General features: G+C 34.4%; 4 protein-coding genes across 4 annotated transcripts; 2 read left to right on the top strand and 2 right to left on the bottom strand.

Annotated features, from left to right (window-relative positions):
• The first annotated feature begins 28,235 nt into the window (after positions 1-28,235).
• Positions 28,236-40,779, top strand: LOC125838518 (long chain base biosynthesis protein 1-like). The gene is made up of 13 exons (XM_049517565.1): positions 28,236-28,509; positions 29,793-29,916; positions 30,006-30,100; positions 30,949-31,040; positions 32,881-32,974; positions 33,063-33,135; positions 33,240-33,372; positions 38,715-38,889; positions 39,402-39,542; positions 39,620-39,715; positions 39,869-40,010; positions 40,097-40,224; positions 40,331-40,779. Exons 2-13 carry the CDS (start codon positions 29,802-29,804, stop codon positions 40,505-40,507), a joined length of 1,461 nt encoding a protein of 486 aa, XP_049373522.1. The 5' UTR covers positions 28,236-28,509; positions 29,793-29,801; the 3' UTR covers positions 40,508-40,779.
• Positions 40,780-47,942: 7,163 nt separating this feature from the next.
• Positions 47,943-67,032, top strand: LOC125838505 (calcineurin-binding protein 1). The gene is made up of 19 exons (XM_049517552.1): positions 47,943-48,060; positions 48,152-48,226; positions 48,559-48,678; positions 48,776-48,816; positions 51,758-51,969; positions 52,124-53,928; positions 55,195-55,404; positions 55,523-56,233; positions 56,356-56,591; positions 56,690-56,900; positions 57,046-57,201; positions 57,738-57,895; positions 57,969-58,161; positions 58,742-59,130; positions 63,565-63,745; positions 64,405-64,634; positions 65,657-66,320; positions 66,510-66,564; positions 66,653-67,032. Exons 1-19 carry the CDS (start codon positions 48,058-48,060, stop codon positions 66,994-66,996), a joined length of 5,994 nt encoding a protein of 1,997 aa, XP_049373509.1. The 5' UTR covers positions 47,943-48,057; the 3' UTR covers positions 66,997-67,032.
• A 2,703-nt stretch (positions 67,033-69,735) lies between these two features.
• Positions 69,736-75,679, bottom strand: LOC125838762 (protein NAR1). The gene is made up of 11 exons (XM_049517801.1): positions 75,315-75,679; positions 74,882-74,964; positions 74,002-74,155; positions 73,565-73,751; positions 73,344-73,470; positions 72,832-72,988; positions 72,644-72,693; positions 72,388-72,559; positions 70,931-71,057; positions 70,739-70,830; positions 69,736-70,262 (listed from the first exon to the last, which is right to left on the bottom strand). The coding sequence occupies exons 1-11, from the start codon at positions 75,429-75,431 to the stop codon at positions 70,110-70,112; spliced, it is 1,419 nt and encodes a 472-aa protein (XP_049373758.1). The 5' UTR covers positions 75,432-75,679; the 3' UTR covers positions 69,736-70,109.
• A 15,892-nt stretch (positions 75,680-91,571) lies between these two features.
• LOC125838895 (uncharacterized) lies at positions 91,572-116,292 on the bottom strand. The gene is made up of 22 exons (XM_049517908.1): positions 115,164-116,292; positions 108,446-108,561; positions 107,993-108,198; positions 106,861-106,980; positions 105,527-105,655; positions 105,312-105,437; positions 104,829-104,884; positions 104,636-104,735; positions 104,418-104,535; positions 103,820-104,029; positions 99,321-99,645; positions 97,843-97,936; positions 97,504-97,612; positions 96,801-97,072; positions 96,572-96,699; positions 96,021-96,255; positions 95,099-95,287; positions 94,708-94,997; positions 93,920-94,121; positions 93,599-93,841; positions 92,158-92,237; positions 91,572-92,068 (listed from the first exon to the last, which is right to left on the bottom strand). Exons 1-22 carry the CDS (start codon positions 115,979-115,981, stop codon positions 91,921-91,923), a joined length of 4,314 nt encoding a protein of 1,437 aa, XP_049373865.1. The 5' UTR covers positions 115,982-116,292; the 3' UTR covers positions 91,572-91,920.
• Positions 116,293-132,221: the final 15,929 nt, after the last annotated feature.

The raw sequence follows: 132,221 nt of genomic DNA, 5'->3' as shown, positions 1-132,221 counted from the left end.
GTAATAAATCCCTTATCAAGAAGCTCTTGGATTTGAGCCTTAAGCTCTCTTAATTCTGCCGGAGCCATGCGATATTGAGGGATAGAAATGGGATGAGTACCAGGTTCTAAATCAATGCAGAAGTTTATATCTCTATCCAGATGCATACCAGGCAAATAATTAGGTAACACTTTTCTAAATTCTGACACCACAGGAATAGAGTCAATAGATGGAGGCTTAACCTCAACATCCCGAATATGAGCCAAATAGGCCAAACAACCCTTCCCTACCAGTTTACTAGCCTGAATGAAGGATATGATCTTACCTTGCTTAAGCTTGTACACCCTTTCCCACTCTAATTTTTCCCTTCCCAAAATTTCTAGAGTTGCAGACTTAGTATTACAATTAAGCACAACATAATAGGGGGACAACCAAGTCATGCCTAAGATTATATTGAGTCAGTCATATCCAAAATCACCAAATCAGCCCAAGTCTGAAAACCCATAAACAAAATAGGACAAGCAAGATCGACATAGGTGACTATGACACTCTCCAACTAGGGTAGAAACATAGATTGGGGCATCAAGTATATCACAAATCATATCAAATTCTGAGGCAAATTGCACGGATACATAAGAATAAGTAGAACTCGCATCAAATAACACATTGGCCATTCGGTCACAGATAAGAATAAATAGTACATGTAATCACTGTGTCAGACGTTTCTGCCTCGCTCTTGCCCGAAAAGGCATAACATTGACCCATATCATCTTGACGAGCTACTTCCATGCCTGGCTGCACTGTACCTCTGCCTGCATTACCATTTCCCCTACCTCCGCGACCTCACTGATTTCCTTTTCACCCACCTTGTGGACACCCTCTATCATTATTACCATTTCCCGCGGGTACCACTGCTCTAGTCTGCTGCTGCGCGGAATCCATCATGCGCGGATGGGGACAATATTTCCTCATATGCCCAGGTTCTCCACAGTTGTAATATATACGATCAAAAGATGGCATGTTGCCCACCGAAGGTGCGGCTCCTTGGCTATCCTGAATCAAATTATGAGGTGGAGTTCCTGAGTAATTACCTGTAGTGGCGGGCATATCAGATTGAATTGGCCTGGCTACAAGTGTTGGTCTCCCTAACCCCTTGGAGTAAGAACCTTGAAAGTTACATGAGTTATTGGCCCTTTTTGCCAATGTCTTAGCCTGACCGTCTCGCCTCGCCTCACCTCTTCCACTTTCTTAACAAAGTTTGTTACCTCATTAAAGCTCCTCCCTGCAGAGGTCATATGAACAGATAATACCTACAACTCAGAATTTAGTCCCCTAATAAATAAACGGATCCTCTCCTCCTCAGTAGTCACAAATTGAGTAGCATATCTAGACAAGGCATGGAACTTGGCCTCATAAGCAGCCACATACATACTACCTTGCTCCAAAGCCATGAACTCGTCCTTCTTGCGATCTCTCAAAGTCCTAGGCACATACTTCTCTAACAACAGAGCATGAAATTGAGTCCAAGTAAGTGGAGGTAAAACTAAAGATCTGCATTCCACATAAGCTCTCCACCACTGCTTAGCCTCACTTTGAAGTTGAAAAGTCACGAACTCAACGCTATGTTGATGGACAATTCCCAACTTATGAAGCCTCTCATAGCAATCTAGAATGAATTCATATGCAGCCTCACTCTTAGAACCAAAAAACACATGCGGTTTCAACTTCAAGAACTTATTCAACATCTCATGCTCATTACCAGTCATAACAAGACTCAATAAAGGACGGAAGAAAGCGTCATTACCTCCAGTTCCACCCACCTTGGGCACAGTGATAACAATATGGGGATTGACAAGAGCTTGAGTTGCAGGAACAGAAGGAAGCATTCCAAGACCAACCAACCCTTTCAAGAATGACATGATCTGCTGAGCTAACACTGGGTCGATGGGAAGAATACATGTAGTCTCAGCCTGCATCTCTTTCTCTTATCTAATATTCTCCTCCTCCTCAACTTCTACATTCTCCTCTACCTTATCATGGTGCGCAAGATGGGCCTCATTTTTGGGAGCATCTCCAACCGGTGCTCTATCCCTAGTAGGCAATGCCCTTCCTCGGCCTCTACCCTTAGCTCTTCGTCTACCCCTGCCTCGGCTGCGACCTCTCGTTACAGATTCCTAGCTGGAGCATTGACGGGAGCTACGGGACTGACGCCATTGAATCTAGTATTAACCATCTGCAGACAGAAGAGTGAAGGTTGTTAGATACCAATTTGAATCGCCAGATACCAATTGGAATCAAGTTATAGCACGAAAGAAGACAAGAGAAGACAAAGAGATTTCCTAAAGTCTTATAGCCTCTTGAAGAAAAGTACAGATGTCTCTGTACCATTCCGCAAGACTCTACTAGACTAGTTTTGGTACATCGAGACCAACGAACCTAAGCTCTAATACCAAATTTGTCACGATCCAGACCATCGTGATTGGCACCCATACTAACCCTCCGATGGGAGAACCATTTATACTAATCAACTAACCAACTTAATAAAAAATATTAAAGCATTTAATGTTACAGGAGCAAGTTAAATGCTAAGGTAAGAAATAGGGAGTTCCCATAAACTCCAAACAAAAGTCTAACAACTAAACAAATGAGGAAATACTACCTAGAACCTGAAAGTCAATGTACCAAAACTCTAACAAGATCCATAAATCTAAACAAGAAGGGTTACAACCCCAAACTAATGTACTAACAACTAACTAGAAAGTCTAAGTTTAAAATATGGACTTAAACAGAAAGAGAACTCATGGCAGCCCAGAAGAACTGGCTCACCCTTGAATTCGAAGTGATCACTGATCTTCTAAGCGAGGTCTGTCAATAGCTGCCTGAAGATGCCCTGTACTCAACAAAAAAAGAGCAAGTGTAGTATCAGTACACAACCATAGTGTATTGCTAAGATCACGCGGCTATCCCACTAAGTGCAACATACATAAGTCAATACAACAATACAATAACATGCATACATCGAACATATACAATATCATCAACATTTACGAACAACGAACAATTTCACGATTCTCAAATATCACAGTTATATCAATCCATTGGTCCTCTCATGGAATCCAAACTCAAACTGTTAGCATACCGAAATGTGGTACCCGATCCAATAATTATGCCGGAACGTGGCGACCGATCTCACTATTATGCCAAAACGTGGCAACCGATCCAATTTAGTGTGTCGGAACGCAACACCCGATCCATTTAACAAGCCACAATCACAATCACAAAGTACATTCTCATAATCATACAATCAAGTCATGATTCATGGCATTCATCATTCATCTTTCCTCATTTTCAATTAGTGTTATCAATAATGCAATATTCGCATACATACATGTATTATATTGAAGCAAGAACAAACATACATCACACAACATGAAGTCACAACCATTATTTACCTCAAAACAAGCTTGAATCCCCTAAGAAACTTGATTCTTTCCTTTCCGGATTCGTTCTGCGTGTTTTTGGTCTACAAATAATTAACATAGCATGGGAATCAATAAATAATAACTAATTGCCCGAATTACTAACAATTCTATCAACCCTAGATCATACCCATGATCCTTATACCCAGATTAGGGCTTTTTCCACCATAATTTCCATATCAAAACCCTACCCCATCCATAATTACCCATTAGATTACATTCTACGGATCAAAAACGGATTCGGGGAGTGAAAATTTTACCTTTAGCCTCAAGAATGGTGAAAAACTGTCAAGAAAAGCCCTGGATTTGTTCCTTAGCTCTCAAGTTCAAAAAATGCAGAATAAAATATTTTTGGGGTTTATTTCTATCTTTAAATCGCGTTTGTCCCGCCACAGCGACCTCACCCCGCTACAGCGGCCCTGCTCTGACGGCAGAAAATATCACTATAGCGGCTTGCACGGAATAGTGAGCAAAATTAATAATTTCAAGACTCTATTTCACAACATACCTTCAACCAACGACACTCAGAAACTACCTATTCACGCTAAGAACAACTTCGGGAGTTTTACTCACCCGAATTCAATTCCGTAAAGTTGTACGGGTTTCTTAACATCTTAGCTATCAACTCATGTAATTAAAATCATAATTAAATCAGCCAATCACTACCAGATTTTCCTAGACTTTAATGACTTCGATTTCATCCAAATCTGGACTATGTTGGAAAAATCCAAGCTACTACGAAAATAAATTTGGCCCAAAAATTTTCCCCATTGGCTTTTTTATAATGACAGGAACAAGTTGTTACATAATGATATCTGAACATTGAATGCACGAGTATCTAATAGGGTTGAATAAAATAAATAACTGAATGAAAATCATTTAATGCTCTTACTATAAGGATGCAATAAAAGTAAATACTGAACTAATATATATATATATATATATATATATATTACTTTACTGAGAGTTTCTTTAACCGACAACCATTACTATTAGTCTCGTGATGATACAACATCTCTCTCACTCTGCCAGAATTGTCATATACCTTGTGGGGGGGGGGGTATAGAGCAAACTCAACTCATAGATCCATATAAAATCTTTCTTCAGGCTGGTGAGGAGTTTCCCGAATGTCAGTACGACCTCATCCTATGTTGGCTACATAGTTTATGGGGGTTGTGAGTTATCTGAACTCTTTCCCAAATCATTGTTCAATTATCACTCCCAAAATATATAATTGTATGTTCATGTAAAATACTCAATGTGATGATATAATTACACAAAAGGTCCTCTTTAAGAGGTAGCAAAACTATACTCAATCTTTCTGAAATACTCTGAATACTCTATATACTTTTTTGAAAATAGTACTCTATTTTCAATGTGAAAAATAATACCCTTCTTTAAGGGGTAACTAAACTTCTTTTTATCTGGTTGAAATGCTTTTGAAATTTGTTTACACTCTTCTTAAAACCAATAGTTCTTTTCTCAATGTGAAAATAATACTTTTGGAACCATTTGTGTTCTCTTAAACTCTTCTCAAAAAGTACTTTAAAATTCCAAAATCAATGCATGGAAATAAATGCACAAAAAGGCTTTGAATAAAAAATCTCATCAACTAGGGTTCATGCGAAATATAAGCATGAACAACAATTCAAGGATATATATATCAAAACATCATAATTAGCAGATCAAACTCGAAATCAGAACTTAATTCGATTTTTGAGAAAATCATGAAACTTTGAGTAAAACACTAGATTTAACTCTTACTGGATGAATTTAGATGTAGGGTGTAAGGACGGACTCAGTCCATCACTATAAATAGCCTTACATACATGAAAGAACAGTTTGGAAGCCTTGAAACCTTTTTTTTTTTTTGTCTTCTGTGTAGTTTTATTTTCAAGTTGGGGAGTTGAGAGCATAGAAATAAAAAAAAAATTGAGTACTTGGTGGGATATATTTCTCTAATTGAAGTTAAAACATCATGACTTGGGCATAGAAAAAGTGGGAAAAGACAAAAAAAAAAACTCACTTTAAAATTTGTCCAAAACCTTCCATGGGGCCATCTAAGGTTCGTGGTTTGATCTACAGACCGTAGATCCCATCCGTAGAATTCACATTGAAATTTTAATGCTGAAAAGTTCATTCTACGGGCCCAAACTTCCCTTTTCGATGGGTCTTCAAATCAACATAATCCAAATAAATATGGAATCATAATAAGAATTCAAGAACAACAACACTCATATCATTAATTTTAAAAATTGGGTTCAAATCGACCCAAAAGTCATTCTCGAGAACTATGATTAAATATGCAAATTTATATAGAGTCATGTATTCATGTTACCCAAAAAAATTTAAACTCATTAGTGAAAACCACATTAAAAAACGAGTTGAAACCAATCTTAAATCATATTTTTTCATAAACATCAAGTTATTACAGAAATCCCCAAAGTTTGAATTCAAAAACAATGATTAATTAGCAAAATCTTGAAATAATTAGTGAGAAATGGAGATGGGGAGTTAAAAATCGTTATCCAATTGAAGAATCTTGAAAATTCACTTTAGCTCTACTGAGCTCGTAATGTTAAGAAATGGTAAAATAGGAATGAAACCCCAATTTTGAAAAAAAAAAAACACTCTTCAGGTCACATTCACTCTTCGCGATTGCATCCCCCTACCTCGCGATTGCGATGCGTAAATCCTGATCAACTCATTAATTGATCATCGCGATCATGATGCATGATGATTCAAAGCTAGCGATCGTGATTGATCCACATGATTTTGACGTTTAACAAACAAACACATTCGCGATCGCGAGGGATAACCCCAAAATCGTGATGAACAAAATCACATCCACCAGACAACAACATCAACAAATATCAGGACTCAACAAAAATCACCAAATAGACCCTCAAAATCCATTTGGAACTCCAAGCACACAAATTAAATATGCTATCCAACTAAATTCGACGTTCCGGACTCAATGAAACCGTCAAAATACGGATTTGAGTTCTCCTTGACTCAAAACTCGCTAAAGTTGCAACAAACTAGCTTCTACTCAAAAAAATAAACTACCCTTAGAACCTTTAAAAATTAAAATAAAACCTCACTTATTCCTTAAATCATCCCCGAATTCAATGGAATCGTCAAAAATACAATGCGAGCGTCCAAACTCCGAATGTCGATCAAAGTCAACTCTTGGCCTAAATATACTTAAACTTTCAACTCAAAGGCTAATTGTTACACCCCCAGGAAATTTTTGAGCTAAGACTTGAACCATCCTTCGTAGTGAGTAAGTTTTTACAAAGGAATTTAAAATTTTCCTAAGTGTTAAGGTCACTAGATATAGCACCTTGAGGTCCAAAAAGAATTAAAGAGAATTCATTCAAGTCATTCCTAGGTTCATTTAAGTTTTGGGTCAACTTCAAACGACCATAAATTTCAGTACAAAATGAGTTAGGTGGACCATAAGATATCAAATGAAAGGTGTTTGAATTATCTTTCCAACTCCATTGAGTTTGTTAATTTTCGAGCATGTATGAGGGAGATATGCTCATTTGAAGTCAGGTTGTCTATTTAAGGAAAGTTACCCAGATTTAAGAGGGGAATTTTGGTCTTTTCCTTACCTATCATATTTAATTTGATTTTAGTAATTAAATAGGGGGTCTAAACTGATTTGGTTCAGTTTACACAATCATAATTCACGCTAGGGTTTTAGAAAAGAGTTCAAGAAGAGAAAAAAGAAGAAAAAAGGAGAAAGGTCAAGGTTTCATCAAGTTCTTGAGGTTTCGTTGCGAATTTCGCCAAGGGTTGGATCCCTAAGAGGTATCAGGTATGTAAGCCCCATAGTGTTGGGTTCTTTCTCCCACGCGCCAATCATGATTAATTCAGTGTAATTTCGTTCTTGAAAGTAAAGGATTTGAGTTCTAAATGCGTTTTGTTGAAGTTTCTTTCATAATATTGATTGTTGAGGATTTGATGAGTTCTTGAGATAATCGTATGAGTTAATCTAAGTATTAGGGAAGAAACTATTCGATTCTAGATGAATTAGGGTCAAAAAATGAGTAAGGAAAATTCATCGGGTTTTCTGGGTGGTGCTTGAGGAGATGCGCCACCAATACGCCAGGGGTGGCTGGCGCGTTGTGCCAGCCAGTACACCAAGAATAATGCTCTGTAGTTTAGGGATTGGCACCCCACGCCACTCAGTACGCCAGGGTCGCCTGCCCCCACCTGTTCTCCGTCGTTTCGTCCGTCTGAGTTCTTTCGAAGGGTACCTTTACTTCCATTTGATTCTAAACACTTTAAACTACTTCTAAGCACCTATAAATCATTCGTAACATGAATCATAACGTTGAATTCATAATTCAAATTCAATGTAGAGTTAAGAGCCAAGTCTTAAGAGTTCTTTCGAACAATTTTGAGAAAGTCCCTTTGAGCCCTTTTGAGGAGTCTTCTACAACTTTTAATAACTTGTTTCAAGACTCGAGCAAGTGAGTATGAGAATGAGGAGAATGTATTCATAAGCCTACATTATCATCACGAGATCCTTCATATCATGAATCATAACTCTTGAATTCATAATTCAAATTCAAGAGAGAGTTAAGAGTAGAGTTCAAGAAAGTCTTTGAGTTCAAATTGTGAATCCTTTGAGATCAACTATCTATTTGAGCTAAGTTTTGAAGAAGTAAGTATAAGAATGAGAAGAGTTGTACACATGCATTTCATATTGTTATTTAGACCCTTGAGTCGAGTCATTCATGCCCATAAATTCCACACGAACTTCATAAATTGAGCATTTTAAGAGGAGTAGTGTATTCAAGTTCTAAGTCTTGAGTATTGAGTTCCTAATCCTTTTGAGATTATATTTCTAATCATGGGGTTATTACATGTTACCCATGAAGTCTTTGAGTTGAGTTGTTCATGCCTATAATTTCGCATGAACCCTATGAGTCGAGCATTCTTGAGATGAGAAGTATCATCGAGCCCTTGAGTTGAGTAGTTCATGCCCATAATTCTGCATGAACCCTCTGAATTGAGTATTCTTAAAATGAGTAGTATCACTAAAGTTCTTGAGTTTCAAGTTGTTGAGTTTCAAGTATTGAGTTATATGCATGGTTATTGAAAACCTTGAATTGAGTCGTTCACGTCTATAATTCGGCATATTTTATGAAGTCTTTTTATAAATTATTTTAAAACTTATTTTAAGACTTGAGCATATGAGTTTGAGGAAGAGTACAACTGAGTTAATTTTCTTTAAAATGGTATATGGAACTGTAACACCCCGTATCCGAAACAGACCAAAAATGTAGATTTTGAGAAGTTGTAGGTGCAACCCACGGTTGCCATCCACGGACCGTAGGTCAGACCACAACCTGTGCTGGTGGTCCGTGATTCATCACTGCAACCCCTCCCTAAACCCAGTACAGAAAATCGACTAAGTCTCGACCCACGGACAGACCTACGGTCCGTAAGTCAGACCACAGTCCGTGGATCAAGACCCTTTTACCCAGCCTCTGACATGAACTACGGCCTACCAGCACGGATCGTCTTTCGATCTACGGTCTGTAGATCTGACCGTAAGTGAGGATCAGTAGCCAGTTAGAGGAAATTGTTGATTAGGTCAACTTCAAATGGTCATAACTCTTAGAACAAAACGAATTAGGTGTCCTATGACCTATCATATGATAGATAATTGAATCCTCTTTCCAACTCCACCAAGTTTGCTAAAATCTGACCTCCGAGTAAAACGTTATGCTCGTTTTAGTGAAGCCCTGTCGAGCAGACTTGACCTACAACCCCAATCTATGGACCGTAGATTGAACTACGACCCGTAGGTCCAATCTGTCGGTCACTCTGACAGCAGTTAAGTCAGGGGTCTTTTGGTCTTTTCCTATTTCGTTGGACCCCTAAGATACGTCGTTTATTCCCTAAATCATGAGGTTTTAGTCAGTTTAAGCCTAGAAACATAACTAGAACTTACCTAAGTCAAATCATTCTTCATAACTTAGAAAATTAGAAGTGTAAGAAGAGAAAGAGGCGACCAACCCTAACTCCAAGAACGCAATAAGTTTTTTTCAGTTCCAGCCCAGAAATCAAAGGATTTCTCCATGAAATTCGTCACCAGGTATGTGAGATTTCACTAGTGGGTTCCTTTCGCCTATTAGGTCCCTAGAATTCAGTCAGGTTCTTGATTTCATGATTATGAACAGACTTAGGGTTTCTAGAATTTCAACAGATCATCATGAATTAGTTATTTAAATGTTCCAAATCAGATTATCATGTTATGGCTCGGTTTATTGCATGAATTTTGGAACCCTAGCTATGTATTTCTTTAGTTCTTGAATTACACATGCTATGTCAGATATTTCAGTATTCAGTTATACATGCTTCAGTTTATGAATGCATCGTTATCAGATTAATTGTTGCATTCTCAGTTTTGCATGTTCAATTTTGAGTTATCCAGTATTACAGAAATTCAGTCATAATGCGTTAATCACTTAATCTATTGGGAGTAGCATAATATCGAGTTGGACTAGGGTTCAGCGTACCCATATAGTCCCAAAACTACGATCTACGTAGGTGTAAGTCCCCTCTGTGGGCATCATTTTAGTGATCACGCCAGCATGCCCTACACCTTTAGCCTGGTGTATTGGGTCCTCTCAATGGGGTGTATACATTGGACTCCACATGTAGCTCATGTGATTTTATGTCGGTTATTAGTAGCTCCCACAGTTCAGTCAGATTCTATTGCATTGACCATGTATCAGTATATTCAATATTCAGTCTCAACATGTTATAAATTGGTCATTGCATTCAGTTAGCTCAGTATTCAGTTTCTATATCATGTTCAGATTATTTTATTGTTTTATTGCTTTGTTAAGTTATATGTTATTTCAGCTTTACTTTATCATGCATGCTCAGTACTTTTCAAGTACTGACGCATATGTGCGCTACATTTTCTCGTGATGTAGGTTCAAGTTCTCAGCATCCAGATCACGCTTAGATCGATTCCCGATCTCCAGTCTAGCAGAATCAGTGGTGAGTCCTCGTTCTCCGAGGACAATAATTATGAGTTTCTTTTCAATATTTTTTAGTCCTTTAGCTTCAGTTTTGCTAGACTTAGCTGGGGCCTGTCCCAGCATATCTAGTTAGTTAGAGGCTATTTTCAGACATAGTTAGATTCAACTTAGTATTGAGTTAATATCTTCTTTGTATTAAACTCATCAGTTTTCATTCATCTCAGTTATTGTCACGACCCACGCCTAGGGCCTAGACGTGACCGGCGAATGGGGAACCCGAAGGAACCCCAAACAAGCCTCATAGCGTATCATTACACATCCTTGGTCGCGGAAGCAATTAAAATGACCATAAGCAATAAGCATAATCAAGGGGGAAATCGGGACTAAGGGAGCAAGAGAAAAAAAAATGAATGATACATAAATACCATAGATGAGTCAAACTCAAGCATAAAACACAACTTGTCCAACACCACCTCTAAACATGGGTACTTAGCGGGGGCCAAGACAAACTACCGGGCTCACCCTCATAGTCAAAACATAACTAAAAAGGAAAAGTCTTATACATAGCAAAAGATCATAAGCAACGTCCCCGGAATGGAGGACTCACCAATAACCTCGATAGAAAATCGTATTAGCCACGCGGATGAGGATGGTCAAGCGGTGCTCTGGTCCCTACATGGTGACATCATGTAGGCATAGAGTATGCATTAGTACGTTTGAATGTACTAAGTATATGGGATGCAATGCAATGCTACAATAGATGGACATCATAGGAAAAATGCATAATCATACCCGATAGATAGCATATTAATAAAATGATATGTATAATGATGCTTACATGAAAATCATATTTAGTGGGACGTAGTACATGTGTGGCGAGTGACCATCAATATAATATTTCCAAGGCCTACCACCCCCTTGGAGAGGCGAAAGAGGTACAAACCCCTCAATGTGGTTACTCGGGCCTACCACCCCCCGAGCTAGGGACCAAGGTACAAACCCCTCGATGTGGTTATACGGGCCTACTACCCCCCGTACTAGGCAACCAAGGTACCAATCCCTCGATACGGTTACCCGGGCCTACAACCCCCCGAGCTAGGCTTGGTCGACTCACAACACTTATATAGAGAAAATCATATACATGTATCCATTTCATCATCATTTCAATGATTATATGACCATCCGACTCATATGACGTACATTGGACCTTCCATTTCCTAAGAATTCTATAAGTGGGCATTTTATCAAACACATGGTGGGCATAGTTCATGTAAATAAAATCATGTATTTCAAGAGTACTAAGTCCAACCAATTCCAAAATCCATATAAATCAGCCCACCAACAACATACATATATATAAATCAACCTTCATAATTTGATCATGGAAGCATGAAAACCATAAACATCACATAATAATTCCATTTCATGATAATATGCAAAATAGACCATAATAGGGTGTGTAGTAGTAATTCCATACTTCAAGAGTTCATAAATAACCATGAAGACCCATAAACTTGAAGTAAAAATAGAGGATAAATTGTTGGACTTGTGGAAAGGAAGGTTTCCACAATCAAACCCACATACCTCAACTTTGGAGAATCCTTGATGAAGATTGGAATGGAGAATTGAAGCTTGAGATTGAGTCTTGAATCCGGAATTAGAGCTTGAGATGTTTGAATTTGGTTGAGGATCTTGGTGGAATTTTGGAGAGGGCTTAGAGAGTGTTTTTAAAGTTAAAAAAAATGACTAAGTATGGGACATTTATAAAAAACGTCCCCAACCCGCCTGAAAAAAAAAGCTCACTGGAAATTGCAAATCTGCACAGACAGGTTTTACGAAAATGGTCATAACTCCCTCATCCTAACTCGGAATGAGGTGAAACCAAGTGCGTTGGAAAGCTAATTCAAAGAGCTTTAATTTAATATGTTGTGGCCCTTCCAGTTCCTTATGTGCTAAGAGATATGCCCCTTTAAAGTTGACCCTCCAAATCGCATTTTTTGCGATTTTCGAATTTTGATACGGTTGCTCTAAAATTCGGGTTAGACCCATTTCCCACTCAATTTGACCCCCTGAATAAGAATATGATGTCGAATTTCCGAAATCATGCACGGATCTTGAGATATATGGAAATTACAATTATAGGTGTTTCTTAAGCACATTTTCGGGCATTTTTGGGGTCGTTTCAGTTATAGTATATGGGTATTCCCCATCTTTTCATTTTATTTATGATTATAGCTTCCGCACAGTTTCTATTAGTCAGTTTATCTTTAGTATGCTCATGATCATGCCGGCAGAGTTTGCTTGGGATCACTTGTGGTCCTAGGTCCCGTGTCCGCGTCTTGGGGGTAGTCTCGGGGCGTGACAGGAACTAAGTATTCACAAGAGTAAATGTTTTCACATTTAAGATGAGAGGAAACACCGATTTCTAAAAGAGTTTTCATGAGCAGTTTTAGTACTATGTCTTTTAAGAGAAAGATTTTTTGAGTAATAATCTCAAACCACAGAAAAAAAGTTATGTTTTTAAATATATGAGCTAGTTACATTTTGGGAGTAGTATTGAGCACCGATATGGGTACGAGTTCATATAACTCAAGTCTCCATAAACCATCTAGCCAACGTGGGTAGAAAGGGTCATACTTTTTAGATTATTCCTTAATGTTTTTTAGCACAGACTAGTGGATCCACTTAGTAGTAAGTTCTATACCCCGGCAAAATATAAGACAGTTCTGACAGTGTGGGTTAGACGTTGTATCATCACATAGCTCATAGTGATGGTTTTCGGTTAGAGAATCTCCCACAAAGTTATATTGTATTTTTATATACAAATTGAGTTATTATAATGTTTTAACAGCTTTCCATATACATTACATCTTTTATTGTTGCTTTATCCTTGAGTATCTTGAGTTGAGTTGAGTTAAGTGAGTTGAGAAGAGGTATGTATGTTTCTTTTCCATCGGTTCAAGCTTATGTTTATGCTTTAAAATTCCCCTTACATGATTGTATATTTCATGTACTGAGCCATTTGGCCTGCATCGTTTCATGATGCAGATATATGTATTCAGGATCATCAACAGACGCTTTATTGATACCACTTGCAGTTCCAGTTAGCTATGGTGATCCTCCTTGCTTTCGAAGGATTTTAGTTACTTTTCAGTTTCGTCAGGATGTCATGGGTCTTGTCCCGACTTCCATCTTTTTCATTTAGAGTCTTCATAGATAGACAATGGAGTTTGAGAAGTCTGTTCATTTATTTTGTTAAAATATTTTAAAGACTTGAGTTGCCTATTTCTGGCGAGTTGAATATACTGTTTTATTCAGAGTTAATCTTTTGAGTTAAAGATTTTGTAATTGAGTTCAATGAATTTTTTCAGTTTTAAGCTTTGTATGATTGAGTTAGTCTTTCGCTTGTAGTTAGCCAGGATGAGGGTTCGCTTGGGGACTAGAAATGGTTCTCAAGTGCCGGCACGTCCAGGGTGTAGGCTCGGGTCGTGACACTAATTCCACAAAAAGACTTCAAAACTGAAATCAACAACACTCATAGATCAAATTCCGCATTTCAAAGTTGATGCAATCGAAGAAATTCCATTTCGAGACTTGTAGCTCTAGTTGTTACTAGAAACCACTTTTAACAACTTTATGTCTCTAAAACTCACAACTTTTCAATCAAATTTCAAAATCAATTTCGTAAAATGATCAAACAAGACTCGGTGCAACTATCAGGAGGGATAAAATGGTAATTCTTTTTGAAAATTTCCAAAAATGACCTTCGATGACATTACACAAAATCAATCTGGTAAACTGACCAACATGACTTGGGAAAAATATGGGAGGGAGGGGGAGGGGTAAAATGGTAATTGTCCAAAAACTTCTAAAAATGACCTCTAGAGTCATTACAAAACAACAGAAAAGGGACTAAAATATCCACAACTATGCAAATTGGTACAAAATTAACCTTTATCTACCTATCGGGCCTAAAATCCCCCCGATGTCAACCTTTTAACTCCTTTTCTTTAACCGCCTAAATGATAACCCCAATTAACAACTTCATTAATTAAGTGTCACTATCCTATTGGCTACCCTAACAATTAATTAAACCAATTAAAAAGACCACCAAATACCCATCCGCTCCGCCCAAAAGCCTCACCCGTTAAAATTCTTTTAACTCAACCCTTCATCCCCAAATCTAAACGAAACATACGTTCATCTCCTCTCTTCATCATCAAAGCTCTGTTGAAACTCAATTTTTTGGCCAGTAATTTGAAGTTGTTACTCTTCGTGCAGTGCTGAAACTTAAATTTTTTCACAAACTAATTTAGATCATTTTAATTAAACACGAGCTTCCTGCTTGATCATTAAATAAACGAAGAAGGGTCTAAAATGCGCCTCAAGTATTTGAATTGGTACAGAACTATCCTCCATCCACCTATTGGCCCTAAAATACCCCTGACGTCTACCTTTCGGCTCAAAAATACCCTCGATGTTAATCCTTTGACTCATATTTGCCCTTATTTTTAATAGCTCCCTTAAAGTAAAATTATTAAATATTTTTTTATTATATTGCTTAATGTGATTGGTCCAAATTGAAATCCTTCTCAAATAAATAATAAAAATGATATTTTCAAAAATTCTATTTTCTATAAAAACCACTTATGATTCATATTTTGACCTGGTACATTTGGAAATAATATTGAAAAAAATTAATTAATTTCATGATATCTTCCTATTGGTCTATTTTAAATCAACTCCAACTTATTATAACGTAACCCAACTCATAAATGGCTATCCAACTAAAATCCATACTTACCCCAACTAATTGTCAATCTAAAAAAATTATTATTTTCATTAATATAATATTTTTTCTCAATTATTCAAATGTCTTGTTCATTTTCTCTTTTATTCCTTTTTAATATCTTATTCTTAATTAGGATATCCGGGACTCAAACTTGAAATAAACTCACATAGTTATATTCTTTTAATTAGTATTATTGTCATGATGAGATGAGGGTGGGGGTAAGAGAAATGATTATTTTTATTCTTTTATTTTTAATTTTGGGTACACACAAAAGAAAAATGTAATATTTGTACATATTTGCTTAATTAAGTCATCTTTTATTGAACTAATTATTTCTATATGAATGCATCGTTATTTCCTCCTTTTTTTCTCTCTTTTTTTTTCTTCATAAATTTTAAAAAATAATTAAAATGGTGGACAAGATCCAAATAGAAAAAAATTGGAAGAGATAGGAAGTGAAGGGCCGGAGAGGGAGGACTGTAGAGAGTAGAAACCGAACCTTTTTATAATTTTAAATTACTATGAAATTCAAAATCAAGTCAATCATGTGAACTTATATATTAAGTAATTTCAAATTATTTTAATGGAAAGGCCTAAAATGCCCTTAAACTATGGGATTTGGTACAATATTACCCTCTATCCACCTAATGAGTATGATCCGTTAGATATAAGGGTATTTTTGAGCCGAAAGGTGGACGTCAGGGGTATTTTAGGGCCGATCGGTGGATGGAGGATAATTTTGTACCAATTCAAATACTTGAGGGGCATTTTAGGCCCTTCTCCGTTAAATAAAAAATACTTTAGGTAAACTTGGATGTAAAATTGAAACGCATAATTATTATGAGAATGAAAAGGCTCGAGAAAAGATATTAAAAGCTTTTACTTTTCTAGCTTGTGATGTTTTTGAAGTGTGTATTTCCCTATGCAAAAAAAACATTAGTTTTCAGTATAAATAGTTTGTTATTAGTTAGCTAGTTAGATTCGACTGCAAGTTTAGTTAATTGGATACTCATTAACAAGTTAAATGTCTACCTATTAAGCTAAAGTCATTGCATATAAACATTTGAGCATTTAATCAATAATCTTTAGGTGATCGAGAGACTTGTTATTTCATATGTTTGTATTTAAGCTGCTATTTGAGTTTTTAGTAAAAAAAATTATTGGAACTTGCTGCTTTTTATGTTTAAATCCAAGCTGCAAAGTTCAGGTTGTAGCAACTTCCAATTGCTAGACAAAACAATTGAGTTTCAACAGACCTTTGATGATGAAGAAAAGAAGCTATGTGTGTATGTTTAATTTTATTTAGGTTTGGGGGATGAAGGGTTGGGTTAAAAGAATTTTAACGGGTGGGGCTTTTGAGTGGAGCAGGTAGGTCTTTGGTGGTTTTTTTTTAATAAGTTTAATTAATTGTTAGGATAATCAATAAGATAGTGAAACGTCACTAATGAAGTTGTTGATTGAGGTTATCATATAGGTCGTTAAAAAAAAGGGTAAAAAAAAAGCTATAAGGTTGACGTCGAGGGTATTTTAGACCCGATAGATAGATGAAGGGTAATTTTGTACTAATTTGCATAGTTAAGATGTATTTTAGGCCCTTTTCCAATAAAACAATTATGAAAAACAAATTGAATTAATGAATCCGAAATCAAATTTTAAAAATACTATAAATATATCTCTAATCTTTTGAAGAACATGAATTACATTAATGGAAGTGGGAGCAACCACATATTCCGGGAACAAAATATGTGTGGCTGATCTTCTCAGCGTAAAATGCACAACTTTTTTTTTGTAGTGCTTCCAATGTTTGTATCTAAAGTTGTTTGGGCGGAACTATGTATTCTAGGAAGTTATCAATTTGTAACAACTATGTAAATGAGCAAACTCTAGACCCACCTCTTAACAATCTTATTGCTTGCAACGGGCCCTCCATGCTACATTCCTAAATTTTACATTTATATAAGGAATTTTTTTTTAAATGTCAATATTTTAGCATTTAATAGGATTCCTTAGCCACATTTTCAATATTTATTAAAAGTGTCAATATTTTAGTTTGTTATATATCTTATTTATGTATTTCTTAATTTGTTTAATCTGAAAGAATACAATTATTTAATAACATAAGGGAGAAAATCAAGGGAGAAAATATTTCAAAAAAAGGTAAATATCACTCAATTTTCTCATCAGTTACATTTTGTTTAAAGAAAACTCAAACGTGTGCCTTTTTCACAATGTATTTTTGTTTTTCAGAATTTTGTAACCTTTTTAAAATCGTATTCATTCCAATATGTATATTATTTGTATTCATTATAGTTTTCATGTTGTATTTTGTATAATGAAACTTGTATTTTTTTTTATTTGTTTGTATTCATTCTAATAGTTATGCCAAATGAATCTATAGTTATTTGAGAAACGTATTTGTATTCATGCATTTTTTTCTTCAAAATCTTGTATCCTTTCTTAAGTCGTATTTATTCCAATATGTATTTTATTTGTGTTTGTATTCATTCTAGTTTTTATGTAGTATTTTGTATAATAATATATAAAATACAAAAAACAGTATGATGAAAAAGTGAGAATGAAATGTAAAACTGAAAAAGAATAAGTGAATATTTGTTGCAATCATTCTTAATTAAAATACATAACTAGTTGACATAGCTTTAGAATGTATACAAATTAGGAACAATACCAGATTCATAAACTATGCAACATGATTTTTGAATGAATACAAATATTAATAGCATACATACGGTTTTGAATACAAATTGAGAAAGGATACAAAATTCTTAAAACAATTATCAAAACAAACCAATAGGAAGTTGTTCTTCCTATAAATAAAAAACATATCTAGTTGACATACCTTTGGGATGAATTCAAATTAGGAACAAATATAAGATTCATATCTATGCAACATGAGATTTTGAATGAATATAAATATTAATAGCATGCATACATATTTGAATATTAATTGAGAAAGGACACAAAATTCTATAAAAAAAAACTATAAATACAAAACAAACTAATAGGAAATTGTTCTTCCTCAACTTGGTCTTCAACAAGTTTTTCGAAATCTTCAGGACCCAATTTTGAAAATCAAAAGATACTTGGTGACAATGTATTTACCTTTATCAGTGAGTGAAAAATATTTTGAAGGAATTGTGAGATTTCTTGAACAAATTGGAGGAAAGTAGAAGAGGTGATTTTCTTAGACAAGAAAAGGAGAGAACAATGGTGAAAAACTCAAGAGAGAGAAAGGAAGAAATTGGGGTAAAAACCTAGAAAGAGGGGAAAGTGGGTAATGAGAGTTTTTTTTCCTTCTTTTTAACGTATAAGGAGTAAAATTAGTTGAATGTAAGGCCTGATTTGAGAAATAAAAGGAAAGAAAATCAATTGGGTACATTTTATTTGCTAAAATATTGACATATTGACATATTGACATATTGACATATTGACATTTTCAATAATTATTTTAAACTGTAGATGTTTTTAATAATTATGTTAGGGAGTTTGACTAATTTGCTAATTTTCCCTTTATATAATGCTTATCCTTGTGACAAAAAAGAAGAAGATAATGGAGGTTTGTAAAGGGTATAAATTATTTTTTTAGTAAAAACTAATAAATTTGTGGTGTGAGGTTGATGTGGTGTACGCGTGTAGAAGAGCTCACACTATGAAAGTGGTATAATGATTTTCAATGTGATATTAAATTCACTTATGTATAGGAGTACGATATCGACTTTTAGGATAGCTTTATGGTACACTTTATATATATATTATAAATTAGAATAATTAATAATTGACAAAAGAGAGTTGCTCGAATAATAAATATCACTCATTTTCAATTTTAAGATTATGAAATTTCAATCATCATACCACATAAATTGAGACCTAGAGAGTATTAATCAAACCTCAAAAGTAAATATGAGTCATCAGGTCACTCTGGTGTGAAACTATGTAAGTTGATTGTCATTTTTTCTTGTTATTTTTAACATATATAAAAGAGACATTTTTTTTGTATTTCATTTTAAATATTAATTATTTATTTCTCAAATCATTTCCAAGACTTAATAAACATCAATTAAAGGGAGGGGGTCTGCATTTGTTTTATTGTTTGATTTCATATTATTCAATTTGAGTTTTTTGATTTTTCATTTTGAAAAAGTGTGACCTAATTCGAATCAAAATAAATTTGGTTTGATTTGATTTTTTTCGATTCGGTCATTTAGTTATGTCAATAATAATAACATAACTAAATTTATATTTGTAATTTGCAAAAACAAAATATATATACAAGGAGAAATATTAATATTGAATCTCTTAAATATACTTTCTAATATACATCACAAATAAAACTTTTTTATTTTTTGGATAAACACAAATATAACTGAAAACACAATACTTAAAAGTATAACAATTATACATGTCGAAACATAAAAAATAAATAAATCATAATAAAAGACAATAACTTAAAAAAGACGAAAGTGGTTACCTACAACTTAATTCTAAACCAAAATATTATATATGTAATTAGTATATATATAAATAATTTGATCTTTTTGGTTTTTATTTTTCTATATTTCAAAATCAAACCAAAAAAACAAATCAAAAACCAATTCAAATTAGAATTTGGTTCAATTTGATTTGATTTTTCAGTTTAATCCAAATGACGCATAGCCTAATTAAAGGTTAATATTATAATAAAATATACATATCTGTCATTATTTTAATTTTCAAGACCTGCAAATACAAAATAGATAAGTAAAAATAAACGGACTTAGAGCCCGTTTGGATTGACTTAAAAAAAGTAACTTTTTAAAGTGCTGGAACTTATTTTTAAAATAAGTAGTTATGTGTTTGGATAAAAGTGCTGCAGTTGAAAAAAAAGTTGTTGATGTGTTTGGCAAATAAGTGCTGGTAAGCACTTTTTTTTATCAAAATGTCTGAAATACCCTTTAAGCTGTTAACATGATAAAAAGTTGATTAATTTAAGGTTTTTATACTTAAAAAAAAAATTAAAACAAAATTAATTTATGTTTTACATCCATAAGTAATAATATTTTTCTATCATTCACATATTTCTTTACCACCTTATAAGAGGAATATAAATTCATAATAATAATAATAATAAAATAAAAATAAAATAATAATAATAATAGTAATAGTAATAATAATAAAATAATAATAATAATAATAAAATAATAATAGTAATAGTAATAATAATAATAATAATATAATAATAATATTTATAATTATAATAATAATTATTATTATAATAATAATAATATAATAATAATAATAATAATAAAATAATAATAATAATAATAAAATAATAATAATAATAATAATAATAATAATAATAATAATTGTAATAGTATCTTAATGATACTTAATGATGAGTGAACATAAAATTGATTTTAGTCCAGGTTCACTGGCAAGAAAATATATTCAAAACGAATTTTTAAATGAAAAATGGAACCGGTTTAAAACTTGGTTTTTTGACACTTATAGTAAGGAAGATTTAAATAATATTTCTCAAGAGTTTTATGAAACTTGTGCATTACATAATCATATTATGTTTTTTGTGCCTTGGTTTATAACCACTTATTTGCCTTTATTCATCAACGTTCTTGAACGATCTTACAAAGATGAATCGGGTAATATTATTCAATCCATTTATCCTCCTCAAGCTCCGTTTATTTTACCAAATAATACTGGTATTACTTTTACTGCGTTTCATAAATTTATTGATAATGATGTCGCCGCAGTAAGTATAAATGAAATTAATCGTATTATTTCTCAAAATAATTATTTGGGTCTATATGTCAAAGTTATTGGTGAACATATTTGTTCTCTAGACAAAAAATTAGATAGCCTGTCTAATCTGATTGTTCAAATTGATAGTAACCTAAAATCTGCTAAACAAGTTTCGGAACAGGCTTCTTCGTCAAAACAGCCTGATGTTCATATTCAAAGGCCTCCTGAGATTCAGGACTTTATTCTTAGACCTTTGCACGACCTTGAAAATCTTCTTGATAAAAAGTTTTCTCAATTTGGTGCAAGTGCAAAACCGATTAGTCTCGCTGAAGATTTTGCAGGTGAGATGGAAGCCACTTTTGACTTCGAAACTCAAATGGAAATGGAAGTTAATAAACTTCATGGGTATCCAAAGAAGAATAGTGGTAATACTGCTTATGCTAGAAAACCTAGCATGCAAACTTATTACTATCCCAGGCCTACTCCTCAAGATGTGTTAATAGAGGAAAGAGATTGGAATCAAACTAACACTTCTTATAGTGGAAGTGAGATTTATGAATGGAATCTTGATGGGCTAACTGATAGGCAGTTAACGATTATGGTTCATAGGATGCTTATGTATGCTACTATTTGCAAAAGTGTCAATAACACTGACAGGACCATCTGCAAGATGATTATTGCAGGATTTACCGGTCAACTAAGAGGATGGTGGGATAATTATATGCCCTCTGACGCCAGAACAATAGTAATTAATGCTAGGGCAGCAAATGAAGGTCATGACAATTTAGGCTTTGCCCTCGTTCAAAATAGAGAAGACGCTGTGTATACGCTTATTTTGACTATTCTTGAACATTTTAGTGGTAGATTTACCAATCAATATGAAACCATTAGATCTCTTCTAAATGGTCTTAAATGTAGACATTTAGGTGAGTTTAGATGGTATAAAGACACTTATTTAAGTCGGGTCATGGAACTTCCCGAAAATGGTTTAGAATTCTGGAAAGCCAAATTTATTGATGGCTTACCTTCTTTATTTGCAGAAAGAGTAAAAAAGACTCTTAGAAATCCTCAAGGAATTATTCCCTATAGTGATTTCACTTATGGAAAGCTTATTGGGGCTTGTACGCAAGAAGGCATAAATTTGTGCAATGAGTTAAAACTCTCTAGACAGCTTAAGATGGATAAGCTTAGAGAAAAGTCTCAATTAGGAGATTTTTGTACTCAATTCGGTTTACCGAATGCTTCAAAAAGCACCAACCAAGAAACTTCTAAATCAGAATCTCATAGATCTCATCATAAGAAAAGAAGATCTAGAAGAAGGACTAGAGAAGAAAGAGATGAGCGTAGGACTCATCGTAAATCTCATAGATTTACCAGGAATAGGTCCAAGCGAAATCTTGATAAGATTAAGTGTTATAAATGTGGAAAATTTGGGCATATAGCTCCAAATTGTAAGCTAGAAAAGCTTAAGACTCTAGAACTTGATGATGATATTGAAGAGAAGATTTATAGTTTTCTTTATACTTCTGGTTCCGAATCAGATTATGATGATTCTGAAGCAAGTTATGCAACGGAGGATGAGCAACCTGAGTCATCTAGTAAGGTTCAACAAGATTCGAATGATGCTTGCAAATGTCATGGTGATACTTGTCACTGCGAACATGATGAATTTTACAAGTTGCAATCTCAGTTTGAAGACATGAATATGTTCACTATCACTGCAGACAATGTGATAGAACTTCTAAAAGAAGTTACCGATAATACTCTTCGTGAAAAGATCATTCAATTGGCTACTGGTAAAACTAGCTCTTCAACTAGTATTCCTAGTGATAAAAAGGTTAAAGATGATTTTAATTATTCTGCTCCTTACTCCTTGTCTGAAGTTCATAATAGACTCTCTTCTAAACAAACCATGGTTATTCGTGATACCTCTGTTGATGATTTAAAAGGAGAAATTGAACATTTAAAGGAAGAAATTAAATTTCTTAAACAAAATCATATTATTTATGATCACCGTCTTACTCAGATTGAGTCTGTTAATAGCAAAGGAAAAAATAAGGTTGATGATGAATCTACTGCTGAAGAAAATATTCTTGCGAACACTTTGAATACTGATACGAAACAAAATTGTTCTCTAGACAAAAAATTAAATAGCCAGTCTTCTATCAGAAGCAAAAGAATGTCTACTATAAGGAATACTTTTTTCCGACCTGGCGGTAGTCCGCCAGATCGTAGATCAAGCAAGTCAATATCCTTAGAGGTAGTCTAACTACATAAGAATCGAAATATACAAGAATTTTGACATAGTTTCTCAGACTGCATGGTTTTATTATTTTACCCAAGCAAAGGGCCTGTCAAGAATCTAATACATACTTTTATTAAGCCCATGTGCCTGATAGTTCTAACCGGGTATGAGATGCCCTACTTATCAAACTCAATTTCAGGCTAAAAACCACGGCTCATCAGACGGAGTCATAAAGACAAAGCCAATAAAAGTAGTACTAGATCTGACTGTACCTCAATCTCGGAACCAAGTCGAGAAGCCATACTAAAATTCTTCTATATTTAAATAAAGCTTAGATCCATTCATGGTCTATATAAAAGAGAAGTTAGTTATCCGGCATAGATATAATTTTTTAGCCGGACATAGTCACGGCTTAACTCAGAAATAAAAACTTGAAAATAAAAGGAAGTACCTTGTAGCAAATAGCACACTTTACTATTCCTCCGGCCAAAGTCCGGTAAGGTTACAATACTTGAAAATATATTACAAGTGGGGAGAGAGAAAGGAAGAAAGAAAGAAGGGAAGAGGGTTTCTAAAACCTGCTCTTCTTTAAAGAAAAACAAACTTATTTTTAGAAAAAAGAAAGCATCTATGTACAGGATACTGGGCCCCTATCTGGGTCCTGCTAACAGTGTATTTACTGTTGGTGAACAGTGTTGCTACAGTAGCGCGGGCCCTCTACCGACGCGCCTAAGCTTTACACTTTGTCTTTTAATTTTGCCAAAAAATCTTCGGCTTTCTTCAGTGCATCCACTGGACTTTCTTCTTCATATTGTTGAGCTTCGTGCATATCTTCACTTGTTTCACTACGCATTGAAGAATCTGATTTTGCGTAATGACTTATATTTAGAAGAATCTTCTTCTTGACTTCTTCTAGATATCTCATAATCATTTCATTTTGCTCTCCTTCATCATGATTAGAAATTTTTCTAGCCATATGTTTTACGGAGGTCGAGTCATCAGTCATGATTCCTTTATTAGGAATTGATTTATAATCGTGTACGGTTTTTGTAATTAAATCCAGCAGTTCTTGTCCGTATATGGACTTTGTTTGAGGATCTTTTTTCATCAACTTGTCCCAAAAATTATTATAATAAGTTCTGTATAGACAAGGGATTTGTTCCTCAGTAAAATCTACTTCCGGAACCCATTTATGAATCCATGGAACAGAGAATTCTATAAAAAAGTATATCTGTTCAATTTGTTGAAAATAACAAATATGTTCTTGATGATATAATTTGTTGAGATCTGGGGAAACCTTGACCCATTCTTTGTATAACTTGTGAAATGGTTCGGGCAATATTTTTATTGTTGGCCCATGGTATGACCACCAGTTTAAAAACCAATTTGGTATAGGATTCGCAAATATCTTGGCACATACTTTTATAAACCAAGTATGTTTATGCCTCTCATTGTTATAACAGAGAACTTTATTAAATGCCTGAATATAATCCCAATAGGTAAAGCTTACCATGACTTTGTTTAGACTGAATTGTCTTTCAGTCATTGAGGAAATACCCCAATCTTCAATATGAATGATGTGTTTTATAATCATTTTAGAGAAGTTATAAACATTCTCACTTGTATTATATCCTGAAAAATGTTGAAATTCAACACCTGTGCTTATTAGCAGAGTCTCATAATATTTCCGAGTTTTGTATGACTCACCCGGGAAATAAAGCCCATTAACTAAATACCTCTGGAATATCTTCCAAGGTTCTTCTCTTCTCTGTATGTCAGAGTTTTCTAAGAGAAATATCATTTCTCTTTTTTCTACCTTTTCATATGTTTTGATATCATCAACTTCTTCTTTGGCGATTGAAGCAAAAGAATCACCCTGCTTTTGAGTTATAAACTCCTGTAGTTTAGCATATAATGGATCACTTTCTGGAATATCTTCCAGATGTATTGATGATGAAGCTCTTTCTTGTGCTCTAGAGTTTAAGTTATATAAACTCATTCCTCCCTTTTGTATAATTGGAGTACTAGATGATGAAGATCCGTATGATGATCTTGATGAACTTGGGGATGATCTTCCCCTTCCGCGAGTATAACTGCCTTTTCCTCTAGCCTTGGTTATCCAAGGAGGATCCATCCTGCAAACATAGCATTTAGTTTTAATCATTCAAGAAGTTATATTTTTAATCATCCAAGAGGTTATAAACTTCATCACAATAAAATCTTTCATAAAGCTCTTGTTCAATCATGTAATTATTGACAATATCAATCACCATTCCGTCTATAATTTTCCATAATATAAGTTCCTTTAAATCTCTAATAAGAGGAACTGCCTTCAAAATCGTAACCAAATCTTTATCAGGAAAGAAGTCAAGAAAATTCATCAGAAGAAAGATATTCCCTTGATAAGAAGTCTGGGAGGGAGTTATCACTTCCCTTTTTATACTGAATTTCGAAATCAAAAGGGGCTAATTGTGCCTGCCACCTAGCAAAAATTAACTTAGACGCATCATGTTTAAAATCCTTATCAAACATATACTTGACTGACTGAGCATCAGTTTTTATCAAAAAATTTTGATTATATAAATCATCTTGAAATTTTAAAACGCACTTAACGATAGTTAACATTTCATGGGCTACCGTCGCATATTTTTTCTGAGCATCGCTCCATTTTCCTGAATGAAATCGAATAAGATATTCATTTTTATCATGCGGATTAATTTGTTTTAATATACCTCCATACCCAATATTAGATGCATCCGTCTCTACAATCTTTGGCCAAGCAGGATTAGCAAGGGTTAAACAAGGTAAAGATTTAACTCTTTCTTTAATAGTCTTTACAAGATCTGTGAGACTATTGGTCCAAGGCTTTTTATGATCCTTTTTTAGCCTGTCATATAACAGAGCTAAATCTCGAGATAAATTCTTGTAGAATGGGGAAATGTAGTTTAAACTTCCCAGAAACCGCTGCAATTGCGTCTTATCAGTAATAATATCAGGGAATTTTGATGCAAATTCAATAGATCGTTGAATAGGAGTCATTTTTCCTTGACAAATCAAATGCCCCAAAAATCTAACTTCTGTTTGAAAAAGACTCATTTTAGGTTTAGATATGACCAAACCATTTTGAATAACTATTTTCTTAAAAATGTCTAAATGCTTAATATGCATTTCAAGAGTCTTTGAGTATACCAAAATATCATCAATATAAACTATGATGAAATCCAAATAGGGATTGAAAATATCATTCATTATCTTTTGAAATTCTGAGGGAGCATTTTTTAACCCAAAAGGCATTACATTCCATTCGTACTGTCCAAACGAAACATTAAATGCCGTTCTATAAGAATGGTCTCTAAAAATTTGGATTTGCCAATATCCAGATTTTAAATCAAATTTTGAAAAGATATTAGCATCATATAATCTGGTTAATAAATCTCTTTTATTAGGAATAGGATATCTAATCCATTTTAAAAATTTATTTAAAGGTTTATAATTTATAACTAACCTGGGAACGCCTCGTTCTTTTTCTGCTGCGTTATTAACATAAAAAGCAGTACACGACCATGGTGATTTGGAAGGCTTTATCAAACCCTTTTGTAATAAATTATCAATTTCCTTTTTGCAGAATTCAACTAATTCGGTATTCATCTGACAAGGACGAGATTTGGTAGGGATATTTTCCTCAGAGAAATCATCTTCATATGGAAGAGTTACAATATGCTTTTTCCGATTCCAAAAGGCACTAGGATGATCAGCACAAATATCAATGGCCATTTTTTCAGAAATGAGTTTAATTTTTTCCTGTATTTTAGCAGATTTTAAAGTATCGAATATATTCATACTAAATATCTCAAGTTGTAAATAATCAACATGCTTTTGTTTCATTTCAATTAGAGCATTAATATCTCTAGAAATAGGCTCGGTGATAAAAGTATAACTAATATCTTGATTTTTATAAGTAGCAGAAAATCTTTTAGCATTTATATTAGTAAAAGGATAAATTGCATTTATAAAAGGAGTTCCTAGAATAATAGGAGGGTATAACTAATTTTTTACTAAGAAAAAGAAGTAAGGAATACAAACTTTATTCTGGCAAATACGAGTATTAGATAATTTATACTTTATATCTAAAGCATGACCAGACGCTGATTTAACCATATGGGTTGTTTTTTCAAAATATTTAGTAGGTACAAGACCTTCTTGAATGCAACTCACATCAGCGCCACTATCAATCATAGCAATGTTACTTATAGAAAAAGTATTATCAATTAATATAGTACATTTAACATACCATTTATGAGCTGTAACAATTTGCATCATTCCTAAAAACATATTTTGTTTCGTATCAGTATTCAAAGTGTTCGCAAGAATATTTTCTTCAGCAGTAGATTCAGAATAATATTAATATAATAATAATAATTATTATTATAATAATAATAAACATAATAATAATAAAAATAATAATAGTAATAGTAATAGTAATAATAATAATAATTATTATTATTATTATAATAATTATAATATATAATAATAATAATAATAATAATTTAATATGGGCAATTTGGAAATTGTATAAAAGAATTAAGGGCAAAAAGGTAATATATTTGGTCAACATAAAAGGGCTTTTAAGTTAAAAAAAAAGAAGCTCCCCTCCCCTAGCTTTTAGCTTTTGGCTTAAAATAAGTCAATTTGATAGTTGTCAAACACTCTAATAAGTCAAAAATTGACTTTTAAGCCAGTTTGATCAGTTTAAAAGCCCATCCAAACAGGCTCTTAGTATATAAAAAAAGGAAAGAGATGTCATGATACAAAACTGAAAGAGAGAATATCTCTAAACTCGAATTATTAATTTCATGCTCAAATTATTGATGGTGTTAAAAACAATCCTTAACTTGATTAACATTATCTAAATTTAACTTATTAAATAGAAAAATATTTTTAGAGCACAAGTAAACTAATAATTTATGTAAAAATTGAAACAATGACATGCTCAAGTTGCGAAATTGCCACCACCTTTGACCAGCGTTTGATTGTTGAAGCTTTTGTTTGTTTGTCCCATAAGATGTTTGCATTTTAGCGCCTCTCACATTTCCCGGCAATTTCCATCTTCAACCAAAGCCGCCCTCTTCTTTCTTCATCTGGGTTTCTTGATTACAGAATTTTCGAAATTCCATTTCACCCTAGTAACGATCTGCTTTCAGAGATTTTCAATATTTCAGGATCTCATCTGCCCTGCTTCTTAAATCTTAGGTAACAACTTTTACCAACTCGTATTCTTTTGAATGAGAGTGAGTTCTTGAATAATGGGTACTAAAAAGATTTAAATGGGTACTTTATGCATAAAAAAAGAAGCCTTTTTGAGAACAGCATAATGGGTATTAATATCTGATCAAGATCTCAGTTTGGGGTTTATTAATCTTTTTTATTAATTGATGAATGTACATTGAAGGATCCGCTTAGTGCATAATCATTAATGAGTTAGTAGATTAATTCAAGAGGCCACTGAATGTGAAGAGGATCAATCAATCAGCAGTACTTGTAAAAAAAATCATTTTTTCTGTTAAAACTTGTGTTTTCTGGTTCTTTAGCTTATTTTAGGTGATTTACTTTTATGTAATGCATATGTGTATCACCATGTTTTAGTGGTTTCGTTTTATCCACAAGCAGGAGGATATTGCTTGTCAATCTTTATGCTTCTTGCCAATATAGTTGGAATAATCACACTAATAGTTGCATTGATAGTTATCTTCAGTCTCATATGATGGACTGAATTTGTTTATTTGTTATGTGAATGTGCAGATTATCAGTTTGTTTAGTTAATGGGCAGTGGTCCAACCTGGTTAATTTCGTTATTCCATGTTCAATGATTTGATTGTTTCGTTGTCATGCTTAAGTAATAATAATAAGACTTTCATAATTGTGCAGGATATTGAATACAATGAAAACCATGTAATACAAGAATTTTCGTACTCTACATATAAAAAGTTGAAAGAACCACAAACTAATATATTTTGAGTACTTCAATGCTTGATGATAAAGTATAGTCCTCTTGTAAAATTAGTATTGATATTGTTATCTTAGATATGACACGTTCGCTGGAATCAAATATCATGAAATACTCAAGTTGATATCAGGCAAGCTCTCTCAGAGAATGGATGAGAGTGAGAAGTTATTAAAAACAGGAAGATTTGCAATAGAAGATTTCTGTGTAAATGATTGACGTCTCAAAAAAGAAGAAGAAGAAGATATTTGTGTAAATGATTCACTAATCCTGAAAAAGAAACGAGAAGATCTCATGTGTAAATGAAAATCATTGTTATAATTTGTGTTATATATTCTTTGTGCTATATTATTGAATATCCTCTTCCTAAGAGTATTTCTCTTTTCTAATCAACTGCATCACTAACTTGTTCATTTGGTTTTAATTTATATCGCCTGGGCATGACAAAGTATTGAGAATGTGGAAAAAACCATTAAATCATCCTGATTTTTCTTATGTGGGTAAGTTTTTCACCGTCGTCTGTATTTTCCAGGTTTAGATAATGGATTCAACAGTGTCAATACTTGCAAATGTAGTGGGAGCTACATCTGATTGGGTGAGATCAGTTTTTGAATTTCAATTCGCTAGAGCTGTGATATTTGAGGTCAACATTGGAGGTAGTCTCTTCATTCTTTGGATGGTAATCACCTCTTTGGTTTTAGATTCTATGTTGTGCATTAGATATATTTTGTTGATTTTCCTGTAGGACATCTATTTGTGGAAGGTCTTCTCCTGGTAGTCATCCTTTTCCTACTGTCTCAGAAGAGTTACAAACCACCTAAAAGACCATTGACGAAGAAGGTTAGTCATAAATCTGCATTTTCAAATGTCAATGACCCTGTGGATATTTCGTCTTCATAATTGTTTAAGATTACTATGCTCTTTTAATTTGTATTCGTTCTTGGTTATAGTTCTAACTTCTATATCTGTGTCAACTGAGGATTAACTTTACTGGGTTGGCGTTTAACTAAGATGGTGATATTTATTCTAGAAATTATTACTCATTTCTAATTATATATTGGGAAAGGCAAAAGAAAGGATTTCTCGTCTTGAACAAATCTACCGCACCTACAACATTGATGTGTATTAATTTGCTGGATATAAATCTCCTGTGGCTGAATTTTTTTTGAGGCTAGGTGTTTACACTGAGTGATGCACTGAACTACTGTCAAATCTTGAGGTTATAACCATAGCAATCAGTAAAGGTTGTAGAATAACTTGTAAAATGTATCAAACTATATCATTTCCTTGAGCTTCTGCTAATCGTAATGTTTAGCTCTCTAAAGTAGCTTCAATACGTGATGCTGGTATAAGTTTCGCAGTTATACATCAATTGGCATTTAGGCTCAAGACAGGAACATGCATGCTCCAGAATCATCTATGTTCAAGATATGCATAAGGAGTCCTTTCAATTTACTGATCAAAACAAGGAGTCCTTTCAATTTTGTTTAAGCATCCTTTCCTTTTGTGTGTGTTTCACATGAAAAGCCCTTTAGATTTATTCCATATGCATCAAAATGAGAGTCAGTTAAATCATGCTGCGTCCCCTGCCCCAACCTCTTGTCTGTAATGAAAGCAAAGACAAAAAATGCAAAGAAAAATTTCCTTCACACTTCAACCGCGCTGATGAATGCGTTTAAGATTTTCAGGAAATTGATGAATTATGTGAAGAATGGGCCCCAGAACCGCTTATCCCTTCCATCACTGATGAGATGAAACGTGAACCTCCAGTTTTAGAAAGGTGGGAATGCTGTTTCTCTTTCCTTCTTTTAAACACTGATGGTTGTATTTTGTTCAGCCTTATAAAGAAAAGTTGCATTTTATTCAGATGATTTCAGTCAGGTTTCTCTTTCTTTTATTCAACTGTGTGCACTTGGAGAATTAGAAATTTCAAATAGACCTATATGACAGAAAAGACAACTCTAAAAGGCTTTACATTCTCTTTAGTGATATTTTTCTGTTCTCTGCATCGCTCATCCCAGTTTTACATCATTTAAAAGTAGATTATATTTAGAGCTCCAGTTTTAGTATTTTCTTGGGTTTTAATCTTGTACTAAATGATTATTAGATGGCCATAAGGATAAAAACAATTAAAACTGTTGTGCTGTGATCTTGCTTGCTAGATTCAGCTGTTATTTGATAATTAAAGCTTATTCTATCCATGCAACAGCATTGAGATGGTGCTGAATATGTGTTGCAAAAAGCTTAGCTGCCTCTACAAATATTGGGAATCAAGGAACTCCAATATGGTATCAGTATCATATACATTTAGTGTGTTACACCAAAATGCAAAAAATATGAATAGTAGTTTTCAGAGGTCTTATCTAGAGTTGACTTAGGGGTCGTTTGGTAGGCCGTATTAAAACAAATAGTCCATGTATTATGTATGATATTATTTAGTACTATGTTTGGTAGGAATTTGGGTCTATGTATAACTAATCTATGGATTAGTTATACCTCCTACATGGTATTATAGGGTATATTACTAATACCTTCCAATTGGAGGTATTAGTAATACATAGGATATAATACCATGGGATAACTCTATGTAAAGACAAAAATATCCCTCAAATCATTTTAATTATTTTTTTGATTTTATGTTTTATATTTGTACTAGTAAATTTATTTAAATAAATTAGCTAATTATTTAGAGAGAGTTGTTTGTTACTAAATAAATCCAATACAAATTAATACAATAATTGAAATGTGAATTGTTTAACATTAATTAATTAAAAAGGCAAATATATCACCACATGACGCTTGCGATCTTAATTGAATGTATAATTTGTTGATATATATATATATATATATATATTTGTGTGGTTTTCTAATTATTTGTATTTTGAACAATTTATAAAATTGCATACATATTAAAACTATAACTTACAATTTTTATGTGTAAATGTACCTGGTTTATTCAATTTTACTACTGTTTACCGTCTTTTCAATTTTAAAAGTTGATAGTTTATCTTTTTTTAAATTGAAAATTGACATTTTGTAAGTGATCAATCTACTAAGATGACAATTATTTATCCTCAAATAATTTAAGTAAAAAAAAAGGCAAACATGAAAACAAAATTGTTCTTCTCACAGCTAGTTAGAAGGCCATGAAAAAATAATATTGTCCGGCAATTATTTACCTTAACCCAATTACATAATAATTCAAGAGGATAATTGGAAAGATGTTTTTTTATAAAGTTTTAATCCAAACACAAGATGAGGTGGGAAACAATGAACCAAACACTTGATAAAAATAAACTCTGCATTACTAATCCCTGCACTATTAATCCCTGCATTACTAATCCCAACATTATTAATCCCTGCATTATTAATCTTTGTGCCAAACAACCCCTTAGTGCAATGGCTAAAATATGCTAAGCACAAGCTATAAACAGTTTCTTTACGTTATGAGCTGATAAGTAATGTTAGTAAGATCCATTGAAGCAGCAATTATTGTTAGAAGAGCTTTTCTTCTACAGTTCTACCTATTGTTCAAGTTCATGATTTCAGATGTTCCAGTTATCAAACTTGTTGGAATGAATAGCTTGATGTATTGCTTCTCATATCGTGTGTTTTTCCAGTGCTGCAGGGCCTCATACTATAGTTAATGGGAAAGACGTAGTGAACTTTACCTCAGCAAACTACCTTGGATTATTAGGAAGCCAAGAATTACTAGTAAGGTTTTCTTTATTATTTTGCTAGCTGTGATGTTGTTTTAGTTCTTTGGTAGAACTGAACATTCACACCTAATGTTGAATGGCAGGAGACTTGTACTACAGCTCTAGAGAAGTATGGTGTAGGTTCTTGTGGTCCCCGGGGATTCTATGGCACAATAGGTATAATTTGATCATTTGTATCTACGTACTATTCTATAGTTCCATTGCATTCCTCTCCTTCATTCTCATCAAAAATCAACTTATTATTTTTACATTTCATGCAGATGTCCACCTTGATTGTGAGGCCAGAATAGCAAAGTTTCTGGGAACTCCAGATTCCATACTGTATTCTTATGGACTTTCTACGATGTTCAGTGCAATTCCAGCATTTTGCAAAAAGGGTGATGTTGTTATTGCGTGAGTATTTACATTCTTTAGTCATTGCTTCATCTGTACTCCAAGGTTTTAGTTTGAACATAGAATGAAGATATTGAAATGACATTGATTTTTCTGAACAAAGTACCAAAGGCACAAATGTGGGCTATGCATACAAGATCGGGGTCATATTAGATCAGTTTCCATGTCTTTCTCCCTAAAACTTTTTTTATGTTCTGCTTTTTTGCCATCCCTCCATTTTGCCTTGTCAATATTTTTTTTTAGTTTCTTGGTATTTATTTATGTAGGATCACATTATCTTCTTCTTCTTTTTTGTGAAAATTAACAAGTTGATTCCCATATGAGGTTTGAGGGGAAATGAAATAGGAGGACCTTATGCTTATTCTATTTTTATGTCCATAATTGTTGTTACTTTTTTGAGAAGGTAAGTAGCTTGTATATTGAAAATGAGAAATTACCTAGCACCGAGCGGGCGCTAAGTCATGACCAGTATCAGGACACCTTTCGTACAAAAACAAAAAGGACTTCTGCTGTGAAAGACCTACATTTGCAGGGAACCCTTGAAGCCAACATACTTTTTCATTCTTTACATCCTGTAGATTACACCAAAAGGCAACAAGCCATAAACAGTTGATTTAAGCTGCTGTACTCTAACCGACTCTCCTTCAAAACATCTGGCATTTCGTTCCTTCCATATACTCCAGCACATTCAGGGCAGGTAATGCTCCAATCTTCTCAGGTGGTTGCTGCTATCTCTGGAGTCCCAACAGAGCAATAGCTCTTTGACAATGAGTGGCATCACATCGGAAATTCTAAAAAGATAAACAAGAGAGTCCACAACTGACCAGCCACTGGGCAATGAATAAAAGGTGGCTGCTGGCTGCAGGCTGCAGGCTGCTGCATTCCACTTGACTCTTACAGATGAAGCACCTGCTGCTAATTATAACTCTTTTCTGTAGATTGTATGTGTTAGGCATGCATCGTGAGACAACAACCACATAAAGCAGTTAATTTTTAACGAGCTAGACTTCCAGATTCGTTTCCATGGCCATTTGATAGAGCCGATTCACCCACATTAAGGACCTTGCAACATTACCAGTCCAGCACTGTGAGACAAGAGAACCTGCAGTGTTAGTAAAAATTTGGAGATCCTGATACTTGGTCATTTATGGAGAATGCATCATCCATATTCTTGCCAAAATCTCGTTTTCCCTCCATTGCGTAACTTGATCTTAAACTTTTGAGAAAGGGGCTCTTTGTATTTCTGTATACTTTTACATCCCATGAGAAGGAGTAGTTATAGAATGAGTTCTATGACTAAGGAAAGATATATAATTACAATAAAATAAAATATTTTATTCTGTTATCCTACAATTAACTTAGGAGATCTCCTAGAATCAAGCTAATCAATCAATACCCCTTCAAGTTAGTGTAGAGATTCATGCCCAACTTGATAACTAAAGTATGAAAAATTCTTTTGTTGAGACCTTTTGTAAGCATATCCGCTAGTTGTTTTTCTGACGGTTCATGAAGCAAACTCAAGGTACCATTAGTAACCTTTTCTTTTATGAAGTGTCGATCGATTATAACATGTTTTATTCGGTCATGTTGACCAAGATTATAAGCTATAATGACTGTGGCTTTGTAGTGGAAGTACAAGGAAAGTTCCTCCTTTTTTCAGGCAACTCAATTCTTCCAATACTTATATAGCCAAAGAAGTTCATAAACGCCTTGGGCCATAGCTCTATATTCTGCGTTTGCACTAGATTTGGCAACTCACTTGGCTTCCTACTTCTCCAAGTACTTAAGTTCCTTCCTACGAGTGTTTAATAACCGAATGCAGATCTTTTGTCATCTATAGATCCAGTCCAATCTGTGTATGTAAAGGCTTTTATCTAGAGGTTACTTTGTTTGGAGAAAGCAAACGTTTCCTTGGATGAAATTTTATATACCGCAAAATGTGAAAGGCAACTTGCATATGTGAATCTCGGGTTCATGCATAAATTGACTTACCAAGTTGACTAGATAGACTGTGTCTGGTTTAGTGTGAGAGAGATAAATGAGCCTTTAACCAACCTCTGATATCTCTCCTTATCAACTCACTCTCCAACCCCTGTCGTAATTTGTAATTGCTTTCAATGAGTGATTTTGCTGTTGCACCTTATCATACCAGTTTGTTTCAAGAGATGCAAAGTATACTTCCTTTGAGAGATTCCTCTTTTTGATTTAGCACTCTTCAATCAGGTCATCTCATCTTTGTCATTTCATGTCATTTCTATCTTTTTGATGTTTTATGAAAAGGTATGATCAACATTGCTTTGTTGGTATCTAAGGAGATCACCACATAGCAGATCTGTCAAACCAAGCTCTAGGGGATTGCTTTAGTCCTTCTAAGAATTTCTTCTGTCCGCACACCTTTCTTTGAGTTTGTTCAGTATTGAATCCGATAGGAATCACCATATACGCCTCTTCTATTAAGTTTCTATGAAAAAACACATTCTTCACATCAAACCATTGGAAGTACCAGTCAAGACTGGATGCGCAAGACAACATTCTTAGTGTTCATTTTAGTAACTGGGACAATATCTTCTGATAATCCACTCCATAAGTTTGAGCGAATCCCTTAGCCACCAATCGTAGTTTGGATATTTCTATCGAGCCTTCAACTTTATGTTTCATAATGAAGACCCATTTGCAGCTAATCAATGTCTTGTCTGGTATTGAAGTGACAAGTTCTCAAGTATTCATTTCTTTAATCATAGTTTGCTTTCTGCTTCAAGCTTCACAAACTTTGTCGCTTTTTTTTTGCACCTTTTCTATTATAAAAACACATCATAGAGGTAATATCAACTACTTGGAATTAAGTTTTAGTTATTGACACTTAAATTAAGTTCAGTATTTGACAGGGATTTTGGTTGGTTAATGAAATGTATGTTATCGTAGAATAAAGATGACATTTAGAGAACCTCTATTTCTATAGAATCCTTTTTAGTAAAACCAGTGAACTAGATGGCCTCAGCCATGGAATCTGGGATGGAAGACTTATCGTATCTCTCCAAATCTGGAAAATTCTTTCCAGCCTTCATAAAATAAGGGGTGGGTTTGGCTTGAACTAGGCTCAAACAGATTGAAGGGTCCTAACTCCTAACTATTCCATGTATTCATTATTCAATACAAAATCTGAAAAAGCGGCAGGGATGACGAAAGACGGTCCTTTCACTTTTAATTGGAATGAACTGGGCTCGAGTAGAGGGGGATGGAATCAGAGGACTCTATGAAATCGATCCAACTTATTTGAATTGAGACATTGTTCATGTTTAGCCATTAATAATCCCTTGGTTTTCTATAGTGCCATGTTACAAAAGATGGATCTTGCAAACCAGGACGCTGAATAATCAATAGCTTTCACACTGCTACATATGATAAGATTGACTGAAATTGGAGAAGTTTGGGGTAAAATGATAAGAGCTATACTCCAAGATAGAACCCTTCTTACACATCCATCCTATATTTAACCATTTTAGTGTGTATCAGATATACCATACTAGAATTTTTACTGTCAAAGTGGATATCAATTATGAATACATGTTTAATAAACCTTTATTCAATGAATCTAGGTTGCAGTGGCTAATTAGGAGCTTTTGGGGCCATCTCTTTCCATTTCTTGAAAAATTATTCTGAGTGCCTAAAGTCTCCGTTCCATAGAAATAGAGGTAGTACTGTGTGTGTCACCAAATGCCCATCAGTTACTCTCTATAATCCTTCTCCTTCTTCATTTCCTGAATGTCTTTCTTATTACTCATCTTTTCTTTTCTCCCTCAGCATCTGGTATGTAGATATACATTCTGTCTTTCATCAACATACTGCTTGCTAGGAGTTCTAAGGATATTATTGTGCTGTAACCTAAAATTTAGGGCGTTAACCTTTTGACTTGAGGGAATAATGTAATTTGGGAAGAATCTCTTATTACTTTTTGGCTTGTCTCTCAATATGGATAGAGGGAGTCAAAATATCTTGATGCTTGTATGCCTAGACAAAAACTTTTACTTCAACTAATTTTGTATGTTATCCCTCGGTGAACTTAGTCAAAACGAATGACTCTTTGATGATGAGGCCGCACATCTTATTGGTGCAGGGTGGGTGAAATGGAGGCTCGCAACCGGGGTTTTGTGTGATAAGAATGTGTCGCCAAGACTTAAAGGTAAGTTCTACGTAGTGGTGATTAGACCAACAATGTTGTACGAAGCATAATGTTAGCTAGTCAAGAACACCTATGCTCGGAAGATGGAGGTAACAGGGATGAGATTGCTCAAATGGATGTGTGGGCATACAAGGAAGGATATGATTAGGAACAAAGCTATACGGGGAAAAGTGGGAGTGACCTCTGTGGTGGACAAGATGAAGGAAGCGAGATTGAGATGATTTGGGTTTGTGGAGAGGAGGTGCGCAGGTGCGTCAGTTAGGAGGTGTGAGAGGTTGATAGAAAGAGTTAGGAGAGATAAAAGTAGGCCATAAAAGAAAAGTAGGTGTAAGGTCTGTACATCCTACCTTCCCAGACTCCCACTCCCCTTCACTGGGTATGTTGTTGTAAAGTGTTTTCTCATGAATTCACATAATCAATTATGTAGAAACATAATTCAGCTACAAAATGGATTTTAGCTTATAAATCTCTTCACGAGTGCACTTATCGTGTTATATGTATTTTTTTTTTGAATGACAAGGGAAACCCGCAGCCGCTACCCTTTGGGTGCGCACAGGGTAAAAACCCCGCTCCTATGCAATAGCTCGCAAACCACATAGGAGAGGTAACCCACACTAGGCAAGCCCGGTGCGACGAGCTCGACCCAGAAGGTAAACCCCTTGCTTTCACTGGCAAGGGGTTTCGAACTTGAGACCTCCAACATGGAAGTCCCAAGCCCAAACCACTGGGCCACCCTGAAGGGTGTGTTATATGTATTTATAGTCTATAGATTAGCTCGTTTCCTTAAAAAAAAAAAAAAGGTAACAAGTCATTTTCTGTTCTTTCTATCTTTTTTTGGATGGGGGTTGTGGTAATACACTTTCCCTCCTTTCAGTTTTTGCCGTTAGGCTGCGACACCTAATGCACCTCCTCCTAAAACATTTGTGGTAATACACTTTCCCTCCTTTCAGTTTTTTCTTTTTAGGTTGCAACACCTAATGAACGTCAGTCCTAAAACGTTTACATTACTCCTTGAACTTAATTTTAGTTGAGTCAAAAAATTTATTAGTGTCCCATTTGCTAATGTTGGTACTGATGTTAAAATAAATAATCCAGAGATTGCCACCTGTCATCAAATCTCACTATTATTGACATTGTTCTGCAATCTGCCTTTTTCCTGTAGGGATGAAGGTGTCCACTGGGGAATTCAAAACGGCCTTCAGCTTTCTAGAAGCACCATCATATATTTTAAGCATAACAATATGGAGTCCTTACAAAATACTTTGGAGAAAGTTACCCAAGAAAACAAGCAAGCTAGGAAGCTACGGCGATATATTGTTGTTGAAGCTGTGTATCAGGTATCAACTGTTTATGTTAATGTAACATACTGATATGAACAAGTAACTCAGATTTCTTTTGTTTCGCGGCATAGTGGTAGTTGAAACAAAAGTTGTTAGTGTAAGGATATGGGAGAGGTTAACTCTAGGCATATATATGCAAATATTGAGCCTCATTCAAACTGGGCTGGAGAGGATGCAGAATATACCGAGTCCAATTATGGTGTTTGAAAATTTCTTTAAGTTAATTGGATAACTTGTGAGAATCCACGGTGTCCTAAATCATTTCCAAGGTTTTGTAAGGAAGTAAATCATCAAGGAGGATGGTTTAGGGTTACAAATTGTGATCTTGATGCCTTCTTATCATCAACAGAACATTTTCTTAATGGGGATAAACAACTTGTTGCTTCATTGTTCCGTAGCTGCCTGTTAAACTTCCTCACCGCACTTCTCTACTAAGGAAATTGTACTTTGAACTTCTCAAAAAAAATTGTACTTTGTAATGCCAGATATTTTTTTACTGTAATTTGCAGAATTCTGGCAAAATAGCTCCATTAGATGAAATCATCAAGCTGAAGGAAAAATATCGATTCCGCGTGTTGTTGGATGAGAGCAATTCCATTGGTGTGCTTGGCAGTTCTGGTAGAGGTCTAACTGAACATTGTAAAGTTCCGGTATGCTCATCACATTATTTGGTCAATTTAACTTTGTATCTCTGTGTACACCCTCTTATGGAATTATCCAAATGTAGTCTGACAAGATAGATATAATAACTGCGGCAATGGGACATGCATTGGCCACAGAAGGTGGGTTTTGCACAGGGAATGCTAGAGTCATTGATCACCAGGTACTAAGGTGTACTCTATCCACTGGTTTTGAGTAGTACTAGTTTATCTTCAGGCCCTGATAATTCCATTTTCATGATTTTCATTTCTTGCACTTGTATCTCTTATATTTTCCACCCATCGTTTGTTAATGGTTTATTTTTCTGCATTGACAGCGTCTCAGTAGTTCTGGTTATGTCTTCTCTGCTTCACTGCCTCCTTACTTAGCAAGTGCTACAATTAAGGCTATTGATATCGTTGAAGAAAAACCTGAACTTCTTGTCAAACTAAGGCAAAATATTGCTATGTTGACTAAAGGTTTTTGTCCCTAATCGATTGCCTTCCTCTTCTTCCTTATCCCCATTATGGGAGTCTAAAGAAACATTTTTTTTGTACAACTTCAGGTTTGTCAGATATAAAAGGCTTAGAGATAGTCAGTGATCCGGTCTCCCCCATTATATTCCTTGCATTAAAGCAGTCCACTGGTTCTTCGAAGGGTGATTTACAAGTGCTTGAAGATATAGCTGATCATGTAAGTTATTAGCCTAATGCTCATTTCTTTGCCATATGTAAATTCGAACTCATCATCTAGAGTTACCTCACGAGTTTGTTTCGTGCACCCATCTAATCCTCTGCAGGTCTTGAAGGAAGATGGTGTCTTCATTGTGACTTCAAAGAGATCAACTCTTGATAAATGTAAGCTGCCAGTTGGAATTAGATTATTTGTCTCAGCAGCTCATTCAGAATCCGATCTGGTGAAAGCCAGCGAATCATTGAAAAGAGCAACAGCATCACTATTGCCAGCTCACGATTGATAGAAGGATTTCACTGCTTTGCTCTTCGAATATACCACTGTGTCAAAGGAGCCAAAATGTCACTCATGGAGGTTCCAACCTTCATCTATATTGCATTTGTTTTGCCCTTTGCTGGTCTTTCGATTTTCCAAATCAAAGCTATCAAGGATCTAAACGTTCTTGAGATTGCACCGCCACAGTAGTTAGTTGAGGCGAAATCTTCTTCCACTGAAATAGGCTCACAAATTTTACTTTTAGTGAACTACAAATCTAGATTGATTTTATACTTTTGATCTACTATACGGGTGCTCACAAAACTTGCTAATATTATACTTGCCAATACAACAAGATATGAAAGTGATGGCTATTCAAAAATTTTATTTTTTCCTTCTGTTAATACATACTAATTTACAGGGTGAAAACTATAGTACTCTAGAAGATCCAGAAGAGATATCACTTTCATATCTTGGCTTATTGGCAAGTGACATAATATTAGCAGTGAAAATAGTGAAGGATCATGTAAAGAGTTGTTACTGGAAGATAAATTAATGATAGTCATATCAAGATCAAATATGTAGATGATACCCCTGCAATTATGTTCATAACTTTACAAGCTCGTATGTATTTAATTTATTTTTTTGATGACTCTAGTGTTTGTGCTGCCATGTACTCTCTCGGTTTACTTTTACTTGTCATAGTTTGATTTGACAAACACATCAAGAAAATAATTAATGATATATGTATTTTACCAAACTATCCTCAATTAAATGATGTCTTAGAAAATGATTTGGATAATAAATATTTATTGCTGAGGATAAAACATGAAAAAAGTTATTGTCTTTTCTTGATATGTCAAAAGTGACGAGTAAAAATGAAAATCTATTTTAGAAATAAGTGACAAGTAAAAATGAACACAGAGGGAGTATTAAGTAATTTTGTTTTGATTAGACAGATGAGAAGGATTAGGTAATTTTCCCAAGGTCAGGCTATTTTCTTCTTCGAAATAAGCTTACTTTGTTAATTATTCCACCTAGTGATTCTCTAATGCCCTAGGACCAAAAAGAGTTTATATGGTGGATTATGGATTAGAACCCTAGAGTTCATGAAAACTATGAGAAAACCTATGAGTTGACGTAATTAGTGTATATTTTACTTATAAGTTGTTAATTAACACTTCTTAGGATGAAATTGACGTTCAAATACATGATAATGATGTTTTGGAGACCTAGAGTTCAATAGAAGTTGAATCTTAACATAAAAATTGTTTTAATGAGTTAATGGAGTAGAAACTTCATGAATCGGGCTAATGTGATCACTGCAAGAGTAGAAAAAGATGAATAATCATTGGGTAATATGTTAGACCTTGAGAAAATTTAGAATTAAGTGGGCTGGAATTCTGGTGAAATAACTTGCTTGATCAAATTTTTCAGTTGAGGTATGTCATCATTTTTTTGGAGTTATACTTTCATTGAAAACTTGTATGTGTTCTAGTCCAATGTGAACTTACACCCAAGATTGTCATTAAGGGGTGTCAATGATTGTAGTAAAAAATAAAATTATGAGACTAGTAAGATTAGAATACACAATCTAAAGGAATTTTCCCAACACCTTAACTACTAGACTAGGGCTGGCAGGGGAACTGGGTCGATCCGCCCCAGCCCGCGACCGGTTCGAGAACCAGCTCGCCGGACCCGGTCCCGTAACTTCTCGCAGGTTGGGAGGGATGCGGGATAGGGGACTGGTTAGGGGCCGGTTCACCCTTTGGTCCCGGTCGAACCGGCTCGGTCCCGGCCCGTCTGAACCGGCCAGTTTCGAGGGATCCCCTCAATTTTATTTTATTTTTATTTTTTTAAAAAAAATTATATCCGTTGGGGCAACGGCTAGTGGACCCCCCAACATATTTATTCACCTTTTTCACTTCCCCAACACCCCCTACCACCCCCTACTTTTAATACTTTAATTTAAATCCTCAAGTTATCATAAATACACTTTAACCCATTTTTAATATTATAAATACCCCTCTATCCCTTATTATTTCTTACAAAATCATCTATTTTCTATATCCTCTCAATCTTAAGTCTCAATTTTTTATTCCATTTAAGTCTCATATTATATCATAATACATATATTTCAATTCTAAATTTTCATATTATATCATAATATATATAATTCTCATATTTGCTATCAAGTATTGGAGTTCCAAATTACAAGTTACAACAAACTAGAAGCTTCAAGAATCGGTTATAACGTCTGCTATTAATGTAGACGTTTGGTACATTCGTTTCATAATATTTATATTTTATTTTTTGTCATTAATTTTTGTGTTATTATTATTTTTATATTACACTTTACATATAATTAAATATGAGTTCTAGCAAAAAAGATACCGGTAAAGGAAAAGAGAAAGAACCAAGTGGCATTAGTAAATTATTTAATTTTAATAAAAAAAGTAGTAAGGAAAATAATAAGAGTAAATGTGGTGGTACTTCTTCTAAATCAATGTCTAGAGTTAGATTTAATACAAATGATTCTACTTATGTTGATAATGCTTCTTATGATATTGATTCAAATGTTCAACTCGATCATAAAATTTTACAACAAATTTATAGTGATATTAATCCTTATCTTGATGAAAATTCAGGTGAAGAAGTAGAAGTTGGTTCGGGAGAAGAGGAATTAGAAGATACACCTACTAGTCTGGTGAGAAGTTCCAAATGAAACTACAAATTCAACGGAGCAAAATTGTGGACGCCCACCCCTTATACCTCCTACAAGAGAGAAGGTGAAGTATCAACACCCTAAAACTTCTGTCATGTGGCAATTTATGACTTTAGATAAGGAAAACTCTATTGCTATTTGTAATAAGTGTAAGCAACCTTTTAAACATAAACAGAGTGGAGGTCAAGGTGGGACGGGGGGCTTAAATAGACATTTGTTATCTTGTGTGCCGATTCAATATAAAGAAGCTAAATCATTAGCCGATAGAAAAAAAGGAATTCCAGTTAATGATTTTGATATTAATGTTAATGAATCGGTAGGGGCTTCTAACATGGTTCAAGGAACATTAAATCCTTCTAACCTCGGTGGTCCACTAACACAACGTAAATATAATAAGGAAAGAGATCGCGAAAATTTAGCTAAAATGGTTTCTGTTTGTGATTTGCCTTATAGTTTTCCTTCATATCGCAGTTTTATTGAATTTATTCAACAAACTTATAATTCTACTTATAGAGGTTTTTCAAGAAATATTGTTAAATCTGATGTTTTTGTATATTAAGGTAAACATTGCCAATATCTTCGTTGTATATTTAGCATATTAGATTGTAAAGTGTCTATAACTTCAGACATGGGTCGTAGTGTTAATAGATGTGATTATTTAACTGTTACAGCACATTGGATTGATCATAACTGAAATTTGCAAAAAAATCTTAAGTTATAAAGAATGTGTAGAGAAAAAAATTGGTGCATATTTAGCTTCAAATATTTTGAGTGTTCTAGATTATTACATGCTTATAGATAAAGTAATGTTTGTTGCATTAGATAATGCATCTAATAATATAAACGTAAAAACTAGATTATGTCCAATTGATGTTAATTCTTTTCATGTTAGATGTGTTGCACATACATTAAATTTAGTTGTACAAGATGGTATTTCATTATTTAAATGTGGTTGTGTGAAAATTGAATATGTTGTTGCCTGGATTTTTTATGCTCATAAAGTTGCTAGAATTAGAGAATTTAATAAGCGTTGTGTACTATGTGATTTGCGACCAAGAAAAATTCCTAGATATATTAAAACAAGGTGAAATTCTTTTTACGAAATGTTTTCAGTTGCTTACAAATATAAAGGACTCGTACAAATGGTGTTTAATGCTCATAATGCGACCCATTAGAGAGAATTTGTGAAGAAGATTGGGAAGAAACTAATGAACTATTAGAATTTTTTAAGACTTTTTTATGATACTACAACCATGTTTTCTGGAATTTATTATCCTACTATTTCATCAGTATTAATAAATATTTGTGCTATGTCAATTCAATTCTCTAAGTACAAAAAAATTGAAAAATTTAGAGTTGCAATTGAAGGTATGATTGAAAATTTTTAATTTTTTTTTTTTCCTATTCCTCAATTTTTTTAATTGCTACTTTACTTCATCCTGACTATAAATTACGAGGTGTGCAGGGACTTGTTGACACTTTTTATGATACTTTAGAAATTTTACCGGAAAAAAATCTAACTTGTGAAATGTGTAAGTCTAGCATAAAAGTAGAAGCAAAAGTTTTGTAGGAAAAATATAGAACTACATGAAATACTCAAGGAGAAGTTGGTCAAACTTCTAATCCTCAAAGTAAAACTCGAATTTCAAGTTATATGCGAGATTTTCTTGGTCTTAATTCTACTAACTGTGATGATTTTGAAGAATATCTTAATCAATCTTTAGAAACAGTGGAGGATGGAGATGGCAATGAAGATTTATTAGCATGGTGGAGGAGGCGGAGCGTTGCATTTCCAATTTTGAGGAAAATGGTTCGTGATGTTCTGGCTATTCAAGCTTCATCAGTTGCATCGGAGGTTGCTTTTAGTGCGGCAAGGTTTCAACTTGGCGATCATAGACATTCATTGGCGGAAGAAAGTTTGGAAACATCAGTTTTATTTAGAGACTGGGTCAACGCCGAGAGGAGGAATTATAATTTGCCAAGGTTAAGTTCCAAACAAGAAGCTTGGATTAATGCGGTAATTGGATCTAGTGATGATGAATTAGAGTCACAAGAGTTTCTAGCAAGTTTGCCAACACCGGAGGATGTTTCCGTTGATATGATGCGACAATTAGAATTGAATTTTAAAGGAGAATACAAATATTAGATTACATTCTAAAACTAATTGAAACAGAACCCTTCCTAGAAGGTGGCTGTGTAAATTAGTTACTCATCTAATATTTGTAATAACTATTAGTTTTACATATGAGAACTTATTGAAACAGAACCCTTCCTAGAAGGTGGCTGCATAGATTAGTTACTCCACTAATATTTGTAAATTGTAACTTCTAAGTTCTAAGTTGCAATTAGATTTTATTGAATAAATTTGAAGGCTTTATTCAAGTCTTTTTTATATAACTATTGTCTTGCATTTTAATTTTAATTTTAAAATACTAACTTTAAAATACTTAATTTAAAAATTGAAATTTGACATTTGAAATTTCAAGTTAATTCTTTTAAAATATTTAAAATACAAATTTGAACTTCTCAAATTTGAAATTTGAAACTTGACACTTGACACTTGAAACTTGAAATTTGAAATTTGAAAACTTAAGCATTTTTATTAGCTAAAAATGTTATTGAAAACTAAATAAACTAAAAATGCTTTTCAATAACATATAATTTCAATACAAATAAATAAACATATAAAAAAAATAAAAATCCCACGTCCCGTCCCATCCCGTCCCACCAAACCCTGTCCCATCCCGTATATATAGTGGGACGGGATGGGATGAATTTTTATCCCCCAATCCCGGTCCCCCCAAAATCCCGGCCAAGGAGTCCCCTGTCTCGTCCCGTCCCCTCCGTCCCGTCTCCCAGTCCCCGTCCCCGTACCCATCCCCTTGCCAGCCCTACACTAGACCAAACATTTAACTTTTGTCAGGAGGTGTCAATACTTGTGTATATATATATTAAATCAAAATTTGACCTCTATATATAATATAATTTTCTGACGAAGGAGTGTCGCTTGATACCCCTTGGGTAAGGGTGAGTCCGCCCCTGATGATGAATCAGGTACAATATTGGTACGGTACATGAACACCTACTATCCCCTACAAGTAAGTTTAAAGTCCCTTAATAAGTGTTCATAAATGAGTGACAGTTAGGAGTATATTATATGGTACAACATGAGATTGATGAGATAGAGAGAGAGTATACAATTGTGAATCAATGTGGATATAATTTCATGATTATGCGTAACTGCTTTATATTTGCAGAGTTTATGATTATCATTATGTTTGTTTTTGGTGACTTATATCCCCAATGATTGTTTGACATCGATATGTCAGAAATGAGGCTATTTACCTAGCTAGTATTGATTACTTGAGTTGCTGAGTTAATTGATTATGTGTTATTGTACCGATCTACTTGTTTTACTTGCTTTCTATATATACTTTTACTAATCATAGTCGACATATGATGCTACCAATACATAATATTCGTACAAAAAATATTTCTCCACTTTTCTGTGAGTGTAGACTGTGACTCAAAATCGTCTAATATAATTCAATATCTATTGCAATCGATTGGACCATTTGAGGGTGAGCTACTCCTATCTGGTTTGTCTCAAATCTTCTTGGGGTAGATATGTTTATTTCTTTCGGGATGTTGTTTATTTAATTGATTTTGCTACTCTTAAATATTGTTATTTAGAGTTCTTGTATAATGACTTTCAAATCTTGAAGAATGAAATAATTAGAATTCTGCACTTCTATTTTTTCTATATTAAGAACTCGCATTTCTAGCTTTAAATGCTTTAAAATGTGTTAAATAAATCGATTATAACATTGGTTAGTTGGTAAGACATGATTCACGCACCAAAATTAGTGTAAGCATCAATCACTAAATTTGAATCATGACAAATTCTTTTCCTTTCTCCTCCAAGTAAATACAAAGATCTACACATGGAAAATTAATAAATTGAGAAAACACACACATGAAAAACTAAATTTTAATAATCAAGAATTTCAAAAATAACAAAATTTTAAATACAATCCCATAAATAGGGAGGGAAGAAGCAAAAAGACCAGCGGTTGGAATATCCAATGAAGTCTAAATTAAGTGCATGCAATACTATTACAAACCCAAAAATCAAATAAAACAACAAAAAATGAAAGAAATTTTACACCAATGGAATGTAAAAATCGTCGAAATAACTTAAAATTCAAAACAAAATAAAATAACAATACTGGTGATGGTTAGATATCATTGAGAGTCTAGGATAAAAAAAAAAAATCTTTCAAAAAAACATGCAATAATCATGAAAAAAAACGTAAACATAAGAAATATTATTAAATCTTGCGGAATAAAAGAACAAGATAAATTGTCTTTAATTTTTTTTTGATTATTTAAGAATAAATTTTTTTAAGCATAAAGTACAAGAACTAAATTAATATGTTTGAATTTCATTTAAAATTAAAGTTAATATCCACATTTAACATGCATAAAATCTTCACACATAAAAAATAATGAGCGAAATCAATAAATATAAAATCTATTACATGCTCACAAATTCATTTTTTTTCAAGTTATAATTATCTTATTTTACCATATTAGTTTATAGAATATCAAATCACTTGTATCCATATTTAATTTCTCATAAATAATTTTTTCTTTAAAAATTATCCAATTATATAAAAAAGAAATAAACTCATCAACAAAATATGATTAACCTACAATTATTTACTTTGAGTTTACACTGAAATTCAATTTCTCTGTGTCTGGTTTTCTAAACGGGCTGTTAGCAAAGTTCCCCCGCTCAATTCTTCAATGGAGAAAATCCATTAGAGTTCAACTCATACTTGTTCGCTACAATGGTAACCTATCAAAATTCAAATAAAAATTAACTTTTTGCTGTATAATTTTCAACTGGGTGTTTGATTCTTTCTGTCAAAATTTGTGTTTCAGTTTTCGATTGCAGCCATCAACGATACAGAGTCAGTAAGCCAATGGGAACCTTTAGCCCCAACCAAAGAAGCCCAGGTAAACTTGTTCTTGCTTTTCCGCTTGATTAAATGGGGTTTCTAATTGTCTGCTTAGTTGTGGGGATTGATTTAAGAATTAATTGTAAAGAACCCCTTATGTTTCAGTACCCTAATTGTGCAAGATTAAGATATAAAAAGCTAGTTTAATTAATTATAATCATTTATCAAGCATTTAAAATTTGAAAAAGCTAGTTGTGTTAGGCATTATAAAGCATCTCTCAATTTTGTGATCACTTGGATGATATTTTTCTGCAAATTTTATTGTGAGCAAGTACGGAGCTATTTTGATTTATGTCTTTTTATAATGAATTTATAATTTGGTTTTTGCAGGAATTTCACTTGTCACAAACTTACCATGAGGGACTTTTGAAGTTGGAAGCTAAAGACTATAAAAAGGCTCGTGAGCTTTTGGAAGTTGTATTAAAGGATCCTTTGGTCGCAAATTCACAGGTACATGCTGATGGTTACCCTGGAATCACCCTCTTTTCTGATACATCCTTATGAATGGTTATTTTCCTTCTTTCTTATTTTTGTGTTTTCATTATAGGTGGATAGTAATTCTAGTGATGGTCATCTTTTGCAGCTCAGGTGTGTTTGAGGCCTAACTTTTAACTCAAACTACCGGTTCTAATTTTATTGTAAATTTCTTGTCTTACTTGGTTGTTCCTGGCTACTAATTCTCTAATAATCTAGAATAACAAGTGGACTACCATCTCTTTTTGCTGGCTTTACAGCATTTTCCATATTATTTTCCTGTGCATTTAAAACTGAAGCCCATTTGTTGCCCTTTTCCGCTATCATTGGTAGTTTTAAATTTTGCATTATTGTTAGTGAGACTATATTGAATTGAAGATCTTAAAGAGATCTAAAAAGAGCATGATATAGAAGGATCAGTTTGATCGTCTGATTTCAGAAAATTGGTGCACCTTTATGGATGTTGAAGACAAAATTAAGTTAATAAAAACTGCATTTCTAACATTTTGAACTATTAGATGAGAAAGTCACACACTTTAATATGGTATCACAACAACCAGAAGTCTTGGGTTCAAGTCTCATAATTACCAACTATTTAAAAGAAAAAAGATTTTTCACACACTTTAAGAAGTATGTGAAGGGGCCTGTTGAAGACAAAATTAAGTCAATAAAAAAGTGTGTTCTCTCAGCGTTTAGATAAAACGGTCACACATTTTTAAACATGGAACTTTCACAAAAATGTATGCCCTTCCTCCCTTAAGATATCATAGTTGACTCATATGTTTTTCCTAATAAAGAAACATCAGTGTTGCATAAGGGAGGAGGAAGGGAAAAGGGAAAGAGAAACTATTTATGAGGTTTGAACCTTCCACTTACCTGGTGGAAGTGAGTAAATTCAACTTATATATCATATTAGTGACAGTAGAAACAGTGTTGTCAAAGGTGTGCTTAAAGCGCGCTTAAGCCTTGAAGCTCAGCTCAAAATGTGTTGAGCGCTTTGCTTTGCTTAATGTGCGCTCCAGTGTCATCATCAAGGTTCTAAGACATACTTTTCCTTGCGAATGAGCCTCTTTTGAAGAGGCGACACTAAACACTTGATATTTCACTTTATTGTAATTACTTGGACTAAACACAGTCTTTTCCCCTTTGTGCCGTTTCCATTAAGCCCACACTTTATTTGTGCTTTACGCTTAAAGCCCCAAATGATTGTAGAGCTCTTTTGCGGTTTTTGCTTTTGATAACACTTAGTAGAAGAATATATTTAAGTAATAGGTGAAAAGCTAGTTTGATAGACAAAATATCCTGTCAAAGTTGTAAAGTTTAGTAGTTTAGTAAATTGAATAAATAAAATATTGTCAAACATTTTTCGAATGTTCGAAAATGGATAGCGTCATAAAATTTGGATGGTAGGAGAATTATGTCTTTTTTTTTATGTTGAAGTAATGTGTTTCATTAAAAAGCATCAAGGAGATGCAAAGTTACAAGTAACAAAATGACAAAAAGGAGTATTTAACTCAGTTCAGCTCCTATACAAAGTGTTAATCTAAAACTAGGGTGCTAACAAAGTCTAGAAAATGCCCACCACTAAGGACCGGGGTCAACTTTGACCAACAAAAAATGCTAGTCAGATTTTAGCTTTAAGAGAGTAATTTGGAGTTGAGATGCCATCAAAACATCTCTTGTTCCTTTTTGTCCACAAACACCAAAAGATAGTAGCAGGAATCATCAGATTTTGTTGATAGCCTTATCAATTTTTCATAATCTCCAGCTCAAATGTATGTGCTTGTCTCATGCTCATTGGAATAACCCAACTCAGGCCAAAAAGGGCGCAAAACATGTTCCAAACACCAAGTAGCTACTGGATAGTGCAAAAACAAGTGATTAACAGATTCCAGATCCTTGTTACGTAGGTAACAACTGTTAACTAGCAGAAGTCCTTTCCTGTTAAGGTTGTCTAGTGTAGACAAGCTTCATATAAGGTAATCCAGTTGAAGCATATGAACTAGAGGTTGGACTAAGTTGCTCGGACTTGAGTGCGGGTGTCAATATGTGTGAAGATCTAGAGGTCGGATCCTTCATGATCTTAATTTTAAGATTCGGGGGTACGGATCTAGGTACTGAAATGGGTGGATGGATTCGGTTAAAAATAATTCAAATATAAATAATTAGAGTTATAAAAATGTGCCTAAATTATGGTGGACCCTTTGGAAGGAAAGGAATACCTGAATTTTTGAGAGCAAGTTCGAATAGGTAATTATTATTTAGTACAAGCATCTCTTTAGTGTTTATTGTGTAGTTCGAATTAGAAATCTTTGTATCTGTCTCGAATTTCTCCTTTGATTTAGTCGAAGTACCCGAAATCGTTTCACCATATCCAGTATGGATCCCACACCCACGTTGTGTCGACACAGGTGCGGCATCCAAAGTGAAGAGTCCGTGCATTAGATATCTCTGGCACAAAACATCTTGTGAAGCAAATGGAACAAATGTATGTTGCCTCATCTAAAAGGTTAATCTATTGAGAGGGACCCTTATATTTATTTAAATTAGGTCTATAACAGCTCATCATGTGCGGGCCAATTTATTTATTTGGTCCAATCACGTGGAAATATTCTGTTGATAGGTGGTGGTGAGACTCGAAATGTGGACCTCATCTTGTTTTGGTACCATATCGAATTTTGTGACCTGCTTAATCTATTGATAAAGATGCAATACTTTTATTTCTTTCTTAGTTGCAACATAAACTAAATACTCAAAGTAGGGCCTTTGCACTTCTCAAAGATTTAAGCATGAAATTCACACCTAATTTGTGCAGTAGGAGCTGTTATATGGTTGGTTGTGGCTTTTAATAAACTAAGATAGTTTCCCTTAAATGCCTCAAATATAATTGGCAATATCTTTCTTTTTATAACTGAGAAATCCCCGAGGGATAGTGGCACGGTTGAAACTCGGTGAATAACGGGCCAGCTCTCAATCCATCTGCTCTTCTATTGACAATATTACTTTATAAACATATATATCTGATGTTGGGTCATTGTAATTCACATTTCCGCAGATTTTTGGCATTGAAAAATCTTGCCACTGTTTTTCTACAACAAGGTGCTCCATACTACAAAGATGCTTTGCAATGCTATCTTCAAGCTGTAGAGATTGATAATAAGGATTCTGTTGTCTGGAATAAGCTGGGAACTTTAGCATGCTCAATAGGAATGTTGAGCATTTCCCGCTGGGCATTTGAGCAAGGATTATACTGCAGTCCGAATAACTGTGAGCATTTTATATCATGTTTAAGTTCTTATAAGCTTTCTTATATAAGGTTTTCCGGTTACATGACTTGACTTTTAAGATCCCCCATATTCACCTTATGCCAGAGGTCATCTTTCCATAACTTCAGCTTTGCTTCTTCTGGACTAATGTGCAGGGAATTGTATGGAAAAACTTTTAGAAGTACTTATTGCTATAGGTGATGAGGTTGCCTGCCTTTCAGTCGCTGAACTAATTTTAAGAAACTGGCCATCCCATTCTCGAGCTTTGCTTATTAAAAGAACTATTGAAGAGTCTGAACCAATTTCATTTGCCCCAAGAGGGATAGACAAGCTAGAACCTAAACATATGCGGCTGAAATTCCCAGACAAGAGAAAAGCTGCAGGTGTTGACCTTGATGAGGAACCTGTTTCCAAAAAGTTGAAGCAAAATTTGGAGTTCTGTCTTCCAGAAGTTTCCTGGACATCTCTGACCGGTGAAATTTTGAAAATCTTACATCCATCAATTGAATCTGGTTCTGAACTTGGACCAGGGAACGACGTATCTGGTGATGTTAGTGTAATCATTAAATTGTCAAGCATACCAGAAAAATTTAAGGATCCTTCAGGAAGGAAAGATATTTCACCCTCCACAGCTGCTGAAAGCATTTGCATCATGGATTTCAGGTCTGAGAAAGGTAGTGTTAGTAGAGAAAATGAATCAACTATTTGCGGAGAACACCCTCAAGAAAGGCGAAGTAGCCGCCTGGAAAGGCTCAGAAGCCGTAAACCAGACAAAGAAGAGTTAGATTTTGAGACCAACAGGGACCTCACTAAAGTTGTAATGCAATTTCTAGGACCCTATGTTGTGAATCAAGCAGGACTTGCAGACCAAGCTGAGGATCTTCCTAATTCACCGGACACAGAATGTAGTGATGTTGTTGGATTTGTCCTGAAAACGACAAGAAATCATGGTGCTTACCACTTGGGTCACATGCTCCTGGAAGAAGTTTCCAGGCGAGGCATTTTGTATCAGGATGGCATGTCTAAATTTTTGGATCTGGAGAAGGTGATAAGGTTTTGGGGCCAGGAGAGGACTCCTGAGTGCAATTTGTTTCTTGCTGAGTTATATTATGATTTTGGTTTGTGTTCTTCTGACACATCAAAAAAATCTAGCTTTATGTCAGAGGCTTCATATCATGTGTGCAAAATAATTGAATGCGTTGCTTTGGACTATCCATTCCACGTTATTGGCAGGAAAGGAAGTGCTTCAATGGGGGAGCATTGTCAGAGTCATGGTCATAGTGAATATCCACTTAATAAAAATCATGAGTTTTGGGTTCGCTTTTTTTGGTTAAGTGGGCAATTGTCTCTATCAGATGGCGACAAAGCGAGAGCTCGAGAAGAGTTCTCTATTTCAGTGGAGCATTTGACAAATAAGGAAAGCAAGAGTGATTTCGTTTTATTATCCCACTTAAAATTGTATAAGAGGCTGACTGTCAATAAAATTCTCCATGAGATTCATCTACTGGAGGTTGATTTTCTAATGAAGGATGGTATCCATCAGTTAGTTGAGAAAAATCTGCACTCTGAATGTGTAAAAACACTTGCTCCTCTTCTCTTTTCCTCAGAAGAGGTCTCTGCTGAATCGTCACATGTCACCACTCATACAGGGAGAGGGCTAACTTCAATAGAACTGTCTGCCTTGGATATTTTAATAAAAGGATGTGAGGAGACAGAGCCATTGGACATTGAGGTCTATTTAAATTGCCACAAAAGGAAGTTGCAGATGCTCATTACTGCTGTTAGTGAGGAAGAGAATCAATTTTCTAACCAGATGAAAGGTTCAAAAATGCTATCTATCTCTGACGCAGAGTCTAAGGAAATCCCAAGTGATCTCTGGAACATGGCTGCTCAAGAAGTGAAAGCAATATCTCAATGTGCCTCAAGGATAAAGAGCATCACGGACCCTTCTGAAAACTCTGTACGTCAGTTTTGTCTTAATTGTTTTTTTGGCAGTCTTTTCTTATTGCAGATGTGTTGATCTTTAATTTTTTTTAATGAAAGATGCTAAATTGCTATCAATATCAAGGCGAATGATAATTTCTTTATGATTTGATGGGAAACAACCCTGCATTCAAGTAAAGAATCTTAGACAAAGCATACACAGAATGAACCTTTCTTTACCTTTTTTTAAATCATACATAGGGGAAAGGGAAGGGGAAATGAGGGAAAGGATTGCAAGGTGGTGAACCAAACTCTCACCAGCAAGGTGAAAGTTTAAGTAACCAACCAATTGAACTACAAAGATTCTTCTTAGAATGAACTTTTTATTGGGAAGTATTAAAAATGAACATGCCATTGGCTTTTCCTTGTTTCAACTTGGACCCTCCCCCCACCCACACACAAAAAAAAAAAAAAGAAGAAAAAAAGAGAGACAGAAGAAAAAAAAAGCTCAAATAAAGCATCTTTCTTATGGGTTTTGACCAACATTAGTCATATTATGTTTGTTTGTTCAACTTTCTCCTGTTTATCATAGTTTTGACTTTGCATACTAGATAGTCAACAGTAGTTCTATGGTTATGATGCTTAGCACTTTCTCATCCTGAACTTCGGTCGTATAGACAATTAAGGTCCATGTTCTTGTTGACAGATATTAGAAAAAATGTAAACTGGTACTTAACATTTGGTTTTCCTAGAAATTATGACGTTTATTTAGTTGATGAGCAATGATCTTAGGAAACCAATATAGTTTTTTCTATGTGCTCTTTTGATCTAAGTTTCTCGGACTCTTCACGTTCGGTGCCGCACCCATGTCGACATGACGTGGGTGTGAGTGTGGATACCAAATTTGAGAGAGATTCTGATAGATTCAATGATTTTTGTTATCAAAACAAAAACTAAGGTGAAATTGAAGAAAATGGAGTACCTTGTATATATAAATTTCTATTGTCACTACCTTTCCCTTTATCTCCTTTTTGATCAATATTTTCTCCTCAAGTTTTCCACATAATATCTCATAATTTAGGTTTATAACTCTATTTATGGATATTTGAATTACTTTTAGCCGAATCCCCGCACCCGTATCTATACATGGATCCGTTACGAATCTTGAAATTTCGATCATAGAGGATCTCGCCTCTATATCCTCATCCTTATCGGACACCCGCACAGAGTCCGAGCAACTTAGCTTTTGATAAATAAATTTTGGTGCACATGTTGCAGAATTTGATACGTCTTTTTCTTGCAGAATGGTGTTCCAGTGACTGTAATTGGTGATATTCAGTCGTTGCTGCTAATGTTTATGTGTAATGTTGCCAACACATATTCTTGTAAGAAATTTTCTTGTTCAGGAATTTCAGATCATATGGAACAAAGAGAAAGCTTGTACTTCGTAGATGCAGTTATTGCATTCTGTAAACTCCAACACTTGATCCCAAATGTTCCTATAAAAATTCAAGTGAGACAACTTTCTTTCTTAGAGGGTTTAGACTATCAAATTTCATCTGTAGCATTAATGTTTGCTATCTTAATCTTTCATTAGAAATAAGCTGATCTCTTCTACAATGTCATGCCAGACAGAGTTGATCGTGGCAATCCATGACATGCTAGCTGAGTTTGGTGTCTGCTGTGCAAGTGCCACTGGTGAAGAGGAAGAAGGAACATTTCTAAAACTTGCAATAAAGCACCTCTTAAACTTGGATATGAAACTGAAGTCTAACTTTCACTCTGCTTGCAAGGAATTTGAAATGTCTCAGTGTGACAAACAGTCTTCCCATGATAATAATGTTCAGAAATCTGAGCAACTTTCTCATGAAAGTCACGTCAACGTGTTATCGAACTTATCAAATTTGGAGAAGCTGAATGTGGAAGCAGGTCAGGTAGATAGAGCTGAAGCTACCGTTTCAGATAAAGATGCTATTGAGAAGATTAGTGCAGAGGCTATTTCTGCCAGTAAATCTCTGGAGGTTGAGAAAACTACAGTGGAGGACAGTAAGAATGTTGGTGATGTCTCTGACAGTACGTATCGTAGATCGACAAACTTAAAGGATCAATTGGTCGAAGATGGAACTGAGCTAAGTGAAGATGCAAAAGAGGAGCTTGAAGTTGCCATTGATAATGCTTTGGATCAGTGCTTTTACTGCCTGTATGGATTGAATCTAAGGTCTGATGCATCGTATGAAGATGATTTAGGTGAGCATAAGAACACAAGCCGGGGTGATTACCAAACCAAGGAACAATGTGCTGATGTTTTTCAGTATATACTTCCTTATGCTAAAGCTTCTTCTGTAAGTGCTATGTGTCTTCTTTTTCTTGAATCCCATTTATCAAACCTTCCTCCAAACCCTTATTCCCCAAGTTTATGTATAATATATTATTTTAAAATTTCTCAATTTGGCTCGTCATTCAGAGGACGGGGCTCATTAAACTCCGAAGAGTCCTTAGAGCTATACGAAAACACTTTCCACAACCACCAGATGATGTTTTAGCTGGAAATGCAATAGACAAGTTCTTAGATGGTCCTGAAATGTGTGAAGACAAGCTCTCAGAGGAAGCAGGGTCCAGTGGCTTTCTGGAATCCATGACAAAGATATTATTATCAGACCCCATAAGCCTGGAACAGCAGAAAGCATCATCAAAAGGAAGGTAAACATGTTAGTTATGGGATCAGCACTTTGGCGAATGAACTTACTAGTATTTTGGACTATGGAATCAAACAGATATTTGCCATTGGTTGTTTGCAGTTCTGAGCCATACCTGGAAGTTTATAGCAACTTGTATTATCTTCTTGCTCAGTCTGAAGAAATGAATGCAACTGATAAATGGGCTGGCTTTGTTCTGACCAAAGAAGGGGCGGAATTTGTGCAGCAAAATGCAAAACTCATCAAATATGATTTAATTTACAATCTCCTACGCTTGGAGAGTTGGCAGAAACTTGCAAATATCTATGATGAGGTAAGAATGTTCTGCTATCTATCTGTTGCAGGCTTGCAGCTATACGTCCCCTAACGGAAGACAGTTTTCTACTGGTGGGAGTTCATATCTTGCGCTTCGTAGGTACTTAATCTCTTTTGTTTTCGTACTTCTTTTGGGAACACAGGAGGTAGACTTGCTGCTAAATGATGGAAGCAAGCAAATAAATGTTCTGGGATGGAGGAAAAATGCTGCTTTATCTGAAAGAGTTGAGGCAAGTCGCCGAAGGAGCAGGCGATGTTTGTTGATGACCTCAGCTTTAGCGAAAACAGCAGATCAACAGGTTTGCTTCTCTCTGATAATTTGTGGAAGAAGTTTTTTCTTTTGTTATATCTAATTGCCACCTTGGAGTGATCAAGGACTGATGCACTGTCAGAGTTGGAAAAAATCTTCTGAATATATATGAATTTCATGCATCTAGGTTTCTTGTTTTTTATTGTTTGGTTGGTGATCCTGACAAACATGTATAATGATTTGAATGTTTTCTTAGGTGTTAGCAATTTTCATTTAGCTTGGCATTTGACTATGTTGATTGATGTCGTCTCAATTTTTATTTAACTAGTTTATATGAATGTGCATAAATATAAATATACAAAATTGAGTGAGTTAGAGTTAGTATAGTAATTTAATATTCAAATTGGAGGTATTATAGTAATTTAACATTCAAGTTAGGAAGTTCATGCTTCTAAGGTAGTATAGATAGATAGATATAGATAATGATTAACTTACCTTATTGAAAAAAAGTTTTTGTTGGAGTCAAGGGGGCCTTAGCTCATTTAATTCTCACTGTCTACATGTGATTGCTCCTGCTTTTTTCAGGCCGAGATACATGAGTTATTGGCATTAGTATATTATGATGGTCTTCAGAATGTAGTACCAATCTATGACCAAAGATATGTTGTGCCATCCAAAGATTCAGCATGGATGATGTTCTGTCAAAACTCATTGAGACACTTTCAGAAGGCCTTTGCACACAAGTAAGTCTGTCTGTTGACTCCATTTCCCTTGGTTATCTCATCATCTAAAATGTAACCTAGCATGCAATTTCAGAGAGGATTGGTCTCATGCATTTTATCTGGGAAAACTCTCCGAGAAGCTTGGATACTCTCATGAGACGTCATTTTCATTCTATGCGAAAGCTATTACTTTGAATCCATCTGCTGCGGATTCATTCTATAGGATGCATGCTTCACGGTTGAAGTTACTTTGCACATGTAGGAAACAAGATGAGGAGGCCTTAAGGGTTGGTGCTTTGCTTTTAACTCCTTTCCATTTCCTCCTTTATTGAGACGGTTACACATGTAAGCGAGCTATGATATGAACTGGTGTGTATTGATAGTCGTGAAGATAGCTAATTCAGTTAGCAAATTAAATTCGTTTTCGATAGACCTAATCTATCCCAGTTGTATGTAAAATTTTGAGAGACATACACAACAAAGCCACATTTCAAAAAATATATATATAAGCAAGCGCAACAAAAATAGATTCACTCGGTTATTTTAAACATGGCCCGCTTAGAGTTAAGGTTTGTGATTATATAATACTCTTCTCTAATCCGCAACCCATATAAGTTCATGAATTTCAGCAGCATATGGACTGTTTTCCCTTTTTCTTCACAGCTCAAAGAGTTTTAAAAATATAACTTGACCATTGCATCTGTGAGTGGGAGGACTTAGCATGTCTAAACTAATGGTTTCTTCTGAAGACTTTTAGGCTCAATGCCCCTTCTCTTGCCAGACTTGGAAATAGTTACCTTTTTCAAGTGGTCATTTTCCATGTGTTAGGACTGTTATTGACTTAATTAGTGCCTGGATGCATTTTAGGTTGTTGCTGCATACTGTTTCAATCAATCAACTCAGGATACTATGATGGATATCCTCAGTAAGGTTTGCCCATCAATTTTGGAATCGACGTGCTCTGAGGATAGAACTCAGGGAGAGTACTCTGTCAATGATGGAAAAGGGGATTCACATTTGGAAGGGGTGTGGCAGATGCTTTACAGTGATTGCCTTTCTGCTCTCGAAATCTGTGTGGAAGGGGACCTGAAACATTTTCATAAGGCTAGATATATGCTTGCTCAAGGCCTATATCGAAGAGGTGGGAATATGGATATACAGAAGGCAAAGGATGAACTTTCCTTCTGCTTTAAGTCGTCTCGTTCTTCATTCACAATTAACATGTGGGAGATTGACAGTACGGTTAAGAAGGGAAGGTATGCATTTCCTTTTTTTTTTCTGTCCTGACATTTTGGAACATCGAGGAACCACTATGACAACATTTTCTGATTCCTTGTAGATAGATTGTTCTCTCTTTATTTAGGGAAGGCCTGTCTTTTAATTGAATCAAAGTCTTGGTGTTCAACATCACACAAAGACAGTGTCAGCTTTTAAGATACGATGTAAAAAGATTGTCATCATGTTGACATAGGTTATTAGAAAGATCAACACTGAGTTTCCAAAATATCCATCCATGTATCTATAAAATAAGATATTTTCTTTCTACCAAGTTCAAAATGGAAGAAAGTGAGCCTTGAATGTTCATACAAGTCTTTTTCTATTGTTCCTTTCTGGCAAATCATCCAGATTGTGAGAAAACGAAGCAAGCAAGAGAAGATTAAGAAAAGCATTGTTTGATTATTCCCTTAAGCTATTGGGGGTTTAATGTAGTCTATATGCTCTAAGAAAGGAAAGAATACAAAACTGCAAATTACAGGAAATAAATCAATCTAATTGATTTTGGTTTATCCTTATTGATATGTACTATATTCACAAGGTCCCAAGGCTCCTCCTCAAGCTGGCATACAAATCATATGTATTAAGTTTGCTATATATGTAAGCTGTTTTGAGAAGGGTAAGGGACTTGATGTATATATCACAAGCTGATCATTTGACTTCACGGACTTTATGAGAATATCTCTTGAGAATTGGGATTATCTTTTCTCTTACGAAATAACTATCAATTTTTATGTCCTTCGTCTTATCATGAAACACTGGATTTGATCCAATGTAAAGTGCAACCTGATTATACCCTTCGGGGTGGCCCAGTGGTTTGGGTTTGGGACTTCCATGTTGGAGGTCTCAAGTTCGAAACCCCTTGTCAGCAAAAGCAAGGGGTTTGCCTTCTTGGTCGAGCTCGTCGTACCGGGCTCTCCTAGTGTGGGTTACCTCTCCTATGTGGTTTGCGAGCTATTGCATAGGAGCGGGGGTTTTACCCTGTGCGCGCGCACCAAAAGGGTAGTGGCTGTGGGTTTCCCTTGTCATAAAAAAAAAAAAGTGCAACCTGATTATAACACACAAGTTCAATCTTGCCAACCTCTCCAAATTACAATTCTCTTAGCAGTTACTTGATTCAATGAGTTCACATGTAGCCACTGTATAGCATGATATTCTGCTTCTTCACTTGATCTTGCAGTTACATTTTGTATCTTACTTTTCCATGAAACTAGATGCCCCCAACCATAACGCTATTTCCGTAGATAGATCGTATGTCTGCTCAATTTGCATTTGTATATCCATCAATATGCCCATGTCATCGATATTTGTGAAGTACTCTTTTTTCCTAGAATATATTCTATGTATCGAAGGATACAAATAAAATGCATTCCAATAACTATCAAAAGGGAAATCCAAGTATTAACTTACGGCATTCATTAGGAAAACAATTTCAAGGCGAGTCATGGTGTGGTAATTTAACTTGCCTATCAATCTCCAATACCTTCCAAGATCATTAATAGGGTATCCTTAATTTGGTAGTGTAACTCAACCTTAAAAGCTAGCTCATGATGGGAGAATTGTCCAAAGTCCATCTAAGGAGACCAATTTCCCTAACCTTTTCCGATGTGGGACTTCTTAACAGGTAGAAAGTTAATATTCAGATCCACGGAGTATCAATGAGCCTACAGTTTGTCATGCTTGTCTCTGTAAGAATTTAAAGAGCATACTTCCTCTGATAATGAATATGGCTGATTTGGATTGAGCAACCTCAATAATAAGAAGTACCTGAACCGACCAAGGTTCGTGGATTAAAATTACCAAAAAAAGCTAATGCTTTATCTTGGGTGATTTCATCTTCATCACCTGTGATATCTATAGCATCAACGTAGACCATCAAATACATACACAAATGTGGAGCAGAGGACGATAAACAGCAGCATAATTAGCTTCACCATGAGTCGTACCAAATTCTTGGATAACCGCGTTAAATTTGTCGAACCACACTCGACGGGACTGCCTCAGGTCGTAAAGTGATTGTAGTAGCCTGCACACCATGTTACTGGACTTCTCCTGAACTCATGCTCTTGTTTGAATTTTACTTTTGGGTTTCACATGCGGTGATAAAATTGTTTGACTAGTACATTTTCAATTCAAGGTCCATGATAAGGCTCAATGGGCTTGGCCCATTTTTGGACAACCTTGAATTACAAATCAATGTCATATAGTCTGTAGTAACACGGATAATACAAATTGTTTGAATTGGTGCTTTGACTTCTTTTCCCGCCATATTCTTCTTATCCTGGTTGGTCCGAAAATGTAAAATTGGGCTTTCTATCCTGTCTCCATTTCTTCTGGAGATTCAAGTGGTTATCCTTATTCTCTTTGATGGCTGTCAAGTTTTGTGATAGGCTTTGCTGTCCTTAACATCTAGGTAACTACCGCTAAATCCTCTACTTGGTGGAACCGTTCCATATAAAGTAGGTAAATGGGTCTCCTTTCTTCTCGGACCTGTACAACCTATTTGAAACAACCCTCCATCAAGGAGCATGATTTACTTGTCTTCCCGTGACTATCTATAAATGGAAAGTGGAAAAGCTTAGGGAAATCTTCTACATTTGACACTTTAAGACAACGGATACTTCACATGCTCAACCCGCTCACTCTGAGAATGCTTCCACCAAAGATGTGTTCAAGAAATATTTTTCTCATCCGAAGCATCCCATGCCACTAAAATATTGTTTCATTATGTTATCTTTTGTAAGTATCCAATAATGGGAAAAAATGCCCATGCCACTACATCCTAGTAAGATTTTGAAACGGCAACCATTTTGTAAGACCTCTTACAATTTAATTGACTGCGGTCACACTTCATATCGTCGTACACTAGGCTTGAGACTTTGAGTTACGTATGGTGTTAGGGTTTGTATGTGTTGATTTTCTTGCTAAAACTGAGTCAATTTATTTGACCCTTTAAATGTATGTCACAATTTTTGCAAAATGTTGGGCTTGGTGAGTAAGAATTCGCAGAAGCTAGTTTTTGTGCGACTCCCAAAAATAGGTTACATCACTCACAAGTAGGAGAGAGATATGCCACTATCACAACTTAGGGAACTGTGAAAGTCCATAAAAAGACTGATAGGAACTGAAGTTCGATTGATGAATGCCTATGTTTGTGAGGGAAATGCGAGGTTTTTAGGTTGTTGTAGCCATCAAATGATATAGTGACGACATGGTTTTATTTCTTTCACTTGGTGAACTTGGTAACAATGAGGGGCAAAGTCAATTATAGTCATGTTCCTAGATAATTCTTGTTAAATTAGGTCTTAGGCCTAACTCACACCCCAAAATCTAGCTCAAAGGGAGGAGGATTGCCCAAGCCTTATAAAAAGTCCACCCATCTCATTAACCACCGATGTGGGACTTTTGTCATTCTTTAACACCCCACCTCACGCCCAGTGCTTAGCATCTAGTGCGTGGGCAATTTTAATTTTGGGGTCCCCAACATCGGGTGAGACGGGTCCTGCTCTGATACCACTTGTTAGGACCGAAAATAAGCAGGTGTAATGCAGAAGCTAGCAAAGCAAACCTCGAAAGACCATGAGTAAGAAGACAAACGAGAAATACACCAAAAGAGACAGATTTAACGTGGTTCGGTCAATCGACCTATGTCCACAAAGGAGATGAGCAATCCACTATAAATATGAAAGTACAAAATATAGAGAGAAACAACCTCAACCAATTCACTCGGAATACAAGGAGGTACACAAAATTCTCCCCTATAACTGGAACTCTCAAAACCTTAGGACTACATTGTGAGTGCTAATTAAGTTAGAAGGAACAAACCTATATTTATAAAGTCCTAAAACCTTTCCTATAAGAAAATGACTAGTCAAATATTAAAACATTTTCCTAAAAGGAAAACTTATTTATGGTAAAAAATCAAGGCAAATAAAACCCAACAAATCTCTCCCTTGGCCTGAATATCTGACAAAATAAATTTGTCCACCTTCTTCACATAATCTTTAGGATCTTACATCTCTTCTCCATAATCTCCTCCATTGAATCTACGTCTCAACACAGAGAATTCCTCTGAAATAATTTCTCCAACAAAAATCTTCATTACTGTCAAAAAGGTTGTGGCTAGAACCACACCCGCCAAGATGAACACCCATCTCTAACCTGGCTCCATCATTGAACCATGTCCCACATTGGTGTGTTAAATTAGGTCTTAGGCCTAACTCACACCCCAAAAGCTAGCTCAAAGGGAGGAGGATTGCCCAAGCCTTTTAAGGAGTCCACCCATCTCATTAATCACCAATGTGGGACTTTTGTCATTCTTTAACAATTCTCTTTTCAGGTCCATTACTTTGTCAGGTATTGGAGCCACATTTCTTGCCTCATTAGCTGATCATTTTTTTTTCTTCACATTGCAGGCGCAGAACCCAAGGTTGCTCAGGGAACAAGAGAGCCCTAGAAGTTAACTTGGCAGAAAGTTCTCGGAAGTTCATTACTTGCATCCGCAAGTACATATTATTCTATTTAAAACTGCTGGAGGAGACAGGAGACATTTGCACCCTTGATCGGGCTTATTTCTGTCTTAGGACAGATAAGAGGGTACGTACTTCCATATGAATTGGCTGCATACATTGTTCACAATGACTAGCAGCATCAATGATTAGCCTAATGAAAATAACATATTCTTCTTTGTACACTTCTCCTTATTGCATCGACCCTTTCTGAGGTTGCATTTATTATTAATAAGCCTCTTTGAGGGTGATTTTGAAAATTCACTGCTTTATTTTATTTATAAGAAAGCATTTCTAATGGCTAAATTTTGTGATAAAAATGCGCAGTTTTATTATTTATAGGAAAGCATTTCTCATGCCATATCTTAGAGCTCTACAAGTTGGAATTACAGTTTATTGCAAAGAGGGTTGTCTTACCATTTCTCTTTATCAAAAAGAGTTGTCTTACCATTTATAATGCCATGGAACATAATGTAGGAAAAACATGAAAAGTGCTTGGAAGAACATTTATTCTATGTTACATATCATCAGTTTAAACTTCATATTGTTATGATATTCAAATTAGACCCTCAATTCTTCAATTCTCTCGTTGTTGCCTGTTCTGTTGGATACCGACATGAAGCCTAAAGCTCTGCCCGTACTTCTACATTTAATCAACTCATCCCACTCTTATAAATTTGGTTTATCTCCATTTCTATTTAATCAAAACTCCCTTGTCTAACATAGATATATATATATTTCATCCAGTTCTCCTCGTGTCTTGAAGATCTCATACCAGTTGCCCTTGGACGATACTTAAAGGCATTAATTTCATCTATACATCAGACTGACCGTAAATCTTGTGCTGCTAGCAACTCAAGCGAGCATCATCTGGAGAAAATGTTCTCTCTGTTCATGGAACAGGTCACCATGTGGTCTGATATTTGTTGCTTGCCAGAAATAAAGAGCTCCGAGTTGACAGAGAGCTGTTTATTTGGGTAAGTCCTTTGAAGTGATCCAAACTTTATGTGTGCTGTACCAAGTTGATGTTTTACTGTGGTCTTCAACTTTGCTCACATTGCAATTGAAAAAAAAAAAAAACTTGTTTTCTGCCTCTATTGTAATTAGAAAAGGAGTTTTTCCCTACCTCCTCTGTAGTCTCAATATTGATCTACACCAGTTGCAAGAGGAGATAAATAACAATGATATAAGGAAAGGAATTAATTGCTCTTTTATCTAAGAACTATGTTCAAGATAAATTCTTTTCTTTTTGATGATCGTGGTGTTCGGGCCAGCTTTCGCGCACCTCGATTAATTCCATGGGATACTCACCACCTCCCCACCAACAATAGGTATTAGGTAACTCTGTCCACCAAGGATAGGACAGATGGGAAGAATCACCTAGTGTTTTTTGCCTCTGCTGAGAATTGAACCCGAGACCTCATGGTTCTCAACTACTTCATTGACCACTAGGCCACACCCTTGCCAGGATAATTTCTTTTCTACTATGGTAAATGAGATATTTTGTTTTATTTGTGTTTTGATGTAAGGACACACTAGATAGAAGGATTTGTTTTGGATATTTATCGTCAGACCCTTATAGTTGGATTAGCAAAAGAAAATTGTATTATTTTGTTCCTATAAATGTGTTGGTGCACAAATAGGAACTGCAAGAAATAGGTGTAATTTGATAACAATCTGAATAGGATTAGCACTTATATATGTGTTGTCGGCTGGTTGCTCAATATTCTCATACAAGTACATGAACTATGAAGATATTGTCCTCAGATCAAGTACTTCATATATTTTTCATTTTTGAGAATGTATGAATTTTCCAGTGTATCCCAGAAGTATCTATTGTTTATTCATCTGAGTCCCAACTGTTGGATTGGGCTTTAAACAAAATAAATAATACCATGAACATTTGTGGAATACAGTTTATAATCCGTTAAAGCTATGAAGTCCACTGCTTGATTACAGTTAAAGCAGTTTGCTTATACAAATCTGACATTCCTTGCAGATATCTTTATCGATATATCCAGTCTTTAGAGCAAAATATCAAAGTTGAAACACTTGAAGGAATAAATGAGAAGATACGCAAGCGTTTGAAGAACCCAAAGCTGTCGAGTAGTAACTGCGCAAAAGTTCATAAGCATGTTTCTGCTGCTTGGTGTCGATCACTTGTAATTAGCATGGCTTTAATAACGCCGTTGCATTCAAGACTCTCCAGTGAAGTCCAAGGTCCAAATTCACCAGCTAATGGATTAGAGAACTCACAACTGCTTTGTATTGATCTCCAACTGGATGAATTATGGTGTTCATCTTTTGAAGACATGAATCATGTGAAGGATCTTGAGAGGAAGTGGAACCCGTCATTGTCTAAAATAAAAAATGTAATAGTAAAGAGAGCTGCAGATGAAGATCTGGAAACTGCTTCTATGCTGCTTAGGTCTTGCTATAATTTCTACAAGGACACATATTGTGCATTGCTCCCATCAGGTATAAACCTTTATATGGTGCCATCTCAATTTGCTACAGAAACATATATCCAACCTGGGATAGACGCGGTTGACATACTTGATATGAACACTTCACGGAAGCTAATTTTGTGGGCCTACACACTTCTGCATGGCCACTGCACAAGTGTTTCAGCTTCTATTAAGTACTGTGAAGAAAACTCCAAGGTATTACATCCATCCTTATTGAGTCCATGCAACATAATTCTATTTTTCTTTTAGCCTATCATACTAGTTCAGGATGCTTTTTCTTTGGCTATTAAGAGCATGTAGAAGACGGTTAAGGGGAAAAAAAAGACAATATAGATATGATCATTTCTCTACAACTGATGAGCTTGAATGCTGCTTTCCTTGCAGTCAAGGATAAAAAAAGGAAGTGCAAATGCATCTCCTGCCACAGCTTCCAATACAGGTGATCAACTAGTTTCATTATTTTTGTCAACGTTAGTAGTGGATGCATTTTTTTGTCCTCTCCGTGTTGATTCTTAACTCTGTTGTAGGTGGAGGAAAAGATGGCATGAGTAAAAGCTCTGAACCAGATGGTTCCCCATTATCAACTTTGGGCAATGCACCATATTCTGAGACCGACGGATCACAAAAAGGTACCCCTCCCAGTTTGCCAGAAACTGAGAAGGCAAGAGCTTCTTTCTCCAAAATGGGGGGCACAATGGATGCATTGTCAACATCTCTGCCTGAAGGAGAGAGCACGACTTCTCCAAATGCTGCAACTGCTGATAAGAGACAGAAGGTTTTATTGGTTGCTCCGCATTTAAACCATGACAATCCTGTTGTTGAAGTCAAGGAATTGGATATACAGAATGACACAGAACCTGGAAACATTTGATGTTGTACATTATATTTTAGCCATTATGTTTTGCTATTGTTGCCTTACAAGTCGTCTATTGTTGTATGTAAGCAGTTCCTTCTTTTCTTGGAGAGTTCTTGCTTTTCTTTTATCTGCTGTTTTGTTGGTGTCAAAAGGGATACAAATTGGGATTCTTATGCAATTTACAATTCAAATAAACAGTTTACACCTTGCATAGCCCTATAATTATTTATATCTGGACCAAGTTAATATATGTTTTGCATTGAATTTTCAATGTTACTTCTTTACATTCTCCCCCAATCTAATGGAGAACTCTCTTTATTTTTTCACCATCCATTTTTTAAATCTATATAACATCATGTATAACCATGTAATATATATATAGCGCGCGCACACACATTATACACTACATATACAACCTTCTACGCACTATATATACATTGCATAAATGATGTATCTGTTTTGTGTAATTTTGTACAAAAAGTGTATAAATAATGTATCCACACTATTATACACAAAATCAAGGATCAACTGGGTTATCTTCTTTAATTTTCCAGTTGCTCGAATCTGTTCAAACCAGTTCGAACCGTTACCAATCTAATTTCCGAAGTTCTTTATTCACAAATATCATTTGAATCCAAAGGCCAAATACCCCTCTAACTTGTTCCCAATTTTCGTTTTGACACTCCCATCTCAATATCATTTTAACCTTTCAATCCCATTGTCAATGTACCAATTCCATTTTCGTGCAACATTTTAACCTTTCAATCGCATTGTTAGTGTACCATTTAGTTTGTGTGAAAAAGAATAAAACTGTGGACGAACATCAATTTATTTATTTTTGGGAAAATGCATAAGTACCCCCCAGCCTATGCCCAAAATCCCTGAAACACACCTAACATTTACTAAGGTCCTATTACCCCCCCCCCCCCCCCCCCGAACTTATTTTTTAATTAATTTTTTACCACTTTTCGGCTTACGTGGCAATATAAACCAAATAGGTTGAAAGGTTTGTTCAACACGCGCCGGGCCCCACTTTTTCAACTTTCTGAAAAGTAGCTTTTACACTTCCCAAAATTTCAAAAAACTATCCTATTATTTATAATCTACTTTGTTAATATATTTTTAGTTAGTTTATAGATTTTAATGTTTATATATTTTATTTCAAATTTGGGCATGTAAAATTTTGTAAATATTATATATATAATTTTATTTTATTTATAGATAAAAAAATTTATTTATAATCTACTTTGTTAATATATTTTTAGTTAGTTTATAGTTTTCAATGTTTATATAAATTTGGGCTTGTAAAATTTTGTAAATATTATATATATAATTTTATTTTATTTATAGATAAAAAAATATTACTTATAATCTACTTTGTGAATATATGTTTAGTTAGTTTATAGCTTTCAATGTTTATATATTTTATTTCAAATTTGGGCTTGTAAAATTTTGTTAATAGTATATATATAATTTTATTTTATTTATAGATAAAAAATATTATAACTTTGTTAATATATTTTTAGTTAGTTTATATATTTTATTTCAAATTTGGGTTTGTAAATTTTGTAAATATTATATATATATATATATATTATTTTTTTATTTTGAAATTGCCATCATAAAGGTTTGTCACCCGATGTTAGGGGTCTGGCTAGACCCACGTCTTTCCCATTCATTCAATATAATTTTATTTTATTTATAGATTAAAAAATATTATAACTTTGTTAATATATTTTTAGTTAGTTTATAGTTTTCAATGTTAATATATTTTATTTCAAAAATATATATTTTGTACTCATGTGAATTTTACCGTCTTTACGAAAATTTCTATTCATTTAACGTTTCTTAAGTTTAGCTTATCACACAGGTAGGTGAAAATATATTTGATCTCTTTTTCAAACACCGTTAAGTTGTAAAAAACCGAAAAAAACCAAACAACCGAAAGAACAGACTAAAACCGAAACCGAAAAAATTGACTTTGCGTGGTTTTATTTGATATTTAGATTTAATAAACCGACATAATTGGTTTAGGTTTTTTTTAATGAAAAAACAAACCAAACCGACCTATGTACACCCCTACTTCTAAGTCATCAAGAATCGTGGTTGAGTTCAAAGGTTAGTTTTTTCTTGATTTTATTTTGTTAGCTTTTCGAAGAAAGGAACAATTTAACTTATGATAATGGAGGTTTTTTTTCAAACATGAAGAACAATAATAAAGAAGAAGACAATTGAGTTAATATTTATTTTTTCCAAGTTTATTTTAACACATGACCAATTTTTATTGGTCAGTGCTGTCTAAAAGCTGCACCAACGCGCCTAACATAGGTGAAATCACGGACTCAGCCACGTAGGCCGAAAAGTGGTAAACAATTAACTAAAAAATAAGTTCGGGGGGGTAATAGGACCTTAATAAAGGTTAGGTGTGTCTCAGGGATTTTGGGCATAGGCTGAGGGATACTTATGCATTTTCCCTTTATTTTTTAAAAAGGATAATTCTTTTTGTATAGTTTCTACACACTTTTACGTGAAAAATATCCAATGAAATCACGAGTGCGTTGATTTTCTTTTTAAAAAAACTCATGGACAGCCCAATAAAGTCTTATCAAATTTTAGCGTACTTTAGTATTATTATTAGCAATGAAAAAGAGCCTTTTTTACCAGTAATGGAGATGCGAATATTTAAGTTAAATCCACATTACGTGGTAGAGCAAGGAAATGCAGTCTATGAAATCAGATACGATTATGCTAGGATTCTGGTGATATTTACTATTGGCATATAAAAAGTTGTGTCACACTTCTAACGAATACAAACTAAGTGGCCAAATAAATAAAGATCAGGGGTTGTGGGATATGAAACGTACAGCACTACTACTCCAATCCAGATGGGGAACAATGTTTTGCAACCTAGACTACTGTGTAATTTGCAAGACAAAATATTTACAGTATGGGGTGAACACTTTCACTACCAAAATTGGACTCCCAAAATTATGGTGCAGACTCATGAACATAGATCGTGAATAATTCAGTGTAATATCAAAACCCGATTGGGAAGCTCTTGCAGAAAAACACCAGAAGGGAACAGTTGGAACTTAGCCAATCAGTTAAAAGCTGATATTTTGCATCCCTCACCAGTTCTGCAACTGCGAAGTGATACTTTTCACTACAGGATGATATTCAGTATGCAGGTACCTCTTTGCTTTCTCTGAACCAGGCTGTTCAAGCCACTCACTGTATAGTCCCTTTATGATGGGATTGTTGAAAGGATCAGCAACCACAACCTGAAACATTAACAAAGAGCATTCGGAGGCAATTCAGTTTCATAAGATCAGCAAGTTGAAGTGCAAGGAAAACAAAGAGTTCCCATGTCAATCATGCATGGCTTTGCAACTTCTAAAGAGTAGACCATTTTCGTTCATTTGAATCTGCTTCAGAGATGAATGTTCATAAACTTCATCATCTCGTAATGCAGAGGAAAAATAGAAGCCAAAACAAGCAGGTCTTTATGACATATTAAATCCCCAGTTGGGGAGACACTCGAACAAATCAGAACAAAAGTGAACTTCCATTTCAACATGTTCATCTTTGACTACTACAGTAGTCAGAGATGAATCTCCCAAGCTCTGCAATTCAAGTTACACATTGTACATTTCCCAGACATGCCACAAATTATACGCAAAGCCTTCAAGTTGGAGAGGAAATTCCTACAGTCCAAGATGGTTATATTATGACAAACTCTATCAAACATGTGACTTACATTTTCTACATAAGCCGTCTCCAACAGCTGAATCAACTCTTTCCCCGACTGCCCAGGTTGTGGCTTTATTTGTCCGCCGCCATTTAAGCATCCTATAATCATGAGGGAGGCAATTAAAGACATACAAACTGTTAATTGATGCAAGGAGGCTCGGAGCTATTATTCACAAATAGAAAGATCCAGCATGTCAACCTGAAGGGCATGCCATGATCTCCAAGAAATGGTAGTCGCACTTCCCCATTTTCAATTTCCTAACAACATTCTGCAGGTTCCGGAAACCATAACATAATGCAAATTTCAGGACAGATTTATCATTCACCTGTGTTCAATGCAATAGACATCTTGTCAGTAGTTGTCAATGGCCTACTACTCTTTTGTGCCAATTGCTACAAACTTAGGACCCGTTTAGCATGAGAATTATTCATTTTTCAGGAAATCTTTTCACTTTATTTGAAAATCAGCATCTGACCATGCAAATTCTAAATACAACTCCAAAACACCGTTTTCACTTTCAGTTTTGGACCGTTGCATTTATTTTTCTTCTTTCAAGAGGGGTTTTTCTACTTTTTTTAGCAAGGACTCGAGCAGCTTTTGAAGATTTCAACCCGAGTTTGACTCATTCATTGTCTGTTAGTTGCCTTTTCATTCATTTCTAGCATGAGTAGCTACAGACTCAGCTATGGTCATAGACCCAAATGGTTTGCAAGTTAATGGGTTATTAACTGTTCGTCATTAATTGCTTGAGTTATGATTATCTAATCGATTCCATGCCTTACTAGGCAACTTAGTGGTGTTCAACATGAGATTAAGACCTAATTATCATAGTTCTGACTTGAGAAGGTGGAGTTAGGACTAGGTAAGAATTAATAAGCAAGGAATTGGGTTTTATAAGGGATTATATAACTCAGTTAACAGAATCAAGCTAGAAATAGCTAGACTCTAACTTGGGTGTTCAACCATTAGAACTTTAAACATTCCATTAGGTTCTGGTGGACTTAATTGGGGTAGGGCCATTACTATTATGAGATTCTTTGAGAAAGTTAACATTACTATTATGAGATTTTAATGGGTAAATTATAATTGAATCATAATCAATAAGCCAAGCAATTAGACAAGATAAGTATTTCCCATTAGCTAAAGCAAATCAACTAGGGGCTATAATCCTAGTACCTTTTATCACTTGATTTACACTCTCGTTAGTTATTTGTTTGCTTTTAATTCTATTGTTATTTTTAGTTAAATTCAAAACCCAAACAAATGTTGCAAGTCCAATCAAAGATCTTTCTAACTACAAGTAATCAACCAAACACCTCTTATTTACTCCTTGTGGGATTCGACTGACTCTCATCCAATTATATTTGCATTTTCAAGTGCTTAGCCTATTTAGGACTTGATTGGGCTACACCATCCACCACCAAGTACAATAAACTTTGACATGAGCCATCAAATTAGCAGCTCCACAATTGACCAAACACCATATCATACCCTTGTTAACAGATAGAAACCCTTAAATTATAGATACAATTGTCCACGCACAAGAAGATTTCGCAGTGTCAGCATACAGGTACTTGGATTATAGAACATTATAGGGGCATATTAACAACATTCTATAAAATCATGCTTCTAGGAGAATGCAGAAGAAAACTTACTTCTAGGCTCACTTCTTGGAAATCAGAATTCCTTATAGTCTTGAATGCTAAAGGCCCTTCAACTTCTTGACCTAAAAGCACTTTTGCAACATGACGATAAATGGTCTCTGCATATCCTCCAGAGCTTCCATGAACGCCATAAAGATGGCCCTCCTCATCAATATTTGTGAACCTTTAAAGTACATATAAGCAATCAAATGTAAGGATTTGCATCAAGAAATGAGAATATCAATGCAAGGTGTATAAAAGTGCTTACAATTTATCTAGGGGGGACTCTTCCAAGGATTGAAAATCAACTGCTTTTAACTACATCAAAGAGGAGAGAGATTGACTATAAGTAAACAACAGAGAGAAATGAGAAAAATTGCAAATATTCCAAATGCAAGCTATCTCACATTATTGCTCTGCGGGAATGGAATACTGAGAAGCAGAGAACTCTCTTACCTGTATCAAATCCAAAACCTCTCCTGTTGTCAAAACTGAATCAACCTCCGTAATTTTTTCACTATCTGTATCCACTTGAAACACAAAATCCTCACGAGCAGCCTCGAGCTTCTTGTCATAACATGGCATTACAGTCACATGGTATATATCTTCTGGTCTGTTATAAAAAAGCTCTATCAAGCACCAATCGACTGTGACCAGGTCCAAAAACTAACAGCTTAATTTTAGGAACATTATAAAACCTTTTAACTTTTCACCAACTAACATGCAACATCACATATGTTGAAATATCAAACGGCCAGAATGAATTTGCTCTGTAATTTTTTTTTTCTAGTAGGATGCATAAAATGGATGGGGAAACACAACAGAAAGATAACGTGATTGCTTAGCGCATATTTGCAATAAAACGACTTATGCATAATGCTTGGGACAGTCCAACAACAAAAGAAATGGAAGATTACAGTTTACAGCTAATGCATAATGCTTAAAAAGATGAGATGGCAATAAGCTACCTTACACTTAGCTTTGGCCATATAAAATTCTTGACGACTGCACCAATAGTTTGTTGGGGGCTCTTGACTGAAGAAATGTATGGAAGAATGTAAGAACCAAGGGTCTTCTCAGCATAACATATCCAACCTACAATTTCAACACCAACACCAGTAGAGTTAGAACATTCATAGAACACCAAGTAAGAAATTAAGAAAAATACCAAAGCAAATTAAGCCATTACCTGGACATGCGGAAGAAATCATAGGTAAAGGTGGCTTTGACTCACCACTACTAGTACATTGGGATTGCTTATATCGCACCATAAACTCGTTACAAGATTCTATTAGGGTCAAGTCTCTACTGCAGCTGGTATCAAATATAGCTTTCACACCCAGAGACTTAAAAAGTGTTGTGAGCTTCCTGAAAACCTGACATAAGAAGTACAAGCTCATTATTTTCAAACATATGCAAATGCTTCGCAATACTTCTTTTTTTCAACTTTGCCGAAAGGCAGGAAAACAAACGCCATTGACCCCCACCCCCCCAAACAACCCCCAAAAAATATATGTTTTTTAAGAGCAAAAAGATGGAAGTAATATTTACATCGGTCATATCAGGTGAGAAGATATACTGCAGACAGTAAACTACAAATATGAAAATACCAGCACCAAAACCAACCTGAAGTGAAGAAAGTCCATAATGAACAGCGAGAGCGGCCCTAGACTGGGGGGAGAGAGAGACAATAACCGTCCTTCCCTTTTCCAAATTGGAAAGGAACTCATCTAAGCTCTGCTTCTCAAGCATGACTGTTTCTGCTGATGTAATGCACCCACTGCAATCAGGGAACAAGCTCAGTTGCTCACCGTTGTTAAATCATACATATAGAGAGAGGCATTTGTTTTTAGTTTCCCAAGCAACAAAATTCAAATACAAAGTAAAACTAAATAAAATTAATAGCCTATCAAGTAACATTTTTATGAGTAACTTATAGGAGCTGAACTCACAGCAAACAAGGACCAGCGCAGGAGTTCTAATATATACACAAACATTGCACACAATTCCTTATAAACAAAACAATTAAAAGATTCAGGTTATTTGAATCGTCAGTCGATATATAGCCAGAGCCAGTGTTGTTAAAGGGTCACTTAAAGCACGCTTAAGCCCCGAAGCTTGGTGAAGCCAAGTTGTGCACTTTGTCTCACATAGCTCTTTAGCGTAGCATCAAGGTACTAAGGCTAACGTGTTTTCACAGACTTAAGTAGCACAACACTAGTTAATATATATATATATATAGTTGATACAATGATACCTTAGTTGTTAAGAAAACGATGTGGTTGAAATTTAATTAATTAAGAAATTAGAAATTTAGTATCAGCTAACTGGCCACTAAAAACCTAAAATTACATCTTTTATTCTAAATCCAATATTTATAGTAGACTTTGGACTTGATTGACATGATTTTAACTGCATTAGATTAATTATTGGTTTACACTCCTTTGTCCAGATAATTATTGGTTGCCTAGAATGCTATATCCTAGCAAGAGAAAAGAGATAATACCTGCAAGCCAAGCAATCTTTGAGAGAAATTTTGACGGGTTCTGTTTGTACTGGTTTGCTCAAAGCTCCAGCTTTTCCCACATTCTGGTCATCCGCCAAGTAAAGCATTAATAACATTAGTTAGAGCACTAGTTCTTCAACCGCAACAAACCAATTGCAGTCCAAAGAGATACAAGTCAATTTTCACTCTCACCCTTGCGCAAAATTCATTATTTAACCATAAAGGTTCCTCTTCACCCCCAAATCCTACAAGTCTAAATTCAAATTAACATGAACAAAATCCATGTCTAAGAGCTCAAATGCATTTTTTACCCTACACCGAAAACCTCAAAAATAAGAAATTACATTACTTCATGCTGATTCATCAAAGGAAATATGTCAAAGCCTTCCATGAAAAATAAAACCCTAACCTTCAAAAAAAAAAAAAAGTATACCTCGGATTTGTTGATTCTATTAGAATTAGCTTTGAGGGAAACTACACAGCCCTGTGAGGGAGCTATGTAATCATTCAAATCCCCAATTCTGAGTGTGGCAGAGAATTTCTGCGACATCCCTTTTATCAGATGAAGAAAAACTCCTTTTGAGCTCGCAAGATTTCTGTATTAATAAATTGTCCTCAAAAATGAAGGAAGAGCTTAATCTTGAACTTGTTTTGCGATCCCAACTAACATCCCTCGATATCTCTCACTTCCCCTTTTTCTCTCCAATTACGGCTGGAGATGGCGGCAGCCAGGCGGGTGGTGCCGTGCGAGTTCAATCTTGATCGGCCTAAATTGATTATTTGGGGGTAATGATATTTACCTTTAAAAAGTTACTTGAGCTAATTGAGGTGTGAGTGACAAAAAAGTCTTAAAATTAAAATTGGTGACAAAAAAATTGACCAAGTCAAACCTTTTCTTAATTAGTGATTAAGATAATTAGGGACTAAAGTGTAATATTTAAAACTTCTAAACTTTTAAAAACATTCAAATAAACTCATTCCAATTGTCTTTCTTTTTCTTTGCAACAGCAGCTTGAAGCCCATTTCTTTCTTCCTTGCAACAGCCTGTAAGCAGAGAGGGACGACATTGTTGCGAAAATATTGTTGGTGACTTCCAATACCTTCGTCTTGGTCTTCTTCGTCATAGCCGTCTTCTACCTCAAGGTAACACTCTTTTCTTTTCTTTCATTGTTAAGGTTTTGAGATGGTAAAGATTGAAATTTCATTGGGTTTTATTATGCCTTCTTTGTTTTTAGCATATGGAAGTTTGTGGGTTTAACGATTTTGCTTGGTAGGGTTTTCTTGGGGAAAAAAATGTGGGTCTTTTACACAAGATTTGTGTGCTTTCATTGATCCTTCTATTGTTTTTTGTTTGTTATCTATGTGGAGTTGCTCTTATCTTCTTCTATGTGTGATTGATGGCTCTTTAATGTTTGCATTTTAATGTTTTGCCCTGTTTTAGGTTCTTGTTTCCTGTAGAAAAAAAGAATTTGGTTGCTTTTGAGGTAAATGTTTGAGACATTAGAGGTGTCTTTTTTGGACCTTTAATTGTTGCTCATCTTATGGAGAATGTTGTTCTTAGAGATCATTTATTTTTATTAGTCTTAAGTTAGTTTGATCATTGGTTGTATTATAGTTACTAGTAACATATTCATTTTTTTCAAGCTTATGGTTTTGTTCATGATTTAAGAGGAGAAGTGTAGTATGGTTTTGTCACTTCCTGATGTTGTTGTTACCTTATTTTATAGCATGCTTTGTATACAACAACAATAATTATTATACCTCAATCCCAAACAAGATGGCATATAGATGATTTGCATATATACTTCAAATAACATACATGCATCCAGCCAAATTTTGATGATATATTTATAATTGTTTACCCTATTTCTTTATGTGGTTTTGAAACTAACTTTCAAAATTATCTAAATGATAATGAATTGTCTTTTTTTATTATTACATTTTGATTTTATTGTTTTTATATATAGATTATGCATCCATGACTCCAAGGAAAAAACGAACAATTCCTATTAAAACGTATGAAAGGCGAATCAGAACACAAAGACAAAGAGAAGAACTAGAAAACACAAATTTGAAAAAATCTATAGAAGAAGAAGGAGAACATGAAATAGATGTTTCTTCTACAAATGTAGAAAGAGATAATAGAGCAGTTAAGGAGGAACAAAATGATATAGCCATTCCAGAAAAGGAGACATCTCCTATTGTTGAATTATCTCCGCTCAGTCCTTCACCCGATAACTTTATTGTGAAGTCGATTAGGTATGCAAATTACAATTTGGAGTCAATGATTGATAAGTATCCAAACTTAAGAGGTTCTTTAACTGTTAAGTCGGAGTTACGTAAGTTTTCTAAATTTAGAACGATTTTAGAAGAACAAAAATTGGTAAAGTTCTTTCGATCTTCTATTTTCGGAAATTACTTACAACTTGAAGGTACTCGTATAAGATTTCAAATGAGTTTAGTCTATCAACTTCTTCGACGTCAAATTTATAGCCATCGAAAAGAAGAAATTTGGATAAATTATAGTGGCATGCTCATTTGTTTTGGAATGAAGGAGTTTGCTATCATCACCGGCTTAAATTGCCATAATGAAGATGTGTATGATGTTGAAAATATGTCAACTAAGACAAAAATGAGACGAAAAGAAATTCTTGAGGTTGTGGGAAGGAGTTGCAAGAGAAATGAGTTGATTGAACATCTCCAAACCAAAAATCTTAGTAAAGATGTAAAAAAATCATTGTGTTTACTTTATTTTCTTCATAGCTTTCTTTGCCCAAAAGATGTGAATACAAATATTCCAAAGAAGTGGATTTTGCTCTCGGCCGATAGAAAAGCATTTTCTGCTTATCCATGGGGTCATATTAGCTATGATATTACAATTAAGCATCTATTGAAAGCGGTGAAGACTATTGATGGGAAGACTACCAATCTTTATGGCTTTCCATGGGCCTTTATGGTAAATTTTATTTTAGTTTAGTTCATATATATATTTATTTCATTATTTTTTGGTGCTTCCAATATTTTGATCTCCTTTTGTGATTATTTTATGTAGTGTTGGGCATTTGAGGTTGTTCCTTTTCTCCAAAAGAAATATAAGGTGTTTTCGAAACAAGTGTCTTCACCGAGGATTTTTCGATGGCTTTTGGCGACTAATAACGAATTAGTTGACATTAATGAGTTGTTTGATCCCCCTCAAGACTCGGTAAGTATTATTCTTTAAATATTTTTAGTTAAAGTGAAATTGTTGTTGCTTTTCTGATTTTGTTGTAGCCTTTTCAACAAGTGTTTTCTTTGTTTAATTAGTTGATGTCAATTGTTGAAGTTATTACAACAATTGCTGGAACAATTAGAACAATTGGTATATAATAATCTTGAAATGCAACAATTGCTTTATCACATTTTAATTATTATTATTTTTACATGTAGATTGTGCATCCATGGATAATTCCTACATCTAGTGAAATGGAAATGGAATTTTTCACTAAGTTTGTGCCTAAGAAATTAACCAAGGATGATAAGATTGAAAAGCTTGAGATAGATTTGAATGGTGTTGTGGCTATAAAAGAGACATCATAATTGATGAGCATAATCTTGATGTAGGAGGTGGAGGAGCATCTTCTCCAATTTTGAGAGAGTTTTTAGTGGTGTTGGTGATGGAGGAGGAGGAGAATTTACTCCAAATGTTGATAGATGTACTGATGGTGTTGATTTCGAAAGAGGAGGAGACTTCGGTGATATTAGTGGTGGTTTTGGAGTAGGAACATCTTCTCCAATCGATGAGAATGTTCCTTGTCTTCAAGAAACTCCATCCACTAAGGAGACGATAGATTTATTGAATGTCAGGGTAGAGTCTTTAGAGAAAACTATCGTCACCATGAATGCTAAAATTGAGTCTTTAGAGAAAGCTATCGTCACCATGAAGTCTAAGAGAGGTATTAGGCCATCATCAAAGATTTCTCATCCATATACTCCCGACTATGTTAAAAGAACAAAGAGACAAATTTCGAAGGCATTGTCAAGTGCTAGAAAAAAGAAAAAGGGGAAAAGTGAATGAGACCATTATCGAAAAAGAATTGGTGTCCGGAGATAGTAAAGGTAAAATTATATTCTAATCATCTTTCTAAGATTTGCCTTGTGTTATATATATTTCATTTTTACATGTGAAATTCATTTTTTTAATATTACAGATGAAGGGGCTGATATTGCAGATGAAGAGGCTGATTCGAATTCAAAAAGAAGTTGAAAGAGTGATGAAGAAGGGGCTGCTTGTGAATATGCATCCACTATTTTGCTACACTTTTAATTCACTTTTGTTGTACATTAGTGAATATGGTATTTTGAATTTAATGAAGAAGGGGCTGCTTGTGAATATGCATTTTTATCACTATTTTGCTACACTTTTAATTCACTTTTGTTGTACATTAGTGAATATGGTATTTTGAATTTGATGAATTGAAGGGGCTGCTTGTAGGTATGCATTTTTACCACTATTTTGCTACACTTTTTAATTCACTTTTGTTGTACATTAGTAAATATGGTATTTTGAAATTGATGAATTGAAGGGGCTGCTTGTGGATATGCATTTTTATCACTATTTTGCTACACTTTTAATTCACTTTTGTTATACATTAGTGAATGTGGTATTTTAAATTTGATGAATTGATATTTTAATCGGAAAAAAAATTTGTGATGTTAGTGAACTAGTTGAAGGTGAGGATTTGACTCATCCAATTGTTGAAATTCTCTACAGCAATTAAATAAGTTGTTGTATTTTTTACAGCAATTGCTGAAATTCTCTACAGCAATTAAGCAAATTGTTGTACTTTTCATAGCAATTGCTACAATTTTCTACAGCAATTAAACGAGTTGTTGTATTGTTTTACAACAATTGCTTAAATTTCTACAACAAGCACGAAAATTATTGTACTTTTCATAGCAATTGCTGAACTTTTCTACAGCAAGTAAGAAAATTGTTGTACTTTATATAACAATTGCTAAAATTTTCTTTAACAAGTAAGCAAATTAATTGACTAATTGATTGTTTATTGGTTGTAACACTCATATTTAATGATAAATAAAGTAGTGTTGATTTAATTTAAAAATAAAATTTATATTAGATAGTGATCTTGTATAATGAGATAGTTATTTGAGATACCAGACGATCAATTCCATTACAATTTCACATGTTATCGATTTATAATGAGTAATTGATTGTTTATTGGTTGTAACACTCTTATTTAATGATAAATAGAGTAGTGATGATTAAATTTAAAAATAAAATTTATATTAGATAGTGATCTTGTATAATAAGATAGTTATCTGAGATACCAGACGATTAATTAAGTAATTTCACATGTAATCAACTTAAATTGATAAATTGATTGTTAATTAGTTATATTAATCATATTCCATGATAAATAGGATAGTTTTGACTAATTTTAAAAGAAAATCTAGAATAGGTAGTAATTTTATTTGAATATGCTATAACAAATAAGTAAATTGTTGTACTTTTCATAACAATTGCTACAATTCTCTATAGCAATTAAACGAGTTGTTGTATTGTTTTACAACAATTGCTTAAATTTCGAAGCGCTGCCATAGCACGTGGACAAGGTATTTTGTCAATGTCAAAGACTTTACAAGTACAAGATTTGGCTAGCAAATCAACTGTTGCAACTTCATCTTGACCGGTGACAATATACTTGTAGTTGGCAGTTTGATGGACCAATAGCTTGTTCCCCAAATTAATATTTTTTGCAATGTCTTTTTCTATCGAAGGGACGAAGATGGTTGGTGCATTAATGAATTTCATACGTCTCTCATGAAATTTTTCTGCAAATCACCTGTTTATTGCATCAAATAGAGCAGTAATGGGATATTCTCTTTCATCAAGAAACATTGAGTTAACGGACTCAGCAATATTTGTCGTCATAATATTGTACCTGTAACATATAAGTGTCCAATAATATATTATAAGTATGTGTTTATAACTGTTGTATAGTTTTTATAACAATTGTTGCATATTTCTCAGCAGGTGCTGAAATAAGTGCAGCAGTTACTATAAAAAATTGCAGCAGTAGCTATAAAAAACTGCAGTAGTTATACCAACTATCAATAATAACTATAATAAATTTTACCTATTTCCAGGAAAGAATGCCCTGCTCCATTTGTGAAATCCAACGCGTTCAAGATGTGTGGCAGCCTGTGGAACCAAATCTCTTATCCGATTAAAATGATCACTGAACACATCAATATTATATGCTTTTGCCGCCTTATAAAAGTGGTAGACAACACTCGCATTGTGAAAATTATTTCGAATATTTTCTCCTAAGTACCTCATGCAACAACCATAATGAGCTAAAGGAAATACAATTGAAACCATTTTTCTAATACTTTGATGTCTATCAGAGATTATGCACAATTCAGGAGTATCAAGTACAAAACTTCTCAATTGCTCGAAAAAGTATCGGTAGGAAGCATCACATTCAGAGTCTACTATGCAAAATGCCACCGGAAAAATATGATTCCGCATCCTGTGCAACAGCAGACAACAACACACCACCATATTTACTTCTCAAAAATGTCCCATCAACAGCTATGACTTTTCTCATTTGTGCGAAACCAAGAATCCAAGCTCCATATGCCACAAAAAAGTACTTGAACCTGCCATTTTCATCAATCTTCAACGCCGTTTTACTTCCCGGATTAGATGTCCTAAGCATATGACTATACACATCAATCACTCCATATCCATGTTCATGTGTCCCTCTTACCAAAGACTTTGCAATCTCGCTACCCATCCAAACTTTCCAATAACTAACCTTGCATCCCAATTCAATACGGATAGAGTTTTTCAAATCTTTTGTAGATGGACCTTTACCTTCGGGATATCTATCTTTGAAGTATGCTCCAATGACTTTTGTTGTGGCATGTGGATTATGACTCGTAAGATGTTCCGAGCCACATGTATGCATCTTTTCATACTTTTTAATATAAAATCTATCAGAATTTTCAACTTTCACCGCTCTTAGCCACCACTTGCACTCAAGATGCTCACATTTGACACAATACACTGAACACAAATTAATTACCTTCTTCAATCTAAAATCTTTTTTGACACAAGCAATTTTCAATGCAATATCTAATTCTTGTTTATTCTTAAACGACATATCTTTGCAAAAACCTGTTCCATCATCTTGAGCATGACTGCATTAAGTTAATTAATTATCAGCTAAAGCAAAAATTAATTAAGTGTACAAAGAGGATGAACTTTTAGAAATAAGTAAATTTATGAGTTCATAGTGTGCCTATCAGCAACTTCACCAATAATGGGCAATCTATTCCGAACTTCAGGAGAAAGAATATGTTGACCTTCACGCTCTTCATTCGAAATATTCATATTCATCCTACCACATTCATCGTTCAACACTTGTTGGTCATCACATAAATTATGATTCTCCACCAATCTTTCAACCATGTAGATCCTTAAAACACCTCTAGGCTCATCTTCCAAATATGTACTTAAACTAAGTTGATCATTTATCTTAAAAGGAGCCGTCTTATGCTTTTCACCACAACTATGCAGGTAAGTGATCACAATATCTTCCAACTCACAATTTAATTTACAACAAGTAATGATTTTATTCGCAAAATCATCATATGCAATATCTCGATGCACAATCATCGCAATTGTCGCGGCCAATTCTTTACTCTTCCAACGCCAAATATAACGATTGTTGGACTCGACCCATTCACCATTACAATCAACTGGTACTACTATTCTATCTCCCATTAATGATGTTGAAGATACCTGAAAATATTGTAACTTAGAACTAAAAAATTGATCATAAAAAAAATTGTATTAAAATATCACAATTGTTGTAAGTTATTCAGCAGCTGCTGAAATAGATATAGCAGTTGCGGCAATTTATTCAACAACAACATTCAACAATTGTTTTAAATTACTGAAATAGTCATATCAGTTGCTGAAAATTATGATACATCAGTGGCAAGAACAATAATACAAAAATCAAATTTTTAAATGAATAATACACACAAACAATACTATTAACTTGTTAAAATGATTAAAAATCATCAGTTAAGAAGTAATTTCTAAAGCTTAGACCTTTTCAAATCACATGTTAAATTAAAATTTGAAATTCTCCCTTCTCAAATTCTTCAAATAAGAAATCTACAATAACTTGCAACACCAATACAAGAAGAAGAAGAAGAAGAAGAAGAAGAAGAAGAAGAAGAAGTGCTAGTGATGAAGATTAGAAGCAAAAAAAATGTGAAAAGAGCGGGATGTTGGGAGAGAACAAAAAAAAACTGATTTGGGGTTTTTCCTATTTTAAAAATTAGGGTTTTACTTAAATGTGGGTGAAGTGTAAAAACAAAAACTTGAGGACTTATTTAATTATTTTTAAAAATTGATTAAAAATTTGTCACCTACACTTAATAATTAAAACTAGAGTCACTCTTTTTACATTTCAACACTTTTTTGTCACCTATAATTCATTCCCCCAAGTTACTTACTTGGTTGCACTAATTAAAGTATTATATAAGATTCTTTTGTTTTTCCTAAAAAGGAATTCTTAAAAGTAGAAATAATTAGTATTGTGATTTAAAAAATCAATTGAAATTTTCTTAATGCATAAATGGATTTTAGTCAAAGTAATACTTTTGTTCAGATGATTATTACGTTCTATTTCATAATGTATGTATATATATATATATATATATATATCAATGTTTTAAAAGGCAGGGGCGTGAGGCGAGGCGTAAGCCCCGAGACACAACACATAAGCCTCATAGATCTACGGAGTGTAATTTCATGTATATTCAATTTTATAGTTTTATTACTAATAAAATAAGCAAAAGTAAGTCTTTCAATGATTTTACAAATATTTTTTTATAAATAACATATAATATATAGAAGGAAAAATCACCTCATATACATATTTAAGAGTAAATATTACGGGTTTTAAATCTACTTTTAAAAAATTCTAGCTTATAACAGATTATTTACGGGTTATGATATATCAATTAAATTTTATTTTATTTTAAAATCAAAGTATATTTATTTAATAAATTATTAATCTATTTAAAGATTTTTATTATTAATTAATAATAGGTAATTAATTTGATTTCACTTCCTTTTTTTAGAACTAAAATTTTCATTTACCCAATTTTAGGGATTTTCTCCATACACATTTTCTTTCCTTGTTTACCGTTACCATCCTCATTCATCAATCTCACCCCCCTCCCCCACGCTTATTCACTCCTACATGCCACAACCCACTATCCCACTTTCACCATTGTTTCTCATCAAGTCTAACTTCAAAATAGTCCACCCCCTCCCCCATGATTATTCATCATCATGTTTAAGAAACCCATTGAAACTCCTCGAAAGAGTCCCAGATTTGATGGAACTTCAATTGATGATGTTCATGTTCCATCGTTCAATATATTATCTCAAACACCCCGCCTAAAACTGTTGAAATTCAGGCGACCGGTGATTCCTCTCGATCGAAGAATCAAAAAGATAAAAATAATGAAGCAAAGGAAAGTGCGATTCCGGCAAATCAAAAGGGGAAGAAAAGGAAGGGGAAAACACCTATTGAAACTCCTCCTAATTCTGATTCTGATTCCGATTCCGATTCAGATTTTGTTAATCAACAAATGTTGAAGTTGCTCAAACATCAAAACCATCTACAAGAAGAAAAACAAAGAAAAAGGAATCGGAATTGCCAAAATACAAAAACCCCAAAAAATGTGTAAGGGTAAGTACTTTATTTAATTTATTTTCACATTATTCAAAATAGTTATTTTTTTATATCACATTATTCTTATTATTGTTTTCAAAATAGTTGTTTGTGTGAAATTTGTTCCAAATCTGAAAAAAATGTTTATGGATTTGACTATAAAATTTGGGTGATGTATTTTGTATGAATTATGAAAAAAATGTTTTATGGATTTGACTATAAAATGATATGAATAATGTATTAACATTAATGTTATTGTATCTTAATTGTGTATAAACATATGAATTATCAATAATGGTGTTTTTGACATGGGAGCTGTTGAAATCGATGCAAAGAACCATCGTGAAAGGTATGCCACAATCATGTGGCATTATAGAAAAACAAAGAATGAGGATGGCACGATCATTGCAACTTCTACTTTTTAAGAATTACATATTATTTTTTTTAACTTTTGGATAATTTTTTTCTGTTTAACTTTTGAATAATTTGTTTCTGTTTAAGTATTTGATGATATATAATACCATCTACACATGAATTAATATTTGGCTATTATAATTTCAGAACACTAGTATTATACAGACTTCATACAAATTGAATTCACTATTTTAAAGTATCATTGTGTTTCTAAGTAGTAAACTCATTGGATGAAACGTGTATGAAAACTGATTTATACATATATGACTATGATTTTAATATAAGGGATTGGATATTGTACGAATCGTGATATGATTTTTATATACAAATGTTATGAATTGTGTTTTGACATTTGTCTGGTTTTCTTTTGAATCTTCATATGGTATGAATGATTAAACTGGTATGAAAATGATATCAATTGTCAAACTAGTGATATTTTCTAAAAATGATATCATGCAGTTTGTTATAATGTTTGACCATTATAATTTTAGGACACCAGTATTATACAGACTTCGTACATTTCGGATACACTATTTTAAAGTATCAGTGTTTTTTTAAGTTGTACACTCATTGGATAAAACGTGTATGAAATCTAATTTATATGTGTATGACTATGACTTTAATATTAAATCTTGAATATTGTATGAATCGTGATATAATTTTTATATACAAATGTTATGAATTGTGTTTTTTTTTTTTTCCCAAGTGAAGTGTATCAAAGATGAGGAAGGCAAAATACTGGTGGAAGAGACCTCCATCAAGCAAAGATGGCGAAGCTACTTTCACAAACTTTTAAATGAAAAAGGGGAAGCAGACATTGTGTTGGATGATTTGGCACACTCTGAAAGACTTCGGGATTTTGGATACTGTAGGTGCGTTAGGTCCGAGGAGGTTATACGGGCTATTAGTAGGATGAGTAGGGGTAGAGCGACCAGACCCGATGAGATTCCGGTAGAATTTTGGAAGAGCATGGACAAGGCGGGCATATAGTGGTTAACTGGGCTGTTTAATGCTATCTTTAAGACAGCAAAAATGTCTGAAGAATGGAGGTGGAGTACAATGGTTCCGTTGTATAAAAACAAGGGTGATATCCAAAACTGTAACAACTACAGGGGTATCAAATTGTTGAGCCATACTATGAAGATTTGGGAGAGAGTGGTGGAGATGAGGGTGAGAAGAGGGGTGTCCATCTCTGAGAATCAGTTTGGATTCATGCCGGGACGTTCGACTACCGAAGCCATTCTTCTTATGCGTAGACTGGTAGAAAAATATAGAGAAAGGAAGAGAGACCTACATATGGTGTTCATTGACCTTGAAAAGGCCTATGACAAGGTACCGAGGAATGTCCTCTGGAGGTGCTTGGAGTCTAAAGGAGTCCCGATGATTTATATTAGGGCGATAAAGGACATGTACGGTGGAGCCAAGACTCGGGTTAGAACAGTTGGAGGAGACTCAGAACATTTCCCAATTGAGATGGGGCTGCATCAGGGATCAGTCCTAAGCCCTTTCCTATTTGCTTTGGTGATGGACGAGTTGACGCGGTCTATTTAGGAGAAGGTCCCATGGTGTATGTTATTTGCAGATGACATAGTACTGATTGATGAGACGCGGGACAGAGTTAATGCGCGGTTGGAGGTGTGGAGACAAACGCTGGAGTCCAAAGGGTTCAGTAGGACCAAAACAGAATATTTGGGGTGCAAATTCAGTGATGTGGTGGATGAGACAGATGTGGAAGTGAGACTTGCCGCACAAATCATTCCTAAGAAGGAAAGTTTTAAGTATCTTGGGGCTGTAATCCAAGGGAGTGGTGACATCGACGATGATGTCAGACATCGGATTGGGGTTGCTTGGATGAAATGGAGGCTTGCCTCTGGAGTATTGTGTGATAAGAAAATTCCACCGAAACTTAAAGGTAAGTTTTACAGAGTGGTAGTTAGACCGGCCTTGTTGTATGAAGCAGAGTGTTGGCCAGTCAAGAACGCACACGTTCATAAATTGCATGTTGCGGAGATGAGGATGTTGAGATGGATGTGTGGGCACACTAGGAGCGACAAGATTAGGAATGAGGTTATCTGGGAGAAGGTGGGAGTGGCCTCTGTGGTGGACAAGTTGAGGGAAGCGAGACTGAGATGGTTTGAACATGTGAAGAGACGGAGCGCAGACGCCCCAGTGAGGAGGTGCGAGGTAATGGTGGTAAAGGGTACGCGGAGGGGTAGAGGTAGGCCCAAGAAGTACTGGGAGGAGGTGATTAGACAAGACTTGGCTATGCTTCACATTACCGAGGACATGACTCTAGATAGGAAGGAGTGGAGGTCGCGTATTAAGGTTGAAGGTTAATAGGGTTAGCGTGTTGTCTTCCCTTGCAAGGGTATGGGTTGTTAGCGTTTGGAGTAGACCTAGCCTTATGCTGTTTACTGCGTTTCACGCATCGCATTACTTTCTTGTCGTTATTGTCTCATTTGTTGATTATACGTTGTCTTTTGTATTGGCTGTTATGTTTTATATATATATCTCCTGTCACTTAGATTTGTTGTTCTTGAGCTGAGGGTCTCCCGGAAACAGCCTATCTACCTCCACGAGGTAGTGGCAAGGTCTGCGTACACTTTACCCTCCCCAGACCCCACCTAGTGGGATTTCACTGGGCATGTTGTTGTTGTTGTTATGAATTGTGTTTTCACATTTGATTATTTTATATTCTACACATGTTGTTTGAATGAAAACTGAATTAAATTTGATTAATATGTGTATGACCATAACTTAAGCTAGAGTTGGAATGAAACATGAATACAATTGGCATGCAGTTTGTTATAATTTTATTTATAATATGACACAAATTGAAAACCAAATTAATATTCATGATAACTTACATTAAATACTCGGGATACCAAATGAACTCCATAATTACCTTCTTATAATTATCACTAATATATACAATATCTTTAAACTAGAATAAATTTTATTTGTAACAGTATGCATTATGTATGATTACTGAATGAACAATGTATAAGGAATGAACAGTATATTAAACACTAAGCTATAATGCACTTCAAACCAATTATGTTTCATATCAAAACAAAACATTAATATAACCAACAAAATAAACAGTCATTAGTTTTGCACAGGATAATTTAAACATGTCTTCCTGTTGTGGTCAACTTGATGACATCTACTACATGTAACTTTAGACCTTTTGAATTTCACTCAGCAAACCACTTCCAGCATTCAAGTTGCGGTCTTCCTACCGTTCTCTTTGGACTCTCACAAGGGATAGGTTCATATATAAAAATCATTATAATAACAACAAAATTATACCCACTTGTCTTTATTTTTTCATACAAATATCGCTCAGACAGTACATTACAAAACACTCTTCATACTCACTAAATACACATGTCAAACTCACTTAATACATATTTCATACTCACTTAATACACATTTCATACTCCAATCATCATTCATTCTAAAATACATACATTTCGCTCGTACCAAATACTTCATTACTATCAAAGAACTTTATACAGAAATGACAAAACTAATATAAACACTAAAATTACAAATTTAATGTCAACTTAAAACACTTTTCATATAATTTGTCAAAATTTCAAATAATTTTTTTTACAGATTACTGAACACACTTTCATACAAATTTCAATTCATTTATTCTATCAAATTCATTATCAACTTAAATCACTTTTCATGCAATTTATCAAAATTCTAAATAACTTTTTTTATAGATTACTGAACACACTTTCATACAAATTTCTTTCCATTTATTCTATCAAATTCATTCAAAAATATACATTTAATTTATACTTTAAGGAAAAAAAAATAGTATTCAAAACAACCACAAAAACAAAAAATCACTAATACTAGATATTTCACAACAGCTAACAAAAAGTGATATCACGTTAAATATATTGATGATTTACAGTTTTATCGTTTCTTTTTCATTTCACTATAATTTAAATAAATACTAACCTGAAGGATCCCATCTTCCACCATGTTTAATTAATATTGATATGTTGTTGTCCATCACAACAAAATCAATTTTTTTCAAATATAAAAAAAAAACTTCAATTACTCAATACTGGGAATTTTTTCTGGCAGAACAATGAAGAAACAATGAAGAGAGAGAAACGTTAAAAAAAAGAGATAAAATCTGATTTTTTGTTTGATTTTAACTAATTTGAGTGAATTACGGATTCTAAATAATCTTAATTAGTTTGGATCCCTTATTTCGTGCTAATTATTAATTATCTACACTAAATTCAAATTAAATTAACACCACAATTTCAAAAAAAAATTATGTTTTTACCATCAATTCGTTTTTTTTTTAATTTTTGTTTTGTTTTTTTTTAAAAAACTTTTTTCAATTATTAAAAACATTTTTTTTTATAATTTGTTAGAACCTGAAATTTTAATGTTATAACTTGAAAGTCTAAATCTACTACTATAACTCGAAAATATTAATATAATATATATCATATATGAAATTTAAACTATATAGAAATTATATTATGATTTTTATTTGAGATAAGTATTAATAATCAATAATGAAGAAAAAAAGTATTATAATTACTATTTGAGAAATATCATTACACCAATAATAAACAATATGATTTAAAACAAAAAAGGTTCAAAAAAATAAATTAAAAACTCCCGGGGTACGTTTTTACTTTCAGGACTTACGTTTTAATGTTCGGGGCTTACATCTCAAATTTTAGGACTTACACCTTATGGATCTACATCTTCAATTTACGCCTCAGAGCATTTTTGGTACGTCCCGCCCCGAGACTCACCCCAAAAAATATTTTTGAAAACACTGATATATATATATAGCGAAGCCTCAGTGGACGCGGAGAAAGAAAGACCAAACACTTCGGTATATATATATAGCGAAGCCTCAGCGGGCGCGGAGAAAGAAAGACCAAACACTTCGGTCTAACGGGAATGAGTAATGACGAAATGAAAAGATGAGGGCCCTCACCGGGTGGTGCTTGTGTGGAGGGTGTATCATCTGAAATCGGGCTTGAAGTTCTCACCTTACCAACAAGCTGAGAGTTGATGGTCGTTGGTCACGACTACTATCAAAAAGCATATATATTGTTTTGTATTGTATCGTACTGTATTATTTTAATAAATATAACGGCTGAATAGATCATATTGTTCTTTGTCGTTACATAATGTCATGCATCCATCATTGGTCCATCGGCTATGTATTTGTGTTTGAGACACATGCACTTTTGTCTTTCAACTGATTTTCATTTTATGTTCAATAGGTACAAGCCTGAGTTAAGGTGCAAATGAAATATGCGGACAACTTTAAGGGGTCGCATATCACTTGAGTCATATTTTTATTTTTTTATGCCTTCAATGGTGAAACAGGTTTGGACAATTTCAGGTTGTTGATCTGCGGAGTATTCAACCAGCCATAAGGGCAGGTGAATACTTCAACTTTAACTTAATTGACTACTTGTCTTTATTATTCTACTGTAATTTATGTATACATATACCTAACAAACTCCATATATGACAGTATGACACGTTCTTATCACATATAATACATAATGTAACCCTTCAGTTCATCCCATTCGCTTCAATACGATGTATGACTTATCGATCTCTTTATTTTGTTGAATTATTAATCTAGTATACTTGAAGCTTCCTATCATGGGGATGGAGTATGTATCGATCCTCACCTCCACATCCGTCTCATGTGATGTGTCATTAAATTTGTACTTCATGTATTGTGTCTTAGTCATACTCAACATGTAATTTTTAGACTCTTGGGTCTGAATCCATACCTCCATTTTAGTTTTAAGTCTATTACATATATCATCTTCAAATAGCGTAAACAATGGTACCTCCCCTCGAATATGTCGTTTCAGTTCATCCATCACCGAGATAAAATAAAATGGGCTAAGAATAGATCTCTAGTGTAACCCCATCTCGATTGGGAAGTGTTGTTCTAAGTCTCCTCCCACTATTTTCACTCAAATTCTGACTCCATCGTACATGTACTTAATTGCGAAGTGTATAAATAGAAAGTTTAATATACCTAAGCTTTAAATGGTTTATCCACTAAGAAGATCGAGTAATACATACCCCACACCACCCATTAATTTGATAACTCAATACCAATAAACCTATTCTGCAATTGACTAACCCTAGTTTCCACTATGCCCTCGTTTTGGTATGAACTAAACATATTTCTTTTCTTAATTATAGAGTTGAAAATATTCCAGAATAGGACAATATTTTTTGTTTTCCTTGAACTTCCCTTAGGTTAACAACAACAAAGCAACATCTCTTATTTTGAAGTTGTAAAAAGATTAGTGTATTATTTTTCGACAAAAAAGCTGGTCAAATGGGAAGAAATCTACCAAAACAATAGTTTTAAGAAATCTACAATGGAACATACAAAAAAGAGCGAAAAAAGACAGACTCGTGCCGGACTAATTTTTCAACTTGTATTCAGAAATCATACATGTAGGTAGAAAGGCAACAAAATTAAGGTAGGAAAGCACATCTTATTGAATAAAATAAACTAATGAACATCACCCTTAAGATTACATTAGAATTTCCAGAAGAGGGAGGGAGGGATCTCTTGGATATTTACAGTGAAGAAACACAACTGCACAACCAAAAGTGGGGGGTGTTACACAATGAATGCCTCTCTCAGTATGTCTATCTACTCTTTCAACTTTCTTCTGTTTTCTACCCAATTCCTTTCTACATCTGTGACAATTCACTATCTAAATGACTATAAAAAGGCCAAAAGTGGGTGATGCAGAAAAATCAAAATGAACCCAGAAAAAAGATAGGGTGTTAGCGGAATATATTCCTCTGCTCAGCTGAGTATTATGATTGCCAAAACAGTTCAAAGTCATTGCTATACAACGACCTGTCTTGAATCTCCAGATTAGCAACATGCCAATTTACGAGCTGCAATTGGATACATTTACACAGAACCAGTGCAAAAGGAAATATCCACCACTCACTTTCATCCCTGCAAGAATAAAGAGCAATGTGAAGTTTCACAATAGTACGAAATTGAATAAATTTCAGACAACATTGGACAAACTTCAGAATGCTTACATGTTCCATGGCTGGAAGTAAGGAAGCTTTCGGCTTGACTGGGTGATATAGTGGACATATCCACAGACAAATGCGACAATCTGGTATGAAATTGATGATATACAGTGTAAGTAGGTATAACCCGAAAACTGTTGGCTAACTAATAGTTATTATTTATTTTTTTAATTTGGTAATGTTGTATTCCTCAGCGGTAAGGATATGCTGGAGACCTTCAAAATGAAGCAAAAAAAAAAAAGAGGAAGCTACTTACAAAGATCCTAACAAATAAATACTAGTCCTAAGTCCTAGCTAAAAGTTCATTCTCAAAAAAAAAGTCCTAGCTAAAAGTTATTAACACCCTCAGTGAAGGGTTTAGACAGTGAGGGGCTGCTCAGTAAGATGCATTAGAAAAAATAATGCATGCATTAACTTTGTGTATTACTGACATCTTGTTTCGTACACTTTTTCAACCTATCATTAGGTATACACTCTATTTGGTCTAATGCTAAGTACAACTAATACATGACAAATCATGGTATTAGCAATGGATGCATTAGTATAGTTAAAGATCCAATTGTCCCCCTCAAAACCTTTTCCACATCCTTTCCACCGTATTTGTGGATGGTATTTTTGTAAACAATTTTTAATTTTTTTTTTATGTAATGCATGCTTTTTAAAACAAAACCAAAGAGTGCATAAGAAGTAATATCAGCATTACTAATACAACACCCTATTCAACACTATTCTTGTATACCCTACCATACGACCCTGTCGATAAAAAAGAACAGAACTTCTCGAGACAACAGAATCAGAGATATAACTCAGCCATCTCAGCGGATCAATACACATCCCAAGTAGTTGACACACTGAGACGTATTTTAACTTGGACAGGGTATTGTCAGAGTGCCAAAAATGTGCACTGTTAGAGCAGAATGGTTCTTCATCAAACAGCCTTTTTATGGTTGTAGATTATGCAACTAATATTCTGGTAATGATATATGTTAAGAAAGTGGACACAGTTTTTGAGATAAACCAAAGAGAGGATAACATTCAAATTTTGGGAGAGGAAGTAATTTGAAGTGATCTCATTCAGAAGTATACAAAAATCATAAACTCCAAACTAATTGACACTTTATCAGGGAAAAAAAATCCTAACAGAGGAAAAGAACAGAAATAGATCAAGTATATTACAAGAGAAAATGTGAAGTCCTATACTAGGGATGATTTTATATCGAACATCAGCGATATTGCAGCTTTCCCTCCATCAGTCAATCCCAGAGTATGACACATTAAGTAAAGAGGAAAGGAAAAGAAAGGCAGAAGATAAGGAAAATTTAAAGAATCTGACCATTTCTTGGCCCAAGGAAAGGTATATAAGTTGGGAAAGGAACAGATAGATAACTAAAACAAGTTGGCAACAGGCATAATTACTCTTTTCTTTTCAAGAATAAAGGTTACTTACAACATTAATCAGGGATGTAATGTTCCACAAAGCATATACACGTGCAAGACCAGCAGAACGCCTTTGTCCATGACTGAAGAGAGCATTAATTCCAGCAGGAAATGGAAGTAACATCCCAAGAGGTAAAACAAACAAAACCAAAAAGACATCTGCCAAGGAAATCGAATACAGCTGGAGCAAAGTAAGCAGCACTAAACTAAAATCGCCCAGCAGCAATATCGAAATGACCAAACCCACAAGATCCTGCAACATTAACAAAATGTCCTCAGTATTGAAACTTAAAAGCCATCCTCCAAGAGATGTAGAGAGAGTAGGGCAGACCTGATGACCAACTGGTTTAGTGTTATGGATTAGAAAAGAGAGAACATAAAACAGATCTCTTTTCTCCTTGAGCATCTTTAAGCTGTCAATGTCTAAAATCCCACCGTAAAACTTCCGCTTTACAGTGCCTTTGTCATCCCCCCTTAAAATTGATTCATCTCTTAGATAACCCGCAGGATTCTGCCCGTCTATGCTGCTATCACTGCAAACAATGAAACAAACAGATCAATTAGGCCCTTGCAGTGAGAGGGAGTCAAATAAAGGGAATGATGTGAAATCAATATTGATATGTTCCCTCACATTAATAGGTGAAACTATTTGGGGCCTAGTCCAAATAGCAAAAATGGCAGAGACTGGCACAGATAATGTTCAAGTATGCAATAGCTATGTATTGCTCTTCTTTTCTAGCAATACTCCAATTCCAGAGGGACGTTGGATGTTATTATAAAACGTTTTAACTTGCAGACATGAACTAACTAATGTAGAACTTCAGATGATTAAAACCCCTGCCGTCTTTTGCCATTCCCCTCCAACCCCTTCTTCAGTGACCACAAGATATCCATATAGAATTTTCACAATAAATGGCAGAAACTGCCAGCAATACGAACAATGCATATACGATTCATACATATTTAATATGTATTCATGACTTGTATAGAAGAACAGATACAACTGGAATGATGGGAAGTATGAGAGTAAAGAGGAATGCCAAAATGGAGGGGAATGGAGACAAAAAGCAGGAGAAACCAAATAGACTATCTGAAGGGAACTCTAAGTGCACACCATACCATGATAGTTGTTCACTTCTGGAACCTTCATCAAGATCTTCAAAAGGCAGTAGTCCAGTTTCTTCTTCGATAACACACACCAAAAGTCCAAATTGAGTATAGCTGTCGGTTGTTGCTTGGAACGACGCCAAATCTACGCGGATACCATAGATCCTTAAAGCAGGATTGGCAAAAGTCTCGAGCCATCTTAGCACTGGGCGAAACATTGTACTAAGGCAACCCCGGCGTACTAAACGCAACTGAGCATTCAAACCAGCCACAAGACGGTACCATGTCGTAGGAGGAATGGACTGAAAACAATTGCATATCTTAAGTACAAATTGATCAAAGCATCGGGAAATCCCATACTTCTGTCTCTAAATTCCTTTTTAATTTTTAGCGGATGACTAACCTGACTCATCAGACTGGTAATAACGTTATCATTATTCAAAGAAAGTGGAGCCATATAACTTCCATCACCACCAAATAGAAGAGACATCGGAAACCTCTGGTGAAGACTAGGAGGCAGATCGCTTCGCTTCTCATCACCGCCAAGAAAAAAGTCCACATATACTAGCATTAGATCAGGTGTTGCTGCAACCTACAATCATGGAGACCCATAAGATAAGGTTGAGAAGTCATTCTCGAACCATATGCTTCAGTAAAATTTGCTTTTGGGACTCTACAGAGAAGAACAGATAAAAACAGGGGAAAATAACACTTAAAACCTTTTGAAACTGTAAAAGAAAATCATCATTAATATATTAAGAAAAGTTTAATTTAACATCTGACAAATCCAAGCAACAGTTATGATATGTCAACCTTTAGAAACTGTTGAATATGGCTGAAAAAAACAAAATTAAGATGGAAGTCTTTTTAAGTTTTAGGAAGAAATGGACAGTGGAAAACTGAAGAGACAGCAGATGAAATAAATTTCGAGTTATAGTACGAAGTAATACAAGTTAAAAGGCACACATCAGTATGGCTTTTACTAACAATAAGTAGAGGCTAGAGCTATGCCATAATAGAGATGCTGTTTTTCCTGCTCAACAGGATATAGTTGTCCTCTTAAGACCTGGCAGAATGAAGATGCTGTAGTTTCAAACTTAACAAAATGATTATGCCACTTAATCAATGAACAAATAAAGTTCCACTAGAAAAGACCCAAGAGACTGCTACCTGCATAAAACAATCATACACAAAGCCCAGAGTACAAAAAATGGAGTTCGAACAGCAAATAATAGAAGCAAAATTTCACACATTCTGGTTTCTAAACGTGCTAAAACACAAAATTATGGTAAATGATACTTGATCAAAGTCCACTATAAACTAACCTTCAGCCCCTCATAAAGAGCACGTGATCGACAAGAACGTAAGCAAGCATGATCGTATTCTGACCGAACAAATTCACGAAGACGTTGTAACTTTATTCTACGCCGCCATTGCTGCCATGACCATGCAAGAGGATACACAAGGATACAAAGAATGCTATGCACTGCTCCTTCCCACCATTGGTAGGCAGCAATAGTATTAATCTCATCCACAAAGGTGTTGAAGGCACCCTCATATCTGGCAGATGAATACAAAACCACTGAATAGCTATTTCCCAGTTTGTAATTTATTCTTTAAAGAAGATGAAATTAAAAAACCAGATTTTAGGAAAAACAAATTAAAAATGAAGAACAACCAAGGGAAAATGGAGGGAGAAAGAAATGTATATATCCTCTTCCCTCATTTTCCTTCTGAAGTAATGCAAGAGAAAACTTGAAAAGAGCCTATCTGAAGAAAGACTTCGATGAAACATGTGAAACAGCCAAAGCAAGACACTCTAAACAAAAGAGAAAACTGAAGATACCAGGACAATAAAAAAAAAAAACCATCTTACACGACTTCTTTTATTTGCTGGGGAGGAGTATGAGACAGATGCCAGGGTTCACTGAATGTATTCGGACCCAAAAAGTACAATCTATAGACATGGCTTTGTGACTCCTCAACCCTATTTGTTTCCAAAACCTGAAAGAAAGAAAATGTCAAATTTCACCTGAGCCACGAAAAAAGTATACAATCTAATACAGTGCATTGTTGTATATCAGCAAGCAAGACATCGAACAAACCTCATTAAGCGACTCCAGAAATGGAAATGAGTGATCAATTTGAGAACCCTGTTGTGTGGGAGCAGGACCAGGTGACTCATCGACACCAACATACTTCATCCGAGCTACACTAAGAACTAAGGCTAACAAAATGAGAAAACCTAAAAGGAGAAAAACAAACAGCCAAGGCCCTCCAAATGTGTAGATTAGTTCTTCAAGAGCTGTATAACAATGAGGCATATGGTATCTCTCTGAAACACATTGGTAAGGACAAGGACGTTCAGTAACACCACCTATTACAAGGAAAGCCCCTTAAAGTCAGTTTAAAATGAATCAACCATAAATCAGCATAGAAACTGTGTAGAGAACAAAATTTCACAAACTTTGAAGCAACAGGATAAGCATAAAAATATGTCCACAATGCAGGAAATACACAGATATACAAGTTAATCTCACTGATATAGATGTTCTGTATGTTACTTATCGATCAACTAGTAGACTTTCATGAAGAAAGAGATTAAACAACGCGGAGTACTTATTTATAAGTAGACTGAACTCCAAGTGTCTTGACAAATTCATATCTTATTTTCTTTAAACAAACCCCCACCCCAAAAAAAGCATCTCTATATTTGGGGAAAGTAACACATATCTGGCCTCTTTATTTACTCTATTATATGGTGAAAGCCTAAGCAGCTTGCTATAAACTTCTCGTCATTTGTCATACCTCGAACAGAAATATAAACAGCTCGATGTGGGAGTTCATCATTTGGGCATGAAATACAAAGGGCGCTATCAGATCCCGTGACATTCTTGAAAGTACCAAGTGGGCATTCCTGTATAGATACAACAGAGGAATTCCAATAAAACAAGAGAAAATCATCGATCCAGTCATTTCTGAATTCAGGGAAGGAAAAAAACAGTTGGAAAAGGCAACAGGTCAATGTTATGAAAAAAAGAAACAACCTCCCACCCCCTCAGGAAATTCTTTCCTTGACTTTCTCTCAAGCTGTTTCAAGTAGAACCTTAAACAACGAAAAGCTTATAGATATCATTTGGCACTTACCGCACAGAAAATCCCATAAAGCCCTCTTGGACATGGCTTTCCAGACAAAGTTCCACTTCCACCAATACCACCTTGCTCTCCACCCGATCCACCCCTGAGGAAACAGCACACACAACAGAAATACAACAAACGTAAACTCCTGGGACCATTATTAAATTGATAAGTCAACAAATGTACTGGATTACTAATTGATTTGAAGGCTCATTAAAGATCTCTTCTGAGGCTATTCAAGTATCACTCACCTCCAGCATAAGTTATTACAATAATTTAAGAAACTTTCCGAACAAAAGAGCACACTAACAATAATCAAAACATATTGATGAAATATTATGTGTTAACTACTTGCTAACTGCTCCTGACACTATGTAAGTATAACCAAATAAAAAGATGCTTTCTAAAAGATATAAGCTTTATGAACACTTTTTATGCTCTGTATATTTCAGATATTGTTATCCGAGGAACAATTGGTTAACTCAACTGAAGAAGACTTAATAAGTTACTCAAAACTGAAGGTAAGGAGAGTATTTGTAAGAATTTCAACACACGTTTGAGATACACAAAGAAGCTACAATTACAATGGAATTCTTAGTATTACCTTTAATTAAATGAGCGCTGTCAGTCATGGAAATCTTAAATACATTCATAGTATAGTATCCAACTAGAACAAACGTATCAACACTTGGAAAACTTCTAATCCAGTCACTTTCTCCAAAAAGAAAAAGATTAAATAATTCAGTCTCTATTCTCTAGCAGCCTAGTATTATCTCTTATTTAACTGGATCTGAGACCGAAGACTTAATATTTGGATATATGAAGCAGCAAAACTGCACTTGAGGTTCTGAAGTACATCCTACCCATTAGCTCATTGGACAAATACTAATAGATGCAACTAATAAACTTACATCACTAAGAGATAATTCATTAGAATGCGTCATCAGACGCTCACAAAGTATTATAAGCAATGTAATCAGTAATGCCATACCTCCAAAGAGAACAATAAAAAAGTGTCGCTACAACTCTATCTAGTCACTGAAGTTAAACCATGCATCTTCAAGTTATAACCAGAGAATTTGACAAGAGAGTCAACTACATAGCAAAGTAAACTGAGTAGCAGCCAAAAAAATAAAAGAGAGAGATGCAAGCACAAGACTTAATATTTGGATATTTCAGGTCTAACTATTTGCATCTATTGATAGTGTAACAATACAGTCAACAAAGTAAATTGTTCACGAAGAAAAGATTGCCCATCTTTTGATGCATTTAAACATGGTATTACCAGCACACTAGCAGACAGTAAAATGGCTGCTCCAGAAATTTCTATAGTGCAACAACTAGACCAAACAAAGATGCACTAAGATGACTACACAAGCTATCCACAACCTATCAAATGAACCACATTTATCGCAAATCACCTTAAAAACAGTGCAACTTGTGAAAATAAAATAATTAGCAATATGTTGTTTCATATCAGCACAAACCTTGTATAGATGCTTCCATTCACAGTCGCTAAAGGTTGATACACATCACCAGTAGGAATTTCTGACCAGTGAAAGTGTATCCGCCCACCACCTCCACCTCCACCACCACTGGAACTGCTAGTCCCTCCAATGCTTGACATGATGCCAGATTCACCAACATTCAGTGATTTCAAAAATAATAGAATACTTCCACCGGATCCACCTCCAGGCCCTATGTACTGACCTCTAGTTAGATAATTCTTCCCAAAAAGAAAGCTGTCCCCGTCAGAGACAACTTTGCCTTTAACCGACAAAGACATCAGGGGATGCTCCAATGAACCTATCACTGCATTCGGATGTCAACATAAAAATAAGAGAGACAGAAAACAAATTAACACAATATCCAAAGATGGCTTACGAGAAAGCATTAAAAACCATAATCGTTATTCCTCACAAATAATCGAATAATAGCATGTAATTAGACTTCATTCAATGTGTAATGCACCAGGATAACATTCACACCAGAACTGATATACCTTTGACAAATTATAAGAATTCAAGCAAAAACCTGCACTTGATACTGGCTTTAAATAAGTAAAAAGCACACAGAAATTGACAGGTTCGAAAATTTGTTGCAAATGTGATATTTTTATCCGACATATTTGAAAAAAAGAGTATATCACATTTACAAGATACTTTACTTGTTCGCTAACGCTTTAGTTTGAAATAATCAGCAGAGCTTAAGAAGAGAAGTGAGCTTAGCAGAACAATCTATAACTATTTTTAAAAAAAATTGGTAACTTCTCTATATATTAGAATCTGAATCTTACAAGAGTTGTAGTAGCCCCATATTTACAAAGTACTACCTACATCTTTGATTCTAGGATCCTATGTCTATAATGAGTCTAAAACATCAATAATAGAGACAGGATCATTTAAAAGTAACTGATTACACCAAAAACACAGTAGCAAGATGCAGTTAATCTTAGAGCAGGTTTGGATTGGCTTAAAAGTTGGTCAAACCTACTTTTAAGTCATTTTTAACTTTTGTAAGTGCCCCCTACTTTTTATTTTTTGACTTAAAAGTCATTTAAGTTTGACTTTTTATTTTTTGACTTAAAAGCTACTTTTTTTTAAGTCAATCCAAACAAGCTCTTAATCTGTTGCATATTGTTCTCTATGCTCTCAAAACACCTAGGATTCCTCTCCTTCCATATTGTCCACCAAATGCTTGTTGGGACTATCCTCCACCTGCCTCTATTCTTGGCAAACGAGCTTGTTCCCAGCTTGTTAAGGCCTCTGTGATTTTCCCAGGCATGCTCCATGCTATTCCTCTGAGGTTCAAAAACAATCTATAACTTTTTTTCAAGCTCTTTTATCTGTTTAGTCAACCTTTCCGTCTGAAGCAAATTTTCTAGGTCCAAGATGGTTGGTTTGGAACAATCCAATGGATCACTTGATCCACGCTCTCTTCCCTCATCAAATAGGGACAGCCAGTCATTTTATCAACCAAAACTACTTGGACCTTAGTGGAGGAAGCAATTACAAGTTCAAGATTGGAGAGAATCAGCAATGAAAGAAAAGCAACATGGAACATGACCACCTTGTCTCTATAGGAGTATATGGAACGAGAGAGTGATGTAGAAAGTACTAAGAGATCTTTTTTATTTCACTTGTACTTTGGTGTAAGGAGAAGATATTTCCGCATCGTTTGTTGGGTAAACTTGGTGGAAGACAACTGTCTCAAGTGCATCTTGTACTTACTTTTCAACACCGACTTGGTGCTTATTAATGGAAATTTTTTATTTATAGAAAAGGGTATTTGGACCTTAAATGGAGAAGTGAAGAAAAAGAGGAAGAGCACAATGGAAGAAATAGCATTAGATTCGGATATATTATATAATTATTGCCATGTTGGAGAACACAAAGACCCTAGATCTTCAATCAAGGAACACCCAACTATGACTCAATCCTAAACTAGTTGGGGAGTAACTAGCAGTGTCACATGTACAATGCTTGAGGGAAGATGTGGACCAATTGTTGCAAGTCACTTTTGGTTGCTAGTTGATTATGGTGGATGGTACTGAGTCTGATTGGAACATCTCATACTGCAGTAAAGGATGTTATGTTCAACCGGGTTTTCTGATAAAGGATTTGAAGATGTAGAAGCATGTGACAAAATAACCTTTGGCTAATATGTGGTACTTAAGAAGAAAAAGGGAAGCTTGGCAGGTGTGGAAATGATTTTGCACTGACCGCTAGTCTCCTGTAACTGGCTAAATTTTGGTGCACCAATGAGGTATGTACTAGTATTTAGTATATATAATTGTGTATTATTTGTAAAGAACCATATACTTGGGTGCAGATTTTGTACTTCCGTATACCACTCGGGAGGGGGGGGGGGGATTTGAATGAGATGTCTCTCCTTCAAAGTTTAAGTAATGAGGTGATCAATTCATCCAATAAAATCTGATTTTTGGATCAAAACACGATGAATGCAGAGTGGATCTGACCTCGATCAAATTTAAGACTCTCACTATAGATGCGACAAAAAGAAGTGGGATTAGGGGTGACATTGTTATAATGTGGGACAAAAGGGAATGGGAGATTTGTCATAAAGTGAACTGCTTTACTTGGCTTCTGGTTAAAGAAGTAGTATTGACACATGAGAATTTGAATAAGATAGGTATTCATCTATGTTCTAGATGGGTATTATGTGGGGAACAGGCGGAGACAATCAACCATCTTCTTTTACATTGTATGTGGACAAACCAGTTGTGGAAATATTCATTTATCTGAGGACTAAATGGGTGAGGCCAGGGAAATTAAAAGGACTGCTAAACTGCTGGAACAAGGATGGCAATGCAGCCAAAAAGGAAGGAAGATGGAAGATTGTCCCTGCATGCATTTCATGGACAGTGTTAAAAGAAAGGAATAGGAGAGGTTCTGAAGAAAAGTAGAGCAACTTGCAGGAGTTTCAGATGAATTGTTTACCTCTGTTTTATTTTTGGTGTAAGCAGAAATTAATAGCTCAAACGGAAGATGTTTTTGATGTTTTAGATTATTCGTAGAAACAACAGATAGTTGTTCAAGCTATAGGCTGTAATACTTTTGAAGGGGGGACTACATATTTTAATGTAGTATTCCTGGTGGATATATAGACTAAGGGGCCCGTTTGGCCATGCGATATGAAATCATGAGATGAAGTTGAAGTTTTGTTTGGACATCAATTTGGACTTTGTATGTTGTATGTTTTCTCATAAACATAAAAACCCATAAGTTGTAAAACTATTAAAATTGTCCCAATTCATTATACAATCTTACCAAATAAGCACAAGTTTATAAAATCGCATAATATACTATCACAAAGATTTTCTTAAGAAATACAATATTTATTGATCAAGTTTTAATTCAATAAAAAATGAAATTAAACATAAGTTTTGGTGTACTACTCTTTTATATAATCCTCCAACAAAGTACGGACAATCTTCTCACGTTGAACTTGCATTTCTCGTTCATATGATTGAGAAAACGAGCCACCATTGTTAGTTTGAGTCATTTGTTGGTCAATTTGATTGGTAAATATATTTGATAAAAAATAATGAAGTTGGTGAATATAAATGATAAGAGTAGAAATTGATTTGAAGTAATAATATATTCTATGTTAGTGAGAATAATCAGAGATATAAATGGTTTTAAAAGTAATGATATGAATTATAAATTTTATTTACATATGAAATAAATGGTTAGTAGATATATATGTGGAGTTGTTTTTACCAAATATAAACTTGTGGGTCAATTTTTGTATTTGGAAAATCCTAAATCATGATTTGGGACCAAATCATGATTTGAAATTCCCAAAACTTGATTTTTGGAGAATTTGGGATTTCATCTCATGATATGAAATCAGCATGAAATCGCATGTCTAAAAGTTGATTTCATCTCATGATCTCATATCACGATTTCATATCGCATGCCAAACGCCTACTAATTTTGAAACATGTAACTTTGTAAATTGCTACAACAGTACATAGGCAGTACTGAGCCATATTTACAATTCATCAAATCCAGCTATCTGATCCAAAATTGAGTCTAGTACATCTATTAGGGAGATAGTGCCACTGGAGTATAATTGTTATAGACTAATTGTTACCATTCTCAAAACAAAACAAAAAAAAAGTGGCATTTAAAACTGTTGCAGCTTAACATTTAAATCTCTGCATTACAAAGCATACATTGCCGTTTTGCAGTCACACCCACGGCATGCCGTGATAATGATTCTACTGCGTATGGAGGAGACTTCAAGCCATATGAAGAATTTTCCACTTTTAATACAAAATCAGTAAAGCAATAGATGTTTATGCAATTTGTTTCAATTACCCATTATTAATATATCATCCATCTGCAGGTTGGTCACTTTTCATATAAAGAAACATCAGATGATTAAATTATGAGAAAGCTACAGCAGGGAAGAAAGTGGAAGTTGGGGAATATAGTCAAGAAGACAAACTCAAACTTACCAAGAGCGCCACCACCAGAAGTTGATCCAGCTAGGCTACTATTCCCACTTCCACTGCCGAGTTCACACGGTAAAGTGGGATCTCCATATGTGATGCCACCCCCAATGCAGCTTCCATTATAATATCCATATCCGCCTTCACCACCATGACCAGCACCACTACCAAGACCATTGCTCAGAACTTTTCCTTGGCCTACTCCTCCAGTGCAGCCTGTGAAGATGACAAAATGAAATAGGTGAAACAATGGGGTTTAATGTTACATTTAGAGATAGATTAAGTAAATTGTTGTAGTTTGATTTGTTTGACAAATAAATTATTGAAAATTGCATCTAAACTTTGGGCTTTTTATATAAGAAAGTTGACTCCCTTTAACAAAGGAATTTGAACTCTCAAAGCATTGAATAGTATATATCACTAGTATTCTCAAGCTTATCATACATTTTGAATAACCTAAAGATGGAAGAGTGCAACATTTGATCTGAGCAATCACTAAACCCTGCCTAAGGAAAGCCTATAGTTACTAAAAACAAGGGGGTGACATAAAACAAACTTAAGATGGTCACATCAAATATAAAATTGAAGGAAATTAAGATCAGACCCATTCCCGATGTGCTAATAATTCCATAAGGTTGCACATCTATAGTCCTTGCTCTGTGGAAATGAACAACAGATCCTTCTATGAGGCCTTCAACAAGGATATCTTCAACTCGACAGATCTGCACATAAAGGAAGTATTAGAGTAGCACAAGTGTAATGTACAATCAATGCACATATTATATACAGATTTTTGTTTTGGTACTGGGAAAATAATGGCACCTGTAAAGTAAAGGACAATGAAGAGTTCACATTGCAGTCTTCAGGGGGATGGAGCAATTCAAAAGGACAACCTGGACTATCACAGTTCAACTTTGGTTTCCTACCAAGCACCAAATATCCCATTAGCAAATCAAAGAAGCATCTTAGGTAAGAAAGAATAGGGAGAAGGAACAAGGAGTAGTTAGCAACTCACACAGCATCTGCTGTCGCATTTCGTGAAGGACCACGCAAAACGGATCCTGGCCCAATCTACATGCAGTAAGAGAAAAGTAGGGAAGAAATTAAAAGGAGATATAATATATAGAACAAAATGATCAACTCAAACTACATATAAAGGCAGAACATAGACCATGTGAAAACCTGAGCAAAGACTGTGCTCAGTTACCACCTTGCAAGTGAGACAAGTGGAACACTAACAACAGTTACTCATATGATGTGTCAACTATGGCATACATTATCATGCATCAGATGTTCACAGAAAGGAAGCGAGAGAAAAGGAATTACTAACTGCGATGCAAAAATCAATATACTGATATCAAAACACATTAAAAAAATCAAGAAACGAGGAAAAATCAAGTGTGTCAAGAGAAAGCAAGTATAGAACCAGTTAGAAATTTATTGCACATCGCCTACAAAGAACAGAAACAATACAATACAGGAGAAGATTTCTGCTCACGTTGACACTGTAAAACAAAGACAGTACTAATCTTTGAGCTTCAATAGCATCTCCTGGTCCAGACAAATTCAGTAACCCTTGGCCATGAACTCCAAGATTTGCATTCGAACGAATTTGAGATGACTCCTGCATAAGATGGCATTTAGAAGACATCTCAATTGAACAAACGCACGAAGACAACAAAGAAAAACAGATAACAGAAAAGAAAAGAGCACCTTAAGAACAATTAGGTTACTAGCCTCAACCATTGATGTCTCAACATTTTGATCACCACCACCATCAATTATCATTTGTGAATTCCACATCAGAAACATTTTGACAGACATTCGTAGCGCTCCAAAAACCTGAAAAAAAAACAAGTCAGATAACATAACTGAAACTTCAGAACTACATTAATACAAGACACAGGCATTGGGGACAACGAGTACAAGAGCTGCAATTGAATCATGCTTCTAGTTTTCTAGAAGCACAGTGAAGAACTAAGGCCAAAGAAACCAAAAGTAAGCATAAAACCTACAAGTGAAACTGAGGCTGGATGAAGTTGGTATAATAGCATATAACATGATGAGAACAGAAGCAGCAATTTAGACCAGACATCATCAGTGAATAAAGTTCCAGTTTCTCTTTGATCTCAATAAATAATTATGAGAACTCTTCCTTAAATTATTTTTTTTGATGAAGAACTCTTCCCTAAATTCTTAATCATGATAGAAACATTAATCTACAATAAAATAAGAAACAATACACAGAGGATCCCAAGTCATTTGGCTGCTTATGACCCCAAAAATAATCAACAAGGAAAGCAAAATATAAACTCTGCTTTTGCTCATAGACGTGCAAATCATTTTTTCAATAAAGAAAAATGGTGCTGGACCACAGTTTTAAAACTGGTGCTGCACATTGCACAAAATACAGAGTTGTTGTGACACTTGATAGCTTTTGGCATCTATAGTATAAGGAGAGCCACTTTTTAAGTTTTAAGTACAAAATGCCTTATACAGCAATGTGAAAAGCTGGTATCAAAACTAAAGAGGCCTGTTTCAGTCTATTCAGCTGTAGTTACCCCTGGAGCCTCTCTTTTCATTTAAAATTATTTTTACGCTTTCATATTACAGTATCAGAAATTGCAAGCCTTAAGGAGACCTTTATGGATAATGGTTAGTTAAGCTTATTAGGGTATATTACGATAGTACAGTGAGGAGGCCTGATAGTTAGCTAAGCTGTTATTTCAACTTTCATGTATAGCTTTAGGGAAGACATGCATTGATTCTAACAAGTGTCTACATTCTGCAGTAAAATAGCCACACCACAATATAATTGAATGTGTTGATGTTTCCAGTGGTCAATACAAGTACATGCATCAAAATAAGAACAGCTAGAAATTGATTCAAGTAGAGGCACAAGTTAGATTGTAACAGTGAGAGTTCACCAAGACACCTGTAAACGAAATATATGTGTGCAAAAGAGTTTACAATTGGAACATTCCATGCGCACTTCGATATAACCACAAAAATGGCATGAGGGGGCACTTCGAGATTATACCGCTTACCTTAATTACAGAATCACTCATCAAAAGCTCTTCTGCCAATAATTCAAACTCTGACATCGCGTAACGTGCCAGCCCAAAGCTCAGTGTTCCTTGACACAACAGGCTAATTTGACCTTGGACCTATATGAGAGAGATAAAATGCTTATAACCAGAAAAACAAAAGCAGAGGTGCAAACAGAAGGCAGATGTAGAACCACTATGACGCAATATGCTAGCAAAGTTACCTAAGGCATTCATGAAGTCACCTCAAGGTCAAAACAAACACCTTCACTTGTTTAGCTTTTTAATGGGCAAAAGTAAATTGATTATTTAGGCATCGGAATTAACTAATTCTTCAATTAAAAGGGGGGCTATAAAGACACCTGTATTACTGGAAAAACAAAAAAGAATCGGAGTCTTTTGTATCATTTTATTCTTTGAGAGCGCTTGGACCCCCATTCCTCTTGGGATTTTTTCTTTGCTATCTTTTACATATTCCTTTCACATGTAAGGAAATCAAGTTCATGTTAGATGAAAAGAAGTCAGACGTCAAGCGGGACTTAAACCTTTTCAGCTTCAATGCCCATCCTGTGACACATAATCTAGAAATACCACGAGTTACATAATTTGGAACATAACTCAATTTCGAAATTTATCTTACAATGCATCAGATTATCTGTACAACTTAAAAGTATTGGTAAAGCATCAGTACAAATAAATTGAGGAAACCAGAACAATTCCTTTTCTCCAATCTAAAACCCGTCTGTAGAAAATCAAACAAAACAAGTTAAAGACACCTAATCTGCGAAGCACAAAGTGGAGCCATAAACACTAAACTAACAAAGCAAAATTAAGCATTAATTGCATAACCATGCAGCAATCATTGAGAAACATATGCAATATACTGACAGCAAGAGCTTGGCATACATAATATAGAACAAAAGAGAAGGATGGGACTATATTTCTAGAGAATTAACAGAAAAACTTTTTTTTGATAATAGAAACAACAAAACTTCTTACCAAGGCTCAAGGAAAATTTCATTTCTCTATGATGCACTCAATAGATTCAGTGTCAAAAAGGTTTAATTAATTGAGGTACACATCTAGTTACTTTCATGAAAGAACTGAAAATGCAAAAGAAAGATCCATCAACCTGAACGCGACTCCACAGCAAGGGGACAGCAGCCTTAGCGTGGTTGCGAATATAAACATTCGTCAGAAGTGGCTGGGGAAGATCCAACAGGAGTGTGTCTGTAGAAGTTGATCTATTGTGGTTGTTGACAGTAAGACTGCGGGGGACATTATCATAGAAAGTTCCTGCTGCGCCAGCATTTTCTGCGCAACCACGACTGCTTCCTCCTGCAGGCAGAAAATGGAGGTCGCATTGCCTTTAGTACCAGCTGAATGAAATGATATAGAAAAATCAAGCATTTTACCTATTCAAAGGCCACAATTAACTATGTACTGAAGCCTACATGATGAGGCTTATTAACAAGTATTTCTAGAGTAAATCTTTCATCCAGACAAGAGATCAGGCATGAACCTGCTAAGGGAATAGTTGCTATGCAGAGATAGTTGTTTAATTGACCATGTAACTTAGCCTTACCATATACAAAGATCTCTGGTTCATCGTGTCTACTAAAAATATCCACAGAAACTCTTCCACCACCTCCACCAGCAAAACCATCACCTCCACAAGCACTTATTCTACCAATTCCAGTCCTGCATTTGGTTAACAAGGAAGGGTTAAATGGCAGTGCAGGCAAAGGCATTTGACTCTTTTTTGCAACTTAAGACATACCAATAACTGGGCTAGGCAAATGTAATAAAATGTCAACAAAGCCATTACGCTGTTCCAGGGTAGTCCAATATATGAGAACACCACATAGAAAGCACCGAATTAGGTACACACTATGCGTCAGAAATATATCTTGATTACAAATGTAAAAGTTCAAGCTAAACCATTGGTTTGATCCAGTAAACTTAGGAGATACTGCAGATTTAGAAGAGTTCAGCATTTCTATACGTGCGCTACATATCAGGTGGAAAAAGTTATTTTAAGAAGAAAACCAATGATCCTCTCAAGTTAGGTTGTAGTCGCTTAGTGATGCTTAAGGTTAAAACTGGCCTATTTTAACTGTCATCCAGCTAGGCAAGCCATCTCATCTCCTAGGTGCTAACTATAACAGATGGAGTGACATTGGCAAGCTTAAGGATGAACAACATGAGGAGAAAGATATGGAAGAGCACCCCAATGTGTATCTATTGTCTCATACAGAGAGGAATACGAGAAATAAGGAAGGAAATCAGGAATTGAGAATAAATGCTGATGGACATATATCTCTATTGTTTCGTTTGTTTGTTGTGTATAAACATGAAATAACATGTTGCATAGATGGCTGCTAGAGTTTTGGAGGGTTTAGTGTATTATTGTACTAACCTTATGTCAGTAACACCACCTTGGTGTATATTACAAAACAGATTCATTTTTAGCCTATCATCTTTTCTAGAAGCAAAACTCAAACACATGATCTAACATCATATATTTCTCTGCTTCATTACTTCTATAGTCATGCACGGCAGCACCTATCCTATTGAATAGTCTTTCAGTAGAGATGTTCCCACCCACAAGTACCCCTTTTCCCGAATTGTACTATAATTTATGCTCCTATGCTCCCTCTTCTTTTTTTGCAATGATGATGTCCAAGCCAAGTTGTGCCAACCTCGACTATTTCACTGAGTACCCGCTACATCCCATCAACACATGTAACGGGAAACTCCGTCCACCAAGACTACAGCAGATTCAAAGAACTTTTTGCCTCCATTTGAATTTGAACTTGAGACTTCATGTTTCTCCTACAATGATCACTAGGTCACACCCTTGGGTTATCCCTATCCTCTCACATTTGGTCAGAAATACATATGCTCCGCAAACATAGGAAAAACAGAGTACAGGTCACAGAAAACACCCTATGTTATTATTTTTTATAAAGAACAAACCCCCTATTTTATTACTGGACATAATTGGGTGAAGGTCATCATAAAATAGAATTTATTTGAATAAAGGCTCTCCTTGTTCCTCATTTCAACTACTTCAGCTTGATAAGGGATGGGACCCACAGTCACCAAGGACACTGACAAGCAACACACCAAGTAATTTTGGAGAATGAAATTTGGAGAAGATCTAGTCCATCTCTATTAACTACCTATTGTAAAAAAGTTTCTAGGTCAACCACTTGGGCTTCCATTTCAAATGTTTCAAAATTACTCTAACAGGTAAAAGACGGAAATCACTAGTTCACTGTTCACAACTGCTGATAACCAACAGATGCAGAAAAAAAAAATAGCGATCATCCAGGAAGGTAAGATGAGGGGAAAAAATATGAATGCATATATAGCAATTCAAAGAGTAAGATAAATGCATCGGAACAGGTCAAGTATTCTTTCATACAGCAGGTTTCTACCTTTTGTCTCTTTAAGGTGACCTATACACTCTTGTCAAAAAAAAAAAAGGTAACCTTCTATACACAATTTTCAGAATTGAATAGCGTTTACCTACAACGGAACAAAAACTAATTTATTAGGTTAATGTAACAAAGTTGATGGTGGCAACAAGGTGGTGCCCTGCCCGTGTGAGAAGACCATGGAATCATATTCACTATACATCTGCCAGAACAAAAGAGCTAGCAAGAAGGGCCACCATATCTTAGAGCAGGTGGAGAAAAGAGTATATGGAGAAAACAACAATTAAAAATGTAATGCGAGAGAATGCAAATATAAATATGAACAATAATTATTTAGACAAAAGAAAGGAAACACTATTAAGTCAGCTACATATACAATGTTGTGCCCTTAAAGATAGAACCCATAGGTGAAGGTGCAGCTGCCTTAGCACCTTGATGTGTACACCTAAGCGGCAATCAAGAGAGGTGAAGCGTACAACCTCTGCTTCACAGAGAATTCAGGGTTTAAACCCCTTAAGAGAGCCATTAACAACATTGATATTTTTATTTATTTTGTCCAAGCTTTCTTAGGTGCAGGAACAACTTTTGAGAAAAAAAGAAGACTTGTTAGGCTCTTTTTTGGAGCAACAGAAACTTGTGACAAGACAAACAGAATCAACAAGGATATAGATCAAGGAGAACAAGAAGATGCAAACATCAAGTGTCACATTCAATGTTTTTTTTTAATGTGCTGCTATTTAGAGCCTTTTGTATAAATGACTATATCCACTTCGATGTAAAAATTATGAAATTGATGCATTCACAAAGACACCTTGGAAATTGATGCATTAATGAAGAAAAATATGCACTTATGTCCACTGAAGTATTTGATTAGACTAAGCATGTAAAAGCCGTCATCTTCTCCCTCCCCCACTTTTGATGAAAAGGTAAAGATTTTATATAAAGCACCAAGAAGGATTAGAAACAGTACATCAGAGGAATCTTCTTCTAACATTTTCGAAAATATAATTATGTGTTATGACCATGTTGTGTCGAAAATTTCCATGTATTCAGGTATCTGTAACTCAGTAAAAGAATGTTTGATCCCAATTTCAAAAAAGTTGTTTCTCACACACAAATGTCTCTCTTGTTCGTATTAGTATAATTTTTTTATTTAAAAAAAAATCGCATGAACCATAATGCTCTTGGAAAAGCTTTGCCCCCAATAGAAGAACACAACCAAAAAATAAAATTTAGAAGGTTGAAAGAAACCAGACTTCTAAACAGAAATAGGATACTACACTTATGATAATCAAAGTGTTGAGTATGCATCAAGGACCTGAAAAATATACTCTAATTCTAATGTATACCTTATTCATATAGCAAACCCCCAAAGCAATGATTCAACGAATAAAGGAAGGCCCAAGTTTTGAACTTGTGAACCGGTAGATGTTTGGGCTAACAAACCCAATGGAGATTTCTCGATTATCAAAAACAAAAATACCTGTTGAATTGCAAGTCCTCATCATAGTATTGCACACCACTCACTACAAATATCTACTTGAGTGCCAAATATAACATGTGAATTTGTTAGAGAAAGAGCATATTTATACATGATTACAAAATTTTGGGGTGATGTTTTAGAGGACTTTAACCTCAAAGAGTCACATCCATCTCCGACGTTCCCTACATAAATGAATTTACTCCAAAATCAAAAGGGGAAACCTTACTCAAGATATTAGGATACCGTCTTATTCAAATACAAGGCATGAAAACCTAAAACCAAAAGTTTATTCATGATAGTGAAGGTTACAATAATATTACATTCAGCTAGCTCTCGAAGCCAGCACGGTATTTCTGAAGTTTCAAGTCTAAAGATGCGTGAATTCATTTTTGGAGGCCCTGAGTCTCATCTATCCATGTCAAGATCTTTAGGAGGCACTTCCGAGATGCCTCAATGACTTGAATAATTAAACAGCATAAAACAAATCAGTGAATCAGGATGACATTCAGATCAAGTAAACACACAACTTAAGGAAAGAAATCCCACTTTCAATGAACCATTACCACAAATCATTCTTCTAGTTCACAGAGCAAGCTTCCAGTAGTACATATAAAGTTTCAGTTACTTTTCACAGGCATGTGATCATCAGCATTTGATATATCAATCCTTTCTTTGATCTTTCACATCCTTTAAACCCTTCATCTTCCATTCTTTGTTTCTTTCTGATAGGACAACTTTTTTTTTTTGGGATAACCGAGAAAGAAATTCGCCTGTGACCCGCCCTTTGGACCAATCACAGCCTTCTAAACTCGGTGGATAATGGACCCGCCCCTCTACCCTTCTCCACTTAAATACCGGGCTTCGCTTTGCATGGTGTGGGGCTTGAACCTGCGACCTAAGCCACAAATCCTCCACCTTTTGCCACTCGAGCTAGGCCTTGGGGGCCTGATAGGACAACTTTTGTCTAGTTTCTTTTTGAAAAGTAAACTTTGCTCCCATTCTTTTAAAATAGAAAAACTACATGAATATATTAGGACGTTTTTTATCACATGGCACATATATTAAAAGTTGTATTGGCACCAAGGTGGTGTATTGGCATGTGCACTACAAAATAAAATTCAATTTATTCAGTACACATATAAGTAACTATGGAACTATCAAACTATATACTCCCTCCGTTTCAACAAGAGTGGCCTAGTTTGACTTGGCACGGAATTTAAGAAAATAAAGAAGACTTTTGAATCTTGTGGTACTAAATTAAAGTTATGTCAAATGTACAAAATTACCCTTTAATCTTGTGGTCTTAAACGTGGAAAGTTAAAAGTAAAATGTTACCAAAAAAAGAAAGAGGCCATTCTTTTTTAAACAAACTAAGGAAAGGAGGTCATTCTTTTTGAAACGGAGGGAGTACATCATTTTGCATCCATTGTCTTACACCAAAGATCTAGACTATAACTACATTTGTTCTTGAGCTTCACAATTAACTTCCTTTCTTTCTTTTAAAATTCTCTGGTTTCTTCCTTCCATATCACCCACCACACTGATGCAGGGTGAGTTTTCTAGATGAAGAATTTAACAAAATCTTATCTCCTCAAGCAAGAGAGAGGGTTGTTGGGGGAGGGGGTGTCGGCAAAGTGTAGATTAATATGGTATTTATTTTCTAAACCAAGACACGAACTTCACGATTCAATCCATATACCTGGCATGAAAAGCACGTCCTTTTGGTATGACTGAAAAAATAAGCTATTGTTTTCAATGAGAAGGTCATATGTGAGTGCTACTGCTCGGTTATCATCAGTGGTTCATCGTACATAAGTTTTTTCTATTAATTCTACAGTTTTGAATAGATCTCTTAGTTTCTTGGGATGCTGTCCACTTAAAAAGACATACTCAAATTCGTTTTCTAGTTTGAGATTGAAGGGGAGTCTTAGAATGTTAAAGAATTGGTGTTATTGCATCAAAAAAAAATGTTAAAGAATTAGTGTTAGCATGTAGAATTAATTTTAAAGTAATAGAAGAGCTAAGTCTTAAGTATCGGTGTTTTATAAGAATTAAGTCTTAAGTAGGAACTTGTCCTTCGTCAGAAAAACATCATGTGCCTCATATTTAAGACCTATTGAGGGGTAGAGCTTGTACTCCCAAAACAGCCTCCAAGCTTTACCTGTTACCAAATGTAGATGTAGACCTAGCACTCATAAATATATCTAGTAATTAATATCTCTCCTCTCTTTCTCATAGTATCTAAGGTCAGTATAAAATATTTGAATCTCTGTTTTGTTCGGCATAAATATTTGAAGACCAAACTAGTCAACAGATGTATCTATAAATTACTAGCATGCATAGATAGCAAGGAATCTTTCAAATACCTATGACTTCACAAATATTCATACAATCAAACTTTCATCTTCCTTTTTGCAATATGCACACTTCCACCAAAACTTTATGAGTAGAGTCTATGTCTTGATGGAGAGTATATGCATGTTGTTCCTAGCGCAGCACAGAGGAATTCTTTGTCATCACGAACACCAAGCACAGATGTACCTATCTTTTCTTCTCACGCTGGCTTCTAGATATGTAGGAAACTCATTAGATAAAATTACTAACTTTCATATGCCACCACAAAGGTTCCCAAGAAGAACACCTCCAAACCCTAGTGCATTAATGTAGGTCGATCTACTCCTGTTTTCACTTGATCTAGTAGCAAGAAATTTCGCACCTCTTCTTTTCTACTTACTGGGCTTCCGTGTTCCTGATGATATCTCAGCAAGTTCAGCCAACTCCATCCTCCAAAACAAACTTATTTTAATCCATTCAAGCATGGTTCTTCAAACCTATCGCATGTATCTAGCTAACATATTTAATGATGTGGAAACAACCATGTGAGCAAGAACAGTCTTGTACTTGCGCAAGAGAACTTGGCATAAGCATATTTTACAGTGATATGATACCATGCATTCGCTGAAGATATTCATTGAAACATGACATAATCATTCACAAAAAACCCAGTGCAAACCAAAGGCTCATTGAGTGTCATGCTACCTACATGTTGGGGCACCTTAACAAGTGACAAACTCCTTTTATTTGTCCCACGGGTGCAGAGTTCCATGTATTCCCTCAAAACCAACTCTACTATCCCCTATCAACTCACAGTCTAACGAGTCATCATCCTATAGAAAAGGAAACATATTCACATACAAACATATGAAACCTACTGAACACTAAGAATTATGGGATTACGAGAATATCCACATTTCTAGTAACACTACTAACAACATTACAAACTAATAATATGGAGGAAATCAAGGGCACAGAGATACTGAAAATTGAAATTCTAAATATATAGTAAGAAAAGGAAAATAAAGCAAAAGAAATATTACATCTTATAAGCTCTTATCTGAATGCTACCACCAGAGCCGCCGCCACCTTTGACACCTCCATCACCTCCATCAGCCAACAAACTGCCATTCACTTCTAGAAACTTGTCCACCAACAGCATTAATCTTCCACCTCCACCCCCACCATAGTCCACGGTCTTACTCGTTGTCCCACCTTTACTTCCATAACTCCACGGTGTTTGCAATGTGGACCATCCATAAGCATCACCGCCCCAGACATCCTCCGGCATCTTCTTTTTATCCGTCAAACAACCAGCCCCTCTTCCACCATAACCCCCACCTGCTCCCTCCACTCCTTGTGGTGTCCCACTCGTCTGAGCAGGCGCTGAACCAGCCAAACCAGTGGTATTCACAGCAGAACTATTACTAAACGTAGCATTATCTGCCACCAGCTGGAACGTTCCAGCCAGAATCACGGAATTCTCACCCAAAGTAAAGTTCCCAGTGACATTAATTCCAATTTCGCAACCCAGGAAAGTACACTTAAAGGTAACATTAGGAAGGACATAAAAATTCCCCTTCCCTTCTATATACACACTCTTGGTTATATTGACATTGGATACAATCTTACAAGTAGTATCCAACGATCCAACACCCCCTAGATCATCCTCACATGATACCGACGGCGGGTGCGGCGGCGGAGGTGGTGGCGCCGGTGGGGTATAATCTTGATGGAAAAGAATGAACTCGGAGTCTATATCCTCGTCTGAATAACCATTAATCGCTGAAGGGTTTACGAAAAACACTAAGAAGAGTAGAGTCAAATGAAGTGTGGCGAAGAAAGATAGAGATAAAGCCATTGACTAACAAAAATAGTCATCACATCTGACAGTGATAAAGATCGGATTGCATCGCAAAACGAAGAAGAACAAAAACCCACCTCAAAAACTCCGCCCAAACAAAGATTAAGCTTATATTTAGCAAAACCCACTTGGGTTTTTGCAAGAAAAGTAGAAAAACAGCTATAAATATAGATAAAAACAGAGTCTTGGTAGCAGAGAAAACCCTAGAATTTTTTTCTATTTTTGATGGAGAATCTCGTGGGAAAGGAGACAGAGAGGTTAGGAAGAAAAGGGTGCTTAGAGAGAGAGGAAAGTGGGAGATGAGGTGAGCAAATGGGGAAAAAGTGAAAATAAGAAGGAAGATGAGGGGAAGGGGGGGGAGATGATGGGGTTTTTGTTTAATTGGGGAATAGGTAAAAGGTTTGTGAGATTAGGTGGGAGTAAAAATTTTGTCTAAAATCTTTACGTTATAATAATTTCAAAATAAATAATTTGTGAGGTATAAGATATAAGAATTTCAAGATAAAATATAACATCATTTTCCTTTGTATATAATAAAATAACTTATTTTAAGATAATTAATTTTAGAAAAACTCAGTTTCCAACCCAACTATTTGTATTATAGCTTTCCAATTAAATTGGACTTAGCAGAAAATATTTTTATTAAATGTGTTGACCTGTAGTAGTTAAAGAAAAAGGAATGAAAATGTTTTCAAAGTATTTAAGAAATCTTAAGGGAAGTTCTATTGTCCAAGAGAGAGAAAAATGCTAATTTTGCTGAGTAACAAATACTTTACAGTTCATTTTTACTTGTCATTTATTTCTAAAATAATTTTTTATCTTTAATTGTAACTTTTGAGTTTTGACATATCAAGAAAAAATAATATTTTTTCCATTTTTTACTCTCAGCATTAAATGTTTATTTTTCAAGATCTAAAATAAATATTATTTAATAGAAATAGTGTGGTAAAATACCTATCTCACTAATTGTTTTCTTAACGAATGAGTTAAGTCAAATAGTGACAGGTAAAAATGGACGAAATGAATACTTTTTAAGAAAATAAATAATATCAAATCAAAATAAAATAGTAATAGTTAAAGGGGGGAAATCAAAATTATGAAAATGAATTCATTGGCTCAAACAGTCAAACTATTGACAAAATTAAAAGGCAGCTTTTATAAGAAAATTACGATCTATCTATTTTGAAAATATTTAACAAGTAGTTTATGCAAAAAAATTAGAGTAAATTTTAGGTTTAACAAACATAAAAATCATATTTGTATATTATAGCGATAGTTTGTATAATTGCGCTCCATAGCAAACTTTAGATTTGCTATGATTATTAATCTGTATATTTCGGTATACATATATATAAAAAATACAATATGTATTTGAGTCTATTTGTATATTTCGGTATACAAATGGGTCCTGCATTTGTATATTTCGGTATACAAATGGGATGGCAAAAAACATGGAATGTTTGTTGCGAATTACAAATAAAAGAAACTATGGTTATAACATTTAATTTGAATTAATAGTTTGTCATTTCATACAATTTTCCCAAAAAATTATCAAAAGTAGTTTTTAATGTACGAGTAATGCTTTATTTTGATCCTTAATATATTTTTAGTTGATTGAAATAGTTCTTAATGTATAACAAAGGTGTTCATTTTGATCAAATGATCTCTAATATATAACAAAAGGTGTTCATTTTGATCGTTTATTCTTAATTTAACAGATTTATAATGTATGGGTCATGCGTTATTTTGATCATTAATATATTTTACTTGATTGAAATAGTTCTTAATGCATAACAAATGTGTTCATTTTGATCTTTAATATATTCCACTGAATTGAAATGATATGTAATATATAACAAAAGGTGTTATTTCGATCATTTATTGTAAACCTAACAGATTACATTTAACTATTGACTCTATGTAGCTACAAAAATTCACCATTGTTATCTTCTTTGTTAGCTCCAAAGAAAGAACTCCATAAAATCTAACACATCATTTTCTCTACTATCTCTAATAAATTTACTATTTTCTCTTTCCTAAAATATTATTCCATGGACTTAATACTATGACGACCTATTCTGTCATTATTCAAAAGGAAACTCGTGTAGAATTCCAAAAAATTTGAAATACGCTACCAATTTAAATTGGGGGTGACATGACAAAAAAATCAAAATTTGAATTTAATTTGGGTTGACGTCAACTTGCTATAGGGGGTGCATAACCATTATAGTGGGACTGATGGGATCAGGCCCTAAGAAACACGATTTCTTTTAATTTTCCTCCCACTTTTCATGATAAAATAAGTGAGGGTTACTAAAAAAAAAGCTGAAACTACTCCAAGCTTGGGAATAAGGAAGAAGGGGGGGGGGGAGGATTTTAGTGCAAGGAGGATCGAAATCTATGAATTCCGATCTACACTAATTCGCCCCCGCGAAGTTAGAAGCTTGTGTTTCAGACTTCTTCAACAGTTGCTTGGCATCCCCGTAAGCTAGACTTAATTGAGTAGTTAGAATTGTCTTTAATTATATAATACCATGTAAGTTGTCAGGAGATTGCCGCGTGCACGAGTCTCCCTATATAAAGCAAATTCTTGGGTTAGGGTGAAATTCGGAGATCTACGAAGGAACGCTAGCTATATGCTTAACACATGCAAGTCGAACGTCTACGAAAAAGTTGTCGTAAAGTTTCATTCTTCGTTCCTCTCCTCTTGGTCGAGTTACTTCGTTCCTTTTTCTTGCTTTTTTTTCCGGTATGCCGCTCTGTTATTGTCTGATTTTTGGTTGTCTGATCACACTCGAAATTATGTATCTACTTATCGTATTTATACCCCTGCTCGGCCTTCAACCACAATGTGTTGTTAATTATTTTGTTGAGATAGTAATTAACTTTATTAGCTAATGTTGACCTTATAATGATTGTTGGGTGTTATCCTGGGAAAGGTGAATTCTAGGTAATCTAATTATAAGTTGGAGATGGTCGGAAAGGAATCTTTTAGAGTTGGTAATGGTTATTTTATTTTCCATTCATGTTATATATGTTTGTTAACTGCTCATTATTATTATCTATATAATATATGGCTAGGGAGTGGAAGGAGTATAAATGAGATGTTAGCTTGTTTCAGTCTCATGAAATAAATGTGTTTACTTGGGTGTATAACTGTAAATTTATGTATTGTAATTGTGTTTATGATTGTGATATGTGATTGTCGATTGACTCAAATATCATGTATGATACATTGATATCTCTTGAATGACGTGGAACCATGCTTGGTGCATATTCGATTGGCTCGAGTATCATGCATGGTATGAAATATCTATATGATTGTCTCTAATACTACGCTGGTACAGTTTACTAACGTTTAACTCGAGTACCACGTCGGGTGCATATTTGATTGTCCTTTGTGTATTGGTTTAGTGAGTGCACCGAATTTTCTTATTACATTGTGTTTATCCAATTCGGTCCCTGAGTGGGTCGAATTGGTGCAAATAAAGGTTGGGATATTTTTTGTATAGGTCGATATTGCTTGTTAGTTACCGTAGATGATGTTTCAAGAACTTTTGGGTTGTTCGGATTACTTGAGGGTATTGAATCATGTGGGAGTTGAGTTAAGTAAAAGAAGTAAGAGTTGTGTTGGTTAATAGAATTAGTTGGTGGATTTGAGATTAGGAATGGATTCAGTAGGAAAGACGTCGGTGTTAGCTGAATTGGTGGTTTGAAAAGTCAATATGTGTTAGAAGAGTTAGGTGATAATCAATTGCGAAGGAAAATGACTCTTAGTCGAAGAAATAACAGTGAAATGAGATGGGTAACTTAGGATATAATATGTAATCCAAAGTGGTAGTACTCGATAGTAAATACGATGGATAAAGGGTTAGAAATGAATAGTTTAAGTCTTACGTTTTCTTCTAATTATTTACACGTCATTATGTGGTGGATTAGAATCGATCGATGAGGCCTACTAGTATGTGTTGTTTGTATCAACACTACTCTTGTTATGTCACTTGCATAGTCTGATTGCGGGATCAGTGATATTTTTTAGGTGACGACAATGATGATCTCTAGCAGTTTCTACTCATTTTTCCTTATTGATAACGACATGAATAACATGAATAGCATGAAAGCTTTAGATGAGATTGATTGACACCATAACATGTCCGTGGGCGTGAAAATATTTTGTTGCTTCGTTCGTCTAATTCTCTAACCCGATTATTAGCAAGGGTTTGGTATATTTGGGTACATGGGATATTGTAACATTTTATGATTCGTGTAAAAATTAATTACTCTTGTGGTTTTGTCAAAAATCAATTGACAGTTTTGCGATCAATTTCTTTTTCCTTCCGTCCTAATAATCATTCAGGGACGAACATTAAGTAAAGTAATATCTTTTATAACGACTTATTTCGTCATTGAAAGGCACCTTGTGCATATTTAAAAAAATAATGAAATACATCATCAATTTAAATTGGATGAAGATTTTGGATTTTAAATTTGATTCAGACTGATGCCAGTCCGTCATAGCGGAAATATTGCCTCTACGGTGTCATCGCTATAAAGGCTACATGACCTCTATAGCGAGACTGACGGGAACACACCCTAAAAAATACAATTTTAAAAAAAAATCTCCCACTTTTCATTGGTAAAATAGACGAGGGTTTCTAAAAAATAAATCTGAACCTGCTCGAAGCTTTGGAACACGGGAGGGGAGGGCTTTCAGCATAAGGAGGATCAAAACACATGAAATTTTGTTCCACGTCCATTAGAATTTACCCTATAGAATCGGAAAGTCGTGTTTCAAACTTCTTCAACAACTTATTGGCTTGTAGGTAGGGTTGGACATTCGATCAATTCGATTATGTTTGGTTTGCAAAATTCGATTCGATTTTTTAATTTTCATTTTGATGAAAATATTAACCAAAAATGAACTGAAATAAATTCGATTCAGTTCGATTTTTGTAATCTCAGTTCAGTTTATTTTGGTTTGAATATTATTTTGGGTCCCTTATCTTAAGTAGGCACACTCCATATCTATGTATAGTGTAATCTTTATTCGCAAAACCTTCTGACTTCTAAGTTTTAATTCTTCCAGTTCCATACTACAAAGTGGGAAAAAATCTTATCAAACAGTGAAAACCCTTCTGATTCTTCCAGATTCATTAAAAAAGTAAAAAAAAAATGATCGACGCCTGGCAATTGGCATCGCTCATTGGTCATACTTCAATCTTTACTATGAGTAATGTGATGCAACGATAGAATTTCAGATTTGAGTGTAGATTTAGAGATTTGGTTATTTGGGTAGATAAGATAATTGGGTTTTCTTTTTAAATTTAGGCCAATTTTATTTTTAATGGGATGAGTTAAGAAATGTGACTAGTTATGTATTGTATTTGTATATAAAATATACATGTATTAAATAAAATTTGGTTATTTGTTAACTGAAAAAAAACATCAAAAATCGATAATCAAACTGAATTACCTAGATTTTAAAATTTAAAATAGAAACCAATTGATTAAATCAAAAAATTGAAACTAAAATTAAAAAAATTAGTTTGGTCATTTTTTTATTTGAACCAAATTATGTCCAACCCTACATACATGTAGGCTAGGCTTAACTGAGTAGTTAAACCTATCTTTAATTACATAATACCATGTAAGTTATCAGAAGATTGCACGTTTAAGCCTTTGAACACGGAGTTTGAATGGCTAAATGAGTTGTTAATTGTTATTTGGGATGGTAATGGACTTGATTAGCTAATATCGACCTTATGATGATTGTTGGGTGTTATCCCGGGAGAGGTTAATTGTGGGTAGTCGAATTATGAGCTGAAAACGGTTTTGATGGAATCTTTTGAAGAGATGATGATTGTTTTGTTTACCGTTCATATTATATGTGTTTTTTAACTGCTTCGTTAGCATTATCTGTATAATATATGGCTAGGGAGTGGAAAGAATATAAACTGAGATGTTAGCTTGTGTCAGTCTCATGTAATGAATGTGTTTACTTGGATGGACAAGTGTGAACTTTTGCATTGTGATTGTGATATGTGATTGTCTGTTGGCTCAGGTACCACGACTGGTACATGATATTTCTTGATTGGATGGGGGTACCACACCTGATACATATTTGGTTGGCTTAGATACCATGACACGGAATATCTATATGATTGGCTTAGGTACCATACGCATTGGTGTAAATTACTAAGTTAGTTCAGGTATCACACTTAATGCATGTTTGATTGTCATCTATCTGTTGATTCCGTTTATGGATTTAATTTGTTTATTATGTTGTATTTATTACATGTAGATTCGTGAATAACCGGATTGGTGCATTTAAAGGCTGGAGTGATTTTTATGTAGGTTGAGATTGCTTGTTTGAGATTGTAGATGATGTTTCAAGAATCCTTGGATGGTACATATTACTTGCGGGGTGTTAAATTATGTGAGGATTGAGTTAAGGAAAATAAGTAGGAGTTTATGATTGGCTTAGGTACCACATCGGTGCAAATTACTAAGTTAGCTCAGGTTTCACACTTAAGGCATGTTTGTTTGTCCTCTATATGTTGGTTTGTTTTATGGACTAAATTTATTTATTAGATCCCCGACTAGCCGAATTGCATTTAAAGGCTATGGTGATTTTTATGTAGATCGAGATTGCTTGTTTGATATTGTAGATGATGTTTCAAGAATCCTTGGATGATACATATTACTTAACAAGTATTGAATCATGTGAGAATTGAGTTAAGGAAAATAAGTAAGAGTTTTACTGGTCAATAGAATTAGTTGGTGGATTCGAGATTAGGAGTGGATTCAATAAGAAAGACTTTGGTGTTGGTTGAATGAGTAGTTTGGAAAGTCAATAAATGATAAAAGGATTAGGCGATGAAAAGTTGAGAAGGGAAATGACTCTTAGTGAGGGTGTTGGCAGTGGAATGAGGTGGGTAACTTGGGAATATAGTGTGTAATCCAAAGTGGTAGTACTTGGTAGTAAGGACGATGGCTAAATGATTATAAATGAATAGTTTAAGTCTTATGTTTTCTTCTAATTATTTTCATGTTATTATGTGGTGGATTCGGGTCGACCAATGATGTCCACAAGTACATGTTGTTTGTACTGATACTATTCTTGCTATGTCACTTGACATAGTCTGATTGCAGGATCAATGATGTTTCTTACGTGAAGATGACGATGATATCTTACAACTTCTATTCTTTTTTTCCTTGTGGTGGGAGCTATGCCTTATTTCTCATATATTGTATTCTCTCTTGTACATGTTTAGACTAGTCGTCCCTATCGGAGGATTTAGGTATTTTTCAAAGACTGTGTATTTTGTTAATGTTGACAATTGATTTTTATAATTGAATAAGTTGATAAATTAAATTTGGTTTATTTCTACTTCATCAATTTTAAATTGGGTGGTAAGGGTTCTCCTATCTAGGTGTTAGAGTAGATGTCCGCACTGTCCAGTAGTTTGGATCATGACAAATAAGTAAAATTTGTTAGAAAAAAGTGGAGATAATGATGTTAGATTTCATGAAGTTTTTCCTTGGAATTAACAAAGAAGACAACAATGGTGGATTTGATTAGCCACGTGGGGTCCATAATTAAATTTAATATTTTTTTTGATAAATCTATTAGGTTTAGGGTAAAAGATCAAAATGAACACATTTATCATATATGAAGGATCATTTCACTTAAGTGAAATATATTAAACATTAAGAACCATTTTGGTCATTTTCTCTAGTTTATACTTCGTGTATAAATGCATGATTTAACTCATATTTGTGTAACACTTTGTTTGGATGGTTGTTACATATTGTTTTATAATGTATCATATTGTATTATATTATATTTTATTGTTTTAATAAATATGTTTTAATAGATTATATCGTTCTCCGTCGTTACATAATGTCACATCCATAATTGAATGATAAATCAACAAGAAAAGTAGGGTAGGTGGTAGAACTACTTTAGAAAGTAGGGTAAAAGATAAAATAGAATTAGTAAAAAAATTATGTAAAACAAAATGGGAAGAAATTATTAACGTAACGATGCAATCACACCAAATCGGTCATTACACAAAATGAGTTTTTTCACCGTTATCCAACAATGAAATTAAACGATACAATACAATAAAATTTAAGTAACAATCAAAACAAACATGTATCTAACACTCTATTGATTTATTTTTAGTTGTTCATTATTTCAAAAATATTTTTTTACTTTTACTTGTCACTTTTAACGTATCAAGAAAAAATAATTATTTTTCCCATGTTTTACCCTTAGTATTAATTTTTCAGTTTTCGAATTATTTTCCAGGACTTCAAATACTAAACATCAATTAATAAAAATAATATGATAAAATAGTCATAACAATAACTGTTTTCCTAATGGGTGTGTCAAATTTAAATTTAAGCAAAAGTACATGGAATGTACATATATATTTTTTTCAAATGACATAAACAAATAATGTCAAAAATATAATTCAGTTATAAAATAATAGTTATAGTTAATTGGAAAAAAATAATATTTTACATAAGGTTGACACATTATACATAATAATTCTCTCCGAATGTATTGTTGTATAATATTATTTATTGGGCACACAATTATAAATACGATCTTTGACGTAAAAATTATACAAATATATCAAACTTTAGACATAAAATCCTGTAAAACAATAGTCAGAGAAAAGGATATGAATTATTTTTACAATAATGAAATTTGTGAATCTATAATAGGAGAAAAATGAAGAGGCAATGAATTTATACGGAAATAATGTGAAGTGCTTTTGATTTAATTTTCTTCTCAATGAAAAATAATTAGTAGTATATACTGCATACACAGAAAAAACAGCAATACTATGTAAAATAGGTGAATTACACTATTGTCGAATTAGTTCGGTAATAATATAATGAAGGATTTATATATAGAAAATAATATAACATAAGAAAATGTATTTGAAAGGAACAACAATAAAAGGAACATGCTAAAAACGAAAAGAATTCTCTTATTATACTATACTAGATGAAGAATTTTGTGTTATCACGAGTCCAATATATATATATATATATATATATATTATTCTATCCACGTTATCAGTTATGTAATATATATAGAATTTTAGGAGTTAATTAAATATTTATTTAATCGTAATCTTTTAAAATTAATTTAAGTTGTTAATTATTGTGATTTATAATATTTTTAACGTATTTTGCAAATATATAAATTGTTCAAAATGCCAATTACTGGAAATGTCTTTATTCTCTCTGTTTCAATCTATGTGACACAAATTAAATTAGAGGGTAAATCAAATTTCTTTCTTGACCATAATTTTTTTATAAGTCACGACCCCAGTATTGTTACTCACTTTATCCCAATTTATGTGATACATATAGGATTTGAAAGTCTCTCTCTCTCTCTCTCTCTATATATATATATATATATATATATATATTACAATTTATAATATTTTAACGTAATTTTTAAATATATAAATTATTGAAAAGGTCTTTATCCTTTTTGTCTCAATTTATGTGATATGAATAGAATTTTAAGAGTCAACAAATTTTTGTTTGACCATAAATTTTTATATGTTTTTAAAAAAAAATTAGTTATAACAATTTATAATATTTTTAACATAATTTAAAAAAAAATAGAACTATTAAAATATTAATATTTAAATGACAATAATGCCCTTTAATGGAAATTGAATTCTAAGAAACACAAATGTCGTGGTCTACATGTGTGCTCTAGCCTGTTTCTTTTTATATTCTATTCTACTATATTATAAAAGAGAGTTTAGGCCCAACTATAATATATAATATTCAAGATTGGGACTTTTCCCTATCTTCAATATTATATATACTTGTGGGACTTTTAAAATTCTATTTTATACACAAGTATAATATATAATATTCAAGATTGGGACTTTTCCCAATCTTGAATATTATATATTATACTTGTGGGACTTTTAAAATTCTATTTTATACCCAAGTATAATATATAATATTCAAGATTGAGACTTTCTTGAATATTATATATTATATTTATTATATAGTAGAACTTGGGCATAAACTCCCTTTTAAAATAATATAGAATATGTATATATTTCACAATTGGAAAAGTCTCAATCAAGGAAGCAACATATATCATTTACAAATGACTTAAAAAGCTTTAAAATATTAAAAGCTATATAATAAAATAGGTTGACTCTCAGAATTCTATCAGGCTCACATATATTGGGACAGAAAAAATAACACATATCATTTTAATATTACCAAAAAAGTATTATAAATAATAATAATTAACAACTTAAAATATTTGAAACACATTTTAAAAGGGTTAATTTTGTAATTTTATCCATATCACATAAATTAAGACAAAGTGACCAGTAATGTACATTATTTCAAAGTTACATAAAAATATTATAAATTACAATAATTAATAACTTCAAACATTTTAAAAATATATATGAAAATTTGGATGACTCTCCAAATTTCATTTGTCTCACATAAATTGAGACAACAAAAATAACATATATTGGGTCCATTTTAATTTACTTGTCTTATTTTTTTATATTTAAAAATTGCGTAAAAATACTATAAATCATAATAATTGACAACATAAAATATGTTTTGAAAAAAAATACAAAAAATTCCACTGATTCTTGAAGTGAATCTATCGTAAAAATACTATAAATCATGATAATTGACAACATAAAATATTTCAAAAATGTTGTATGTGTGTAGTCTTATTATGCCTTAAATAGCGTCAAAGAAAGTACAAATTTGTGATAAAAAAAACTTATTCCTTTATCCACGCAAATAATCGCTTCAAAAACTCGGTTATTAGCCTCAAAATATACCATTTATATTATTGGGCCCGTGCATAGCACGGGCAACATTATCTAGTATTTATAATAAGATAGAGTCGAGGTTGAAGCAGACTGGTTTCATCGACGTGTCTTCTTCGGTAAGATATTTTTCGAAAAATAGTAAAAAATAAATAAATTTTGGTTTTATTTTAATTTAATTATTTCAACTATATTCTTTAGTTTTAAATTTATATTTTTTAGTTATAACTTTATTGCTTGGGTGTCTTCATACTAAGTAAACTTGATTGGATAATTATGAGTGTCTTCATATTTAGTAGTTCATACTTCGTAGGATATTTGTTTATGATTTGCTCAAAGTTTATATATATGTAAATCGTAAAGTCAATGTATATAACTTTGATAAAGTCTGAATTATAAAGAAACTAGTTATGGAAATTTTTGCGGCATGGATTCAAAATTTGTTTAATATATTTTTATAAGTTATCTCAATTAAACGATTTTAAATTATTTTATTAAGTGTAATATAAATATCTGATAAATATTATTAATATTAATGTTAAATGATACTCTATTGATTATAATTAAAGTATTTTTCTTCATTAATCTTACTTTTTTATTCAAATAATTATAAAAATTTCATAAAAATTAGCGACATTCAAAATAATAAAGCTATAACTAAAAAGTATTGCTAAAGGCATACATATGACTCACGTATTTGACAATTGAATATTTACCTTTATCTATCAAGCAAAGTAGTAAATCAATCAATTAATATTTTTCTAAGTTATGCATATTTAGAAGCTCCCTGAAAATATTTTAGAGAGATTTTCTAAGTTATGCATAGTTAGAAGTTCCCTGAAAATATTGTAGAGAGATTTGTAGAATTATCTTATTATATACGATAAAGTTCATAGTGTTTTTTTTTATAAACAAGGATATTATATTAATAGCTAATATGCTTCATTATAGAGTAGTGGCTGCAAGGCCTGAAGTTGGGATAAAGTTCATAGTGTTAATGCTTCACTAGATCTACCTACAAAATACGCTTGCAAGAAAAAATATAGTGAATAATATTGTAGAGAGATAGAAAAATAATAAAATAATATATTTTCTAGTATATGATCTTTGGAGTATTTATTTGGGACTATGCAATGTGAAACTCTTCATTATAGTGATATCGATTGCTTCTCTAGACTGTGTTTTTTCCTCATATAGAAGGGTTTCTACATAAAAAATCTTGTTGTCAATATTGCTATTTAGTTGATTACCGAATCTGAGTACTACATTAATATTCCGTTCTTTATTATTGCACGATTTTATTCCCAACGACTTACACCCAATATTCTGAGGCTTACGCATTGCCTGCTACTAAGTAAAAGGCCCGCTTTGCATCATCTCGTCATCACGATCTCCTGCAGTCAGAAACAGATCATGTAGAAGTTTTGGTCCATGTTTTGCTTAACCTAATAACTTTTATTCAACTAGTATATTTGTATTGAAATTTTTATTAAATATATACAAATATTAAATTTAAAACTCAGTTATTAGCAATTGATATCATTGTTATAAAATTAAAATCAATTCATAAAGTTAAAATTTTGATGCGGCTACAACCTCTTTGCCAAGATTTATATTCATTGTCTAATACAGTAAAACCTCTCTAAATTAATATAGGCGGGACCATAAAATATTATTATTTTATAGAGGTATTATTTAATTGATAAATTAATATTTATTAATTTAAAGAGTGTTTCGACACAGATTTTTTCAGGGATGAAATCTCAAAGAATTTGAAAGAACCCATTTGTGAAAACGTCATTCATGAACTTGAGGTCAAAATTAATGATCTTGGTTACCGCAATAAAATGGACGTTAACAACCTATTGGATGAGTGAAAATTATACATGTTCAGAGGTCCGGGGCTTAGTACAATTTATGGATAAAGTTGAAGATAAAGTTGAAGATGATACAATACTTTTGGAACCAGTTACGCGTAAGGAAACAATTGCATCTATAACTCTTCACAATTTTATGGTACAATTAGAAAAGACAACACCAAAATTTTTGGATGCAATAAGAAAAGTTAGAGATGAACTTCAACTAGATTTACATTTTAACAAAAAACAGAACATAATAGAATCATATTTCACTAAATTTTCTTAGATATATTGTACTTTTAAAGAATTATTAATTTATAATATTAATGGGACTATATATTTATATAGGTGTAATGATAGGTTTTCGTCGTTATAGAAAAGCCACCGGAGAAAATTTTTGGTTCGAAAAACTTTTTCGTAGTAACTTGGGATTTCCCAACCTAGTCCAGATTTGGATGAAATCGGACTCAGTGAGGTCTAGGGAAATATGGTAGATATTAGGTGATTTAATTATGATTTTAATTACATGAGTAGATAACCAAGACGTTAAGGAACCCGTACGACTTTACGAAATTGAATTCGGGTGAGTAGAACTCTCGAAACTGATCTTGGCGTGAACGGGTAGTTTCTGAGTGTTGTTGGTTGAAGGTGTGTTGTGAAATGGGGTCTTGAAATTATTAATTTTGCTCACTATCCATGCAAGTCGCTATGGCAGGGATTTCTGCCGCTAAGGCGGGGCCGCTGCAACGGGACTGGGACTAGCTGCCGTGGCCGGGCAGACGCGACTTAGAATTGGAAATAAACCCTAAAAATGTTTTATTCTGTAATAGTCGAACTTGAGAGCTAAGGAACGAACCCAGGGCTTTTCTTGACAGTTTTCCACTATTCTTGAGGCTAAAGGTAAGATTTTCACTCCCTGAATCCGTTTTTCGATCCGTAGAACGTAATCTAATGGATAATTATCAATGGGAAAGAGTTTTGATCTGAGAATTATGGTGAAAAAAGTCCTAATTTGGATATTGGAATCATGGGTTTAATCTAGGGTTGATAGGATTGTTAGTAATCCGGGTAATTAGTGATTGTTTATTGATTCTCGTGTTATATTGATTGTTTGTAGACTAAGAACAAGCGGAACGAATTCGGACAGGGAAGAATCAAGTTTCTTAGGGGATTTAAGTTTGTTTCGAAGTAGGTGATGGTTGTGATTTAATGTTGTGTGATCTATGTTTGTTCTTGCTTCATTATGATACATGTATGTATGCGAATGTTGCATTATTGATAACATTATTCGTAAATGAGAATGAATGAATAATTGTTGCCATGAAATCATGACTTGCTTGTATGCTTGTGAGAATATACTTGTGATTGTGATTGTGACTTGTTGAATTGATCGGGTGTTGCGTTTCGACACATTAACTTAGATCGATTGCCACCTTTCGGTATGCTAACAATTTAGGTTTAGGTTCCATGAGAGGACCAATGACTTGATATAACTGTGATATTTGAGACTCGTAATACTGTTCGTTGTTCGTAAATGTTGATGATACTGTATATGTTCAGTATATGAATGTTATTATATTGTTGTAATGGCTTATGTATGTTGCACTTAGTGGGATAGCCACATGATCCTACCAGTACACTGTGGTTGTGCACTGATACTGCACTTGATCTTTCTTTGTTGAGTACATGACATCTTCAGGCGGCTATAGATAGACCTCGCTTAGAAGATCAATGATCGTCGCTCGAATTCAAGAGTGAGCCAGTTCTTCCGGGCTGCCATGAGTTCTCTTTCTGTTTATGTCCACATTTCGGACTTAGACTTTCTAGTTAGTTGTGAGTACATTAGTTCGGGGTTGTGACCCTTCTTGTTTAGATTTATGGATCTTATTAGAGTTTTAGTACGTTGACTTTCAGGTTCTAGGTGTTACTTCCGCATTTGTTTAGTTGTTAGACTATTGATTTGGAGTTTATAGGAACTTCTTATTTCTTTCTTTAACATTTAACTTGCTTCTGTAACCTTAAAGGCTTTAGTTTTTTTATTAAGTTGGTTAGCTAATTAGATTAATGGTTATTCCACCAGAGGTTTAGCGTAGGTGCCAATCACAATGGTTTGGGTCGTGACAAAATTGATATCAGAGCCTAGATTCGTTGATCTCGATATACCAAAACGAGTCTAGTAGAGTCTTGCGGAACGGTACGGAGACGTCTGTACTTTTATTCGAGAGGCTATATGACTTTAGGAAATATCTCTATTTTCTCTTGTCTCCTTTCGTGCTATAACTTGATTCCAATTGGTATATGTAGATTCAAATTGGTATCTAACCTCCTTCACTCTTCTGTTCGCAAATGGTTAACACTAGATTCAATGGCGTCAGGCCCGTAGCTCCCGTTAATGCTCCAACTGAGAAATCTGCAGCGAGAGGTCGCGGTCAAGGCAGGGGTAGATGAAGAGCTAGGGGTAGAGGCCGAGGAAGGGCAGCGCCTACTAGGGATGGAGCACAGGTCGGAGATGCTCCCAGAATGAGGCCCCTCCTGCGCACCATGATGAGATAGAAGAGAACATAGAGGTTGATGATGAGGAGAATGTTGGGCAAGAGGAAGAGGTGCAGGCTGAGACTACAGGTATTCCTCATTTGGACCCAGTGTTAGCTCAACAGATCATGTCATTCTTGAAAGGGTTGGTTGGTCCTGGAGTGCTTCCCTCTGTTCAAGCAACTCAAGCTCCTGCCAATCCCCATATTGCTATCACAGCTCCCAAGGTGGGTGAAAATGGAGGTATTGATGCTTTTTTCCGTCCTTTGTTGGGTTCTGTTATGATTGGTAATGAACATGAAATGTTGACTAATTTTTTGAAGCTAAAGACTCATGTATTTCTTGGTTCTGAGAGTGATGATGCTTATGAGTTTATTTTAGATTGCTATGAGAGGCTTCATAAGTTCGGAATTGTCCATCAACATGGGGTTGAGTTCCTGACTTTTCAATTTTAAGGTAAGGCTAAGCAGTGGTGGAGAGCTTATGTGAAGTGCAGATCTTCAACTTTACCCCCACTCTCTTGGACCCAATTTCATGCTCTGTTTTTAGAGAAATATGTGCCTAGGACTTTGAGAGATCGCAAAAAGGATGAGTTCATGACTTTGGATCAATGTGGTATGTATGTGGTTGCTTATGATGCCAAGTTCCATGCCTTGTCTAGATATGCTACTCAATTGGTGACTACTGAAGAGTAGAGGATCATTTATTTATTAGGGGACTAAATTCTAAGTGGCAGGTATTATCTGTTCATATGACCTTTGCAGGGAGGAGCTTTAATGAGGTAACAAACTTTGTGAAGAAAGTGAAGGGGGTGAGGCGAGATAGTCAGGTTAAGGCATTGGCTAAAAGGGCTAAGAACTCGAGTAACTTTCAAGGTTCTTACTCCAAGGGGTCAGGGAGACCAACACTTCCAACCAGGCCAATTCAGTCCGTTATGCCCGCCTCTACAGGTAATTACTCGGGAACTCTATCTCATAATTTGATTCAGGATAGTCA

This window comes from Solanum verrucosum, unplaced genomic scaffold (assembly GCF_900185275.1).
Source record: "Solanum verrucosum unplaced genomic scaffold, falcon-dt-bn FXZP01000182.1, whole genome shotgun sequence".
NCBI lineage: Eukaryota > Viridiplantae > Streptophyta > Magnoliopsida > Solanales > Solanaceae > Solanum > Solanum verrucosum.
This window is presented reverse-complemented; position numbering and strand designations above follow the sequence as displayed.

Bases quoted from the DNA above. Each gene is read 5' to 3' on its own strand.
- LOC125838895 (XM_049517908.1), bottom strand. From the start codon at position 115,981: ATGGCTTTATCTCTATCTTTCTTCGCCACACTTCATTTGACTCTACTC. The intron at 97,613-97,842 runs GTAAGTGCCAAA...GTATCTATACAG, and splicing joins TTTATGGGATTTTCTGTGCG to GAATGCCCACTTGGTACTTT. The intron at 96,256-96,571 runs GTAAGATGGTTT...TTCATCTGCCAG, and splicing joins CAGCAAATAAAAGAAGTCGT to ATATGAGGGTGCCTTCAACA.
- LOC125838505 (XM_049517552.1), top strand. The intron at 48,679-48,775 runs GTACATGCTGAT...TTTTCATTATAG, and splicing joins CTTTGGTCGCAAATTCACAG to GTGGATAGTAATTCTAGTGA. The intron at 56,234-56,355 runs GTAAGTGCTATG...CTCGTCATTCAG, and splicing joins CTTATGCTAAAGCTTCTTCT to AGGACGGGGCTCATTAAACT.
- LOC125838762 (XM_049517801.1), bottom strand. From the start codon at position 75,431: ATGTCGCAGAAATTCTCTGCCACACTCAGAATTGGGGATTTGAATGAT. The intron at 74,965-75,314 runs GTATACTTTTTT...GCGGATGACCAG, and splicing joins ATAGAATCAACAAATCCGAG to AATGTGGGAAAAGCTGGAGC. The intron at 72,694-72,831 runs GTAAGAGAGTTC...TCTTTGATGTAG, and splicing joins AGGTTTTGGATTTGATACAG to TTAAAAGCAGTTGATTTTCA.
- LOC125838518 (XM_049517565.1), top strand. From the start codon at position 29,802: ATGGATTCAACAGTGTCAATACTTGCAAATGTAGTGGGAGCTACATCT. The intron at 33,136-33,239 runs GTATAATTTGAT...CATTTCATGCAG, and splicing joins GGGATTCTATGGCACAATAG to ATGTCCACCTTGATTGTGAG. The intron at 33,373-38,714 runs GTGAGTATTTAC...TTTTTCCTGTAG, and splicing joins AAGGGTGATGTTGTTATTGC to GGATGAAGGTGTCCACTGGG.